The 142021-nt window shown below is 51.1% G+C and overlaps 2 protein-coding genes across 7 annotated transcripts in view; both read left to right on the forward strand.

The window, feature by feature from the left end:
• The window catches only part of LOC309630924 (olfactory receptor 226-like), a gene marked incomplete at its 5' end in the record, with an annotated part of 3960 nt that extends 2197 nt beyond the window's left edge, over nt 1-1763 (forward strand). Inside the window, 3 exon segments of the mRNA XM_082396769.1 lie at nt 1-885; nt 887-1223; nt 1227-1763. The exon segment at nt 1-885 is cut by the window's left edge and continues 47 nt beyond it. Of these exon segments, the coding sequence (XP_082252895.1) occupies nt 1-885; nt 887-1223; nt 1227-1457 (1453 nt within the window). The 3' untranslated portion in view covers nt 1458-1763.
• Nucleotides 1764-6333: 4570 nt separating this feature from the next.
• On the forward strand, nt 6334-63653 carry NDUFA10 (NADH:ubiquinone oxidoreductase subunit A10). Of its 6 annotated transcripts, none has more exons than XM_082395910.1 (11): nt 6334-6500; nt 10140-10308; nt 11051-11266; nt 12134-12220; nt 14140-14261; nt 16194-16273; nt 20423-20477; nt 22405-22490; nt 31387-31495; nt 31754-31835; nt 31964-32004. In XM_082395910.1, the coding sequence occupies exons 1-11, from the start codon at nt 6426-6428 to the stop codon at nt 31987-31989; spliced, it is 1107 nt and encodes a 368-aa protein (XP_082252036.1). In that variant the 5' UTR covers nt 6334-6425; the 3' UTR covers nt 31990-32004. The 6 variants fall into 6 exon arrangements, with proteins under 6 accessions (XP_082252036.1, XP_082252037.1, XP_082252040.1 ...); XM_082395911.1 differs by having other exon boundaries at nt 6335-6500; nt 31982-32004; XM_082395914.1 differs by having other exon boundaries at nt 6335-6500; nt 31754-31811; nt 31982-32004.
• The last annotated feature ends 78368 nt before the right edge of the window (nt 63654-142021 follow it).

A 142021-nucleotide genomic window follows, 5' to 3' on the forward strand; every position in this document is an offset into this window, starting at 1 on the left:
TCTGGACCTGGTCCCTCAGGGGGAAGTGTTTGGGGCGGGGCCAGGGTTGAGAGGTCCCTCACCACCAGCGGCCCCCGGCCCTGATCTCACAAGGTGGGGGCTTCCTCCCCGCGTGCTTCACCCCACTGCACCCCGCATCTCCAGCATCCTCCCCCCGAGCTCTGAAGTTCTCCACCGAGGGGCGCTCTTGCCACCGCCCACTTTGTCCACCCCCCAGGAGACGCCCCCCACTCTCGGAACATGGGGGAACCCCTGCCCAAGGTCTGCTTGTCCCTGCCCTCCACCCCAAGCTACTTATAGGAGGCTCTCCCCTCTCTCCCCGACCCAGGGCTGCCTGCCCTGTCCCCCTCCCGTTCCCTCCCGTCCTCACAAGGAGGCTGCTGAACCTGGACATGGAGGGACGTTTTCATACAGGAACACTCTTTGTGTCTATTCCCCGTTTGCTGCAAAGCCAGAGCGGGTGTTGGTGGGAGAAGGGGGTGCAGGCTGGTGCTGTCTCCACTTTGCTCACGTCCCCTATCGGGGGTGCCCTGAGCCTCAGTGCAAGGGACCCCCGATTTGGGGGAGAGCTACCCCTGCCACCTGCCCTCCGGCCCCGCATCCTCCCCTCCGGCTGCAACACCTGCTCTCCCTCCTCTTCCTGCTCACCTCCGTCTTCGTGCTGGTGGAGCACCTGGCCGTCATCCTCACCTTCTGGGGCAGCTCCTCCCTCCACAGGCCCATGTACTACTTTCTGGGCATCATGTCGTCCCTGGAGATCTGGTGCGTGTCTGACATCGTCCCTAAGACGCTGGATGGCTTCCTCACGCAGCGGGGACGCGTCTCCTTCATCGGCTGCATGACCCAGCTCTACTTCTTCAGCTTCCTGATGTGCACCGAGTGTGTGCCTGGCCTCCATGGCCTGCGACTGCTGCCAAGCCATCATGACCATGGGGCTGTGCGTCCAGCTGGTGGCCTTCTCCTTCGTGAGTGGCTTCACCATCTCCGTGATCAAGGTCTACTCTATCTCCAGCGCCACGTTCTGTGGCTCCAATGTCCTGAAGCACGTCTTCTGTGACATCTCCCCCATCCTCAAACTGGCCTGCATGGACTTCTCGACTGCCGAGCTGGTCGACTTCGTCCTGGCCTTCATCATCCTGGTGTTCTCGCTCGTGGCCACCATGCTTTCCTACGGACACATCCCCCTGGCCGCCCTGCGCATCCCCTCGGCCACGGGCCGTCGGTGAGCCTTCTCCACCTGCGCCTCCTACCTCACCGTGGTCACCATCTTCTACATGGCCTTGATCTTCATGTACGTCTGGCCCCAGGCCATTGATTCCCGGAGCTCCAACAATCTCATCTCTGCTGTTTACACTGTCCTCACCCCAATCATCAACCCCTTGATCTACTATCTGAGGAACAAAGAATTCAAGGATGCTCTGAAAAAGGCTCTGGACTTAGGTCAACTTTCACAGTAGCGCAATTAAATGTCCTACAATCTGACCTGTGGTGCCAATAAAAACAACCTCTTACAGGACACTTTACTTTCTTTAATAGTGACAATTTATGTAATTTAATTAATTAATTAATTTAGTTTTGGCTGTGCCACACAGCTTGCAGGATCTTAGTTCCCCCACCAGGAGTCGAACCCACGCCCTCAGCAGTGAAAGCGCAGACTCCTAACCACTGGCCCACCAGGGAATTCCCACTTTATGTTTTTTAAAGTAAATTTTTAAATGAAATTTAGCAAACCTACAGAACTGTGAATAAATAATAAGTCTTCATCTGGATTTGTTTTCACAAAAGAACCACACTTAATGTCACCAGCACCCAGATCAAGAGTCAGAAGCTACCCTCACGCCCCCGGCCCCAAGATTTCCACTATCCGGACTTCTAACACCAGATACTATTTTTGACGTTTTTGAGGGTTTTATGAATAAAACCATGAAGGATGATTTTACATTTGACCTCTTGCATTCATTATGATGCTTGAGTGAATCCTCAACGTTTCTGCATGTAGCAATAATACACGCATATAATGTGTAATACCCCACAGTACGAACACATCACAATACATTTATGCATTTTACTGTTGGGGATAGAATTACGGATACTGCCTATTGTGGGTAGTACTGCTATAAATAACTGGTTTGTGTCTTTTCGTGAATGTACATACAGTTTTGTGAGCTGTGTGCTAGGCCAGACCTACGTACATAAAGGCTATGCCTACAATTCCTGCAACAAAAGATTCATGTATGATCAGGCTTCATAGAAACAGCAAGACTGTTTTCCCAAGTGGGTGCATGAGAATTCCAGTAGCTCCATATCCTTACCAACACTTGGTATTCTAAGCATTCTCTATTTGCCATTCTTCTGGGGTTGCAGAAGAAGTTCTCACTGCAACCTTAACTCGCATTTCCAATGACCAAGGCTGCTGGGCACTTTTGTAAGTTTAGTGGTTTAATGTCCTTCTGGACGTGCCCTTTCTGAAGGGTCCTTGCAATCAAGTCTTTTGCCTATTTTTATATTGAGTCACTTTTTCTTTTTAACATGCAGGAGTTCTTACATATTGTGGGTCCATGCCCTCTGTTGGTTATATTTACTGCAAAAATGCCCTAGTGTCTGGGCTTGCCTTTCATTCTCTTAACGGTGTCTTTTGATGAAGAGAAGTTCTTTATTTTGATGTCCAATTTGTTCATTTTCCCCCTTTAGAGTTAGTTCTTTATGTTCCATTTGTTTGCTTATTCCAAGATCATGCAGATATTCTCCTGTTTAATTCCAGAAGCTTTATTGTTTTACCTTTCATGTTTAGACTCAGTCCATCTGAAACTGATTTTTATTTATGGTATGAGATATGGGTCAACATTAATTCTTTTCTATAGGGATATGAAATTGACAAGAACCCACTATTTATTGAAAAGACCATGCTTTCCCCTATGCAATGTCACCCTTTTCATAAACCAAATATCCATCTATCTATCTATCTATCTATCTACCTGTCTACCCTCATCTCTTTTTGGACTCCTCGTTCTGTCCCATTGGTCTGTCTATTCCTGCACTAATACCATGCTGTTGTAATTACTACAGCTTTTTCATATATCTTGATACCTGGTAGTAAATCCTCTGTCCTTGTTCTTTTTCTTCAAGATTGCCTTGGTTATTCTTAGTCCTTCCCAAATGGGGGTTGGGGGAGATACATTTTAGAATCAGCTTGTCAATTTCAACAAAAGAAAACTTGGGGGGCTTTTTATTGGGATTGTATTAAATCTATAGATCAATTTGGAGGTAACTGTCCTCTTTACAATTTTGAGACTTTTAATCCAAGAATAAGGCAAATCCTCTCTTCATTTACAAGTCCTTCAATTTCTCAATACACTTTTGTGGTTTTCAGTGTAGGGCTGTTTCACATGTTTCTGGGGATTTGAGTTTTTTGCGTTTTTTTTTAAAAAAATTCTAACACAAATGGCATTCTTTCTTTTAAATTTTTAAAGTTAAAATTCAAAATTTTTCTCTCTCTTTCCTTGTTGCTGATACATAGAACACAATTTTTTAAACTTTCTTCTTGAAACAATTACAGATTTACAGGAAGTTTCAAAGAAAGATGGAGGGAGGTTCTGTGCACCCTTCACCCTATCTTCCCCGATGACGCTGTCCTACATGATGGTAGCCTCCACATTGGGACACTGACTTTGATGCAATCCACGGAACTTAGATTCTACCAGTTATACATGCATTCACCTGTGAGCGTGCACCTGTGTGTGTGTGTGTGTGTGTGTGTGTGAGCGTGCATATGCAGATACGCTTGTAGCTCTATGCTATTTTGTCAGCTGTGTAGCTTCGTGGACCACCACCATCAAGATACGGAACGTTTCCATCACACACCCCCATTCCCTAGCCTCTGGTGACCACTAATCTGTTCTCTATCTCTATATAATTTTGTTATTTCAGGGATGTTATATAAGCAGAATTATACTGTATGTAATCTTCTGAGATGGACTTTCTTTACTCAACATAATTCTCTCCAGGGGTCCAGGCTGTTGCCTGTATCAACAGTCCATAGGTTTTTCTAGTCGAGCAGTGTTCCATGGTATGGATGTACCACACTTTGTTTAGCTGTTCACCTTTGAAGAACAGGTGGGTGGTTCCCAGTTTTTAGCTGCTAGGAATGAAGCTGCTACGAACATTCATTCGAGTTTCTCTGTGAACCTAAATTTTCATTTCTCTGGGGTTAATGTTTAAGACTATAATTGCTAGGTTGTATTACAGTTCATTTTTAGTTTTACAACTTTTCCAATTTGGAAACTGCCAAACTGCTCTTTAGCAGAGTGGCTGTACCTTTTTACATTCTTACTAGCAGTGTGTGAGTGAACTAGCTTCTCTTCATCTTCTCCACCATTTGGTGTTATCACTATTTTTTTAATTTGGCCTTTCTGATAAGTGTGAAGTGGTATCTCACTGTGGATTTAATTTACATTTTTCTAATGGCTGATGACGTTGAACATCTTTTCATGTGCTTATTGGCTATCTGTATAACCTCTTCAATGAAATGTCTGTTCATGCCTTTTGCCCACTTTTTAATTGGATTATGTGTTTCTTACTGTTCAGTTTTGAGATTAATGTGTTCTAGATGCGAGTGCCTGGTCACACCTGTGGTTTGCAGGTGTCCACCCCCACCCCCATCCCCAGAGTTGCCTTTTCATCCTCTAAGGGTTTCTCACAGAGCAAAACTTTTTAAAAATTTTGATGAGGTCCAATTTACCAACATGTCCTTTTTTGTATTATGCACTTGGTGTCAAGCCGAAGAATTCTTTCCCTAGTCCTAGGACAGTGATGTCCGATATTTAATTTAAGGTTATTTTGTTTCCTACGGGGATCACTCTCCCTTTTTCGTTAGGCCATTAGTAAAAGTTGTTAAGCACAGAACTTTGTCTTGGGAAGTGAGATGAAGAATGTGTGTTTGCTTGGGGTGAAGCAGGAAAGACAACCGGAGTGCTGGAGGGAAGATGCGAACGGGGTGGACAGTGGCGCAAGGCCAGATAATCCGACAGGGAGGTGTCCCCACCCTCACCCCCCCGGACTTCTCAGATGCGCTGGCAAGGACATGGAGCGTCTCAGACATATCGGAATGTGGAGCCAAGCCTTGGGTAATAAGCGGTGACTCCACCGGGCCGGATGACTTAGGGCTACCTGGTCACACCTGCTCATCCAGCTGTATTTGAGGTGCACCTGTGATGCGTTAGGAGCTTTGCTTGGGGCTGGGGCACAGTGGTGTAGGGTCTGGAGGTGGCCCACGCTCTCGGACAACGCAGGGTGTAGAACACTATTCTCTCAGTGTGGCTCATCTACATCAGAATTAGCTGGAAGCTTGTTAAACACATTTCAGGGCCCATCCCAGATCTTCTAAGTCAGACCCTCTGGCATTAGGGACTAGCAATCTGTATTCTGGACAAGCAGGGATTCTCTTATTAGAGAAACATCCACTGAAAGGACCTTCGTTTTTACAACTCCATGATCATTCTGAAAAGTTGAAAACCAAATGAAATTTAAACAAAAGAAAAGTTAGGGTGTTAAAAACAATAAGCCCGAGGAGGAGAGTGAAGATTATAAAACCTTTTCAAATGGCAGGCGTAGTAGGTGAGAAATCTCACATTAAAGTCACCTACTAACCTGAGAGGAACTGAGGCCCCAGGTCATTCGGTCGATCGCGGTTTTAACGGGGGAATGAGGACAGCTTTTGTTTGCACGTTACTCAAGGTGTCAACACCACCAGGCGCGCCAAGGGGTGTGAGACCTCTTAGACCTGGAGCCGTGAGCCAGGCGGGGAGATGGGCCCTGGGGAGGTGGAGGACGCGCGGATCTCAGCCAGGCCGGCCCTGCTGGACGAGCGCCGTGGGGCGGGAAGGTCAGTCTACGGTCCATCTTCAGAGCCTCTCGGACGCCCGCGCTCGTCCTGGGTCGCTCTCACACCGGCCCTCCTTTCACCCCCCGCCCCAGCCCCAGGCCGCCTTCCTAGCCTCGGGTGGTTTGTGCGCTATGGAGACACTTTCAAGGAAGTGGTTTTGAAGTCCGCACCTGCCGGTCTAGGGAGTTCGGGAGGGTGGCGAGCGTCCTGGACGCGAGATGTGCTGCAGCAGTAACTACGAGGTCTGGGGCGGCCTCGGCTCCCCGCACTGCGCGCCCTCAAAACCGGGCAGTGGGCAGGCCTCCCCCTGGAGCCCGGGCGGCGGGCGGGCACGACAAGGTCCAGAGGAGGCGGACGCCAAGGCAGACCCGAGGTAAATCAGCCCCGACTGCGCTCTGTGCGCCTGCGTCCGCCGCCCGGAAGTTCCCGACAGGCGCGGCGCGGGCATCCCGGCCGTGACGTCACTGTAGCGCGCCGGTCGCGGGAGGGGCCCCGTCGCGACTGCGTCCCCTCGGGTCCTTGAGCCGGTGCTGACCGCGGAGCCATGGCCTTGAGGCTGCTGAGACTGGTCCCCGTGTCCGCGACCTCTCGGGGCCTCGCGGCGGTCGTCCAGCGCGTGGTGAGGCGGCGGCGGGCGGGGGCCGCGGGTGGGACCTGGCTTGTCCTCCTGGCGTCGCCCCTTCCTCACCTCCCGGGGCCTCCCGGGGTCATTCTCGGGGGGACCCACTGTCCCCTGGAGTGTTTGGTCCTGAGTCGCGAGGGCAGGCCTCGGGAGGGCCGCCGCGAGCTTCTCCAGGCCGTTTTCTCTCAGCTCCGAGCAGACGTGGGGCCCGGAGGGGAATGGGCGGCCTGGCCGCCCTGCTTGGGGAGGCCAGGTTGCAGATATCATTACCCAGTGCGGTTGTGCGATAGACGAATGAGCTGGTGTGGGCGAGCCCCGAGAGCCTGGGGGCGCTCATTCATTCATTCATTCATGTGGCAGCGCTGTCAAGGGCCAGGTCAGGGGCGATGTGACGTTGAGCAGAAACGACAGAAGGCATTCAGGTTAGATCTGGAAGGATTAGGAGAACTTACTATGGTCGAGACAGTGGAATGACATTGTACGCGGAGCCAACAAGACAAGCAAATGAACTGTGGCTGGAAACCTTAGGAAGACTATTTTATGACAGTGACTGTATCATAACTCCTTTGGGTACTAGTGGCTGGAGCAGCGTTGGTGTCGAACTGTGAAGGGACTTGACCTCTGTGCTCAGGATTTTGATGAGCAAGGATTTTGAACAGAACAGTGCAATAGTCTTATTAAAAAGTCATATAAATGCTTTCAGGAGATAACTCGGGCTGCAAAATAGAAGAAAGAGAGAAAGAATGAAAGAGGGAAAGGTGACTGTCTTTATAACACCCAGCGTACTTCCCTGCATTAGTGAACGTGAGGGCCCCAGAGTAGAGGGGGCTGCCGGGCACACACTAGATGGACCCACCTGTAACTGTGTTCGCCTCTGGACGCTACTCCCTGCAGGGCATGTCGATGGGCTTCAGTAGGTCCAGAGAAAAATGAATAAGATGAAAAGGATATACAGCTTGTTACTTGGAATAATTGAAGGAATTGGAAATGTGTCGTGAAAGATCACTTATTCCCTGTGATTCCAGAGAGCAGAAAAATGGGACTGAGGGTGGGAAATAATAGAAAGACTATCATAACCATAAAAAAGCACTTTCCAAAGATTTGAAGTCAGGGAATAGTTGATTGCTTTATTCACATGTCACTGTGCCCCTGCTGTGTGCCACATCTGAGGTATATTCAAGTTGGGGATACAGATGGGAAACAGTTTGCACATGGCTCAGAGGTAGCCTGGAGGAGAGAGTGATTAATTTCTGGGGTGCAGGATACCCATATGATTAACACCCCGTCACTTATCTCATCTGCTACTCTTGCCCCATCCGGTCCACTTGGCACCAGCTACACTGGCCTTGCTCATCCTTGCAGTACTCTTGCCTCAGGGCGTTGGCACTTACTGTTCCCCCCGCCCGAGAGGGAGACGCTCTTCCAGGTGGCCACGTGGCCAGTTCCCTCACTGCCGTCCAGTCTTCGTTCAGTTGTCACTCTTTCTGCGAGGGTTCCGTGACCACCCGTTTTGACGTACATCCCATCCCGTAAACTGTCCTCCCCTTCACGGCACTTACTTAATATGCTGTGTAATTACTTGTTTTGTTATCCTATGGAATTTTTTTGGCTCACTGCTGTATCCCCATTGTGTAGAAAAAAGACTGCATAGTATGGGAATCTAATAAACAGTTGCTGAATGAATAAATGAATGCGTGAATGACACACAGTTGCTGCTGAGTAACTTAGGTATTCACAGTTGTTGGGATTTGAGAGTTTTGGAATATATAGAGAATATCCTGCCATTTACTATCCTCGTCTCCTGTCGATGGACCTTTGGGTGGTTCCAGTTGTTTGTTGTTGCAGGTGTTACTTCTATGAGCATTTTGATATGTATCATTCCTCCTGTTTGCTTCTCTTGGTTGCGGTGGTTTCTCAGATTCTCCTTGTTTCTGATGACCTTGGCAGTTTTGAGCAGTACTGGGTGGGTAGTTTGTCCCTCCGTGGGACTCGTCTGATATTTTCTCGTGACTTGCCTGGGGCTGTGTGTTCTTAGGAGGAAGAGCACAGAGGTAAAGTGCTGTTCTCATCACATGATATGAAAGGTACACTGTGAGCATGACTTACCACTGATGACCTTAATCACCTGGCTGAGGTAGCGGTAGTGTCTCTGCTGTGAAGTTACTCTTTCTTCCCCGTTTCCAGCGTGTCCTCTTTGGAGGGGGGTCACTGCGTGCACACAGGGAGTGGGGGATTATGCGCCCTTCCTGGAAGGCAGAGTAGCCACATAAATTGTTTGGAATTCTTCTTTATGGGAGGTTTGTCTCTTCTCCACATTTATTTATTTATACCAGTATGGACTTGTGTATATTTATTTTATATTTTGGGGTAAAATTCAGTAAGCTCTACTTTGTTACTCAGACTGTTCCAGCTGTGGCCATTGGGAGCTCTTTCAGGTGGCTCCTGTATCCCTGTAACCTGCCCCTCATGGTGTGTGTTGGAGCACTTCCTTACTACCTGGCCCGGCAAGATGGTAGTGATAGAATCAGCCGTTTCTCTGAGGAGCCCTTGTGCCTTTTACTGGAGAATGACATTAGAAACCAAGACCTAGGTACTCCATGTAATTGATCTTGGAGTGTTGTTGCTTCTAGGTCCTCTCAGCAGACAGAGCAAGGAAATGTACTGTACTAACCTGTGTGTATACCCATATCTGTAAGTATTTCTCTGTGTGACTCTGCATCTGCAGTCAACTAAACATGCGTTCATACTGACGTCTGTAGCTCTCATCCAGTACTGCATGGGTCATTCCAGCTCCTCCCCTGGCTGATCGGTGGGGTTTTTTTGTTTTGTTTTTCAGGGATAGGGGTTGTTTGAGTTTTAGTGTGGAGAGTAGATTGGTACACTGGAGACAGGAGATGGAGCAGGCATTTGCGTTGCAGACGAGAGATGTGAGGATGTCCGCAGAATCGGTGCACGGGGGGCGGGGGGGGGGCGGGGAGGGGCCGCTGGCCAGAGAGACTTAAGATTAAGATCAATAGGGTTTTGTGAGTGATTATGGAGTTGGAGGAAGGAGGAGGGTATCAAAGGTGACTCTTGTCTTTGTTCTGCTTGGTGGATGGTGGATGGGGAGCTTGTGAGGGGAGCAGATTGGGGTTTGGGGTGTGGATGCTGAATTTCAGTTTTAGGTCTGTTAGCTTTCAGGTACTTTCAGGACATCTAGGACATCAGGAGCTGTTTAAAGGCATGAGCTAACCCGTTCCCGAGCTCAGGACAGGAGCCTGCACTAGAGAAATGTTCTTTATCCCCTTCCGCCCTGTCTCCCCCTCCCCCTCCCCCCTGCCTTTCTGTCATCCATCCATCCATCCATCCATCCATCCACCCATCCATCCATCCAATTTTTACTGAACGTGGTAAGTGTGTCCTGTTCCAGGCCCTGAGGATTTAGCAGTGATCAAAACAGGCAATCCCCTGCCTTTGCGAACTTACGTTGGGGGTGGGGCCGAGAGGCAGTAATTCAACGAATAGGTTATACAGATGTCGATGTTGGCTGTTTTGTCACCAAGGGTCTTCTTGGCATTTATATTTACCTAATAGCTGCTGATGCCTGCGGTGACCAGAATGCTTACGTTGTGCTGTTGTATGATGTGTGTTTTTCAGGGAGGAATTCATACAAGTGTCCAGTGCAAGCTGCAGTACGGCCCGCTGGCATACCTGCTTGGTGAAAGAACGACCAAAAAGCTGACAGAAAAGAGCAAAGTGATAACTGTAGATGGCAACATATGTTCGGGGAAAGGCGAGCTTGCAAAAGAAATAGCAGAGAAGCTAGGTATGAACTTGTGTCCTGCAGAGTAACACGATTTTCTCAGATGTACAGTTACTTATCTGAGTTGGATTTTACTTTAATATTGAGTAGGTAGAATTGCGCCTAAGGTAGGTATTTTACACTTTTGAAATATTTACTGAAAAAGCTGTTGTTAGTCTTTCAGAGTTGGAAAATTTTAGAAGTCCGTGCTGGTTGTCAGTTTGAATTGGGACTTTATCTTGACCATGTAAGCAGAGCACTTTCCCAGGAGCAGTCTCATTTGAACTGTGTAACAGCCCGTGAAACAGAGCTGACATTCTGCTCTCACTTACGGACGGGCAACCTCAGTAAGAAGCTGGGTCACAGGCTGCTTAGCGTAGGGCCAGGCGTGCACCCCGTTTCCCGACTCTGGAGCCCGTGTCGTCCCGTGCCTTTCTCTGGTATTTGACAAGCCGAAGCCCAGTTGCGTGCAGCGGGCCCGCACGCTCGGGGGCAGCTCTGCTCAGCAGGAGTCCGCGCGACGCCACAGTGGGAAATGCTGCCTTGCAGCCCTGGGGCTTCATGCTGCCCTTACGCGCGTGCTTCAGGCTTGTCGTCGTCCGTGTCTCGTGTGCTCCCGTTCGCGCACCAGGAACACAGGTGTCAGGGCGACTTGCCCCAGGCCTTCGCTGACCGGCCTCAGCGATGGTGGCAGGTGCACCTCGGCCGCTCGCTGGTGGGACGCGCCGTGCTCATAGCACGTTTGTCCGGTTGTTCCTCTCCTCAGGCCGGAAGCACTTTCCCGAGGCGGGGATCCACTACGCAGCCAGCACCACCGGGGATGGGAAGCCCCTGGACAGACAGCTCAGCAGCAACTGCAGTTTGGAGAAGTTCTACGATGACCCGAAAAGTAACGACGGCAACAGCTACCGCCTGCAGTCCTGGTTGTACGCCAGTCGCCTCCTGCAGTACGCGGACGCCTTGGAGCACGTGCTGAGCACAGGTGCAGTATCTGCGGTCGGGTAGCTGTCGGGCATGTGCTGCACTTGAACCCTTTTCTGAAATGCAGTCGTTTTAGATTGCCGCTCATTAGAACTTTTTTTAAAGGGTATTTGATGAGGCAAGCTCTGGCTTTCCAATAAGATCATGGATGCTCTGAGATCCGTGGTGGTGGGCGTGGGGTGGACGCCCCGGGGTCTTACTGAGCAGCTGGGATGGGGGCAGGGTTGCAGTGGACATTGGCGGGGGGTGGATTGCGGGGCAGGACTTACGGTTCAAAAACGAAATCCCTTTCTCTAGTAGCCGGATGCTTTCGTCAGGGCTGAAAGAATGAAACAGAACATTGTATCGCCAAAACCAAAAAAGTATTGTAGTTTTGAAATGATTTCGCACTTAGAAGTGCGTGTATGTTCTTTTGAAAATATTTGGTTTGGAAATGGAATTGTAAATAATTTTTTCCCTTTCTAAAATGAGGGGGCTAGTTTTCATTGCTTTAATTACTATCTGAGTTTTGATTTTTTTTTTTTTTTAAAGTAGAGGGAAGGATTTTATTTATTTATTTATTTATTTATTTTGGGCTGTGTTGGGTCTTCGTTTCGTGTGAGGGCTTTCTCTAGTTGTGGCAAGTGGGGCCACTGTTCATCGCGGTGCGAGGGCCCCCCACTGTCGTGGCCTCTCTTGTTGCAGGGCACAGGCTCCAGACGTGCAGACTCAGTAGTTGTGGCCCATGGGCCTTGTTGCTCCGCGACATGTGGGATCTTCCCAGACCAGGGCTCGAACCCGTATCCCCTGCATTGGCAGGCAGACTCTCAACCACTGCGCCACCAGGGAAGCCCTGAGTTTTGAATTTTGTTTCCATGTTTTTAAACAGGGCAAGGTGTGGTGTTGGAACGCTCCATCTACAGTGACTTTGTCTTCTTGGAGGCGATGTACCGACAAGGCTTCATCCGGAAGCAGTGTGAGTCCGGCCGGCAGGCTGGCCTTCCCGGGCACGTGGGGTAACCTGGTAAAGGCCCTGCTAGACTCACCCTGCAGTTAGTATGCGTTTTGTGAACAAGTGTTAAATAGATGAGTAATGCCATTCCACAGGAAAAACCAGTTCCTTCCACCCTCTTTCCTTCCTAAATTCGTCTCTCCCTGTGAAAGCACAGTGGTGTCCAGGGTCCTGAACGCATAGCTTAAGCCGAGTCTCCACACAGCCTCCCAGGAAACTTCCCTGGCTCTCCAGCCACCTTGTGGCACAGCTACGTGGCTCTGTGACCTGTGGCTAGCTTCACGGAGCGGTCCTGTTCCCGTGCCTCCCTCACTCCTCTTTGCTGGCCCCTGTGACTGCAGCATTCTCGTCCTTCCCTTCTCTCCTGCACGTGCTGGTCTAGTGCTTTTAGGGACACTAGCACTGGGCTGGGGGATTGTTGAAAGTCTGGCAAGTGGCCAGTGACAAGGATAAAGGCTCCTGGCTAAAGTAGCCTGGCCACGAGGAGCGAGGGAGCCCGTCCGGTTGGGGCCGGGGTGTCTGGAGCTAGGCGTGTGCCGGACAGGGCTGTGGAAAGGCCGTGTGGTCGTTCAGCCTGTGGGCATGTTCACGGCGAGCTTGGTCGCCTGGATCCAGCAGGCGGCTAGATCTGGAGCGCAGAGTACGAGTGGTCAGTTCCTGAATGGGGAGACCGAAGCCAGCCAAGGCTGACCGGCGAGGGGGCCGCCCTTGGTCTGCGGGCCCACCCTGCTGTCTGCGCAGTCCTGGTGCCTGTGCGGAGAGCAGCTGGAGCCCGTGCTTCTGAGCCAGGCGCTGAGTCACGCAGACACTCGGACAGCCTCAGGGCCAGCCAGCCAGCCTTGCCGGGCTGCGCGCTGTGTGCCGGGCTCTGCCTTAGGTGAGAGGGATGTGAGGATCGGTGAGACCAGGCCCCCGCCATCCTGGGGGCAGGGGTGGGAAAGCAGCCTAGATGTGTGGTTGCAGCGAGCGCGCTTGCTGGCTGCGCCGCGTGGTCCCCGGGTGCGGAGGGAGCGTGTCGAGAGCGTCTGACCAGTCGGGAGACGGGGTGTCGGGGGCAGCGTCCCTGAGGAGTGAGCCCTGGCCGAGCCGTTGGTGGTGCCGCCACAGGAGCTCTGTGGGCAGCAGGGGCTGGCGCGGCCTGGAGGGGGCGGTGCTGGCAGAGGGGCAGGCCGGGCACCTTGGCCGGGACGCTTAGGTTTCTCCTGAAAGTACTGCGCAGCCCCTGAGGGGTTTTAGGTCCGGGAGGCATGTGGTTCGGTTTGAATTTGTTTATCTGAAGGGTGTGTTCAGGGAAGGCAAGTCAAGGAAAAGGAGACCCTTGGGAGGAAGTCGGGGTTGGAGGGAGCACCGCGGGAGGGAGGCCCGTGGTGGGCAGTGGAGCAGCCTGCTGGGCTGGGTGGACCTGGGCACGGGGCGTGCATTGACAAGCCGGCTGGTCAGCTCTGGGGGAGAGGAAGGGTGGACCCAACTGGGCCGATGGGGCCACCAGCGAGGAGGACCTGGAGGGGCAGCGGGCTGAGAAGAGGTAAAGGTGCACCTTCACATGTGGCCAGGCACACTTCAGATCTGGCCTTTAGAAAGCTCTTAGGCTGGGGCTTAAATCCCACTGTTGGTATAAGTTGCCTCATTTCTCTGGCCTGACTCTTTTGGTCTGTAGACATGAGAAGCACCGCCCTGCAGGGTGGCTGTGAGTGCTGCGGTCACCGTGTGCCAGCCTCACGCGTGTGCAGCCGGCGGTAACGGCCGTGACTGTTACGTGGTTCGCAGGTTGACACGTGGCTCTGAGAACCGCGTGTACCTTTGCCCTCTTATTTGAAGAGAAGTGTGCATCTGAGGGCTGTCCGTGGACCGTCGGCTGACAGATGGTGCCTCTCTCGTGCCAGGTGTGGACCACTACAACGAGGTGAAGAAGGTCACCATTTGCGAGTACCTGCCCCCTCACGTGGTCATCTACGTCGACGTGCCCGTTCCTGAGATCCAGAGCCGGATCCAGAAGAAGGGAAACGTAACTCAACCTTTAAGTCCGAGACCACTGTCTCTTTAGGTGTCCTCGTTACGTTTAAAATAGATCAGTGCTTCACACCGATACTTACAGTGGGGTGCTGTGAGTTCCTGATGGCCCCTACAGGGACGGGGGCACGCACATGGGTCCCCCCGGGAGAGCGGGCACTTGTGCGATGGACGACTGAAGGGAGGCCCTGGTCACTCACAGCTCTCCTCCAGTGCTCTCCGTCCCTGGTGCCATCCTGCCATTGTCCCCTGGCCCTGGGTCACCTGAACCACTCTGAGGATGGGTGCATCTCCTGACAGGACTTCCCTTTTTGTTTTCTAACGGGCTTTTCATGCCCTGTTGTTTCCTACAAGTTGAAAATAATTTCTAATACCCTTTCGGTTTACCACTCCCATATGTCGGGCCTGTCTTCCTCTTTTTCCTACTCAGTGACCCTAAAACGGTAGAGCGATGATCTCCACACACGTTCATTTACTCTTAGGGGCGTTGAGACAGTCAGGTGCCTCGAAACCCTGCGATTTGAAGTTGGCTCTGCAGGCGTGATGCAGGATGCAGGTTAACAAGGCCCGTCTTTGCCCTTTTGACTAGTTCTTATTTGGAAAGATCCCTCCTACTTAGAGTATTTTTTCCTGGGAGGAAATGCTCTTTTTGACATTGTGATGAAAAGGTAGGCTTGCCTGTATATCTGTCGTCCCAGGGCCCGTCCTCAGCGCTGGGAGTCCCGTGGGTGCTCCGTGAGTGCCTCTCTGATGGCAGGTCCTTGCCAGGGTGGCAGAGACGCTCCGGGCGTCTTCGCTGCAACTGAAAGAGGCTGTGGGTCACCCTCCTCGCTCATTTGGCAGTGAACACACGTGACACCCGTGTCTCCCTGTTGATTACCAGTCTGCACCTGTATAAGAGTTTACTCCTAAGTGTGATGTGTAATGTAGACTTTGGAGAATATTCCATCAAGCGGCGGAAGGAGGGAACTACAAGTCAAAAGTATTATCATTCAGTGGAATAATTTTGAACACTTTTGCTTATTAGAGTGACGTTTATTGAGAAATATGAAGATATATACTTAGAAATCTCTAGATAACTCTTTTGATATCTGGATAGCAATATTTTAGAAACCATCTTGAGGAACAACTTAGAGCTGTGAACATTTTTATTTTTCCAGTATTCGATGAATACTGTCACCAGCTAAAATTACCACTGTGTTTAAGTAAAGGAGACATTTTATCAAAGGAACATTATGTCATTAATAGATGTGTGTTCTTATATTCTAGTGGGGAGACTAATAGTAAACAAGGAAATAAATAAGAAGTACGGGAAATAAAGGCAAATGCCATGAAGAAAATCAAACAGGGTGACAGATAACTTAGCCTTTAGCATTGCTAAACTGTGAGATGTTTTCAGTATGGAAACTTGCCACTCATAATTGGAGTTTTACGTTTCTGGAATTGGCAAATGTCTTATGAAAGGGAAGTGGAGATGGAAAAAGCGGGAGAGGTGGGGGTGAGTGGTAGAAAAGCGGGGTGGGCAGAGAGTTGTCAACGGAGGCGGGTACTGTGGGTCGGTGGGGGGAGTGGGCCAGTCCCCTTGTGCGGTGTGTCATCTTGCGTCGCCCGCACTCGGGCACGGCCCAGACGGGAGGCGGGGGCCGTAACTGTAAAGGGGGTTCTTCCTGTTCCTGTTCTAAGTCCACCTCTTAGAGTCTGTGAAAGAAAGGTCATGCCGTACGTTCACCTGGGCAAGCTTCCGTGCTCTCTGCGGCGGAATGAGAACGGTTCTAACCAGTACCGAAGCCCCTCCCATCACCCCATGGTTCCTAGAGCGCCCAGCCTGACTCGTTCTAGGAAAGCTGTTCGTTGATTGTCTCACGTTTTCCACAAGCACGGGAAAAAGAAAAGTCCAAACGTATCGCACGTCTCTGCTTTTGTTTAGCCACATGAGATGAAGATCACCTCCGCCTACCTTCAGGACATCGAGAATGCCTATAAGAGGACCTTCCTTCCCGAGATGAGGTGAGCCCAGGGCACGGTGGATTGATTGATTGATTTAATTTAATTTAATTTAATTTAATTTTTTTAGATGTTTTTGATGTGGACCATTTTTAAAGTCTTTATTAAATTTGTTACAGTATTGCTTCTGTTTTATGTTTTGGTTTTTTGGCCTCGAGGCATGTGGGACCTTAGCTCCCTGACCAGGAGTCAAACCTGCACCCCCTCCATTGGTAGAGGAGATCTTAACCACTGGGCCGCCAGGGAAGTCGCAAGGATTTATCCGACAGAACTCCACACGTGCAGTTCCTTAGGCCCCACCAGCCCAGGGGCGCACTCTTGTTGCTTTCAGTGGATGTCGTCTGGGGAGTTTTAGTCTGACATTTATAAGCAACAATGACAGCAGATATTTCAGTTTGAGTTAGTAGGTTTGGGGTTGATTTGTGTTTTTTGATTTGCTTATTTTGCCAAGACATTTTTTTGTTGTGTTTTTAGAATATTTTGATGCTGGAAGTGAGCTGCAGCTGTATTCTGTGACAGGTTTTAGGGTTAGGGAACTCATGTATTCACTCTAGGTGGCAGCTGAACGGTCATGTTCATCACCTGGAAGGCTTGCCTGGAGGTGCTCAGTGAGTCCCCACAAAATTGGGGAAAGGTCAGCCGCGTCTGTACATACTTTTTTTTTTTAATTTTATTTATTTATTTATGGCTGTGTTGGGTCTTCGTTTCTGTGTGAGGGCTTTCTCTAGTTGCGGCAAGTGGGGGCCACTCTTCATCGCGGTGTGCGGGCCTCTCACTATCGCGGCCTCTCTTGTTGCGGAGCACAGGCTCCAGACACGCAGGCTCAGTAATTGTGGCTCACGGGCCTAGTTGCTCTGCGGCATGTGGAATCCTCCCAGACCAGGGCTCGAACGCGTGTCCCCTGCATTGGCAGGCAGACTCTCAACCACTGCGCCACCAGGGAAGCCCCTGTACATACTTTCGAACGATGTTCTTAAGTGGGGTCTGGGTTAAATGAAAACACCACCAGACCTTTTTCCCATTTGGTTTCTTCTCTCCCTCCTTCTTTCTTTATTGAAAGCACCGAGGGATTCGTGGTTTCATCCACTCTCTCTAGATGGTCATTCTGTGGTCCACGTGTGTGTCATGTGGAAGGGGTCATTTTCTACTGTCACTCAAGTCCAACTAAAATTAGGATGTTTGAATAATGCTGTTACTGAAGGTCTCTAGTAGTATTTTTCAGATTTTTAGAAAATGTAAGCCTCTTTTGATACCTTAAAATATTATGCTCTTGTTGTTTAAAATTTCAAAGTAACTATAAAATTGTGAATAAAAACAAAGTAACGTCTAGCGGTTTTGGAAGAAAAGTTTGATTTTAAATTGGAACGTAATTTTTTCAGCTGTGAGCGTTGAGGCTTATAGTATCTCTGCTTGCTTGTGATAAGCGTTTCTCTTATAGGCAGTGGAAACAACAGGGCGGACTGTAGGTCGTACTGCTCTATTTTCAAGGCCAGAAGTGCAGGAAAAAAGTCAGTTTTGTAAATCTTGTCAAGGGGAACATATAGAGCTATGAGAATAAACAGAGATAGTTGACCCTAGGATTTCAGTTGCAAAGATTCCTCTTGGAGATCTTCTGGCTACGAAACCACCACCGAGACAAGGCTGCTGGCAAGTTCTCACCCAGGACTTTGAGCTGCAACATCAGGAGAGTAAAGGCTACATTGAACTTGCAGACGGCTGGGATTTGTCTTGTGCCTGGCAGTTATTTTCCAGAACGTACCCTCAGGGCTTCCTGATCATGAAAGGCTTAGCAATGATTCTAAGTATCCATTGCTTCATTGGGCGCTGCGTCCTTGAGCTGCGTTGGGAGTCAGCTCGGAGTCAGCTCGTGGCGTCTCCAAGGTTCAGCGCTCCCGAGGGGCCGCTCTCCGTCGTGCTGGAGATCAGACAGCTTCCTCCTCAGCTGCTGAACCCAGCCCAGCACGTTGCCCTCTGGTGACTGCTGAATCCCAGCGTGGAGCGAACGGTTTTTCACACCCTCACCGATCAGGGCAGACGGTCAGACGTTCAGCTCTGTTTTCACATCCCTGCCTCGGTGGTCGGGTGCGGGCCTTGTGGGTCGCCGCGCGGTTTGGAAGCCGTGGCTCGCTGGTGATGGACTGGTATTTCCTAAGGGTGGGTTTTTACTGGCTCTCGGTCTCCGCTGGACGGTGGTGCCGCATGCTGGGTCACCCCGCCGGGGTCAGTCTGGGGAGCTTGGTGGTGTCACCGTAACAGCGCAGACGTTGTGCCTTCCAGCTGATTCCCGGGCTTGGAACGGCAGCTTTCTCGGCAGCGTCATTACCTGCACCTCATTCTGAGAAACCTCGCGGGTGGGGTGAGCTTCCTGCGTTGTGGTGTGCGGGGCCCTCATTGGGAGGCGCCCCTGAGGACGTGAGGTGCGCTGGTGGTTTACACTGGGGCCTTTGCGGCCTCTGCTGGTTCCTCGTGTCAGGGCCCCTCACCTAAGAAGCAGATCGCACTTTGGAGGGAGAGGCTTCTCGGGCGTCTTCGCAGGTTGGGCTGAGTCTGGATGTTTTTACGTGCCACGGGCTTAGTTAGGTCAGAGTCGCTCGGGAGCGTTAGGCCTACTGTGCGTTGTGAAACGGACCTCTGTTTCTGCCGTGTGGACTTCCCAGATTCCCAGGTTGGCTGCTTTCTCTCTTTGTCCCCAGCCTCAGCCACCTGAAAGGGGAAAGTGCAGCCAAGGGTCTGGCCCTGTGTGTGGAGCCGAACCTTGGGCCATGGAGTCAGGCCTCCACCCCGAGAGGCGGCGCTGCTGTCCTTCTGTGTCCGTCTCTCTCCTGGCAGACTCACCCCCAGTCGGGCCCCGCAGGCCCGAACGCTGGCTTCTACTTTGATAAGCAGTGAGCAAACCAGAGGAAATAAGGAAGAGGGGCTTTTTGTTGATGTTTGTTTGCTTCTCACGCGACACATGGAGCGCGGGACTGTGACTTCAGAACACGTGTATTTTGAGGTGATGCGTTTATGCACCTGGAAAGAGGAAGCTCCACGCTGTTCATGACGGCGTCACGGGCCGTCCTGTGCGCTGCCGCCCGACACTGCACAGGCGCCGGGCTGCCCGCCTGGAACCGCTTTGCAGGAAGGTTGGGTGGAACCCTGCTTCCAGTAGTTCGTATCGTAGAAGCTGGATGTGGGCACATGCACGGGTGGGGCGGGGCCGTGTGTTCTTGGAGCGTTGACCCTGGTGTGGATGCAGCTCCCGTCAGTAGGGGGCACTCTGGTGTAAAGACGCCTGAATGAGAAGATGCCCCCAGTTCACGGGAGCGGTGGTCCAGCCTCGCCTTTCTGCTGTACCCTCCTGGAAGCAGGCGCGGGGGGGGGTCGAACATTTCCGCAGAGACAGGCTCTCCAGCGGGCCTCTCCGAAGCGTCCCTCGGGTTGGTCTGGAGGCGGTGGCGGAGGCAGGGCCACACTGACTAGGAGGCGGGCTTCAGGCTTCGCCTGGTGGGCAGCCAGGTCTCCAGACAGCAGTAGATGTGGTGAGGACATGGGCAGAAGTGCAGGAAGCTCACGCCACTGTCCCCCTTTTTGGGACCCAGCGTGACTTTTCAGTGTCCAGACTAGGGACCTGGACGAAGGGAACCGCGTTGCTGCTGTCCTGTTGCGTAGTTTGGTTGAAACAGGTTACTTTGAGGGTTGCATTTGTCTCCGAAATTCCAGCAGCTCAAGTAACGTGTCCCTCCCGTCCCCCCTCTGGCTCCGCGACCCCCACCCCCCAAACACCACTTAGCTGCTCTCTGTGCGTCCGTCCCACTCAGGCCCGGGCTCCCCTGTACCTTCCTGTAGCAAGTGCTGCAGCTGGAGATGGTTTGTGCGGCAGCAGAGATGACTCGTGTCCCTGCCCCCTGTAGACGCTGGCCTCCCGCCCATGCAGTGGGGGGCGGTCCAGTCAGAGGGGGAGTCAGGAAACAGACCTGCAGCCGTCACCGTCCAGCCTCGAGCATGTCCCTGCTTCTGACTTTCCCTCCTTAGCTGGTCATGCCCTGTGAGCCAGTTCATAGAGTGTAGAGTGTTGATATTTAGAGTGGGAGCCTTGATGTCATGTATTCATTTGTACAGTAACGTCCACGCGGAAAATTTACATGAATGTCATCTTGTTTTCTCTTACAGTGAAAAATGCGAGGTTTTACAGTACAGTGCAAGGGAAGCTCAAGATGCAGAAAAGGTAAGAAAACAGCTGAAAAATTTATAATTATTCTTAAATTTAATTCATGTATAAGGTTTTTACAAATCAGGTAATGAGTTCAGCTCCTACTGGTCTTAGAGGAGTCTGTGTTTTATAATCTAAAAGAAGTACTGAGCCAACCCTTCACATTCCCCTGGTCATGAGATTTTGATTTTCTTTTAAATTATTCAGCTTCTAGAATCTTAAAATTATGGAATGGTGAAGGTACAAAGAACCTTAGGTTATCTGCACTAACATTTTTGTTAAACAGCTGGTAAAATTGAAAGTTGGATTAGTTAACAGGAAAGACTTATTAAGACTGTTGACCCTTGAACTACATGGGTTTGAACCGTGCGTGTCCGCTCATACATGGATTTTTTTCAGTAGTAAATCCTACAGCACTGCACGGTCTTCAATTTTCAGTAATAAGCACCCTGGTGCTACAGGGCACCGCGGATGTGCAGGGACCACTATCCATGCACGAGGAGGGCCGCCTGCAAGTTGCACTCGGGCTTTTGACCGCGTGGGGCATGTTGTTCAGCAGCCAGCTGTGTAAAGACGCCGGCTTTCCCCACACTCGTGGGTGCGTTTGTGAAAGTCAGGGCAGCCTCTGCGACTCTCAGGAGAACTTAGTGAGCGATAACCAAAAGTTCTGAGAAAGAATAACATTTTCCTGCCCAAGTATGAAAACATATTACAGAAGTATGTTAATTAAGGCACTGTGGTATTAATACAAGGATTAATGAATAGCTTAATGGAACAGAACAGCGTCCAGAAACAGGTGCACACGTGTGCTCATGTGCGTTTGTGACTTTAGCTTGGAAAAGTCAGTGCCTTAAAGGATGATAAAAAACAAAGTAGAGGAAAATAGATTATTTCTTAAACGGTATTGAGGCAAATGACCATCCGTTAGGTTAAAGAAGAAAGGCCCGTATTTTATGTTATGTATTAAGCATAAATTACTAAAAACACAAAACAAAAGGTGTAAAAAATCTAGAAGAAAATGCAGGTTTTATGACCTGGGGTTGGAGTGTAGGTGGTGACAGCAGACAGACAGCAGACAGAAAGCTTTGCAAAGCGGTCGGCTGCTTGAGTGACAGCACAGCCCTCAGCTGCCTCCTGGCTTTTGGGGAGAGAGGGGGAGAGAGGGGGAGGGGATAGGCCTCTCTGCTCCAGGACGGGAGACCCGCAGTCAAGTCCGGCTCTGGGCCCAGCCCTGGCAGTTCTTCTAGGCTTGGTTCTTTCTACTTGGACCAATTGAGTTGCATTTCATTTCCTTCCAGCCTTCTTTTTCTGCGATGTTGATTTTTGTTTGTCTTTAGGTAATTTTTATTCCTTTGACAGACTGTTTCCATGGCATGTGCCTGAGCAGAAGAGTAATACATTTTCTCTGAGACTGGGTTATTATTTGTGTTCATAACTGAATGTGTTCCAATTCTTGAAAGCTAAAGAGAGGTCCCCAAGTTTGGTGTGTTTTGGGGGAGAATGCATCTGGAAAGGCTACCCCGCTGGGAGGTCAGGCTGTACAGACCGCAGGCTTTGGGGCTGAGGAACTTGGATTATTGGAGCTCTCTAGGAAGTGCATTTATTGTCTTGTCCTGTTGTTGTTTTGAGTGGCTGAATCTTGCCTTCTGGAATAAAGTTACATGGGAGGAAATGGGGAGTCTGTGAGGAATGATGATTTTCCTCCCTCATCTTGATTCTTCTGCACCTGCTCCTTTTCTCCCAGCCTGCCAGGTGGTTTCCACAGCACCCTGGTGTCAGCTGGGCCAGGTGCCCACACTGGGCGTCGTCACTCGGCCCCCACTTCACAGAAGGCTGTCTGCCCAACTTCCTTTCTTTTTGACTTTCACGGTGCGATTCTCCCTGCCAGGTATTTGTGGTTTGTCATGCACTGAATGTTGTCTCATTAAATTCCTCTGTCCAGGTGATCGAGGATATTGAGTATCTGAAGTACGAGAAAGGCCCGTGGCTGGACCAGGACGACCGCACTTTCCACAGTCTGAGGATGCGGTGAGTCTGCCGGAGCTGGGGCGTTGCCAGGATGGGGTGGGGCTGGTTCCAGTGTGGCGCGTTGCCTGCTGTAGGAACTTACAGAATTTTGGAGTAACTGTGTTGCAGGTTGCCAGATACTGAGGCGTATTTCCTATTCCCTTCCAAACAGGCTCTGGCTTTCTCTGATCTGACAATGAATTGATTGATTGCCATTATTAATTCAACAAATATTTTGCTTGCACCCTGTGCCAGGCAGTGTTCCAGATTTAGGGAACATAGTGTCTAATAAAAGTCCTGCTGTCACTGAGTCAGTAGAGCCATATGGGTGCGAAAGGCCGGGGAGAAAGGTAACCCTGAGGAATGGGGCAGCGGGTGGCTGGGGTGAGTGACAGAGGGCGCTCTGGGGAAGGCTTGGAGGCCTCTCTTCTGAGGAGCCCCGAGTGTGCGAGGACTGGGCCCCGCAGTGTCTCGGGTGAGCGCGGGGCAGGGATGCCAGCGGGTGGAGAGGTCCTGAGACAGGAGCCGCTGTGGCTGGAGCCAGGGAGGCCGTGGTGAACGTGGAGGTGGGGGAGGCCGTGGTGAACGTGGAGGTGGGGGAGGCCGTGGTGAACGTGGAGGTGGGGGAGGCCACGGAGGGGAGGCCACGGCAGAAGGGGACATGCTGAGTGAGCTACTTTGTTCATGAGAGATGCAGTAACACGTGGGCAGTATTTTGCCCAGAAAGCCCATTAGACACTCGGTGCGCAGAACTTGTGCTGGGTGCTGGTCCCACAGCGCCCTCTGCTTTAGTACCTACTCGGGTCCCAGCCTCCCAGCAAGGAGGCAGGTGCTCACCGTGGTCACGCTGTCCCTGGTGCGTGGGGCTTGGTGCTCCAGCCCAGGGAGACGGCGGTGCAGGCTTGCTCTGCTCGCAGCACTGGGCAAGTTCTGTAGGCCTGCGAGCTGTGCTTCTGCAGAAGCGTTCCAGGCAGAGAAGTCAGCTCCGACCCAGGAAACGTCACTTTGCCGGGAGCATAGGTGACCGCCCCTGTGCTGGAGGGACCCGGGGAGCCGAGCCCCGTTGCGCCCCGGGGCGGGGCCGGGCGGAGGCTCGCGTCGGCCTGCGCTGCTGGCACCGGGCTCAGGCGGCGGCGGGGCTGGGTCAGTGTTGGGGAACAGACGTCGGTGTGACCCTCGCGTGGCCTTCTGCCTGGGTGACCGCTCTGCAGTCAGCCCAGCGGGTGAGCGCCGCGGAGCTGGTCCGCTGGCCTTCCGCGGCGCAGGGCACTTTGCTAGGTCAGCTTTTCTCTCAATAGCGAACGCACTTGTTTTTTTCCACTTGGACGCATCCTAATATGAGCATGTATGGAAAATGGACTGCCATTAGTTTTCCATATCCTGTGCTTGAAAGCGAATAATTTTTCCTTTTGAACCTATTGATTTAGTTGTTAAAACTAAGACTTAAAATTTTATTCATTTTTCACGGTTTTTGTTGTGTGTTTTAAGGTGGAAGAAATCGCATGTTTTGTACCAATGAGAGAGGTCCTGTGGCTGGGCTGGGGGTATGGATGCCGAGAGGACAGGAGAGGCCCCGGAGGAGGGCGTGGGCTGGTGCACTGGTGGCCGGGGACAGGGTGGGGCTTAGGGAGGTGGGTGTGAGCCACGCGCGCCTGGAGCTTCTCTTCAGCTGGCTTCTGTCTTCATGGTGAAGTGAGAGACGGGTCATCAGCCCAGAGCGGCCTTGAGGGCGGGAGGTGCCATGCTGCAGGTTTGAGGAGGGAGGAGAGGGTCCAGAACGCTGCCCAGGCCCGTGGGGAGCACTGGTCGGGGAAGGAGCTGTGGGCGGCGGCTGGGGACGGGGGGACATGGTCGTGGAGGTACAGTGGGGGTGAGGCAGAGCTCTGCGTGCGAACGAGGTCGGGGTTTGCCCAGTGGGTGTGAGCGAGGGCAGGAGAGCTGAGAGTGAGTGTGATGATGAAGAGTTTAACCTGGGGAGGAGCACTGAAAAGAGACTGGGGTCAAGAGGGCTGGAGGCCAGAGTCACAGCCACTCGTAGAAGAGAGTTAGGAAGCCGAAGTCCAGGGCGGAGCCAGATCACCTACGGTTCTGCCACCACAGGAGCCGGTGTCAGAGTTTAATGCAGGCTCTTCCAGCCTTTTGTAAAGTGTTGGTGTGTTCACATATTTCTAAATAAAAATTACCTTGCCTTGTGTCTTTGTATTGTAACTTCTAATATGAGCCTGTCCCTATCTTGTTAAACGTTTAAAACTCGATGTTTTAATGGCTGCTCATGCTGCATAAACCCATTGACTGATGCCAGTCAGGGGTTGGCAAACCGTGGTCTGTGGGCCCACCCAGGCCTCAACTGCTAAGAACTGTCCTTACCTTTTTAAGAGGCTGTAGGACAAAGTACATATATGAAGCTGTACGTAGCCCTCTCAGGCTGAAATATTTGCTATCTGGCCCTTTACAGAAAAAGTTGCTGACCTCTGAGATACAGGCATAAAATCCATTACCGTTTCTTTACTATCAGTCTTTTGGGTCATTTCCATTTCTTCATAGTCGTCATAACAGCAATGAGCATAGCGTCCTTACTTTTGTTCCATTTCAGGTTACTTTCTTAAGGTGTAAAAGTGGAATTACCGGGTCAGGTTATATGAACACATTTTGCTACTATTGGTATGTTGTGAAATTGTTCTCCAGAAGATGTGTACCAGCTTGCACACTTGAACTGGTCTTCTGAAAGCCCTTATTAAGACAGAATAGTTAAAACAAGAAGCAAACAAAAACTTGTGATTTTGATATCAAAGAAAAGCATTTGCTTTATTTTTGCATTTCATAAACACTGAACTTCAAACAGGTGTATTTTTATTGGCTATTTATTTGTCCTTTGTGAATTTTTTCTTCATGTTTATTGATCTTTTTAAAGCACCAGCTCTTTGTTTTATTGATTTTCTCTGTTGTTTTCTTACTTTCAGTTTCATTGACATCGACTCCAATTTTTATTGCTACTTTTTTTAACCTGTTTCCTTTAGGCTTCAATTGCTCTTCTTTCTAGTTTCCTAAGGTAGAAGCTTAGATGATTGATTTTGGAACTTTCTTCTTTTCTAATATATGCATTCGATGCTATAAATTTCCCTCTAGTTTAATTCCATAGTGGTCTTAGAACATACTTTGTATGATTTTCTGCTCTTTTACCTTTGTTAAGACGTTTCATATGGTCAGCAATGTTTTCTGTCTTGAATAGTGTTCTGGCTGAGCGTGAGAAGAGTGTGTACTCTGCTGTCGTCAAATGCGTGTTCTGCGAATGTCAGTGAGATCGCGCTGATTGGTGCTGACGTTCAGGTCATCCGTGTCCTTGCTGCTTTTCTGTTTGCTGGATCTGTCCGTTCCTGAAGGAGAGTGTTGAAATCTTTAACTACAGTGGCAGATTTGTCTGTTTCTCCTTTGAGTTTTACTCGTTTTTGCCTCGTTGTATTTTGGTGCTCTGTAAGTTGCATACGTGTTTAGGATTGTTAAGTCTTCTTGGACAGCTGATCTCTTTATCCTTACACAGTGCCCCTCTTTATTCCTGATCTTTTTCTTGTTCTGCAGTCTGCTTTGTCTGAAATTAATGTATCTGTTCCAGCTTTCACTTAGTCTAGGAATGGTGTATCTTTTTCCATCCCTTTACTTTTAGCCTGAGTCTTTGGATTGATTTCAGGTGGGTTTCTTATAGACGGCATATAGTTGGTCTTATTTTTTTAATCAACTCTGTCAGTCTCCATCTTTTAATTGGTATATTTGGATAGTTCACATTTAAAGTGGCTGTTGATATATTTGGATTAATTTTTACCATGTTTGTTATCATTTTCTATTTGTTGCATTTGTTCTTTGTTTTCTTCCCCTGCCCCTTTTTTCTACCTTTTCTGGTTTTAATTGGGCATTCTGTATGATTCCATTTTATCTTTTCTCTTAGCACATCTGTTGTACTCTGTAAAAATTTGTTACCGTTGTTGTAGTTTCCAGTTCACATCTGCCTGCTTTCAGGTGGCGATACCACTTCACGGCTGGGGCAGATTCTTCCCTCCATCCCTTATGGCGTTGCTGTCATTCATTCCACTCTCTGTGTGCTCTAATCACCCATATGTTGTTGTTACTGTTATTCCAGGACAAGCAATTGATTTTCATTTTTCTCAGCTTCCTTTGTTGTATGGACTAGAGAGATGGTTTCCAGGCTATTTCCTTGTTGGAGCTGAACCTGGAGTCCCTCTTTGTTTTTTAAAGCTTAGTGGTTGACTTTGTTTTTTGTCAGATACTTACATATGTATATGTGTTTGTAAATTTACCTAAATGGTATTATGTACTATTTCGTTCTGAACCTTGTTTAGAAAAAAAAATCTTTACAGGCAGACTTGAGAGATAACGCAGGTTGGTTCCAGACCACCACAGTAAAGCAAGTCTCACAGTAAAGCAAGTCACATGAACTTTTTGGTTTCCCAGCGCATATAAAAGTTATGTTTACAACAAACCGTAGTCTATTAGGTGTGCAGTAGCATTATGTCTAAAAAAATGTACATACCTTAATTAAAAAATACTTCATTGCTGGGCTTCCCTGGTGGCGCAGTGGTTGAGAGTCTGCCTGCCGGTGCAGGGGACACGGGTTCGAGCCCTGGTCTGGGAGGATCCCACATGCCGCGGAGCGGCTGGGCCCGTGAGCCACAATTGCTGAGCCTGCGCGTCTGGAGCCTGTGCTCTGCAGCGAGAGAGGCCGCGATAGTGAGAGGCCCGCGCAGCGCGATGAAGAGTGGCCCCCGCTTGCCGCAATTAGAGAGAGCCCTCGCACAGAAACGAAGACCCAGCACAGCCATAAATAAATAAATAAAATAAAATAAAATAAAAAATTAAAAAAAAAAAATCCAACACCCTTTAAAAAAATAGAACATCACTCGACCAATTTAAAAAAAAAAAAAATACTTCATTGCTAAAAAATGGTAACCACCATCTGACAACGCAGGGTTGCCACGTACCTCCAGCTTGTAAGAGACGCAGCGTCCGCACAGTGCGGTAGAGCAGAGCACGCGAGGTGCGGTCTGCCTGCACTGCTGCGCGCTCTTCTCCCTCTGCTGAGAGCCCGCGGTGTCAGCCCGATCACAGGCACACCGTCACGTCGACGCCGTGTCTGCGAAACGTTTCCTGAGTCCACAGCACTCCGCCTGGTGGGGGCTCCCGTCCTCTTGCAGGTGGGGGACCGGGCCTCCAAGAGCACTGCCCCGCGGAGGTCCTGGAGCCGTGGCGGGCCACGCAGCCCGCAGCTCGCCGCGCCCTCCTGCGGTCTCCGTTGTGCCCTCCCTCCCATCTCGGCCTCGGCTGGAGTCCGGGTGGGGTCGTTGCTTCCTCCCCTGGGGTCATCTGCTTGAACCCTCCTTTTCCCTACTGCCCCCTCACCTTCCCCTGGGTCCCGCCCTCAGGGTCGTGCTGGTCTCCGGTGACTCTTCTTCTTTGGGGTTTGATCTCCGCTCCTTGGTTAGTTATTTCTTCATCCCACCTGCCCCCTGTGCCTACGCCCGCCAGGTTAATTTTCATAAAATGTCACAGTGACCCTGTTCTTTCTTTACTCAGAATCCTTCAGTGGCATATCTTGGTTTAGGCATAAACCCAAGTTTCATTTCCTAGAAATAATTCAGAGTCCTAATCATCTGGTTCTCCCTCTTCCATCAGGATACAGACATCTCCTGAATCCGTTACCTCCCCCTCTGCCCGGTAATTACCCAAAGATCTGAGCATTCTCCTAAGCCTCGCTCTGTTCACCTTCTTTTCTACTTGAACCCTTCTCTTAACTTTTCCGGCTGTTGTTTTATGTGGATTTATATGTGATTCTTGTTAGTATTAGCTACTGCGGGGCAGAGTACGTGAAAAACATACAAAAAGGTGACTGTCCTGGCACCCTGACATCTTGCTGAGACTGGGCAATGTGGGATGACTTTTCCACTCCTTCCACGGGTAGTAAGTACAGTGTAATTTCTAAAGGTACTCTGGAATGTGTATTAGTTAGATGCTAGACCATGTCCAAAGTTCACGTCTTAAGATCATAATCTTATTAGTTATTCGGTTATGTTGATATCAGAGCGTGGAGAGGGAGCCTGTCATTCCCTCACAGTTTACAAATTACAGCATTCAATTGTTTTAATTATTTTTGAAATAAATGGTATTGTTCTTTCCTTCTCCCAGTTTTTTGCTCCTCTGCCTCCCAAGGATATTTCATGATGGTTTACAATGGTAATTGTGTTTATTTTCATTTAAGTACCATTTCTTAATTTGGGAGACTCAAGTGAAAATTATGACCATTTTCTAAGATAATTATGGTAAACATGCCATTTACCAGTTATTCTCATTTTGTCTAGAACCTGACCAAATTATTAGTTTAGGACATTTTTGTACCATCTCCGAACGTGTGTGGTGTATAATTATGTGCGTGTGAGTGCTTATTTCCCAACCTTGATGGCATTTTGTGTTCGTATCCTTAATCCATAACTGACCGGTGCCGCCCTGGTGGTTTCATCCTCGTGCTGGAGACTTGTTACCAGTCAGGCCTCCACTGTGCCCACCTTCCTCCCGCCCTCCAGAGCCTGGGCTCCCCTCTCGCCCTTGCTGCTTCATCACTGCAACTTGTGTTTCTAAGACTCCTGGAGGATGGCTTTCTAACAGGAAATTCCAGTGCTACAAAAACTGCAGGGTATGAGTTTGGTATCAGAAGTATAGGGTTTCAAGCAGAACTTTGCAATTCAGGAGAAACTAAAGAATATGCTTTGGACATGTTTTAGGAGAAAGTATAAGCATTCTGTTAATTGGGAAACAGTTCGAGTCATAAGTCATAGTTTACTATTTTTTTTTCTTTCTCTTCTTGGCCTCACCCTTTTGTTTTGGAATTATGTGGCAGAGCACCTCGTTTTGTGGACCACACTGTAGGGTGCTCTGTCTTCTTACGGGGGCTCTTTGGCCTGTGATGTGAAGAGCGTGTGCTCGGGTTTGGAATCTCCTTAATTAAACTAAGTGCTCTGTGAACAGAATGTTTCCTTTCACCGCTGCTTGCTCCTGAGTCATAAAAGGCTTCCTGTTGTCTTCGTTCTTCCCTTATCTTCAATCTGGAATGTGTCTGTAGTTTTTGGAGGCTGAGATTTGGGGTTTACTGGACACGGGACACACGGGCTCTTCTTGGTCATCGTTTAAGCTGGTAGTCAGAAAGTGAAGGAGCAGTTTATCCAAGCTTGAGTAAGCGGTAGAACAGTCACTGTAGATTATTTTTTTAATCTTCAAAAGCAGTTTGAAGACGTTTGTTCAAAGATACACCCATTTTGAAAGGGGCCGGGGTTGTATGTAAACTGTAATTCTGCCAAATTACGCATAGATGGCGCTGTTGCTGTGTATATTACACACAAGCCCCTGGGCCAGTCTGTGCTTTCCAGTTCCTCAGGGTGGTTTTAGGTTTTTCAAACCACAGAGAAAATCAAATCATACCCCACTTTGATATTTATTAACATTTAAAAATATAAACTTCATTTTTAGTTGAAATTGTTTGTGGTGAGATCACTTTAAAAATTATCCTTGCTGTAGTAAGTATAGAATAATTCTATTTGTGTTAAAAATAAATATGTACTTTACTTTATTGATACATGCTGATGAAAGGTATTCTATAACCTACTTACGGTTAAAACTGAGAAAAAATTCTCATGTTTGAGCGTGTACGTTATAGCCATATGCAGGATGTCGCAGCAGTGCTTGCTTGGAGCGATGTTTAGTTATTGGGTTACTAGTTGTCATACGAGTGACACAGACACAGCGTTTACGGTGGCCCTGGGATGTGCCTGTGCCTCCTGTTCAGTCACACCCACCCTGTCGCAGGTTCTCAGTGCTCTGGTCCTCTATGGGAGAGGGCCGAGCGTCCCGGGCTTGGGCTGGGGCCAGGCGGCTCTGACTGCGGCCGAGTCTGCCCAGGGTGCAGGGGCCAGGCCTGGGCGTGTCCTCACAACGCGGCTGAGAGCCAGATCCATTTAAAGAGCTTCCGTTTGGGCCATTACAGACAGAAACATATTCTGCCATTATAAGTCATTAATGGGAAAGGGGCCATTTAAAATAATCATTTTCTTTGTTTTGAGCCCTTAAGAAAGGAAACTTTATTTTAACATTTTTTCCTAAAAGCACTCAAAATGCTTTTTATCGTCAAGTGTAGTGGTTATATTCAGACTAAATTTAATTTAAAATAAGCAAGTTATAACAAAGTATAAATATTTTAGCATTCAAAATAAAATGGTGAAGCCAGGAGTGTGTCCTCTCCTGTGTGTTTCTCGGTGCCAAGAAAAGCAGGGAAGCAGACGTTTATAAGCAGGGGTGCAGCAGGCCGTCCTGCGGGGCCGTTCACCCCAGCCCCGCCGTCCGGTTCCACGGAGGCCTCATCAGCCTCCGCTCCTGGAATCGGCCCCCCAGGCGGCGTGGGCATCGCGCGGGGCGGCGAGTTGGGGGGGTGGAGATGCAGGAGAGTTGCTCGTCTCTCTTTCCCCCAAGAGTCATTAAATGTGCACATTTTTCATGAGAGCAGACCACGCGCGCGGCACTGTGACATGTGGTGTTTGTGTTTAGCTTTGTATTCCTGGTAGTCCTATGTTTAAAGCACACTGCGGCTCCTTTTTTATTTTTCAAAACTGTGTCCGTCCCCAAAGGGAGTCACCTGTGGCCATGAGACTCTTGAAAGACCCCATCTCCAGCTCTGGAAGTGGTTTCAGAAGAGCAGCTCCCACAGCCCAGATGGTCTTTGGGGGAAGGTTTGGCTTCTGAGATGACTGCTCGGGAATGCATGGATGAATTTTTTAATATGGACGTTTTAAAAAATCAGCCTGATAGCTTATTTTATTATATTCACTTTGATGTTTAGTGTGACTATATCTGCCTTATCTTCTAGGGTTCAGAACAAGTTGGAGGTGCTGAATTACACAACCATCCCTGTCTATCTCCCAGAGATCACCATCGGCGCTCACCAGAGTGACCGGGTCTTCCATGAGTTCACGGAGGTGAGGCCCTCGAGTGCCGGCTCTCAGACGACTGGCACAAAGTCACGTCTCTGAAGAATGCTTTCTGTTTGTGTGTTTTAGCGAGAGAGCTCCGTTTTCACTGCGGTAGTTCTCCTTTCCCCCTTCATCAGTGTATTGACGCAGGTCCTCGGAAGGCAGGGCCGCTCGCAGGGCGCTGCCCCTCTGGGCCGTGTGTGCCGCGGGCAGCCTTCCGGGTCAGTGTGTTGTCTTGACGTGGGAACCTTCTCTCTTCCTCAGCTTTCCTCTACGTCCTTTCATGTCAGATTTCACTTCTGGCGTCGCCTTCCCCTTCACGGTACATCCTCCATAAGGAGGGAAGGTGTGTGTTTCTGCAGAAGGTCCTCGGGTTGTCGGGAGCCCTCGGGAGGGCGAGGGGCAGGAGTGAGGCGGGAGCTGAGCGGGGCCGAGTGTTTGTTGGGCTTCTTTCTAGTTTCCGTAGCTTTTTAGTGAATTACCTGTTTGCAGCATGGTGAATGGTGAACTTAGAGAACATTGCAAGTTCTGCCTTGGAACCTGGCCGGTGAGTGAGCGCCTCCTCTGAGAATCGTGGCCTCAGTGGGGTCGTGAGAACGTGCCCCGTTTCCCCGTCAGTGGTGGTTGTGTTTGGTTATCGGCAAAGGCGTGAAATGATTGTACTTAGATCAGAACTTCAAGCTGAGCAGTCAGTACTTAGGTGAGTTGAAATCTTAGTTAGATATTTTTGCATGACTGTGATTCTCTGCTTTGATGCTTGCACATTGCTTGCAGCTGCGCTGATCGAATGTCCAGGGATACCCCGTTGCTCTCTTTCTTACCTGAGATACTTGGCATTTTCTTTTAAGTAAGTTCTTTTGGTGGCCTTGGAAGTGGTTTTATTAAATGTAGACATTTGGGGAAGTACATAAAACTGTGAAGGTATCGCTCGGAGGTACCTACAGTTAGTACTTTGGCGCGTTTCGTTCTTGCTGATGTTTGCGGGTGTGTGAGTGCGTGCGTGGTGTCTCTTTCTCTCTCTGAGCGGAGCTGGCAGGCCGGAGGCTGAGAGGGCTCCTCGCTGCCGCTGGTGCCGAGGCCGGGAGACCCGCCCCCGGTAACTGTCCCCACCTACACGTAGTGACCCACCGGGCCTTGACGAGGCTGTCTCACAGGCAGGCGGCTTTGTCCTGTCCTCAGGGCTACTGCCTTGTGCCGGCCTCCGTCGTCCTGCTTAAATGTGTCCTGCAGCTTCCTGTCTGGCCTCCTCCGCGTCGGGTCTCTCCCTCCAGCCCTCCTCTGCAACGCAGAAGCGCCTGAGCTGAAATGCCAAAGCGGCAGAGTCTGTCCCATGCCTGCAGCCCTTCCGTGACCTCTGATGAATCCGGCCCTGCAGGGTGGGTGCCCTGGCTCCTGCGGAGCCTCCTCCCTCATCTCAGCCCTGCGACGCCCCTCGTCTCACTGGTGGTGTCCCTTAGTCCTTATACGGGCCCTGGGGGCTCGGAGGTGGTACACAGAGAATTGGGAAACAGATAAATAAATTGCCCTTTTAACTTGTAAATTCCCCTGATTACACCAGAGTAGTGATTTACTGATAATGTGTCTTTAACGCCTCTGTCACGTTCTGTGATCTCACTTTTAAGCAAGGAAGCAACCGGCGGCGGGTTCGGAGATTGTGCACTCACCCACATGTGAGTGGGATTTAGGGACGTGGCTTTGTTTTGGTAGTTTTTCCTATGCTTGCTACTGTTTGTGTTGAGTGGTACTGGCTTTTCTCTTGTATTACTGATATAAAGTTTCCTTTTAAAATGAATTTATGTAATAAAAAAAGGCATTGCATTTTTTAATGTAAGCGGCAGTGCACTTGATATGCAGCTGTGACCTGATGGGCAAGGTGCCCTCGGATGACTTGAGTAGCCGCCTCTGCTCATTTCAGGTTCTTCAGGCGTCAGGTGCTTTCATCTTGTTCTTTCATGCGTTTACTCCGTTTGTTCATTAGTTCAGTTATTTATTCCACTAAATATGTATCGAGTGCGTACTAGGCGCCAGACCTGTCCTAGGCCCAGGGAACAAAGCAGCGCGTGACCCGGAGAAGAATCCCTGACCTCCCAGGCACTTACATCAGAGTGGGAGGAAACAGAAAATAAACAAAAGGTGAAGCAAAGAGTTCGTTAAGTGACGGTGGCAAGTGCTGTGGAGAAAATTAAATTCCCAGAAGAGGGCAGGGCCGAGCCGTTGTGAGCTGGGGGAGTTGGATTTAAAGTCTTGGTCGTGGTCCAAGAAGGCCTCACTGAGAAGCTGATGGCTGAGCAGAGGCTGCAGGGGGTGAGGGCAGTGGGTGGGGATGCTGGGGGAGGTGGCCACACGGGGAGGAGAACCGAGGCAGCGGCGAAGCTCAGCCGCTGGGACATCAAAGACGCAGGAAGGAGGCCACTGTGGCTGGAGCGTGGAGGCGGGGGGAGGGAGGGCGGGCAGGGACAAGCAGTAAGAGGTTGCGGAGGCCCCCCGGGCTGGTGTGAGGGCTCTGGCTTGTCCTCTGCAGGATACGGGGAAGAAGAAGGATTTGTGTGATGCACTTGGTAGTGGGAACGTTCTGGTTTCTGATTAAAGGATGGATTGAGTAGGGGCGCAGGCAGAAGCAGGGAGATTAGCTAGGAGGCTGGTAACGGCATACGGGCTGAGAGGTACGTCAGCTGGGACCAGGGTGGTCCTTGTAGGCGTTTTGGACGGTGGTCAGGTTGTGGATAGAACCGACAGAGGCTATTGAACTTTTGTATCGGGAAGTGAGAAAAGGAAGCTGATTTCTAGGTTTCTGGCCTCCGGAACTAGAACTCTGGAGTTGGAACTGGCAGACTTTGGGAAGGTGCAGAGGTACAGGTTTCCAGGAAAGATTGAGAATTTTTCATTGGCCATGGCAAGTTCGAGATGATCATTATTCCCCAGAGGAGGTGCTAGGTGGGTGGTCGCCCTCGTTTCATCGCGCTGTGTGCATGCTGTGCTTCTCACCGACGGAAGGTTTGCGATAAGTGTGCACAGTGGTTTTTTCAGACATAATGCTACTGCACACCTAACAGACTACAGTATAGCATAAACATAACTTTTATACGCGCTGGGAAGCCAGAAATTCACGTGACTTGCTTTATTGTGTTGTTTGGACCTGAACCTGCCTCCGAGGCCTGCCCGTAATGGGTTTGGGGTCTGGAAGTCGTCAGCGTGTGACTGTTGTGTGAAGTTGAGGTGGCTTTGCGGTGAGGAGAGAAGGGGAGCACGAGGTTCAGGGGGCGGGAGACGGAGGGGGCCAAAGTCACTGTCTTCAGGGAGCTCACGCTTCAGTGTGTTTATTACTTCGTCAGTTATCTTTACAAGTGGGGGACTGTTCATAGGAATTTCGTCTTTTCTGTTGATGTATGTCTCTTTATAAACAGCTTGTGTTTATCTCTATCTCTGTAAGCAAGGAAGATTGAGCCAAATGACCCCAGAGAAGTTGAATGGTACCCAGAACAGGCGGGACCCTCGTGGTAGCCAGGTAGGGGGGGCGTGCACTGCGGCTGAGCATGGGTGGGCGGATGAGGGGCTCCGGAGGTCCAGCAGGGCTCCTGGGGACGGAGTGGCCTGACGTGTCGTGGAGGAGACCCAGTTGCACTGACGTTGTCCCTCATGGAGTGGGTGAGGGCCCCAGGTGGCCCTGCTCACTGCTGGGAGGAGACACTTCTCAGAGCAAATAAATTCCAGCGAACCAACAGCCCAGGCCATCGTCACGACAATTACGGGAGACACTACAAGTTTCAAAAATTAAATCTGTATGGAAAATGGGCATTTGAAAGTCCCATATAAAAAGGAAAATGCATGCCAGCAAATAATGACAGTTTTGTTTCTTTCTAATCTTTATACCTGTTTTTCTTCCTTGCCTTAATTCACTGGGTGTGTCTCTAGTTCATGGTTGGATAGAAATTGTAACAGTGGTCGTCCTTCTCTTCTGTCTGATCTCGTGGAGAAAGTTTTCAGTAATTCACCAAATATTATGTTTGCCCTGGGTTAGGTGTAGATACTCTTTCTCAGATTAGGGAAGTTCCATTTTATTAGTAGTTTCCAAGGACCTTCTATCGAGTACGGGTGTTGCGTTTTATCACATTTGTCTGTCACGGGTGATTTTTCTCTTCTTTATGTTAATATGGTCATAAAAATTATAGTGATTGATTTTCTAATGTGAGGCCAACCTTGATTTCCTGGATCAGTCCCACTTGTGTGCTTTATCCTCTTCATGTGTAGCTGAACCTAATTCACATATTTAGTTTAGGACTTTTGTATTTATATTGGATGGTAATTTTTCTTTCTTGTAATATCCTTGTCAGATTTATTATCAGGATCATGCTGCTATCAAACACTAAGTTGAGGTGGGACCCTCACATTTTATCCTCTGGAAGCGTTTGCCTAAGATTGTTATTACTGCTTCTTTCAGTGTTTAGAAGGATTGACTGATGGAGCTATGTTGAAATATTTTAAATTATAAATTTGTTTAATAGATGCAGAATGTTCAATATTCTGTTACTTCTTAGGTTTTGAAAGTTGTGTTTGTTGAGGAAGTTGCCCTCATTTCTAATTTTCTAATTTCTTTCACTAAGTTGTTTAAAGTGTCCTTTTTTAATGTTTTTAATTAGATCACATCTGATGGTGACGGCTGTCCCCTTCTCCTACTCTTGAAAGAAGTTTGTCATTTAGGGAACTAGCTTCTTGCTTGGTATTGTTTGTTGTACATTCGAATTCACTGATTATTGCTCCTTATTTTTTCCTTTTCATTTGCTATTTTTCTGTCTTCTTAGTATGAGTGGGTGGATCATTGATTTTCAACCTGTCTTGCTTTTGAATATATGCGTGTAAAGCTGGTCACATTGCCCTCCAAATTTGTCTTAATTAACTTGATCTCATAATTCTTTCTTTTTTTTTTTAATTTTTCAAAAATTTTATTTATTTTTGGCCGCATTGGGTCTTCGTTGCTGCACACGGGCTTTCTCTAGTTCCGTCGAGCGGGGGCTACTCTTCGTTGCAGTGCGCGGGCTTCTGATGGCGGTGGCTTCTCTTGTTGCGGAGCATGGGCTCTAGGCGTGCGGGCTTCAGTAGTTGTGGCACGCGGGCTCAGTAGTTGTAGCTCGCAGGCCCTAGAGTGCAGGCTCAGTAGTTGTGGCGCACGGGCTTAGTTGCTCCACGGCATGTGGGATCTTCCCGGACCAGGGCTCGAGCCCGTGTCCCCTGCGTTGGCAGGCGGATTCTTAACCACTGCGCCACCAGGGAAGTCCTGATCTCATAATTCTTGATATTATGTTTTCATTATCTTTCAATTCAAAATATTTTCTATTTTAATCTGATTTCTTTTTTGACCAGTGTGCAAATTCAAATTATATTGGATCATTTAAAAGCAGTTGGAATCTTTCTAATTGTCTTTTTGTTACTGATTTCTTGCTTAATTTCACTCTAGTCAGAAACAGTCTTATGATTTCTGTTCTTGGAACGTGGCTGAGACTGACTTTTTGGCTGAGCATTGGTCATTTTGGTGATGTTTCACGGTCCTTGAGAAGAAGACCTACTCTGCCCCGTTGTGTGCAAGGTTCTTGTAGCGTCATTGAAAGGAAGTCTCTTGATCACATTCTTCAGATTGTCTCTATCCTCACTGATTTTTGTTTCCTTCTTCTGTCAGTTTGCTGTGAGAGGCGTCTGGAAATCTGTCACTCTGTGTGGGTTTCTGCCTCCTTTATTTCTGTCAAGTTCTGCTTTGTGTGTGTCTTGAGGTCGTATTATTAGACATGCACAAATTTAGACTTGCTCTACATTCCTAATAGAGTCACCCTTTTATATGTTATGAAATTTTCCCAGTTAACTTTAGTCATGGTTCTTACCTTAAAGGTTACTTTATTTGAAACTTATGTAGTGTCTACAACTTTCCTTTGGTTAGCATTTGCATGGTATTGCTTTTTCTGCATCTTTTAATTTCATTCTTTCTGTATCTTTGTATTTTCAGTGGACACCTTTTAACCTGAAAACAGTTATGTCTTTAATTTTTGTCCAGTCTAAATATTGGGAATATTTGTTCATTCACATTTAGTGTAATTACTGATACATTTGTGTTTAAATAGCTTATCTTACTACATGTTTTATATTTTTCTTACCTGTTCTTTGTATTTGTTGTCTTTTTTTTCTTGCCTTCTTTTGGATTAAGAGGCTTTTTTTTTTTTAACATTTTTATTCCATTTCCCCCTCTATTTGCTTACTAGTTATCATTCTTTTAATAGTTTTTAGTGGCTAACCTGGTAATTACAATATTCATCCTTGATTTATTAACTTCTGTTATAAGTTAGTAGCTCTCTAGTTCCAGAACACTGTAAGGACCTCATAACACTTCTAACTCCGTTTACCCAACTCTTGTGTTTTGTGTTGTTTTTGTCATATGTCGTAATTCTTCGTGTATTTTAAGCCCTCGGGACATTGTGGTTATTGTTTATGTGGTCAGTTCATGCAGATTGACCCATGGCTGCCCTGCTGCTGCTCTTACCTCCCTGGTCTCCATACCTTCACGTAGGATCATAGTTCTGCTGTCTGAGGAAGCTTTGCTGACAACAGATTCTCACCCTTATTGTTTAAAATGGTCTTTAATTTGTTCTAGTTTTTATTTTGGAATTTTTCAAACTTACAAAAATAGCAAGAATAGAAAAATAACTTCTGAACCTTTGTAAGTGGTCATCATTATACCCCATTATCTTCAAACATCTTAATGCACAGATTCTCAGAGTGTGGTCCCCATATCGGCATCACCTGGGCACTCATGAGGAATGCAAGTTCTCAGGCCCCAGCCGGGGCCTACTGGATGAGGTTCTCTGGGGATGGGGCCCAGGAATCTATTTTAAGGAGTCCTCCAGCCAAATCTGATATGCACTAAGGTTTGGGAACCACTGCTTTAATGTGTAATTCTTATAAACAAGGACATTCTCCTACATGACCACAATATATCTATCAAAATCAGGAAACTAACATTCATACATTGCTACCTCTAATCTACAGACCTTGTTCAAGGCTAATCACTTGTCCCAGTAATGTTCTTCAAAGCAAAAAGATCTAATCCAGGAAAATGTGTTGCATTTAATTATCTTGTCTCTTTAGAATCTTTGAATCTGATCAGTTCTTCAGGCTTTCCTTGATATTCAAGACCTTGACACTTCTGAAGATTACAGGATGGTTACTTTTTAATATCCTTCAATTTGGATTTGTTTGATGGTTTCCCATGATTAGATTTAGTTTTCATGTGTTTTTTGTAGGAAGGTCACAGAACTCATTACATCTTATCAGGTAGCACGTGATTCCTATTTGTCCCATCACTGTTTCTATTAACTTTGATCACTTGACTGAGATAGTGTCCTCGCTGTAAAGTTATTCTTTTACTCCTTGTAATTAGTAAGTGTTTTCAGGGGAAGTGCTTTGAAACTATGTAACTATCCATTTTCTCATCAAGCCTTGACCCAGTAGATAGCATCTGTTGATTTTCTTGGCTAAATTAATGATTATTGTAATTTTCCTAATTCTATCATTCCTTCTACATTATTAGTTCCTATTCTGCTATAAAGAAATGCTCTCTCTTCTCTGTTTATTCATTTATTTATTTATATCACTATGGACTCACAGATTTCTGTTTTATCCATATACATCTATATTCATTTCTGTCTCTCAGTATACTGACAGCTGTGAATTCACATCAGTACCTTCAATTCCAGAGTGACACAACAAGGCTCGTTCTCACGGTCCCCCAGCCCACGTCCTTCTCAGATAGTGAGAAGCCTGGCTTCCCTCAGGTCAGTGCATCTGCTTCCTGGATCAGTCCCCCCAGTGTATCACCAGGTTCCCACCACTGCTACCACTGCTCCCTTCCACAGTTTCCACTGGTGTTTCCCCAGCCTCTGCTGTGTCCTGCTGCCCACCCATGTAGGTGCAAACCTCTTTTGAAGATTGTTTTCCTACGTTTCCGGCAAGGTTTTGTTTTGTTTTGTTTTGTTTTTAGGTGGTGTTTCTGACTTGGTTTTGAGCATTTACACTGTCTTGGGGTGTGTGCGTCTGTACTTTTGTGTGTACTTTGCTTGTAGTTCAGAACATTCTTTGGCTGATATTCGTTGTCAGTTTTAGAAGAGTCTTGCTAGTACCTCTTCAGTATTGCTTGCACCCCGTTTTCTCTGCTCTCCTTGGGCTCCACTTGACCACATGTTGGACCTTTTCACCATGTTCTGTGTCCCTCCTTTCTGTATCTTTCATTCTGTTTTCTCTATGACCTTCAGCCCGGATATGTTCTTCACTCTGTCTTCTAAGTTACTACTCTTTTCAGCTCTTCCCAATCTGCTCCTAGACATGTATTTTCTATATTTGAAGTTTTAACTTTAATTGTAGTCCTTTTTGATTTTAGAATTTCCATTTTTTTTATAATTTTGAGTTGTCTGTTGAAATTATTTTGTTATCTAAATTCTTTGACATATTAATCACAAAGTTATCTGGTAACTGTAATATCTGGACCTCTGTTCCATCTGTTTAAACTGATTCTCCCTCTGTCCTTTCCGTTTGGGGACATTTAATCTTTTTTGGTATGCTGGTATTTTTTAAAATGCCAGTCATTATTTTGGAAGAACTGTAAAGATAGCGTGAGGCTGCTGTTGCTGTCCTTGCTGTCTTCTGGCAGCGTTTTAGTAGGGCCGACTCCCGAGTCTGTCAGGAGCCGAGCCAGGGGACACTGCGCTTAGGTATGTGAGGTCTGGTGTATTTCCTGTTTGCCTTTCCTGATGGAGCACTTTTACTAGAGTCCCTTCTCTTTGGTGGGTCCTGACTTGCAGTTTTGTCCCCACGGTCCCCTCCCTGCTGAGGGCGGGCTCAGCCCCTCAGGGTCCTGCCAGTGAGAGTGGGCGGGGCCCTGGGGGGAGGCAATCACCTTGCAGCCACCCTTTCTGCTTTCCTCTCCTGGGGCCTTGGGACCGCCCTGCCTTTGAAGTCTCGGCACAGATGTTTTTTCATATGTTGTCCGTTTTTCTTGGTGGCTTGGGAGGGGACTTGATCTGCACTAGTCCACCAGAAGCTGGACATATTAGTCATTTTACCCAGTGACACGGGGAGGCTATTTGGCAGTTTTTCATTGTTGTTAAGTTTTGTCTTATTTTTAATCTGTGAGCATTAAAGGGAATCTATTAATACTATATTGGACTTACAATTTTAATGTTTAGAAATGTTGAAATTTTTAATCAATATTTAAATGATTGGGGAAATCTAATTTTTAAAATGCATAAGTGTTTTTAAAAAATAACTTCATTTTTTAGAACGGTTTTAGAGTTACAGAAAAATGAAGGTACTGGAGAGTTCTCATATACCCCAGTTTCCCATATTAACATCTTATATTAGTGTGGTATATTTGTTACCAATACTGAACAATATTGATACATATTACTAACTAAAGTCCATACCTTATTCAGATTTCCATCGTTTTTCCCTAATGTCGTTTTTCTGTCCCAGGATCCCATGCAGAACAGCACGTGACTTTGAATTGTCACGTCTCCATCAGCCCCTCCTGGCTGTGACGACTTCTCAGACTTCCCTTGTTTTTAGTGATTCTGACAGTTTTGAGGAGTCCTGGTCAGGTGTTTTATAGAATGTCCATCAATTGGAGTTTGTCTGGTGTTTTTCTTACAATTAGCCTGGATGTGTGCGTTTTGGGGGAGAAAGACCACAGGGTTGAAGTACCATCAACGTGACGCATCACTGCTGGTGTTGACGTTGACACCTGGCTGAGGTGTGTCTGTCAGGTCTCTCCACTGTGTGTTTGCTCTTTCCCCCTTTCCAGAAGTCACCATGCCTGCCATAGCCTTTATATTTGTCTGTGGGGTAAAAATTATGTGACTATTTAGAGGAATGCTGTTTTTTGAAAGGAAATTTAGTTGCTTGATATTTTAAAAAATGATAAATTGAAATTAGAATGTAAATAATAGTGGCTATATTTCTTCATTCACAGAATTTCTCTTGAATGTTAAAGACATGAGCAACAGTTATTACCAAATTTCCCTCTAGAAGGTGTGTTGTGAGGGATAAAGACGAATGAATAAAGCCCTTCTGTGAGTGTCTTTTGCAGCTGTTTGTAGCTGGAAAGGTTTGTTACTCCTCAGAGAAGGTTCCCTGGCCAGGCTGCAGAGCGTATTTCTAGAAACACCCAGGCGAGCAGCCGGTGAGGCAGGGAGGCTGGTGTGTCTCTCAGACACCCAGATGCCGGTTGGTTCCCCGCAGGGAGGGAGCGAGCGGTTTGGGAACATCTTAAGGAATTGTTTCTTTTAGAGAAGGACTGGTTCAGTATCAGAGCGGAGGGTGTTTTGTGGCCATTTATTTCCTGGAATAAGGGGGCTTGACGGGGTGCGTTTTTCTGGCAGTGGTCTGTAGAAATCCGTTTCCCTGGTTCTTCATTTTCTAGGAAAAAAATTTTTAACGTTAAGTATGTTTTAGCCAAACTCCACTGACGACGTGAAAAGTTTATACAGTTGACCCTTGAACAACGTGGGGGCATATCACTTACAGGCGGGCCTCCGTATCCACGGTCTGTGGTTCCCCCGTGTCCGTAGATTCAGCCACCCAGGGCCCGGGTAGTACGGTAGTATTCACTATCGAAAAATATCCACAGAGAAGTGGACCCACAGAGTTCAACCCACGTTGTTCAGGGGTCAACTGTATCACCCTGATTAATATAATAAGGGTAATAAACTTAGTAGAAACACACTTCATGATTTCATAAGAAGCTTGAAGTGCACTTGCCCTGTGCTTATGGAGATGCTTGGGAAGCGTGAGGAAGGTGGTGTTCTCATAATACATCCATTGTATCGTATGCGTATTTTATAGTGGATATGGAACTTGTTGATACTTTGTGGCTGGAAATTATTGGCTAACACTTCTAATTCTTGGAAAAAGAAGTCATGCAATGACCTTTTGTGTTTTTTTTTTCTTTAAACACAGAAAAAGTAAACCAAAACTTATTCATATGCATATGGGGAATTACAAAATAAGTAGGTGGTAAATGGCTAAAATTAGACGCTTACGTGGTTAACTTCAGAAGGGAAAGGGAGGGGCAACAAGAAGCTTGCATCAGAAGAACAATTTTGTTTCTAGGGGAACAAACGGGAGGTAAGAAAATTTGTGATACTAATTGTTTATGCAGGTGCAAGTGGTATTTTCCATATGTTCATGGCCATAAACACCCCAGCAATAAGAATTTATGACAGTTTCTTCTTTTTTAAAAACAATTAATTAATTAATTAATTAATTAATTTATGGCTGTATTGGGTCTTTGTTGCTGCGCATGGGCTTTCTCTAGTTGTGGCGAGCAGGGGCTACTCTTTGTTGCGGCGCGTGGGCTTCTTGTTGTGGAGCACAGGCTCTAGGTGTGCGGGCTTCAGTAGTTGCAGCACTCGGGCTCTGTAGCTGTGGCTTGTGGACCCTAGAGCGCAGGCTCAGTAGTTGTAGCACACGGGCTTAGTTGCTCCGCGGCATGTGGGATCCTCCCGGACCAGGGATCGAACCTGTGTCCCCTGCATTGGCAGGTGGATTCTTAACCACTGCGCCACCAGGGAAGTCCCTTTATGACAGTTTCTTCCCCAGAAGTGTCTGCTTCCTTTTGTTTTTTTTAATGAAATATTATGGTCTCCTTTTCTCTTTCAGGAACTTTCTACTCTTTCTGTCTTTGGTGTTTTAGAGTTTAACCAAGATAGGTCTAGATTTAAATTTCTTTTTTGTTACGTGGGTACTTTCGGATTTGTTGGTAGGATCTTATTCCTTGCTTCTGTTTTCAGTTTCTTCTCTTGCTTTAAACGTCTTAAATGTAGTCACTATCTGCTGTGTGTGATCTCAGGGCTGGAGGCCTGTCTGACTCTGTCGTTTATTGTTTCCTCTGATTCTTACCCATGGTCGCTTATTTCCTTCTGCATTTTGGAGACTTTGGACACTGAGTTCATGCTTCGTGGGTATTTATCCCTGGGCCCCTCCTCAGTACAGGATGCCCAGGGACGTTTGATTTCAGGTGAACCCAGACTCTCTCGGTGTAAGCACGCCCCAAATACTTCGTTCGCGGGGCATCCTGTGTTGTTTCTGACAGCCTTGCTCCTGGAAGGACTGTTGCCGCCTCCAGGCCCTGAGATTCAGGAGGAGCCGGGATTTCAGCTTCCTTTGCTGCCTGTGGGATTCCAGGCCCCGGATGGTGAGGATTGGAACCCCACACTTGTGTGAGGACAGGCTGAGGGTGTGACTTCTTAAGACGCCCGCTGAGACCCCCTTGCCGTCAGGGCGCTTTCTTCCCTCCCGCCTTCCCCTGAGGGTGCGCCCTCGGAGCTGCGCCTACGTGCAGAGGGGCGTCACAGGTGTCCCCCTGCACGGGAGCCGCTTTGCCTTGCCTCCCAGCCGTTCTGCAGATGCCCCGGGGCGACGGAGGCTGCAGCTCTCCCTCTGGTTTCCAGCTCGCTCTTCATTTCAGCCCCTTGTGATTTCTCGCAGAGCTCATCAGTGCATTTAAAAGCATTTCTAGAGGTTTTATATCAAGAGGTGTTTCAGGGTATCGGGCTGTTGTTTTGCTGGAAATGGAAGGCGTCTGTTTCTCTATATGATCTGAAAGCTGATTTGGTGCTGGTTCTTCTCATGTCCCTTCCACAGAGGGTCCAAGTGGGGAGCCCTGTGTCTCCCTTTGCTCAGTATGTATTTGCTCAGTGAACCCCCGGGGTGGAGAAATCTTTCAGTCCCCAGCGTTGAAGGTGTAGGAGGGAAACGCAGAGGATAAAAGGCTTGTGCGGTGGTGGGAGGGTTCTGTCCGGGAGAGCTATTCGGGCGTCTGGAGAGCACTGAGTGGTACGAGCGATGGCGGCTCCCCCCGCGCACGTGCTGCTGAACCTGACGTTGCAGACACGCCCCAGCGGGGTCACCTCAGGCCGCGTTCTGCATCGAGTCGCTTGCCACTCAGCAAGTGCTTGCGTTCTGTTGCAGGCGCTGTCCTGAGCACTGGGGATATTGGGGAATAAGACAGAGCAGGGGGAGGAATGGACCAGCGATCACCAGATACATAGGGGGGCCTCGGAGCGCTGTGGGGCGGAAGTAAAGCCGTCTCGGGTGGGAGCTGTTTTGTAGAGAGAGGCCTTGGGTACCAGAAGGCGTGGGTGTCCCGGCTACACGTGCGGGGAGGGGGCGGGGTTGGGAGGTAGAGGCAGGCTTGGCACGTTCTAGGAAAAGAAGAGTGCACGTGGTGAAGTGGAGGGGCAGGCAGAGCGCAGGTGAGCTGAGAAGGTAGCAGGGCACGCGCAGCGAGGGCCCGTGGGCCGTGGTGTGAGGACTTTGGTTCAAGTCGCCGGGAAGCTGTGGCCCGTTGGCGTGCTCTGAGTGATAGAATCCGAAGCTCGTGTTAGGAGGATGGCGCCGCGTGCCGTGTTGGATGTTGACTGGGGCACAGGTGGAGGCGGGGAAGCAGAGCTTCAGGGTGTGGGTGAGAGACGACGGGGGCGTGGCTGTGACCAGGACAAGCTCACCTTCCTTCCCCGCAGCTGCTGTCTCCCGGGGCAACCTCGCCGTTCCCTGTGCAGCCAGATTTGTTCTTACTCCCTAGGTTTTCAAAACTAAACTATCGTTGAAGGATTCAAACGAAAGAGGGTCCACAGGGGAAGGGCTGTGACTGCGGGACAGGAGAGCGGGCACCTGAGGTCCCTGCGATGGACGTGGGTGTTGGTCTTACGACTTTCAGACTCACATGTATGGTCCTAGGAAGAGAGTGGGGAGCAGTGTAGACCACACCTGGGTGTGCTGTGAACTGGATGCTGGTGGCAGTGGGGGCGATATGGGGGCGCAGGGGATTCCTAAGAGGGGGAGTTGCTTGTGGCAACAGTGGCCTTTAGTTGCAGACCGTCAGGCACACTGGTTTATGGATATCTTTCCTTTAGAGGCTGGACAGACTCAGGGGCACCAGGGCCTGAGCTGGGAAGTGTCCAGGTCACAGGGTCCAGACAACTCATTTTGCTTCTTGGGCTTTTGTAATTTTTTCTTTTCCTTGCCCTTGTGTAGTTTTTAGGGCCACGCTGACATTTGGGCACGCGGTCTGCATCACTTATGCCCCGACAGGTGGCCCATATCCTGGGAAGGGGCCTGTTTTTCCGGAACTTCTTCATGGGGCCTCTCAGCTCTTGCAGCCCCGGAGTTGGGCGCCTGGTTTCTGGCTCTGCAGCGTGCGGCGTGATATGTTTCCGTGGTGGCCACACTTGTCACACCGCAGAGCCAGGAAGAGGCCCTGGGCGCTCCCCTGTCCTGTGTATTCATCCGGTGCCCATTGGTTGCACTCTCCGTGCCAGACGCTGCTCTAAGGACACAGAGCTCTGGAGAGTCACCGACCAGCGGGAGCGACAGACACGTGGACACAGGATGCGACGCGGTTCCCGCTGGGGGCCGACGGGGGAGAGGGCTTCACGGCGGTGGCCCGGGCGTTGGGATTACAGGACGAGGGATGAGCCGAGTCGCCGGGGGCCTGGGGGCCTGGGTCTCCTCCGAGAGGAGCAGCGTCGTGAAGGCTGAGGCCGCCGGGACGGGGCTGCCGCGGGCGGGGCGGCTGGTGTGGTGGCTCCGGGGCGCGTGTTCGTGAAGGGGAGGGGGAGCGCTGAGGACTGAGAACCGAGGCCGGTCCCGGGGGCTCCTGGCGCTCGGGGATCCAGACTCTCGCTGCAGGGACGGGGCTTTGGGGGGCCCCCTGGGGTGAGCTGCGGGCTTTGTTCGGAATCACTGGCCGCAAGCAGCCCTGTGGGGAGAACCTGAGAGGCGAGGCAAGGGGGTGAGGCTCGGGGACCAGCTCAGGGCGACGCTGGTAGGAGGCGCTGTGCGGGCGGAAGCAGGCTGGAGGGCGGGTCGGGAAGGCGTCTCCCCACTGTGCCCGTGTGGGCGGGCCCCGCGCTGCGCCCACAGGACGGCACAACGCTTCTCGTCGCCGCTTGTAGGCAAGGCCCCGCGGCTCCGGGAGGGCAGGTGAGGCCACGGCGTCTGTCCATGGCAGGCAGCCCTTCACGCCCAGCACCCGGGCGGGGTGCGGGGCCTCCCGTGCAGACGGGGCCGCGGCATAGCTCACGTGTCAGCGCTGCCCCTTCAGCTGTGTTGTGGCCCTGGGGCCTCCACTAGTGCGGAGCGACCTTTTCAGGAGAGAAAGGATCTCGGGTTTTCATAGGAACAGAAGGACTTTTAACGTCGGTTTGGTTTTGTTTGGTTGATCCGGTGCCTGGGCGTTTGGCTCAGTCCTGTGGCTGGACTGGCTGGGGTCCTGCTGGCCTTCAGCCTCCCATCTGGTCTCCAGGGACTGCCCAGGGACCTCAGAGGGGCCTGAGTACCCGGAGCCTGAGAAGCATCTGTCAACGCATTTTCCATTCACACAGCCCCTCCGATTTTGTATTTGGAAGTGACCCTATAGACAGATTCATATAAATACCGAATGTGTGCATGAGCGCCTGCTAATTTTTTTAAGTCATTTTTCAGGCACTGTGCCAGGTCACTTTTTATTACTGTGCAGCCCTCCCTCGGGGTAGACAAACTGTGACTCAGTCTCCACTTTACTGACTCCATCTCTTTCCAATTTAAGGAGGCCAGATGCTATTAAGATACTGTGTTCCTTCCATGAATCCGATCTTGTCCAAGACAGTTAGTTGCTAGGACAACAGGATCGTCGGTTTTCTCTCCTGCTATTTTTATTTACTATCTCAGGTTACTATTTTCATTTTCCGTATCAAGTTCTTCTTTACCATTTTTTAAAATAGAGATGTTTAATAACTTTAATATGTTAACACTGTATGTTTTTGCCTTTACGAAGTTCACCTTAATAAAGACAAACTTGCAATAAACAGAAAAGCCTTCGGATCAATGTATCTAAACCTGCCGAAGAAGAAAGGTACAGACTTGGTCGTTTCATGTTTCCTCTCGATGTTCAACCCTTAGTTAGAACTTAATTTGGTGTCTGTCTTTTATGTTAACATACAAATTCTCAGTTTAGAAGTCGTTTAACGTGAAAGTAGGTGCTAAATGTCTTCAGTCTGTCCTTCATTAGTTGTGGCTGGAAGAGGCATGCCCCCCTCTGCCCTCACTGCGTGCTCCGTGGAAAGCTCATGGTTGAAGTTCAGTGTTCGTCTCCATGTCCCATTATTTATATTTCTGCGTACAGAAAATAACGTATGTCCCTTGGAGAAGAAAGTTAGTATATAAAGGTAGACTTTTTACCAGGTGCACTGATTTGTGTGCAGTTGCAGGTTTTCACAGGGACCTGCTGGTGCGAAATGATAGGGTAGCGTTTCACACGCACCCTGACCCACCCAGGGGTGCCTGGACTTTGCATGTGTCCAGTCATTACTTTGGTTTTAGAATTTTTAGGACACATCCTGCTTTCAGGTATTTGAACGAGCGCTTGAGTTAGGAGCTTTTCTTTTCCACAGTTAATATGAGTTAAATGGGATTAAGACATTTAAAGTATATGATGTTATGACGCTTGTGGCGTGAAGATAGGACCTCAATGTGGATGTATTTGTAATAGGCTGTGGTGTTCGTGTGCTAAAAATAGGAGGCACTTATTTTTAAAATAAAAAGATTGTTTTTGAAAATGGACTTTGATAAAATAAGATTTTTTGGAAGTTGATTTCATTTTTTTATACTTGATTTATGTTTAATGGTAATGGAAAATTGGGGAAATTGTATATCAAAGAAGTGACTTTAATAAATAATTTCTCTGGTGCTCTTCTTTAAAATTAATGAGAAATTCTTAGCAGGGCTCATCAGCATTTGTATGTAATAATGAGTAACAGGGGTGGGAAATTGGAATCCCCAAGCCACCCCACAATTATTTAGTAGTTTTCAGCTCCTTGGTGCATCTAGAGAGAGCAGAGTCAATAGTACCTAATATTACCATTTATTGCTCCAGCAGAGTGAAGCAGATCCAGAAGAGGCAAGGCGTTATTCCATCCTTTTTAAAAAAATTCACCTTTTTACAGTAATACAACACAGGATTTGATGCTAGAATTACTACATATATTTAGTCCTCCAGGAAAACTCTTTCAACCAGGAAACCCCGAGCATCATTGACTGTCCCTGAGGTGATGCTAAGAAATGACAGTGCCCCCCGCTCCCCGGGTAGTTCTTTGAGGCACACGTAAAAGGGCAGGAAAAGCGGGGCAGCCGGCCTTCCCCGGGCAGGGTGGTTGTGGACTGGACCCTGACATGCGTCCTGCAGTCTCACAGCGGCGGAGCTCAGTGTGTACCGGCGGACAGGCGGGGAAAGCTCCGCACGGTGCAGGGACTTCACACATTAACAGCGCACAGAGACGTGCCATTTAACGCAGTGGATATCTGCAGGGGGTGGTGGGCAAGACGTTCCTGGATTCGAGGGTCAGAGCATCTGGGCTCAGGTGTCAGCCTGCCCCTTCTCGCCCGCTGACCTCGAGCGCATCACTTAACATCTTCTACCTCGGAGACAGTGCCTGCCTGCTGACCTCACGTGTCCGATCCCAAGGCGGTGCTGGGAATGGGACTGGTAGGCAGGCCGCCCTCTAGGATCCAGGTCCATCTTGATGGCGGCGGGCGTCACCAAGGTGGGTGCCCAGAGGATGGGACGGTGGACTCGGGAGTTCCCAGGAGTGGTGCTGGCTCCCTCAGCTTGAGCAGAGGTGTCGTGGAGGAGCGGGCCTCGTTTAGGGCAGACGTTCAGGAGGAAGAGGTAGGTGCTCAGGAGGGCACTCCAGGAAGGGCAGCCAGCTCGGGCAGCGAGTGCCGGGGGTAGCGGCTCAGCCGCACGTCCAGGGGGGTCGCTTGTGGGCCCGTGAGGACCCTCGATTTGTCTGATGGGGGCTGAGCAGGGTAGGTTTGGTCGGCTTTCTCCCGAATGGTGTTTCCAAGGGCGTCGAGTCATCAGACTCACTGAATGTTCTTTCCTACCGAATTGTGAGTTTTCATAAAGCGGCAGTCTTCTTACGGGACTTCTTTCCTGGGAGTGATTCTCTAACTGGTAGATAACTGCGTGGGGTAGCAGCTGGGGCTGGGAGAGTGAGACACTGTCTGGGCAGAAAGCGAAGTAGCGGCACAGAGGAGGTCATCCATCGAAGGGGGCGCGCCCGTGACCTGTGTGCTGTCCGCCGGGTCAGGGCGAGGCGCTCCAGCTGAGGGACCTGCTGCGCCTGGCTCGCTCACATTTCAGCCCTGCGGCAGCGTCTTACTCCCTCTGTCCCTGGCTTCTGTGGGTTAGTCGGTTGTTTTCCGTGGGTCCGTTTTATTCCCTCCGTCGACCTGTCAGCCGCACCTCTGTATCTCATCGTTAGTGACTGCTGTGAGGTGTGCAGTGCACACCTTTACCTTGTCTCCGTCCCCCAGAAAGCCAGCATCGGGCCACGCCGCACGTGCTGCGAGCCCCTCGCAGTGGGCTTCTCTCCCCCCTTCTGTCCTCTGTGCTGTTACGCTTGGCTGTTTCACTTCCACACACGTTAGGAACCTCAGGATATACTCTTACTACTTTGGCTTTAAACAGTTCATTAGAGCTTTTTCTTCAGTCTTTCCTCCTTCCTGCCCTTCCTCCTGCAGCTGTCGTTTCTGCTGTGCTCCGTTCCTTTGTGTAGGTCCAGGTTTCATCTGGCTGAGTAGCCCCCTTTAATAGCTGACGTCATAGTGCAGGCCTGCTAGTGATGACTTCTATTAGCTGTTGTTTAGAAATATATTTATTTCCATTTCACTTTGATAGATTTTTCATTCATCATAGAATTCTGGGTTGACAGTTGTTTTCTGCCAACACTGAAGATACTCCATACATTCCTGGCTTGCACAGTTTCTGATGAGAAATCTGAAGTTATTCTTATCTTTGGCCCTTATACCTAATAGAACTTTTTTCTCTGGCTGCTTTTAAGACTTTCCTTTACTCTCTTTATCACTGGTTTTCAGTAATTTAATTATTATGTGCTTCTGTGGTTTTCTCTCTGTTTGTCCTGCTTGGGGTTTATTGAGTTTCTTGGATGTGAGGGTTTCCAGTTTGCCTATCATTTGCAAAATGTTTGGTCGTTATTTCTTCAGATTGTTTTCCTCCCCCATCGAGGACTCTGAGGACACACATGCTGGATGACTTGATCCTGTCCCACAGGTCACTAAGAGTCTGTCCGTTTGTCTTTGGCCTTTTTCTCTCTGTGTTTTGTTTGGGATAGTTTCTGTTGCTCCGTCTTCAAGTTCACTGCTGTTTTCTTCTGCGGTTACATGTAATACGCTATTAATTCATTGTGTTAGTTTGGGTCCCCCGAGAAACAGAAGCCAAGATGGGGTTAAGCACTGCTGAGGTTTTGGAGGGAAGCCCCTGTGAAGGATGCAGGGACGAGACCCGAGGTGGAAGGGGTCTGGCCCTGTGACAGGGGAGGGCAGGGGAGGAGACTGGGGAGGAACAGTGCAGGAAGGGTCTGGCCAGGCCAACGGGGCGTCCTAGAGCCAAAGGCTCCTGCTGAAAGAGGCCCACGGCCCACGGATAGGCTGCCATGGAACCTCTGCTGCTCTTGGTCGTGGGCTGAGCCCCTTACGTGGGAAGCGTGGCCTCGGCGTGAACAGGGTAGTGGGCCCAGAGGGTCAGCACCTGGGCCCTCGGCCACTTGTGCCTCCTCGCAGCAGGACGTCTGAGCAGCACATTTGCATGGCTGCCACACCTACCCAGTGGAATTTTTATTTCGGGAATCCTGGGTTTTTTTAAACTCTAGAAGTTCTTTTTATATTTTCCAGTTCTTTCATTATTTTCCTTTTCCATTTAATTTCTTGATTACGTTGAATATTTTTATAGCTGTTTTAATGTCCTTGTTTCCTAATCCATCATCTTTGTCATTTCCTTAGTCTGCTTGTTTTTTTTCCCCCTGGTTACAAGTTACATTTTTCTCTTTCAGGTGTCTAGAAATTTTCCACTGGTTGCCATAAATCATGATTTTTTATGTTTATGAGCGCTAGGTTTTGTTTCATTCTTTTGAAGAGTGTTAGGATCCTTTCTGGCAGGCAGTTAAGATCCTTGCAAGTCAGTTTAAGCTTTGGGGGCTGGATGTTTAGCCGTTTTGGTGGGTCTAGAGCGGCCTGTCTTCTCGGGAAGGGTTAGCCCGGCCCCCGGTGTGTCCCGGGGGTCTCGGTGCCCGTGTGTGCAGTGAGCAGCCCCTCTGCTCTGGCTGACGCAGCCCCAGGGCAGCTCTTGGACTCCTCACCCGGAGACACCCCGGGACGTCCTGTGCCTGGGGTGCTCTCCACCCGCCTCGGGCGCCCCGCCCCACGCACCCTGCCCGCTGCTCAGCCAGAGACCGAACGCGCTGGACTGACCGGGCTCTTTTCTGCCCAGGTCCTTCCCCCTAGCACTCAGCCCATGTCTGCCCAGTGCCACCAGCACACTCAGTTTGTCCAGTTTCCAGAGGCGTGTGGCCAGGGGTTGAGTCCAGGCCCTATTACTCCCTCGTGGCGGGAAGCTGCAGACGTTACCTGGCATGGGTTGGCCTCTCACCTGGGCCGTCCCTAGTGGTGGAACCGGAGGCTGGCCGAGGCGCCGCTGGAGGCCAAGGTGACTGAAGTCGCGGGCGTCAGGGAGCAGCTTTCCACGCCCGGCGGCTCCAGCGGGACGGGTTCCACCCCATCCTGTCACCCTTGCTCCCCCTTCCTCCTGACCGTGTCCTCTTCCCCGCCGACCGGGTCGGTCAGGGAGGACTTCTCCATCCCTGCCACTCCTCCAGCACTTTCCACCTGCTACCATCCCACTTCCCAACTGGTTTATACATTCTGTGTAGTTTATAAGGTTAGAGAAGAAGGGACTTTTGTTCATGTCTCAAAGCAGCCAGGACACAGTGTATCAAATGTAGAAGGAATTCACAGTTTCCTCCAGGAGGATGAGTGCCTATATATTTCTCTTCTCAACTGGCTTTTATCCAAGCAGCTGGCAGTTTAAGCCTGTGCCGGCATCTCTGAGCTGCGTGTGACAGCAGTGGCTGGGAGGAGCGGCCTCTGTGAGCTCGGACCTCTTGAGCCACTTCACGGCACCCATGCCGTCCTGGCCTGTAGCGCGTAGAGCTGGGCGCCTTTTTCTAAAATCAGAACTCACCCAGGGTTTAAAATGTCCTCACAGTCAAACTCAGCAGCATCACTTTGTTTCAGCCGCACCACGCTGAGCTCAGACCTACCGTGCCTGCGGCTCCCCGGCCTGACCCAGGACAAAACTGACTGCGGGCCTGCGTCCAGGAGTCGCGCTCTTGTGCTGACGGTCGGACAAGGTGCCCGCGTCGGCTTCTGAGAGGTGCTTCCGCCAGGAGGTCCTGGGCCACTCCGTCCCCACAGGGCCACAGAGCGTGTTTTCTCAAGTGATGAATGTGGTGGATTGGGGTTGGGAGGTTTGAAGGTTGACTTAAAGGAGCAGATGCAGATATGAAGACATGGAAAGGAAGAAGCTTTTTTTTGCATTCTCATTGTGAAACATCCCAAATGGGAATCCTCCTGGGGTTCTCTGTTGGCTTAACTGCACTGAAAGGGAACCCTGAGGGTCTGGGGACCCTTGTCTGGGTATCAAAGGCCAGTTAGGTGCTGCCCCAAGAGGTCCAGAGAGCAGATTTTGTGATGCAGTTGATAGACGCTGGCTGCACTCAGCGGTTCCACATTCTGCAGGTTTTTATTCTCTGCTCTATGGTTTAAAATTTGGTTTGCAAAGAAGACAGCAGAGCCAAACTGTGGCCTCCCTGGCCCTTCCTCAGCAGGTGCTGGGGGCTGGCCCGGTGCCGGTTTGCTGGTGTCGGTGAAGCTTGAAAACCTTTCCGATGAAAAGAAATCACTTTCTGGTGTGATAAAAATTACGGAGTGATAAAAATTAAGATTGCTTTTTTCTTGCTACAGCAGTTGTGTATTCATAGCAGTTGGCTGGGAACGTCTTTGTGGACAGGGAGAGACCACACGGGGAGATGCACCCGCGGCTCCTGCTTTGTGGCTACTCTGCCCCTGTCCTGGTTCTCGTTCCCAGAGGGTGGCCGCTCTCCCACGGCCTCAGCGCGGCCTCTCTCTCGTTGTACAGACACTCCCAGTGTCTCCGTCATAAAACGCAGAACATGCTGCATGAGTTTTCTGTAGCAGCTGTAACGAACGGCCACAGGCTGAGCGGGTGAGAAGGTGCCCGTGTCATTTTCCAGTCTGGGGGTCAGAGCACAAACCCAGGCGTGGCGCTGTGCTCCCACTGGGGCTCTGGGGAGCCTCTGCTTCTTTCCTTTCCAGCTTCTGGAGGCCCCTCGTGCCTTGGCTCCCGTCCCCGGTCAGGCTGACCTCTGCTTCTGCCGCCGCATCTCCTGATCTGACACTCTCCCAGGACCCTCATGATGACCCTGGGCCCACCTGTCAGTCCAGGGCGGTCTCCCCGCCTCGAGGTCCCGGCTTAATCATGTCTGCACAGGCACAGGGTCTGGGGGTGAGGGCGTGGGAGTCTGTGGGGGGACTTTGCGATCTCAGTGCCCCCTGGACACAGAGGCTCTGCTCACACCCCGTCTCCGCACACAGCGCCCCCGCTCACAGGCTCCAGGGCGTCTCCTCTCCTCGGTTCTCCCCGGTGCCGTCCTCGCTGTGATGGCGGCCCCTCCCTCGAGCTGCTGGGCGGTGGCTCTGCACCCGGGTCTCCAGCACAGCCCTGCCTTCTCGGCCACCGGCCCAGTTCCCTGCTGCCCGCTGGTGGTCTCCCCGCAGCGGCCCACGCGCGGCTCCCACTCTGCTTCGGCGCCGACCTGGGTGCTCGCCTCCCGGGGGAGCCACCCGCCTCTGCCCTGCTCCTGCTCCGCTGTGTTACCAGGCTCTCCTGAGCCCTTAAGGCCCGTGGAGGTCACTGAGACCCTAGCGCAGGCCGGCACCTGCAGCTCTTCTGGCCCAGCGACCACCTTCTGCCGGAGAGCCTGTCGGAGGTGGAGAGCAGGGGTGCCGATCTCACTCCCGGGGTCCTCCTGCCACTCCTGTCTCCCGCTCCTGCGGTGGCCACGCCAGGCGTCCCCACCCTCCCCACCCCCGGACTCTGCTGCTCCGTGTGCGCTCCCCACCGGCTCCCCCTTGGCGGGCACCCTGGGCTGTCGTGCGCCACTGGCTCCCTTCCCAGTCTCCGCCCAAGAGGATGACTCCTGGGGGAGCCGGGTGTTTTCTTTTTTCCCCTGTTGTGTACCCAGGATGTTCCTGGCACCTGGACGAGACCTTGTGCCCAGAGGCTCCCAGGGCAGGAAGCTGCGGTCAGCCTGCACGTCTGTCCTCCCCACGTGCAGGTCCCCGCTTCTCTCAGCGCCCTGCAGCTGCGCACGCCCACTGCAGGCCTGTGCACCGGCCAGAGGGGACACAGGCTCAGCGCCGGGACGGGTAGTGTGGCCGCGGGGAGTGTCCAGGCGGGGCCGTGTCTGGCCTCGGGGGTGACCGTGACCCCCCTCCTTGCACTGCCGCCTCTGCCTCCGCCTCGGCGTGGCTGGTAATGAAGGCCCTCTGCCGACGAGAATCAAGGAAAGGCTGATGCCTTTTTTAAACTGCTTAGTACTTGTTCTTAAGGGCAAAGTGTGGAAGATTTTTGTGTGTAGTATGTAGTGTGTACGTATCTACGGTTGGACCACATTAACTGGAAAGTAGGAAAAAGAAAACTCCGTATTTTGTCCCCACTGTGTAACTGGATGAATCTCATCGTGCTTGCCTGTTCCCCGCCCGGCCTACGCAAGACTCCTCCTAGCCTGGCCTTCAGAGCCAGGCTTCCACGCTCCACGGTGGAGGCCGGCCCCGTGACGCTCCATCCCAGCCTGTGGACCCCTCGCCCTCGCCGCAGGCTCCCTTCCCCTGGGAGCCCTCCCGGCCGTGTGAGGGAGCCTCTGTGCCCCTCCAGGTCCACCCTGTGTCTGCCCTGCGCCCCTGGGGCCCCTGCCCCCGATTTGTGGTGGGGTCCATGGCAGGAGGTGCTGGCAGGAGACGGGCAGGTGGGGCAGAGAGAGGGGCTGAGACATCTCCCCTAGGTCAGTGCCACTTCTGCCCGCGGCTCCATGGCCACCCTCCCGACAGCAGCGTGGACACTTGGGTTGGCCACTGGCGTGTTTGTACCACCCCCAGCAGCATGGAAGCTCTCGAGGGCAGGGTCGTGTTGTGCTTCATTCCGCGGGACCCCTCACCCTTAGAGCGGGACCACGAGAAGCAGGCCCCGCCGGCGCGGGGAGGTGAGGGATGGAGTGGAGGAAGCCGTTAGGTGAGCTGGGGGGACGGACGTACGCTGTAAACTGCTGGTGACCACGGCTTTCCCTCCCGCAGCTGCCGGGCCGCAGGTACAGCCCTGGGTACAACAAGGACGTGGGGGACAAGTGGATCTGGCTGAAGTGACGGCCGCCTCCGTGGAAGCTGCCTCGCGAGGATGAAGCTGCACCCAGGCCGCCTGACCCCCCTGGACGCCACGTAGCTTAAAATCGGGGGTGGGAGCGAATGATCCTGAAGTTGCGCAGTGGAAGAGACGGCCCAGCAAACAGCAGTCTGCCCTGCAGTGTAGTTACGGGGGTGGAAGGAGGCACCCCCATTTAAGGGGGGGGCCCTCCAGCTTTATTCTGGGATAATGATCACTGGGGAGAAACAGTCTGCTGTGAAAGAGCAGGTATCACTTGGAGAATCTCATTTCATCACAGTCGTGCTCTGTGTCACGCAGGTTTTGTACATTGTGTGTTCAGACTTCAAGAAATAAAACCGTTTCTATGGCACTTCTCTCCATTATACATCTGCCCACACACACGCATACGTGTCACATACGTGTGTATGCACACACGCTTACCATTAGCCAACAGTTTGCTTTGATGTGGTTTGGTTTGATCAAGACATATATTAGGATTGAAGAGTTTTTCTGAAGCATTTCTTCTTTTTGTTTTAGAATGTAACACTACGTTAGAGAAAAAGGAAAAAAGCAAAGAGCAGATACCAAAAAGAGGAAGCAATTACCCTAGATTTATAGAGCAGAGTATTTGTTGTGAAAGAGATTTTGGAAGTCTCCTGTGATGACCATCATCAGCTGGTCTTGTGACCCCTTCCTCTGAGGGGAGATTCAAGCACAGAATGTCAGTGGGATAAAACACAAAAGCAAAACAATATACTCTCTTTATTACCTAAAAATCAAGTTGTCGATCAAAAACGAGTCACGTGAGAGAAAATCACACTTGTTTATTCACCTCAGTTGAAACTTAGGAAACAAAAGTAAGATTTCCTGAAGGCCAGTTGTTGAGGTGCGCGTTTTAGTTCCGGAGTTAAGCTGTAGGTTGTGAATCCTGTTAAATTGGGTTTTCTACTGTGGAACCCCACTGTGTTCAGCATGGTCACTCCGAGCCGCGCGTGTCCATTTAAATGTAAATGAATTAAAATTCACTTCCTCGGTTGCACTGGCCCCAGCGCAGGTGCTCGGAAGCCACGTGGCCCGTGGCTTCTGTCCTGGACGGCGCAGGCGAGACGGCGCCCTCACCGTGGAAGGTGCCCTCCGGTGTGGCTGTGTTAGAGCCCCCGCCGGCCCCCGCGCCATCCTTCCTTTCCCTCCCTCTTTCCCCTCGCCCGTCTCTCCCTCTCTCTCTCTTTGGATTTTAAGAACTGAACGTAAAGCTTCCCAGCAGTTTCCGAGTTGGAGTCCGGATTTAAGTGGGCGACATTTTGCATTTCACTAAAACACGAAGCGCTTTCACCGCTGACTGAAAGTGCGCCAGGCGTGGGGCCAGTCCTGCAGTCTCGCGGCCCGGGCGCCTCACAGGCCCTTAGAGAGGGCAGGACGGAAGAGGGGACCACGTTCAATTGTCTTGGCTGCTCTGGCGTCTTGGCTGTAACGGGCCAGCGCGTCCCTTCTCTCGCCGCCGCCCTGCGGCGTCCCTCCCGCCAGGGTCGGCGTGCGTGTGGCCAGAGGGCTTTGGTGGCAGACAGGCTTTGGGGGCAGCCTGCAGCCCCGACGGGGTGTGGCTTTGTGGTTGGTGGGGCTGAGAAGGCGAATGGTGTCACGTTCGGTGTTTCCTTTCCCGTGAGGTTGGGCAGAAGAGCAAGTGGACGGCGCCCAAGTCTCTGCACCCTGAAGCCCCGAGGGGCCCGGCCGATGCCGCATCTTCCCCCAGCGCTGCCGTGTCTTCGCCTCACGAGAATGCGCGCAGCCCTGAGAAAACCCAGGGTGGCGGTCAGACTGCGTTCTGAGTATTTCCTGCTCGAGGATCGGGAAGTAAACGTGTCGTCGGAACGACGCGGTTGTGTGTCTGGCAGGTGTGTGTTTCCAGGCGGGAGACTCTGTATCGAGGAAAAAATGCTCATTCTTTCCCTAAGGTACCTTTTTTGTTCTATCAGGTTTTGTAAGCAGAAGGGTGAGAACGTCGGCTGCCCAGAGGGAAACGACAGACGGTTCCTTCCGTCCGCCCCAGCCGGCGGGTCGCCCCGGCCTCACCGTCCCCCCGCTGGCCGCGGCCATTCAGCAGCCGGCCGCCGGGGCCCGCGGCCTCGTGCCGACAAGGCGTGTGGCCCGGCGAGGGCAGGTGACGAGGCTCCTGAGACGGCAGGTGTGCCGAGGACTCTCTCTGCTCACGTTGTTGTCACCTAACCTCGGGGGCGGGGTCTGTGCTACAACAGGAATGAAAGGCGCGCCTGCCTTGCCTGCCAAAACCCCTTTTGTTTGTCAAAAGCCTCCCCGCCCCACCGCCCCGCCAAAAAGCCCATCAGCCACCAACTTGGCTTGGGGCCTTTCTGTGTCCTGTTTCCTTACCAGTTACCCATTTCTGGCTTGGTCGTTCTTAGCGGTGTACGTGTCAAAACAAAGCAGCAAGCCTTCAGCTGCTTTTTTGTAAGAAAGCACGGTCCGTGCTCACACTGGGTGCAGATGATTGAGATTCGGGGATGGGCAGAGCTGGGGTGGAGGGAAAGCTGCAATTACTGTCACGTTGGGCTTTTGAAGAGAAGCCTGTGTGAGCAGCAGCCCCTGGCTGGGCAGGACTGGGTGAATGGAAGCGTGCCCCCGAGGGATTCGGGGCTTTCATCTGGCTGGAAATGAAAGCCGGGAACCTGAGGCTTCCTTCGGGAACATCGGGAAAACGCAAGGGCAGCGGCTCCGGTGCCACCCCGCTGCAGGGACCACCGGATACTTTTGTGAATTTTGCCGAGGAAAGTGTGCTTTGAAGTCCACATCCAGGACTTGAACCAGAGGTTTCCTCGGGGAGGTGCTGGGGGCTTGGCCAGGATGAACCTGGGGTGTTGGGACCCTCGGGGCTGCAGGAAGAGGTGACGCTTCCCACGCAGCGTGGTCACCGGGCTCGCAGTTTGGCTCAAGTTGCTGTTAGGATTCCCCCCGCAGGAAGCAGTGAAACGTGGTCAGACTTCATCTTCAAACACGTAAATAAATTCCACATCTATACTGTTGACTTATAGTCTTGAAATTCCTAACGAAAAATTGTAATAACAACAATGATGTGCGTTTCACAAGTGCTGCTTCCTAGCTGAGGTTCTGAAGCTCCATGCTTAGACCCAGCTGCTGCTTGTAATTTGGAAAGTACTCAGGTTGGTACCATGTAGTTTCATGGAATTAACTTTTTTTAATCACGAGGCTATGCTAGTGACTGTAATAAAATCCCAGCTTTTCATTTTTAAAAAGGCCTTTTCCTCGGCAAGGTTTGCGTGGTGGTGGGTTCTTTAATACGCGGGTGTGTGGAGCCTCCTGGGTCCCAGGCACCGTTTGCGGCCCTGGACGGAGGGCAGAGAAGAAACAGACACCAACCGCGGCTCCAGATGGGGGGTCCCTCGTGCGGAGAAGCGCCGGACGCCGTGAGGCTCGGTGACCGGTGGCGCGAGCGTGTCGGCCGAGGAGGTCCAGGCCGGCCCCCGGGGCACCCCAGCGCACACTCGGGAGCTGAGGACGGGGGACAGTGTGGCCTTGGGAGGTGGCTGGGCCGAGGTCCTGGGAGGATCTGGGCCGGGAAGACGGCCGGGGCTGTGACCCCCGGCAAGAGCTGCGTCCGGAGGTGGACGGAGAGCCTGGTGGGTGGGGACCAGGCGGGGACAGCTGGGAGCAGAGGCCAGGGTCCTGTTAAATCCCGAGTTTCCCCGCTGGGGACCCCTGAGTGCAGTCCCAGAAGGTGGAGACTCCGAAGCCCCAGGCTGTCAGACTTGCTGTCGGCGAGCCGGGCTCCCAAGATCAACTACGTGCCGAGGGAGCCGGGCTGGAGTGGAGAGGTACAGAAGCCTCGGCCGGCATGTGGCCAGCTGGACGCTGACAGCACACCTTCCTGAAGCAGGTGCGGGAGTCGTGAGAACGGGTTCCCTGTGAAATATGGGACAGTAGCCTTCAAATGTCTGCCTGTTCTAAGGACACGGCAGAGCGCGAGGGGCCCCCGGACACCAGGATGAAGAAGCGGGGTGTCATGGGTGCTACCCCTGACCCCGGTGAGGGCCATGGGCCCGCTTTGGGGTGTCTCTGGTTCCGTGCAGGCCCAAGCCCAGTGTCTGCAGCTTCGGATGGGCGTGGGAGAGGGGGTCTGGGCTTCTGATTCCTACACAAGTCAGATTCCCGAGTCAGCGTCTTCGAGGGCAGGGCAGGGCCTGGCCACCCTCCTGATCTCCAAGGGGAAGGCGCCTCGAGGGCTCCGCGGGCTTCAGCTGTCGGCGGGTTCCCGGGGTCTCACGGCCACGCCTGTGCTCTGACAAGGCTCTGGGTGGGTGGAGGGCTGGGGGTGGGTGCGCCAGAGACCCCGGCCTCGTTTTACTGTCGGCTCCTGGAGTCAGTAGCAGCCGGCAGACCATTTCCCTCCAAGCTCAGTGCGGCCCGCGGGCCTGGGGAGCAGGCTGGTGGGTGGGAGGCCGGGATGGGGCTCAGCCCCAGACCAGGGACACCATCGCGAGCGCTGCCAGGGGGCCTTGGAGCCACGCTCCCGGAGTTTGATCTTGTTTCCCAGGAAGACCCCAGCTTCTATTGAATTGCAAATCATTTTTTTGATCCAGGCTGCCACTTCCCGCGAAGAAAAACACTCCCAAACCTCCCAAACCAGCGTGGCGGGAGCCCCACCTCCCTGGCTTGTCTAGGCCAGGGCTGAATTAACACAGGAGAGAAAACCCATCCCCGTGGGCTCGCCGACAGCAAGTCTGACAGCCTGGGGCTTCGGAGTCTCCACCCTCTGGGACTGCACTCAGGGGTCCCCAGTGGGGGTCAGAGGCCCACCCCGCCACCCCGTGGGATGCTCTCCCGCTACGTCGAGTGATGGGAAAGGCCTCAGCGTCCATGGGTCCTTTCAGGTCTGGCCTGGGGCTCCTAGTAGGAGGACCGCAGTGCCAGGCAGGGGTTGTCCAGCCTGTATCAGCAGCCTGGGTCTGGATCTGTGCTCTGTGTCCTCGGGAGGACCAGCCTGGGTGGCCGCAGACCCTCAGGATGCCGGGGGAGGACCCGCAATGCGCAGGGACGCAGGAGCAGGGCACCTGGCGTCTGAGGTCCCCCGGCGGTGGTGGCCGGCTCGGGCTGACCTCAGCGCTTTGCCCCGAGCACTTGCGTGCTGAGGTCCGGCCCTGACGTGAGGAGGCGGGAGCTCCAGGCGCCCACGCTCACCTGCCCCCACTCGCTCACCCACCTTTATAAAGCTCCAGTGGGTGCCAGGCGCTCTGCAGCAGGGGTCAGCACTGAGGGAGGTGGGAAGGCCCCCTGGCCGCCTGCGGGGGATGAGGATGTGACAGGGCAGGGGGGGAAGGGGCCCGAGTGGAAGGTCGCACACAGAGCCCTGACAATCACTCTTGAGAGGCCGGAGCAGCGAGGGGTGGGGGGCCGTGTACAGATGGGCCAGGGTCCCGGAAGTGGGCCGAGGTGGGGAGGGCGGGCGAGCAGGGGAGCTCTGGAGCCAGTACCCAGGAGCGGGGAGCGGCCGGTCCTGCGTCTGGAAAGTCAGCGCGGCTGCAGGGGTGGGTGGTGAGGTCCCGAGGGGGCAGGAGCGCAAGAGGAGGGCGGGGTGGGAGCGGGGCGGCCGTGCAGGGGCGGCGGGCACCCGCGGTGTCTGAGGCCCGGCGCGGCACCCTGGTCGCACAGCCCGCCCGCCTCGGGCTTCGACAGCCGCGGGGCATCTGGGAAGCGCCTCGCTTTCTAAGGAGCCCGAGTCCCGCCTGGGAGGACATCGTCAGATGCGGAACCTGCCTGGGGGACGTCTCCCTTCTCGGTCTTGATATTACTTTTTGCTCTTTTGACCTGGATTGCGCTCCAGTCGTGGCCCTAAAGCACTAAGTTTTCCCTTCTCGGGGACGTTCCCAGCATCCCCAAGTCAGATATGCTCTTATGGGGCTAAGACTTGTCCCTGCTTGTGAACGTTCAAAAAAAAGGTCAAAGATAGCAGATGAGGCAGAGGCTCCTGCCCCCAGGCCCTGAACGAATAGAAAGGAAACAATTACGACAAATTAGAAAAAGAATCCCAGCAAAAAACAAGCAAGGCCGTAAACTTCAGACACAGGGCGCTGAGGAAAGAGGGGGGTGGTTCACAGCAGAGCCGAGGCGCAGACCAGTTGGCGCCCGGGCCCGCCGTCCTGCCTGGGAGCCACGCCGGCTGGTGACCGGGGGCTGGGGACCCTGGATCGTCTGTGCATACGGACCCTGGGAGGTTGTGGCATAGCAGAAATGGGGGAGGCTGTGGGCTGACCCTCCCTGGGGGAAGGGGAGGCTCCAGGCACACCGGCCGTGGGAGTGGCCTGGGACCTGGGACTGGACACGCCGCCCTCCCACTGTGAGTCCAGGACATTTCACGGGATTTCAGGAGGAAGCAAGGCTGGGCTTCTAACAACACCCCTCCCAGGTCGTGGAGACCTTCCTTCCGCCACCAGCCCCTCAAGCGTCCCAAGCCGTCCAGAACACAAACATCTGTGCCTCCGATGGGAAAACAAATCATTGCCAGGCTTGGAGGGACAAGGGTTAAAGATGCAGTGGGACACTTGGACACAGTCGCTCAGGCTTGATCAAGATGGAAAGGGGTGGGGTGACCAGGCTGTGTGCAGACAACCACAGGAAAATAAGTGACTCAGTGCACAGGACAGGGTCATAGCCTGCAAAGATGACTACACACCCAACTTAGGAAACACATAGCTAGGGAACAGAACGAAGCCTCCTTCCATGCTCTGGCTGAGAGAATAGTTAGATAAGAACACGGACTCATAAGATAAGCATCAAAAATATACAAAAGGCTAAGAAACGAAAATAAGGTTCCAGACCTCAGAAAACAACTTGAAAACCAAACAGTATCAATAAAGAACCCATAAATGAATTACAGAGAGCAAGGAGCAAAACAGACAAGGCTGAAATCAAGCGGTGGACGAAAAGCAGTGTTCTCGGAGTGTGGTCCCTGGACCAACGGTGCCAGCAACTCTGTTATAAATGCAGATTCTCAGGCAGACCATATTGACTCAGAAGCTCCAGGTGCAGGGGGGTCACCCAGCCTGGTTTAGATGACCCAGTAAATGAAGTAAGTTAAATAGGTTTTTATTAAGAACTGTGTAAACCTAATTCACATTAAGAGTAGACAAGACAATCCAACATGAGGACAATTGGTGCTCTTGAAGTGGAGCTTCCAGCAAAAGGAACTGAAAAGGTGTGCCTATGGGGAGTATGTGTGTGTGTATGTGTGGAGTGCACATATGTGTTATGTGTGTGTATGCCTGTGTACACATGTGTAGTGGGGTATATGTACACATATGGGGTGTACACATGTGGGTGTGTGTGCACACATGTGTACATGTGTGTGTACATGATGTGATCTTTCAAAATGCAAAACCAGTTTTCGTGGTTTTTTTTTTTTCATTTCAAGGGATTTTTAAAATCAAAGGTACAGACTGTTGTGGTGCAGAAATATTTCAAGTTTAGAAAATGCACTAGTTTTACTTCTATTATGTTAAACCTAACATTAAATGAAATTAAATATACTTTGAGGTAGCACCTATAGCAAGATTCCATTTTATAAAAGTGTAGCTATCCTTCTATTTGTACGCACTTGAAAGTATCACGTTCACTTATGTTAATGGTGGTCAAAGGAGGAGCTCACTGATGGGCGGGTATTGCTGGTCCTCGCCAGTGTCTGTTCTCTCCTCCCTCCAGGTGCCTGACAGCCAGGTGGCAGCGGATGACTCCTTCAGGTCTCTGGGCCGGGAGTAGAGGTGACACGACATCTCCAAAGCAGAGGAGACCCCCTGTGAGAACTGTGTGCTCCATACTCTCTTCCCTGGCCCTGGGGATGGGCGATGTTCTAGATCAGGGCTCAGCTAACTGTGGCCCGTGGGCCGACTCACCGTCTGTTTTTGTAAATAAAGCTTTATTGGAACACAGCTGCCTCTCATTCACTGGCTCTTCTGTCGGGCAGAGATGAATCTTTACAACACAAGAAAGGCCTGCTGACCTTGTTCTGGGTGGTAGAGCCTCCATCACGTGAAGCAGAACCCACTTCCAGCACGTCCAGGAGCCAGCCCTCTGCCGGGCGGGCCGCTCAGATCTGTTCTCAGGCTCCCAGCGGCTCTGTCTGCACGTTGCAATGCAGGCTGCTCCCCAGCCCCTGCCCACACCCCTCACACGTCGGGCTTGCCCCCCTCCCTGACTCTTTCTCCCTGAAGAGCCCGGTTTCGATGCACGATTTCCCATGGGCTCATCCGTTGGGGTCTTGCTTCGGCCCGAGCTCGGATTTCTCCCAAGTCGCCTGCTGCATTCTTGGCCCCTTTCTGGCTGGGAGAGCTGTCCCTTTCTTGCTGACATGGAGAAAATCCTTTTCTATTGTAGAAACTGTGCACATTACAAACATCTCCTACCATTTCTTGAGTGTTTCTGCACGGCTAGAATCCTTTATAATGAACTTGCATAATTTTTACCAAAAAAATGAGATTTTTCTTAAAAATACACACACAAAAGTGTGGCAAGAGCAGAAATGCTTTAAGCAACGGTGGAAACCTTGGGATAAGCGAACCCCGGGGAGCTGCGCTGAGCATGGCACCATCACTTCCTGGTCGCGTGAGCTTTGCTGGTGGGTATTCGTGCTCCTTTCCCTCCACAGAGCCCTGCTGCCTGCTCCCCCCGAAACCCACAGCTGTTTCAGCAGCCGTCCTGGGGGGTGGGCTGAATAAGTCACCTCCTTGGAAAGTTGCGGGGAGACGCCGGGGTGGGTATGGCCCACCCAGCTGAGACCCCGTGGAGCCTAAGACAGCTGCCTCTCTTCCCACTCAGCGCCCCCAGGGAGGATGGGTGCTGTCTGCCGGGACCCTAACTGGGTACAGGGCACCCAAATCCTCCCCGTCTGGGCACATGGCGTCACCTGTGTGATGTCCCTCCACCAAGCAATGTTTCTCCCAACTTTATGGTTGAACAGGAACCAGATGGTGGGCGAGAGACCCCACTGCCCTCGTTACTCCGTGTGTGTTTACTGGGAGCACTTGCCAGTCAACACTCCTGCATCCCTGCCCGCAGGCCCGGGGCAGCCCAGTCTCCCCCCAGCCACTCCGGTTTAGTGGTTCGACCTCGCAGGCCTGCCAAGCTGGAACCCGGCCTGGCCAACGCCCCCTTGTCCTCTCCTGGCAGCTCGTCCCTGCAGCTCGGCGGGACCCAACTCAGCACCTGCTCGGAGCGGAGGGCACGGGGAGGGGACACATCCTCCACACACAAACGCAGGGTCCCTTCCTGCATTATTTATACAGCCTCTGGCCAAATGGGGGGCAGTCGACCCGTTAGATGAGCCATGGGACATGCACGACCGCTTGTGACCCCATAAACTCTTTAGCGGTGACAGGCCAGCACTGGGTCTGATTTATCTGCCCTCACGGTTGACGGCTGAAGATCTTGGGCGGCCAGCCTGGCCGGTCGTGCTTGCAGCAGCTCCATCCCAACAACTCAAACAGGTACTGGGGATCTGGTGTGAAAACGAGGTGAAGTAGAGGCTGCTCTCCAGGGACTTAACCATGACCTAGTGGGTCCCACGGGGACAGCCTGCTGAATCAGGGAGCCATGAGCAGCTGCGAGGTGTGTCACAAACAGTTTGCTACAATGAAAGTCAGTGGCTGTAGAAAAAAATCAGACAATAACAAGCGTTGGCAAGGACGTGGAGAAGCTGGAGCCCTCGTGCACAGCTGCTGGGAGTGTAAACAGGCAGCTGTTTTGTAAACACAGAGTCACCCGTGACCTGGCGGTTCCACTCCTAGGTTTATACTCGAGAGAAATGAAAACACACGTCCACACAAACCCTTGTATAGGGATGTTCACAGCAGCTCTATTCACAATAGCCAAAACATGGAGACAAGCCTAATGTCCATCAGAACGTGGTCTATGCACACAATGGAATACTATTTGGCCATAAAAAGGAATGAAGCCCTGATAACATGCTACAATGTGGATGAACCTTGACACCATGATACTGAGTGGATAAAGCCACTCAGAAAATGATCATGTATTTCATGATTCCCTTTTTTGAAATGTTCAGGATTTCAAAGCCAGAGAAGCAGAAAGTAGATTACTGGTTGCCAGGGGTTGGGCGGATGGGGGTGAGGAATGATGGCCAGTGAGCCGGAGGGGTCCCTTGGGGTCGTGGGAATGTTCTAACGTTGGATTGCAGTGACTGTTGCACAACTCTGTCAATTGATGAAAAAGTGTTAAGTTGTGCACTTAAAATGGGTGAATTTTATGGTATGTAAGTTATGCCTCTGTAAAGTTGTTAAAAAACTCAGTGGCAAAAAAATAAAGTTAATGGGTTCGAGTTTGCATATTACTGACACTTTTGTAAATCTCAGCTGAGCGGAGATCGTCTCGAGGTAGACCCTGCTGGCTGAGCCTCCGTGTCCTTCCCGTGTCCACGCCTTCACCCTGGAGTTTGAGCCAGGAATGAGGCACGCGGTTCCCTCCACTCCTGATTCACCGAGAGGGGGCGCGTGACCCGGCTCTGGCCCATGAGGCAGGAGGGGAGGGCTGCTGAGGCTTCTAGAAAAGAGTTCATCACTTTTAAGAAAGAGGCACCAGACGAGATGCCCATCCCCTGCCCCTGGACTTCTCCACGTCTCCATGTCTTGTAGCCTTGAGGAAACCAGTAGGGACGTGGGAGATCCTGGGTTCTGGAGCTTTCCTGTTTAAGTCGGTGTGTGTAGGGGATTGTGCTTACTGTCAGCAAAATCGTCCTAACTGACTGTCTCTGTTCTTCCTTCCCCCCCTTCTTTCCCCCTCTCCATCACCCTCCCACATCCTCACAAGCGCTCTTGAACAGAAGAATAATGGCTGGATCCACAGTCAGCATTTTGATAACCACACAGCCCGCTGCCTGGTCAGCTCTGCTGGGCCCCGGGTGAGCAGGTATTGACAGCTTCCTTAATCACGGGCGGTTTCCAGGACGTTTCTGAAGGTGGCAGGGGTCTCCTCCGGGTCAGGACGTGCCTGCTGATGTCACCCCTGACTTTGTGGGAAGATGTTGAAGGCCTGTGAGCTCAGTGGTGGAGACAAAAGCGTTTGTCAGCAAGTATGCAACAAAGAGCTGAGCAGTTAACCTGCCCCGAACCAGCCCCTGGGGTCCTGTTGGCCAGCGGGACGGGGGGGTCTTGGGATAGAGCTGCGAGCAGTTCCTTTCTCTTATTCTGCTGCGAATCACAGATCTTGCTCAACTTTCAACGAGGTTATGTCCTGATAAGCCCATCCTACGTTGAAGATATCGTCAGTTGAAAATGCACTTAATACCCCTGACCTACTGACCATCCCAGCTTAGCCTCCTACCTTAAAGGTGCTCAGAACACCTACGTCAGCCTACAATCGGGCAAAACCATTGAACACCAAGCCTATTTCACAGTAAAGTGCTGACTGTCTCATGTGATTTACTGAACACCGTCCTGAGAGTGAAAAACAGAACAGCTGTCAGTGTATCGGTTGTTCACCTGGTGATCACGGGGCCGACAGGGAGATGCACTGCCCTGGCATCACGAGAGGAGATCGGACCACATACCACTGCCCAAAAGAAATGCAAAACCCCAAATTCAAAGTACGGTTTCTACTGAACCCGAATCACTTTCACACCATCGTAAAGTCAAAAACTCAGAAGTTGAACCATCCTAAGTTGGGGACCGCCTGTATCAATGTTCCTACCCAATGACACAGGGCAGTGTGCACATTAGGAAGGACTCTTCCCTTGGGTTACTTCCAGTCCTTTCACTAAATGTATTTGGGTGGCTTTGGTTCACTCTGATTCACGCCTGCGGCGCTGCTGGAAGGGCAGGCAGGCCCCCTGAGTGCGCACCCAGGGAGGCTTAGTGGGGAAGGAGTCTCCAGGGAAGGAGGCGTGTGACATCCACACGAGGATGCTCAGGCCCAGGGGTTCAGAGGTGGGAACCCCTGTGCCCACCCTCCCGGCCCCGGCAGGAGAGGAGTAGTGCCAAGGGGGACTCCCAGCCTTCTGGACTGTTAATTCACTTAAAAAATGAACATGAGACCATCTTAGTGTGATAGCCGCTTGTCCCAGGGAAGGTGTCCTCCCGATGCCTCTCTCTTGCCTGCGGTTTTGGGGAACGAATGTCCCTATTTTGCTGACGTTCGGGATGTTCCCCCGACATAGCATCCGCAGACCCGAGACATTTTCACGCAGGAGTTTGCAGGACCCCCCGCGCACCAGCGCTGTGAGGACCGGCGCGGGCCAGGGAGGGGCCCTTTGGCTGCACATCAGAGATGAAGGCTCAGCACCGAGGCGGCCGCCCCAGGCCCCACGGCCCCCCGAGGACCAGCCGCCCTGCCTGTGCTCCCCCAGGCCTGGCTGAGGCCTCTTTCCCCCTGACGACGTCTCCGCAGGGCCCTGGGCTCCCTCAGGAAACCATAAGAAGCGGGAATCCCGGGTAGACGTGGAAGAGCTTGGAGGCTCTCTGGCCAGTGTCAGAAGCGCCCAATCCAGATGGGGAAGACGGGGCCTGACTGGGGGGGGGGGAGCGTGGCTCCCAGATTTGCTGTCAGCCTCGAAGGAGTGAGGACGAGATGGACCCCCAGCTCTGCGGCCCCCCGTCCCCACCCCACCCCGGGCTCCTGGTCCTGCCCGGCTCCACCTCGGCAGGGGCCGTGGTGCTGCCTCCACCCGGACGGGCCCTTGTCGGAACCTCAGGTCACTCGGGGCCGCAGCCCTTTGTCCACAGGCTTGTCTGCCCCACCTCGGGAAGCTTCTAGAGTGGAGGGTGCTGACATTCATGGTGTGAGCCTGAAAAATGACTGTTGGATAAATGGATTACGCAATCTATGACATACTCTGACCAGAGAGTCTCACTTTTGGAAACACGTCCCCAAGAAAGACCTGCTTTACAAAAGGATTCACAGCTTCGTTGTCTAAAACAGCCAAATGCACAAAGAAACCCACCCACCTTCCTCTGACCAGCGCCCTGGAAACCGTGCCGATGGCAAAGCAAGAAATATCTCGCTTCCGTCAAAGTGGTGACTGCGTGGACATTCGCGGTTCTTGGAAAACAGTTTTTAAACTGTTAAAAGAAAAACAGAACGTGAAAGAACGCATATACACTTATTTCAACCACATAAAAATGTACAAAACTAGGGACTGGAAGCAAGCATATGAATCGAATCCTTGGCGTTTAATGGTAAAAGGGTACCTGAGGTTTTGTTTACTGTGCTTTCCAAATATAAAGATAGGTATTTAATAAAAATAAAACTTCCGAGCTGAGCACCACGCCTATGATTTGGCCGAAACCCTGTTCAGGAGCTGCCGGCCCCGACTGTCGCCGGGAGGCCCGGCCAGGGTGGCTGTGCTCCCCCAGGACGGAGGGCTTGAGATGCTGCGTGCAATCCTCGGGCCACCCTTCTCATTTTACTTACTTTACATTCAGTGAGTGAACACACGCTTACTGGGTGCCTGCTGTGTTCCAGACGCTGGTTTGGGCGCTTGGAGATCCGGGAGGGATTGGTCTGTGCCGAGACCCCGCCTGCTGGAAAATGGTTGTAGTGGGTGTGGGGTGGCCCCCAAAAGATGTGTCCACCTGGGGCTTGTGAGTGTGGCCTTATTTGGAAAAAGGGCCTTTGCAGATGCGATTATTTAAGGAGATTGACAAGAGCCTTCTGCATTTAGGGCGGGCCCTGAGTCCAAGGACTGGTGTCATGTAAGGGGATGGAGAGGGCACAGAGAGACAGGGAGAAGCCAAGTGATGGCGCAGCAGAGGTGGGCTGGTGCCAGGGTGGCAGAGCCCCCAGGGGCTGGGCGAGGAGCAGGACATTCCCCTCCGCAGCCTCGGGAGGGACCAGCCCTGCCAGCGCCGTGAACAGAACTCTGTCCTCCACGCTATGGCTTGAAGCCAGCCTGGTGCTTCATCGCCGCCGCCCCAGGACACTCAAACCGGAGACGAGCTGGATGGCCGGTGTGGCCGTGCCCGCGGGGCTGCAGGACAGAGCGGGGGCTGGGACATCTCCGGAGCAGAGACCCTGAGCCCTGAGAGGAGGACATTCCAGGTGAGCGGCAGGGGCGGAGGCCCTGGGGGTGGACACGCGTGTCGCGCTCCGGCTGTCACTGTCGGGGGACAAGGGGGGGCCATGGGGCAGCTGTGGGTGTCTCGGGCAGTGCGCCTGCTGGGACCCCTGCCCCACTCCTGCCCCGCCCACCCCCTGTCCCTCGGGACGGGCCGCGGACCTTGGCGGGTGTGGACTCTCGTGGGGACCCGCGGGTGTGTCTGCGTGTCTACACCGTGGATCAGCACAGAGGTCAGAGCAACACAGAAAGGAAGCCCAATACTTTGCTCATCTTTGGGGTCATTTTCTGGGAGCGGTATTCTAGAATAGTCTAGGAAAATCCTCGGAAACACCAAGGAGCACTTACAATCCACTGCAGGGTGGAGCAGACAGGACTGGAGCCAGCAGGGCCCCGTGGAGGCAAGAGGGGCCGCAGGGCCCACCCCGGAGGGGAGGGGAGGGGAGGGAGGAGGGGGCCAGATGCCGTCCACGCACTCAGGGCACGAGCCTGCGTCCAGGGGGAGGGCACGTGGTAACAGAGGGGCCAGAGCACACCTGTGCAGGGCGGGAGCCCGCAGCCCAGAGGGGATCCCGCGGCAGGCAGGCTGTCCCTCGCGGAGAGCGGGGTCCCGGGTCTCCCGGCCCCCAACTTGGGTGTGTGGGCACAGCGTGGTCTCAAGACCTCAGCGTGTGCACACCTGCTCAGAAGTTCTGTTCTTGGACGGCCTCCTGAAGGTCTCCAAGCCACATCTACTCCCAAATTCTGCGTCTTTGGACCCTCCGACTGCCCTGTTAGGCAGGACCACCTTATTGTAGATGAGAAAGGAGGGGTTCAGAGAGAGAGCCTTGGTCGAGGTCACGTGGCTGTGAAGTGCGGTCACACATCAACTCCTGGAGGGGAGGAGGGGGTGTGCCCAGCTGGGGTGTGGGGCACAGGGGTCACCAGGAACCCGGCCGCATGACCATCCCTTGGAGACGGCAGAGGGTGGCTTCCTCCAACGTGTGGGGAGGAGCCGAACCCCAGCAGCCAGCCCCTCTGAGTCCGGCCCGCGGACGGGAGCACAGGGCCCAGGCGGGTCTGGGAGGCGGCCCGAGCAGGACTCACCTCGGGCCCCAGCGCTGCGGTTTGGAGGCGATGCTCTAAACTCACTCCTCACTCAGCAAGGAGCCAGAATGGTCCGGCGCACAGCCGGGAAGCTGTGAAAATCTCGTAACAAGTGCTTTCTGGAGCACGGTATCAGGACCTATGAGTCAGCTATCTGGTACTTCCTCAAAGAGCGAAGGATGTATATTTAGCCAGCCATCGGGAACACGGAATTATTGTGTTTGAGGGAGTAGCGAATAGCCAGGTTCATGGAAGGGCTCCCACAAGTGGGCACTTATTTAAACCCGCTCGTGGCGACCCACCCGGACTGACAAATCCCTTTGAAAACGGAAGGCTTGATGGCCTGTCTTGGGCAGGTAATCTCTGTGTTCGCTGCAAACGTGGCGTCCTCCTCGTGGGCACTCAGCCGCCCCCGTGGGTGTATGCTCTCCCCCAACCCTGCTCTCAGAGGGGCTGTCCCGCGGCTGGTGGGTGGTGTGACACGCAGGGAACGCGTATTAAACCGGCGGTTATTAGGAAAAGCATGAGTTATCACCAGGCCCAGCTGGCAGAGTCCCGCGTGGCGGGAGCCCGTGAGATGAAGCGTGTCCTCAACCCCGGGACCCCAGGTGTGGTTCCCTGGTGCACACACCTGCCCCCCGCCTGCTGCCACTGCAGGAGGGCTCACGTCCCTGCCACGCACCCGCCTCCGTCCCACCTGTGCTGCAGCCACGCGTGGCTCAGGCAGCAGAGAGCGCGGGGGCGCCTCCAGCTGTGTCTGCCCACACTGGGACCCCTGGGCTCTGCGGAGACAATCACCCCCTGCGCCTAGATTGTAACCAGGCTGGACTTAACAGTCTCCGGGGGTCCTTTTGAGTTACTATGCTGCAGAGTTGCCCTAATGGGTGAGGCCCAGGAATAGAGGGGACAGAGGATCCCCCCGGTTTCCCGCTGCCGAGTCTGGTTGGGGGAATGCATCCTGCCGTTGGGCCCACTACTTCCCTGGCTCCTGTCCTTGTACACCTGTCACCTCCCTGTGTACAGGCACCCTGCAGGGGGGCTGCAGTTACAGGGCAGCTGTCCCCCCCTCAGCTGTGCCCCCTACCCCACTGCCCTCTCTCCTGTCTTTCTCCCGGCCAATCACCTTCTACCCCACGGGCTCTGTTTACCCTTTACTCCTGTTTCCTCTGGGGCAGGGGGTTTACACTGTTTTCTGCTGCGTCCCCACACCTGACTCTGAGCAGTAGCCCAGGTTCTACCTGTGGAATGAATCAACCGTGAGTTCCCAGAGAGACCCAACCAATAGAAGAGAGAATATGTTTTAAGCTTTAAGGATTGGCGGCTGGCAGGGCTGAAGTCCATGGAGCAGGCAGCAGTCTGGAAATTCGGGCGGGACTTGGTGCCGCAGCCTTGAGGCAGAATTCCCTGTTTCTCCAGGAAACCTCCGGGTTTTTCCTTAAAGCCTTCAACTGATTGGGCGAGGCCCACCTGCTTTGTTGAGGGTGACCATTACTCAAAGATGCTGATGGCTGGTGCTAACCAACCTGCCAGGTACCTTCACAGCAGCACGTGGATCAGTGTTTGAACCGTGGGGACAGCAGCCTGACGAGATGGCCCTGGAGCTGAGCGTCCCGGGGGTGAGGTACAAGCCCCGTGGCACCGGAGTTGGGCCTCACGGCCCGTCGTGAGTGGGAAGCAAGGAAACTTCCTGCAGGAGAGAGCAGGGCAGCCGAGGCTCCAGTGAGGAGCTGCCTCCTGCCTCCTGCCCCTCCCCACCCCAGACCCCTCCCCTGGCTGAGGGAGGAGGGAGCTGCGGACGAGACAGCGGGCAGGGATGGTGAGGGGCGCGCGAGGGGCAGGGGCGCTCAGGACTCCACTCCTCCAGCAGGGAGAAGCGGGCAGCGCCACGCGGAGACAGACGCGCGTCTCTGGGCGTTCTTCCCTCCAGCACCCGGGGGACACAAAGGACCAGTTCTCAGCCATGACAGATGGCCGGTGAGAGAGGATGGCGGCCCCAGCGAGGAACGGGGCAGGAGGGCGAGGGAATGGACAGCGCAGGCGGTCAGAGGACGTGTGGGCGCGTGTACACGCTGAGTCTGAGGGCCCCGGGCGCCCCGGGAGTGCGGAGGGGCTGGGGGTCTCCCCCGTGGGTGTGTCTGACCTTGCGAGGGCGGCTTCTGAGCCGGGGTGGGGGTGAGGATGGAATTTGGGGAGAACACCCATCTCTGTGTTGGGAACAGGGCCCAGGAGAGACTTGGAAGGCAGGCGGAGAAATGTCCCCGTGTCCAGGAGGCCTCCATGGAGGCGGCGACCTGGAGAGAGGTGGTCCTCTGCACCGTCCGTCCCTGGAGGGGCGGGGGCCAGTGGGCAGGGAGAAGACTGTGAGGGGACGGCGGCCGGGGTCCCTGTGGCCCTGCGGAGCAGCGAGGGAGCGGAGGGGCGAGAGTTGCCCCAAGGACAGCTGGGTAGTGGACGCTCCCGGGAGCCCCCAGCGGCTGGTTTTGAGGGACCACGGGAGGAGGTGGAGGCATGGGGCCCACGCGGAGGCCAGGAAGGCCGTGCACCCCTGTGTCTCATCGCCTCCCCCAAGCCCCGGCAGGAGGCGCTGGTTCTCCAAGACGGAAGTCATTGCCAATTAAACAATTTTGAGAGACAGGAAAATATTGTGTCATCATTTACTCTGTGCCCCTGAAAGAGCCGCCTGCACTCTCATCTTCCCCTTATGTGAGCACAGGAGTGATGCACGGACTGAACCCGTGTGGGACGAGCGAGTCAGCCTCCCCGGCCTCGCCTCCCTCTTCACGTCCCAGCCCCACTGTCCTGAGTCACCTCTTGGCTCAGACGTTGCAGCCTTTTCCCAGCCTCACCCGTGTCCCCAAGGCTCATGCCCCGGGCGCTGTCACCACCGCCGTCTGTCTACCTGCCACCCGCGGCCCAGAGATGCCAGACATCTGCTTCATCAGTCCGACACGACATTCTCTCCTCATCGACTCAGAGCAACGGGAGGACACTGGAGGGACTTCAACCGAGTGGCCACGCACTTTGATTTTTGTCTTCAAAGCTCAGCTGGGCGGCCGTAGAGAAAGACAGACACGAGCATGAACTCGGGAAGGCAGTGCGGCTCCTGACAGCCTTTGGCACTGTCCCCACTTCTTAAAATTTAATTTTCATTTTATATGGAAGTATAGTTGATTTACAATGTTGTGTTAGTTTCAGGGGTACAGCAGAGTGAATCAGTTATACATATACATGTATCCACTCTTTTTCAGATTCTTTCCCCATATAGGTTATTACGGAGTATTGGGTAGAGTTCCCTGTGCTCTACAGCAGGTCCTTATTAGTTATCTGTTTTATATATAGTAGTGTGTATATGTCAACCCCAGTCTCCCAATTCATCCCCCCTTGGTGCTGCCCCCACTTTTTGTTTCAGTTGTGCTAGAAGGTGTGAGGTGATATTTCACTGTGGTCGTAGTTTTCATTCCCTTAGTGACTAACAGCGTCAGATGTTCTTCGTGAGCTCATCGGTGTATCTTTTTGGTGAAATATCTGTTTGCATGTTTTGCACATTTTTAACTATTGAGATCTGAGGCTCCTTTATTTATCTCAGATCTGAGTCCGTTGTCAGACGGTCTACCAGACCGTAGTGTGTCTTTTCATTCTCTCAGGGGCTTCACAGAGCAAAGGTTTTTAATTTTCATGAGTCCCGGTTTTATCACGTTTTGTCTTTTATGGATTGTGGTTTTGTGTCAGGTCTAAGAATTCTTCACCTCGCCTAGATCCCTGAGACCTTCCTGTGTTGTTTTCCAAAAGTTTTATAGTTTTCCACGTTGCGTCTGTGACCACTTTTGAGTGAATTTTTGTACATGGCGGGAGACTCTGGTTATTTTTCATTTCTTCTGTCCATGGAGGTCCACTAGCTCAAGCACCAGGTGCTCTTAATGTCCCTTCTTCACAGAATTCCTTTATTTCTGCTTTATTCCTGCAAGATAGCTTCACTGGGCGTAGAATTTGCAACTGACAGTTCTTTTTTGGAAAACATGCCCATTCTTTCTGGCCTCCCTGCTTTCAGATGAGAAATCTGCTGTAAATTATATCCTTGTTTCCCTCTAGGTGATGTCGGACAAACTCATTCAGGAGCGATTGTTTATAATTGAGGGGAGATTAGGAGGGAAGGAAGAGAGGGGGAAGAGGAGGAGGGTGGACGTTAGGAAGGAGGGAAGTAAGAACTAAAATGTTGCTGCCACATCAGTAAGCAAAGGCTGTTGCGGCCATCAAGCCATCACATTACAGCCGCCCCGATGGTGAGCCCTGCGGGAACTCAGGATGGAGACGAACGGGCTGCCCATTGCCAAGTCCAACTACTCGTCAGCCGCCTCAGCCACCCCCGACGGTGCACCCTGAGGACACTCAGGATGAGAAGCACACGAGCCGCCATCCTGCCCCGAGGTCCAGCTGGCTTCAGGGACCCACCTGTAAGGGTGAGTGGGAGCCCCAACCCCTGGTGTCCATGGGCCCCATGGATGTCTGACCGTGTCTGCCTGGCCCTGAACTCCCAGCCGCAGGACCACAGCCTCGGCTCCTGCTGCTGGTCACCCGTCCCCGGGTGGAAATTCCATCCCTCAGACACTCAAAGTGAGCCTCTCTGCAGTGGATGCTGGTGGGTGTCAAAGGAGAAACAAACTGGGATTTAGGATCATGGGGGGCTATTACAGTACAGGGTGGGGATCGGGGGCCGCTGTCAGGGACAACAATGACCATGAGTCTGCTGGCATGTCTGAGTCAGGCACGGAGAGGTTTCCTTTCAGAGAGGCGGGTGCAAACAGGCCGGAAGAACGGGGACGTGAGACCACGGGAGGCATGACCCGACCCTCCATCCAGGGAGTTTCCCCCAGCTGCGTCCTGGGGGGCCTCAAGCAGGGGGCTGCGTGCAGGGTGGGGTGCCAAAGCTCAGGGGCCCAGCAAAAGGAGACAAGTTCAGCCAAAGCGTTTTGTTCCCGTTGGTCAGCTAAGCAGCCCGCCTGGCTGTCTCCCCTCCCCAGGCAGGAGTGGGAGACCGTGGGGTCTGGGGGCCACACTCCCGAGTGGGACCTGATCAGATGGCACTTCAGGGGTCTGTTATGCGGCTCCTGCAGCAGCGCCCACGGGCTGGGACCTGCGGGAGCTTACGTGGGGTCAGCCTATCATACTGATTTGCAAATAACAGTTATTGATTGATTGGCGAATAGCAGCGTGGCTGGTTCTCTGCTGCACTCTCCTGAGGACCGCCCCCCCACGCTGACCCGGAGCTGCTTGAGGGTTAAAAGTGATCTGCAGCCAGTCACCTCCGCTGACCCCAACTCCTTTTGGGGCCCAGAGCCTCCTGCTTCCATGGGGCTCACATTCTGTAGCTCGGGCCGCGGCTGAGCCCCAGTGGGGTTACAGGACTCCAGAGAGGTTAAAGAGACCCCGACTCCTTTCGGGAAATGGGGCTTCTATTTGGAGACTCCTGTTCTCGATGGATAGCCCGGAGGTGTCGGTCTGCAGAAGGCTTAACCTCCTCTCTCACTTTGCTGCCCCTTTCCGGGCCCCAGGCTGTCTGCAGGCTCAGCAGGTGGGGGCCTGAGCCATCTCCTGCCGCGTCCCACAGAGGCCACAGGCCTGTCCTCTGACGGGAGTGTCCTTCTGTGGGACACAGATGGCTTCGCCCAGCGTCTGGCAGGCAGCCGCTGTTCAATCACCTTCTACTCAGCTCGTTGGTGAAGGAGGGGTCCCCTCTGTGGGGTTATGCGGAGGCTGAGCCCGGGATGCTGGGCAGACAGACAGACAGCCGTCATCGGTCACGTACACTCACAGCCCAGGGAGGGGCCGCACAGCAGGCGGGTGGGGCTCCCTCCTTTCCAAAGGACGCGGTGACCTTGTTTACATCATTCTGGAGGCTGGCAGGGAACTGAAGACAGTACTCAGGGGTGAGCAGCCTCTGCTCCTGGTCCCTGAACGAGGAGGACTGTCTATCTGGGCCCTTGCTCGGCTCCGGCTGCTGTAACAAAATGTCATAGACTGAGAACAGGTGCCAGCAGGTCGGGTTCTGGTGGGAGCTCTCGTCCTGGCCTGCAGATGGCCGGCTGCCTTCTCGCTGTGTCCTCACGTGAGGTTCTGCTGTCTCTTCTCATAAGGGCACTAATCCCACCATGGGGCCCCACCCTCATGACCTTGTCCAGCCCTCATCACCTCCCAAAGGCCCCACCTCCTAATGCCTTCACATGGGGGTTAGGCCTTCAACATATGAATTGCGGGCGGGCACACAGTCAGTCTGCAGCACGCTGGAGCAGCGTGGGGGACAGAGCCTGAGCTCAGACCCCTGGAGGCCCTGCCAGGTTCACCACACAGTCAGGCACCTAATGTTGCACCTGAATGTTTTTCTGTAGTTTGTTGCACGTAATATTTTTATTTATTTTTTTATTGAAGTATAGTTCTATACAATTTATATAAGTTACAGGTGTACAATATAGTGATTCACAAGTTTTAAAGATTATACTCCATTTATAGTTATTATAAAATATTTGCTATATTCCCTGTATTGTACAATATATTCTTGTGGCTTATTTTATACTTAATAGTTCATACCTCTCCCTCCCCCATCTCCCCAGTGGTAACCACCAGTTTGTTCTTTATATCTGTGAATCTGCTTCTTTTTTGTTACATTCACTAGTTTGTTGTATTTTTTAGATTCCACATATAAGTGATGTCATACAATGTTTGTCTTTCTCTGCCTGACTTATTTCACTTAGCATAATGCCCTCCAAGTCCATCCATGTTGCTGCAAATGGCAAAATGTCATTCTTTCTCATGGCTGAATTGCACCTTAATTTTAAGCCTTAGCTCACAACCCTCCTGATGGGAGGGAAACCAGGTCTCCTTGGGAACCACAGCATGGTTGAGTCCCCGTCCACGGCCCCCCACCTACCTGAGTGCTCTCCCATGACATTCTCCTCCCAGATGGCATGAAAATCCGCAGAGTCTATCAAATAAACGTATCATGGGCTGAGTGAAGTTTGGAAGGAGACTGCAGGGTAAGAGAGGTCCTTTTGCGAACCAAGTAAAAATTGGGAATTATTCTTGTTTGTTTGTATGTCAGGTGTCTGTGTGTTTGTTTGTTTGTTTTGTTTTTTTTTGGCCGTGCCACATGTGGGATCTGAATTCCCTGACCAGGGATCGAAACCCCGCCCCCTGCATTGGAAGCACGGAGTCTTAACCACTGGACCACCAGGGAAGTCCCTGTCAGGTGTCTTTGAATATGACTCTCTCTTGAAATGGGACCTCACAGATCCACGGGTTGGTTGAGTTACACGAAGAACCTTCAAACCCCGACGTCCCCAGTACCCAGAGGGAATCACTGTGACCACGTGGTGAATTTTTGTTTGTAGAACCTTTAATAAGACTATATTCAATTAGGGCTACACTCATTACTTATTCACTCAACAGATATCATATGCCTATTACGTGTTAGGAACAGTGCTGGGTGCTGGAGGTTTAGTGGGAAAAAATCAAAACTAAAGATAGTCCTGCCCTTGAGGGGCTTCCCTTCTAGAAGGAGATGGAAGTGAGCTGGATGAATGATCGACAGGACCATGAAGGATGGCATGAGGGGGAGGGTGGGCTTTAAGCAGCTAAGGGGACAGCCCCGCTGCAAAGGTGACCAGATCTGCAGGAGAAAGTAGAGCTGGGAGGCCGGGGCCCGAGAGAGACCCCGTCTCTGGGGCAGTCACTTCCCTTTGCTGGCGGGGTCCTTGCCCTCGGCGAGGACAGTGACAGCACAAGTGTCAGAGGCCCCGTGAGACTTGGTTATCCTGCTAACCAATCTGCAAAGTTGCACTTGGTTCTGACCCTGAATTTGGGCCTCTGTTCATGAGGGCGTGACCCCCCACTCCACCCACTGCCCAAGGCTGGCCTGGGAGTCAGGGGGTGCGGGAGGGACTGGAAACGGTAAAGCGCAGTTCCTGGGACCGGGGGGGCTTCGTCCCGGGGGGCCTTCATCCCGGGGCTGCTGCTGCCCCAGGGGACGACGCAGTGGGAAGTGGGAGATGGCGTTTACTGGAGAGAACGGCTTCGAGGACTCGGCTTGCTTTGGCCTCTGGGCTGGGCGCCTGCCGTTGGGGCACTGACTGGCCCACCGCCCGGCGGTTAGGGATGGGGAGGGCGCCGGGGAGGCAGCGGTGTCTGGCCTGGTCTCAGCACGTGGCCCTGGGGACACTGCACAGGATGACCAGCCTCAGGGGCCCTGAAGTGAAGGCCCCCGCCTGCTCTGCCCTCTGCTGGCTCTGGCTGACTTTTGCCCTCAGCCCCTCCAAGGGCCAGGGCAGTGTCCGGACTGCATCCCTCACACCAGTCAGCATCTGGCACAGCCTTTTGGGGTCTTCGCTGGAGGTCCAGTGTCCTCCAGTGGTGAGCTCCGCGTCTGGACCAGTGCCGCCACCCAGTGGGTGCCGAATGCGTGTCAGGCGTCCAGTTCGAGGTTGACCTCTGCCTCCAGGCCCAGAGGAGAGACCTCGCTTTCCTTTCCTATTGAAGGACTGTAATAGGATCCCCTGGGGTTTATGAGCCCTCCTTGAGGTGAGGGTGGAAGCCCTGCGCAGCGGGAGGGGCCTGTGCTCGGTGGGGACGGTGGGGACAGAGCCTGTGCCCCCGTGGAGCGTGGCCGATGAGAGCAAGTGACAGCCAGCCTCCCCAGCCCTCCGCTTCTGGCCCTGAAATCATCTGAGGGTTTCTGATGAAAGTCTGGAATCCTCAGTGGAAGCTGAAGGCTGGGAGGTTGAAGATATCGGCTGTAGGAACGGGATGACATTTTCCAGAAACTGAAGGTATGAATTCGGAAACTTGGCGGGGCAGAGTGAAAACGGGAAGGCAGCAGAACGCGGGTGCTGGAGGGATTTAGCTCCATGTCGACGATCGGAGATTCCAGCCGTGTTTCCAGTTTGGGAAGGTGACGGCGAGGCTCCCAGGTCCTGGGCCTCTGCTCCTCTGTTGCCCTGGAGACCTGGATGGCGGCAGGCAGAACACGCGCTGGCCTGGCGGGAGGTGCTTCTAGAGAGAAGAGCTGCCGACCCCTAACACGGTCCCCCCGGGCTGTGATGGCAGCAGGTCAATTGCTTTCCTGACACTTGGGGCTCGCTCACCCTGCTCCAGGGAGGGACTGACCCTGGCTGGACGCACTGCCCCTCCCGGGGGACAGGCCTGCCTCAGAGGACCCGAGTCCTCCAGGCCTCCCCGTGACCCTCACAAGACAGGGGCCACTTAGGGTCTCAGGCCCCGTCCAGGCGATGGGGTCCATGCCCTGAACCCAACTTGCCACTCATCATCTGGAGAAGCATTTCTGGGAAGGAGAAGCATTTCTGGGAAGGACCAGCGATGCGGACACCCCCCTCCCAGTCCCCGGCCTGCCTCTGTCTGGACAGAATGGAGAGAAGCAGGCCCAGCAAGAAAAACTCTCTGCAGAGCAGAGGGGGGCCTGGTGCCGGGTCACCAAGTGGTGCTGAGGAGAGGGCAGCGGGCAGAAAGTGAGGGCGCCCGGGAAACAGGCCCTGCCCCCCTGTGGGCCCGTCTTCCTGTTTGCTGTGCTGTGGGCCGTCTGAGCGCCTGCGAGGCGGCTGGACGCCTGGTCCCTGCTGGATGCGTTTGGTCTCGTTCCTGGAGTGACCAGTGGAAGGCACAGCCTTGCTCTCCCGGGACAAGCAGACGCCCCGTCACGGGGGCACCCTGTGCTGCCCGCCGGTTGCCAGCTCTCTGCAGCCCAGTGACACAGGCCTCCCCTCTGAGGCCGGCAAGGCGACCCCGGTTTTCCCCGGGTGTCAAGGCCGAGAAGGCCTCCCAGTGCCCCCGACTCTAGAAGAGCTTTGGTCTCCCCACCTCCTCCTGCCTTGGTGATTCTGTTTCAGCGGGGCCTGTGTGGCCATCTGCGAGCAGGGCAGAGACAGGCTCTCAGAGCAGCTTGACAATAGGGACGGAAATTGCAGGAAATGGGAACAAATGGCAGATCCAGGACACGGCTTTCAAACTGCAAAGATTTTCTGACCATATATATAATAGGTATAATTTATATTCTTTTCCTATGAAGTGCTTGCAGATAAACTCTCTTCCTTTTGAGCAGGGCCGTGTCTGGCCCTGTTGGGCAGACATGCTGGTGTCTTATCTGTGCCTCATAGAAAAGCAGGCCTTTGACCGGGGGGGATCTCGATCCTGAGGGACCTAGAGCTGCCCCGTCCCACCACAGGGCGCGCTGGGCCGAGTGGCCACCGCCCTCCTGGTCACATCCAGACAGCGTTCATGAAGTGCCTCCCGGCTCTGTGTTCAATGAGGAATAAATGCACGGCGTCCCTAATTATGATGGCCGTGTTCCTGGAAAACTCGATTTAAGTTCAGAGCACGCTGGAGAAGTCTGGTTTTCTAGAGAATTTGTCGTAGCTTAAATGAGATCTGAGGGTGACCTGGGTCAAACCAGGAAACATCCTGGAATTCCCCTGCGGCCGCTCACTGCCCGCCTGAACTCCGGGCCTCGTTCCCTGTCTATGAAGCAGGCCCGTGGCCGGCCTGAAAGGCTGTGATTAGATTGAATGAAATGACTCAACACAACCCAAACATCCAATGGGCTCGAGCTGTCTCTTTGAGTTAAAATCAAGTCAGACCTGCATCGGGAACCCAGGAGCCCAACGTCTTCCCCAGGAATCCCACCCAGGGCCCTTCCAGGTCTGACTCCGGGGTGGGGACCAACTGCCACCTGCGACTGGTTCAGGGCCTCCTCCTACAGCCCACAAAGTGCCCACCGGACACCCCGGCGCAAGGGCACGCCCACTCAGAGTAAGGGCCGGGTTCTGCAGGCCTGACCCCTTCCGGATGCAGGGCTCTCTCCCCACTGCCCTGCCCAGTGACCCCTCCCCCAGAGGCGGGGGACGACGCCCCCCCAGGGAGATATGCCTGTCGGTGCCTGTGCCACAGCCCCGAACAGGCCTCTCCTCTGTGCCACGCCCAAGGGGTGTCCCCAGGGATGGGGCGGGACGGCGCCGTGCTGAAGCGTTTGGCCCCGAGGCCCAGCCTCTCTAGCTGGCAAGTGGGGAGACTCATTTTCCCCAGAATGGTTTGCCGACCACGCCCCATGGCCAGGTTCCTGTCTGATCCTGGTTCTTGCAAGGGGGGTCATGACACCCTGCCCCACTGGAGAGAAGGCAGACAAAATGCCCGCACACGCTGGGTGCAGAGTCAATGCCGCGCTCTCTCCTGACGACTTGCTCTCCAGGGACCCTGCCCTGATCCTGTATCCGGATTGGAGGAGGGGTGCACCTGGCGCCTCTCGCCTCACAAGCCAGACCAGGAGGCCTGGGCCCAGCTCCGGGGCCTTCCCACTGGCCACGGGCCCTGAGCCTTGTTAGAATGATAGGAACAGAATTAGGGCTTAAACAAGCATCTCTTGAGCCTAGACACGTGATCCCTTTTAGACTCTTCACAGGAGCTTCCAAAGCCAGAGCTGTGATTATTGAGCTCTACGTGGCTCCCCGCACGACACCCAAAGCTCCACCTCCACCTCCGGCCCACACCTGCCTCGGCCCTCCCGGCTCTGCCCGGGCCAGTTTGCCTTCTTTCCCGCGGGGCCCAGGGCTGTGCTGGTGAGAGACACCCAACGGAAAGACTCTGTGTCCAGGTCGGTCCCCCGCCTCTGCCCACTCCGGCCACCCGCCAAGGCCGCTTGCTGAGCTGACCCTCTGGGGTCAGCAGCTTCCTACTTGGTCCGTGTGCTGATCTGGGACGCTTGTTTCCACTAGGGCGTCGTCACTCCTCTCCGGGGCTTGGTTTCTCCACCTTCGAGCGAAGGCTTTCCATCAGCATCAGCGGCTTTCAGACTGAGCCAGGCAGCCCCGCAGGGCCAGTGGGTGTCGGGGGCAGAGGTGGGACAGGTGGGCAGGGCTGGTGGCCTGGAGCTGCTCTCCCCTGCCCACCCTGGAGGCGAGGCTGCCATCTGAAGAATGGCTGCCTGGAGACCCACAGTGAGCGCTGTTACACACGTCTGTCAGGTGCCCATCGGGAGCCAGGCCCCGGCTCGGGATGCCAAAGGATGGACGGGGACGCCCCAGCGGCCCGCTGCCTGCCTGCTCCTGGCACCATCCCAGGCCAGCCCACTTCAGGCGCTGTGGTCCCAGTTGGGAGTTCTTTGAAGACCGTTCTGTGATTCCAGGAAGGTTTGAGAAGTCTTCCTTGGAGGGTCCGTGCCCGCTCCCACTGTGTGCCCCACAGCCCGGTGTTTCTCCAGGGTGTGTCCCACCGGGGGGTGGAGCTGCCCCGCTGACAGCTCCCCCCTGAGCCTGGAAGCAGCCACACTGCTCTGGCAAAAGCACGTCGCCCTCCCGGCCCAGTGCCTGCCCCACCTTGAGAGCCGCAGAAGCACCGGGTGGGGGATCTAGGGCAGCACCGGCCCCTCCTTTGCCGTCACGAGGAGGGAAGGAAGGGGAGTCGTCTTCACAGACGAGCCCTCCGCCCATCATACACTTACTGACCTTTCACCACCAAGCAAAGCAGCACAAGACCCTCCCTCAGCGCTGCCCTGCTCCAGGGCCCGCCCAGCGGCCAGAGGAAGGACCCGGCTGGCTGGGCACCGGCCCGGGTGCCCTCGCAGAAGCAGCGGACCACGACCCACGTCACCCAAAGGCGCTCCTCACAGCAACACAGCCTCTGGTGGTCACGCTTCCTTTTGGGTTCTGCTGTCTTTTTTTTAAACGGCATGTCTAATAATTGAGAGCCAGATGTGGGCAGTTACCTCTTTTGAGGGAACTTCTGGCTGAGCTACTTCAAAATAAAATAAAAAGTGTTTCAGAGGTTATCAGGAAAAGCATGACAGTCTTGGCCTCACTGTTTGAGATTCTGTCTATTCTAAGGATTTGTTTTCCAACATCTGCATCACAAAGGGCTACTCTTCAAAATACAGCAGGCGCTTCACAACAACAGAAAAAAGCAGTCAACGGTACCCCTCTGGCTTTATTAATTTAAGGCCATATTTAGTCAAATCCAATCTACTTAGCTCTCTAACTCGCTCGTCTGTAACATATGCATATTCATTTTTCTCCACTGGGAGAAAAAATATGATATTAAAAATGTTGTTTTTCCTTTTCCTTGAAGAGTCATGGGAGGTGATTCATCACACATAATTTTAGTGATAGATTTTTCAATAAAATAGGATTTCTCTTGAATTTGTTATTAAATAGAAACGAAAAATTAGCCACTTAGATGTGTATATTTACATTTTCAAGAAAGAATGTTCAAGTGTGTCTAGGCACTGGGAAGAGTTCCATATTGCTCTAAGTAATGAAGAGGCAGCTACCAAGTTGAGACAAAGTGATTTTCATGCCCAAATCCTCACTGGCTGATCACAGAATTTATGTGCTTTCATTAACTGCTTACTAGTTTGTTGCAAAAAAGATAATTCAGTGTTGAAAATAGAATTCCTTATAAACTAAGAGAAGATGTTTGCTCTTTAAAAATACAAAATAAAAATGATACATGTTTTGTTTTCCTTCTCTCCATTACAGAAAATTTAAAACTACTTATGAAAGTAGAGAGAATAAAATGCTGTACCTATCACCCAGATGCAAACATTTTCAAAGTTTCCAATCTTGTTGTATCTATTCCCCATCCCCCCTTTTTTTCTTTTTATAAAATACATTAAATATCAAACATCCTGTCATCTTACCTGTGGAAACTTTCGCCCGCATCTTTAATTGATACAGGTTGTTTCCTCTGTAACCACACACATATTGTCACATTTGACTAAGTTTACAAGACTTCCTTTATACCATCTTATACCAAACACAAGTTCATATTCAAATGTCCCTAATCACCCAGGAATGTGCTTTCACCACTGATGTGAATCAGGCTGCACACCAGTACACCCTGCAGTAGGTTGTGAAGTCTCCTTCACTCCCTTTTCTCCCCTCCCTTTCATTCTCTGTGCCACTGGCTCCTTGGAGAAACCAGGTCCGGTCCACTTAGGACCGGAGCCTGAGTTATTTTCAAGTTCAATATTTCAGGGAAGAACGTCTCACAGGTGGCGACGTGGACTTCTTACCATATCACATCTTGACGCTTGTGGAAGCTGGTTGTCCCACTTTTAATGAGGCCAGTACTGACCAGTGGTTCAGGTGGTATTCAGTGGAAGCTAAATTTTTTTTTTTTCTGAATGTCTACGGGAGAGAATTATTCTTGGTTTTGCCATCAATCTTGATAAGGACGTATGTGAGGTTAGACAGCCTGGATGGGGGTGTCCACGGGCTGGAGGAGGTCACACTGCTCCCCTGGCATAGAAAATTCATCTCTGGATCCCAGCAGACCCAGGGCACAGATGGGTCAGCCCTGCTCAGTTCTCTGCTGGGTTCCCTGTGCTCAGCGCAGACTGTTCATGGAGAAGACCCCTAAGTGCCCGTCAATAACTCAACCAATGGAAGCAAGGGGCCTCACAGACATCCCGGAGAGGGAGGATGAAGATGGGAACCAGACTCATGATGCTGGGGATGAAGAAGAGGACGAAGTCAAGGTTCTTCTCTGCAAGGCACAGCCACTGGCCTCGGGGCTAGAATGGGTGCGGGGGGAGGGGAGTGAGGGGAACCGGGCCCCAGGTTTCTGGCCTGGGTGATGGGGTAGATGGAGTGTGTGGAGAAGGGGGTCAGGTTTGCTGGGCGGCGACTGCATGTCCATTTGGGGCCTGCTGACTTTGAGGTACTTCAGGAACATTCCTGTAGCCACATCCAACGTGGAAGAGGGCACCTCGTGGGGGGGTCGGTGGCCCCTAAGTTTCAGCCTATCCTATGAGAAAGATGTGACATTATCAACAGAGAGTCACGGGCAGAGAAGAGGCGAGGGTGTCAGAAGAGGGGGTCCATGGAGAGGTGAGAAGGGAGAGTCGCAGAGACCGGAGGAGAGCCGGGAGGGGGAGCACTGTCACAGGGGCGGGGGTCAAGATGCGGATCGGGGTGGTGCTGCGGACGGAGCCACGTGGGTAGAGAAGCGGAGGAAGCAGGCCCTGAAGGCGCCCGTTGGTAGCAAGAGGAGGACGCCAGCCAGAGCCATGATGGAGGCTGAAGAGACAGGCCTTGGTGATGCCATCGGCGCTGGAAGAGGCCGGAAGCAGACCCTCACCCCGTGCCGGGAGCTTACGGAGACAGACACTGGTCGTCACTAACTGGGAGGAGAGCCGGACCGCACTGGTGTGAGCCTGAACCGGGAGAGCTTTAGCAGAATTCCCAGAGCCTCACGCGTTCTCTCGCTGGTACCCTCCACCCACTTGACGGTCCACATGCATCCAGGGCCCCTGGCCCTGCTGACATCTGCCTTGGTCCACCTTGTTTGGAAGGCCGTGACCCTTAGTGCTGGAGCCCGTGGGAAATGCTGTGAGTACAGTGACCACTACTTCCGCAAGTCAGCTTGGATCTGAAACGTCCGTGTCATGACGCGTGACAGTCAACTTGTACAGCGAACAATGTGATACCAAATCGGATGCGTTTGGTTGTGTCCTGGCCAAGCTGTCTGTTTTTCAGATGCACAAAAGATGACTGGGGACGGGAACAATCACTGATGTTATGTTTCACGTGAAGACGGTGCTGAGAAATGTTCTCATCCTGTATTTTCAACACTGATATTTGTGATAATTCCAAGGGGGTTCCTGGAGCCTCCACGAAGAGCGCTGTTAGAGCGGTTTCTCCGTGTGAAGGCTGACCGGGGAGCATCTTTCTCCAGCCACGTGCTGTGTGGGATCAGGAATCTCCCTGAGATATTAGGCATACTTACTTCATGAGCAACCGTCAGACATATAGGCGCTACTGCTGCCTTCAGACGTTAAAGGGCAACTTAACAAGATCTCTCCACTCCGATGAGTTGTGGATCAGAAGTTCCGACCCAGGGACCCTGAGTCAGCAGAGACGGCGGTGTCGCCGTGTGTCCCCAAAGGAGGCCGGATGCTGTCACACACCTGCACAAGCTGTTGTGAGTGCTGCGGACAGGGTACCCGGGGTCTCCCCTAACCTTCTTTATTGAAATGCAAGGTGTGCACTGGTGCTAAACCCTGGGTAGTATTTGAAGTAAACATACATCCACCTGTTCCTCGGTGAAAGATGTGATCCTGTCTGCCCGCTGTCTTTTCTCTCTGTTGTTCAGGTGACATCTTACCTTCTTCTTCAGCCCTTCTGTAATTCTCAACTGATTCCAGCATCTCCTTTTAACGACAGGTTCACTGAAGTTACTTGTTCTCATCTTCAGTGTCAAATCTTGCATCTTCCGCGGCGCTGCCAGCTTGGTCCACCCTTCTCGTGCACGTGGAGCAGTGTCTTCGGTTGTAGCTTGTGTTTCTAACGGTAACAACAGGTGTTTCATTCATGAATCATTTCTTGGCACACTGGCTGTTGAGTGACCCCGACTGGAGGTTGCTTATTTTGCTTCGTGTCCTGAGATGGCTTCAGCCTTGATCGTCGGAGATAGCGACACCAGGCCTCCTCTGCCACCTACCTGCTGGCTGCCTCGGGGCTCCGTTCGGGGCTGGCGAGCGCATCCGAAAGCCCAGCCAGACCCAGAGCAGCTGTGATTCCAACCTTCTCGGCCTTGCCATCTGCCGCAGCAGAGCCCGCGTTGGCTGGGATATGGGAGTGGCCACCTCCCCCAGACCCCTTCCCTGACCTTGGGGGCGTCATCATCAAATTCCCCAAGGCGAGGACCCTAACTCCTGTTAGGACCCCACCCCGCTCATAGTTGAATGATTTTGACCCAGGGAAGGTGAGGACTTGTCCTCTTGTGTCCACCGTGGGGACTCCCATGGGAGGCCTGGCCTCAGCCCAAGCCTGTGTATCCCATGACTTGTTTGCAAAGCAGTATGATGATTTGAACTGAGATAAGCTCCAGCCAGGCCTCAACCCACAGGCATTGCTGCAGGATTCATATAAGCAGGTCCCTGAGGTGCTGATGCAGACCCCACTCAGAAGGGTGGGCACCCAAATACTGCCATCTCCCACTCCTGCTTGAGGAAGAGGAGACAGAGCCAGGGGCTTGTGGGGACAGAGCCAGGGGCTCTGACTGCCAGGCCTTCACTGGGGAGAGACACAGACTTTGAGTGTTTGAAGGATGGAATTTTGACTCTGTGTTCGGGGTTTTCTTACGAGAGGTTCTGGGCCAGGAAGGCAAGGCTGGTGTGAGGCTGGGCCAGACGTGAGTGGGGTCCCATGGACGGCAGTGGGATGGGGCTCCAGGCTCACCTTTACAAGGGGGGTCCCTCGAAGCCAGGACCAGCCAGACCTCGGGACAGGATGGGACCAGCGTGTGTTCCACTCTTTGCTCTGGATGACCCCCATCTCAGAGCCAAATTCCAGCTACCGCTTAGCACCTGAAGGGCTTTGTTGTTTGCTCCTGGGCTAATCTCATGTTTTCTACAGTTACTTTCCATTCTTCCCTGTTGCATTGTAAGTGTATTGATAAGCTTTTCTCATTTTTTCAGGTGTGAATTATTTTCCTATTTGTGTCTTACTGTGTTCATCCGACTGAGGTTTTTTGTGTTTTATTTGTTAAGTGTACAATTCAGTGATTTTTAGTATATTCACAGGTAAACACAACCAAACCACAGTAAACTTTAGAACATTTCATCACTCCCAAAAGAAATCCCAAACCCTTTAGCCATCATCTTCATTATCCTCCCATCCCCCGCACCAAGCAACCAATAATCTACTTTCTGTCTCTATACATTTGCTTATTCTGGACATTTCTTTTGGGAGTGGCTTCTTTCACTTAGCACAGTGTTGTAGAATGTATCAGAACTACTTTCCTTTTTGTGGCCAAATAATATTCCACTGTATGGATGGACCACATTTTGTTTATCCATCATCAGTTGATACAGTTTTGGGTTCTTTTCCACCCTCTAAATACTATGAATAATGCCAATATGAACGTTCATGTACAAGTTTTTGCGTGGATGTATGTTTTCATTTCCCTCGATTATTTGCCTAAGGGTGGAATTGCTGCATCATATGGTAATTCTATATTTAACTGTTTGTGGAAATGCCAGACGTTTTTCTAAAGTGGCTACACCATTTACATCTCCCCCCAGCACAAAGGCCAAAGGAAATTGTGCATAAAGACCACACTTTCTCCTCATCCTCACCAACACTGGCATTCCTTTATAATCCTTTTTTTTTTTTTGGCCGAACCACGCAGCATGTGTGATCTTAGTTCCCCAACCTGGGATGGAACACGTGCCCCCTGATTGGAAGCATGGAGTCCTAACCACTGGACCGCCAGGGAAGTCCCCCTTTATAATCCTTTTTATTTTTGTAAGATTGGTTGTAACGACCCCTCTTTTTCAGTTCTGATTCTAGTAGTTTGAGTCTCCTCTCTTTTTTTCTTGATCAGTCTGGCTAACGGCTTGTTATTTTTGTTAACCTTTTTAAGGAACCCAGTTTTGGTTGCGTTGATTTTTCTCTGTTGCTTTTCTAGTCTCTATTTCATTAATTTCCAGACTAATTAATATTGTTTCCTTCCCTCTGCTTCCTTTACATTTAATATGCTTTCTTTTTCCAGTGTCTTAATATGGAAGGTTAGAAAGATTGGGGATATTTCTTCTTTTTTGATATAATCACTTACAGCAGTGCATTTCCTTCTAAGCCCTGCTTCAGCTGCACCTGGTAAGTTTTGCTGTGTCGTGTCTTCATTATCATCTATCTCAAAACATTTTGAAATGTCCTTTTGATTTCTTCTTTGACCTATTTAATTCCCACATATTTGCAAGTTTCCCAATTTTCTTTCTGCTGTTGACTTCCATTCCGTCGTGGTCACAGAATATAGTATTATTTCTGTCCTGTTACATTCACTGAGGTTTATTTATGGCCGAGCATATGCTCTCTCTTGGAGAGTGTTCCATGTGCCTCCAAGAAGCAGGTATGTCTTGCAGCTATTGGCTGTGGTGTTCTACACAGGTCTGTTACCGTGTTATTTAAATCTTCTATTTCCTTCTTGGTTGTCTCCACTGTTGACAGTGGGGGGATCAAAATCTCCAGCTATTATTGTTGAAGTGCTTATTTCATTCTTCACTTCTGTCAGTTTTTGCTTCATGAATTGTAGTGGTCTGTTGTTAGGTGCATATATAATTGTTAGCTCTTCCTGATGGATTGACCCTTTTCTTGGTATAAAGTGTCACTGTTTATCCCTTGTCGTATTTGTTTCCAATTCTATTTTGTTTGTTAGCAAAGTGGCCACTCCAGCCTTCTTGTGACTGCTGTTTGCGTGCTGAATCCGTCCATCGTTTTGCTTTCATTCTGTGCGCATCTTTGATCTAAAGTGCGTCTCTTGAGGACAGTGCGCACCTCATACACTGAGGCAGGTGTATTATCGTCCCCATTCACAGGTGAGATCCCGGGGGCTTAGAGAGAGAGTCGCCTACCTTGAACCCCAGCCCTGCCACTTGGGCGGTCTTGCCCGGTGTGCCCAGTGCCCACAGTCTGAAAGCTTCTCTTTTCACGTGTGAGTCTTGCTAACCGTGTGGGGCAGTGTTTGAAACCCTGGGCTCCCTGGCAGACGTTTCTCATTTGGTTTTCACACTGCTCTGGGGACTAGGTGTTGCTGCCTCGCTTTGACAAGCACGAGCTGTAACTCCTGGCGAAGAGATGCTTTGCTTGAGGTTATGCAGCCAGTGGGAGGGAAGCGGACCCAGATCAGGGCCGGGCTCATCTGACCCCTGGGCCACCAGCTCATCGCCGACCCGGGTGCCGCCCGGCTGAGCCAGGCTCACGCCACTGCAACAAGTTGCGTTAGGATAGAGGTTCATTCACAGGCACACAGAGTCCATGGCTGGTGGAGTCGCCCCTCCCAGGCCCTGTCTCTGCACAGAGACTCAGCGTGGCCCCTCATCTTTGGCGTCTCCTCCCCTTCCTGGAAAGGGTGACCATCATGGCGGCAGGAGGTCACGAGAGTGGTGACTCGCCAGAGTCACAGGTGCCTCTTCTTGCCGTGGCCCAGCGGCCAGAGCTGTTGACACAGCAGTGCTGTCTGCAGGGCGCTGGGGCTTCAGTCTCGGACAGCTGTGGCCACTGCACCTGGGCTCTGGGCACCATCCCCCCAGCCACCTGAGTCCGGATGCAGCGACTTTGAATCAATTTTCTTCCCATTTGCTGGTGAAGCGAGGTTCCTTCCTCTCAATTACCTCTGCTCATGATGGGCCGCGCTCCTGGGCGCTGAGCTCAGTGGAGTGGAGGGTGCCGTCTGTTCTGTGGCTGGTAAATGCTTCTCTTTGCACGGTGGTGGGTTTTCACAGCCTGGCTGGGCAGCTGGTAGACAAGCATGTTAGAAATCTTCGTGGAAAAGCTTTATCAGGACAGCACACCCCCCTCGGTCCTGATGTCCTCCCCGAGGCCTCCAACCTGCAACATCCACTGAGGCTGACCTCCTGCGGAGCCTCTGCCTGGTCCCCAGCGTGGCCGATGCCCCCAGTAGGTGGGAGCGCCTGAGCTCTGGGGACAGAGCTGGGGCCATGTGCCCAGTGGGAGGAGGGGGGGGGCCCAAGCCCCCAGGCAGACGGACTGTCCAGGCGCCCTGAGTGGGGGACATGGCGGGCGGGGGATGCCCGTCTCACCTCGACACCCCAGTTGGTCCAGAGCTGCACCACCCAGCAGAAGCTGGAGGCCTGGGAACTGCGGGTCAGTTGTCTTCTGGTCAACGGAGACCTTAGAACCCACTTGATTAAGAAGGTGACCCGTTACATGGGCCGTGTGTGGATCCAAAGGCTTGTAGATTTCCTTTCTTTTCCAATTATGAAGATTTTCACACACAGACTCTTGTCTGTGTGCCCACCACCCAGATCAACCAGCCACTCTGTGATGGGTGACAGATGGACTGTCCCCTCCCAGCTGGATTTAGGGTCCTCCAGGGCAGGCTTTGGGTGGGACATCGGGCTGCCCCATCTCGGGTCGCAGGAACCCAGCCCTGTGTGCTTCCCGCCTCTTGGTCCGAGGCTTCAGTGAGAAATGCCCAGTGCCTGTGTCCCCCTTGTTTCTGCCCTTTGCTGCGGCAGCTGGACTCTTTAGGGAGCCGTGTTGGCCTATGATCCAGGAAATTCGCTCTGGGAGGGAAGCACTTATTCACACAGGGGGCTGGATTTAGGGAAATCAGATTCCGCTTGGTTATGATTAGCGGAGATAAACTGCCCAGGAGCAGCTAAGTTTCACAAGGATCTCAGCGCTCCGTTTCTGCTCTCCGCCCTCAGCCACAGGCAGACGGCGTGTGTTTCCACTGGCTGGGGCCCAGATAACATCAAGAGGTGGAAAACAACCCCCAGAAATCTGAAAAATGTTGAACAAGGAAAGAAAATGTTCAATCGACCAAAACAAACAGAGATACAATGTCACCCCTGTGGGGTTTTGCGCCGCTGGGTCTAGGGGGACAATCCAAGTGATTGCAGGAGGAAATGTGCGTTAAAAACCCACGCCTGTGAAGACAGAGGCCGAGTGCATCACCCACAGAATCCAGCCCCAAGGGACCCCAGACCCCCCAGGGCAGGCCCCCTGGTGGGAGTGGGCGGGGCTTTCTGGGGCTCCACTTGCCCAGACCAGGGAGCCCCCTCTGTTGTGGGTGCCAACACCAGGAGTTTCCTGGTGAAATGGAACACCTCTCCGCTTTTCCCCACGTACGTGCTTCTCTTTCATTGATATTTCAATAATTTTTGCATTTTGAAAATGCATTCATTCATTCTGTCATTTACTCCCCAAGGATGCTCTGTGCCAGGCAGGGGCCAGGACTCGGGGTCCCCTGGGATGAGGGCGACCCGGAAGAGGCAAGAGGGTGGGGGAGCCTGGCTGGGAGAGGGGTTGGCACTGCTCTCTGGGACCCTGGAGAGCAGGGCCTGTGACCCCAAGCTGTGTTAGGGGGCTCTGCTGGCACGCAGACCTATAAGGTGATATTTGTGGTGGGGTCAGCGTCTGGTTGGAAGCGGGGGGTCCCTGGGAAAGCACCAGACCCACCCTTTTGGCCCTTCTTGCTCTGATCTCCGGGTGCATGAAACCCTTTGAATGCCGCCAAGTGCTCTGCAAACAAGAGGCTCCGATTTTATGAAGCATTGCACCTGAATTAGCTGCCACCCAGAGTCCGTACTGAGGAGCTGGAGGGGCGTGGGCGCTCGCCCGGCCGTGGGCAGCAGGGAGGACAGTGTGGCCGTGACCAGTCACCTCCCTTCCCAAGCCACTCGTTGTGGGTCATGTGACCTGGGTCCCTCTCCCCAGGGGCCTTCAGGGCTCTGCTGGTGTGCATCCTAGGCGGGCTTGGGGGAGGACACTCTGAGGAAGTCCCCTTGCTGGTCGGGTGGGAACCGCCCTTCAGTGTGTGCCCAGCGGAGCTGTCACTCTCCTAACAAAAGGGGCCATGGTGAAGTTCTCCACCCCGCCAAGGCGCTGAAGGGGGCCAGCTTTGGTAGGATTGGGGTTTTGAGGGTCCAGGGCAAGGCCTGAAAACTCTACAGTTTCTCCAAGACCCTGTGGCTGTCCTGGGGGCTTGAGGCTAGACGGGAGTTGGTGTCTGACCAGGTGGATGGCCCAAGCCCCAGAGACCCCCAGGCAGGGGCAGGAACAGCAGAATTCGTGAACACTTAGCATGACAAAGAGGACTTTACAAATGCAATTCAGATCACCAATCAGTGGATTTTGGGTCAATCAAAGGGGAGATTATTGGGGTGGGCTGGCCTAGTCAGTGGAGTCTTTTAGTTCTGAATATAGAGGCCAGAGACACAGAAGATGCATGGAGAAAGTCTGTCATGCCTGCCTGAGGGTCCACAAGGCGGGAGCTGCAGGAGCCTCCAAAGGCCAAGAGCAGCCCCAGCTGAAGCTAAAGGACATGGGACATCAGTCACACAGAGGCAAGGGCACAGGTCCCCAGTCACACAGAGGCAAGGGCATGGGACATCAGTCACACAGAGGCAAGGGCACAGGTCCCCAGTCACACAGAGGCAAGGGCACGGTCCCCAGTCACACAGAGGCAAGGACATGGGGACCTCAGTCACACAGGTTCAACCAACGTCCCACAGGTGCTACGTGAGTGTCCTTTGGCAGAATCTCCAGAAGGGGACACTGCCCTGCCACATGTGGGTTGGTGTTTATGAGACCCCGAGCAGAGAACCCAGTCTCACCATGCTGAATTCTGCGCCATGGAACTGTGGGCTGGTAAAACGAGGGCTGACTAAGCTGCTCACTTGTGATCATTTGTTATGAGGCAGCAGATAACTATGACAAAAAGCAGTGCAAATCCCTGGTACTAAAATCAGCAAATCCAGATGCCAAAAGAAGAAAATGAAAACCACTGATAATGGATCCATCTAGACATGACTACAGTGAACATTCTGCTGAATGGCCTTCCAAATATTTTCTATTCTCTCTTTCTCTCTCTCTCTCAAACATATGTATATATAGACATACATATGTATATATATATACACATACATATGTATGTATATATACATATATATGTCTATATATATATATATGTATGTATATATGTATATATATACATGTCTATATATACATATATATGTGTATATATAGACATGTATATATGTATATATATGCATATATATACATGTGTATATATATATTCAACCACTTTATTGACCTATAATTGACCTACAATAAACTGTATTTTGTACTGCACAGTTTGATAAGTTTGACATGAATTTGCAACCATGAAACCTCCATCACAATCCGCATACTGAAATATCCATCACCCCCAAATTTTCCTCATGCTCCTTTGAGGTCCCTTCCTCCATCCCTGATGGTCCACACCACCCTCAGCTGTATGGTGACACCTGTCACTATCCACTCTCCAAGAATTTTGTATCAATGGATTCGTGCAGTACGTACTTCTTTCTTTGCTTGTTTTTTGGTCTTTTAAAATTTCTGTGTTTCATTTAGGATGGTTTCCATCACTGTCTTCAAATTCAGTCATCTTTTCATCTGCAATATCAAACCATCCATCAGTCCCTCCGACACTGCGGTTTTCATCTCTATGACTCAGGTTTGGGTACTTCTAACACCTTCACTGCTTTGTTTAACCAGTGTGTCTGCTTCTGGCTCCTTGAACACATGGGGTGAAGTTGTAACAACTTCCTCGATGTCCTGTCTACGAGTGCCGCCATCCAGTCACAGCACCCTCAGTTTCCCTTGACTTTACTTGTTATAATGGGTCACATTTCCCTCCTTCTTGGCAGGCTTGGTGATTTTCAGTTGGATCCAGACACTGTGGACTTAACTCGTTGGGTGCTAGGTGTTTTTGCATTCACATAAACATCGGTTTTCTCAGATGCGTGCCCTGGTCAGTACTCTACGGAACACTCCAGGGAGGATGCCCTCTGTAGAACCTGGTGCTTTAGCTCTGTGCTGCGCCCTCCTCTCCTGAACTCCAGCCCCTGAACATCCCCAGACTTCAAGCTGGGGAGTCCCATGGGCCCCACCTGTGTCCTCTCCACCATCCACACTCTCTCCGGGCGGTGAGCGGGGCAATGCTGGGGCTCAGCTGGTCTTTGTTTCCGTTGCTCAAGTATAATGTCATTTCCGCATGTCCAGAGTCTCAAAAAGAGTCCTTTCCTGTCCTGTGTCCAGTCTTTAGTTGGTTCAGACAGAAGGGTAACTCTAGTTCCTATTATTCCATCTCAGCCAGAAGCAGAAACACTGATTATATATTTTGAGAAAGGTAGAGTCATGCCAGATTTAGTGTTTTGAAACCTGATCACCATGCCTGGCAATTGAACTTTCAACCCTAAAAGGGTTGTAAGGTCAAGTCGACGATCCCGTGGTGCCCACAAAGCCCTGCACATCAGCAGGGGCCAGGAATGAGGCAGGAGTGGACCCACACTGCAGGGGAGACCCCAGGTGGTATACCAGATGGCTGAGTGAGTCTCTCAGGAGATGCTCAGAGGGGCTGATGTGAAGGGAACACGCCCTGAGTTCCGGTTGTTGTTACAGCAGAGGGACACCTGCTGGATTTTATTTCCAATACTGCCTTAGCTGTCCTCTCACAGTTATTCCTAGAGCTGAGCTGTAAAGTGTTTTCCAACTTCCAGAAAGAACCTCCTGTGGTTCCAACTGGAATTGTGTGTGACGGTGACATCCTCCCCTTCCTTTCTATCCGCACTGAGACCAAGATGCCCCTCCACCCTCTTCCTCGCATCCCCGGAGCTGCTCTTGCTGTCAGGCACCCTGCACCACTGCGGCCCTCCCAAACTGCACCCACCAGTGTTCACATCTGCCCCTTCAAGGGCGACCAGAGCCTTCAAACCTGCCCCGCCTACCCCCGCTGACACTGATCACTACACGCTGGGGACCCTGCTTCTGAGTGAGTGATACCATTGCCCTTCTGGGAAGGTCCTGTGCTCTGAACATTGTGAAGCAATCAGCACATCAAACTCTGGTGAGCCCAGATACCCTCCGTGGGTGCCAGATGCAGGACAGCTGGACGCCCATGACGGTCAAGCCCCACAGTGGCCTTCCCTGACCCGACGGCAGTGGTGAAGGGGGGCTGAGCGAGCAGGGTCCACGGTGCCCGAGGTCAAGCCATGCGGGGGGACCTCAGTGGGCCTGTGTCTCTGGGCCCTGCCCACAGCCATCACTCCAGCTGTCACGGGAGTGGCCAGGCAGAGGCTGAGGTCAAAGGTGGCCAGGGAGGGGGTGAGGGGCTTGACGTCTGAGGTCCTTTCCAAACCCAAGACCAGACTTGCGAGCTGGGGAGGGTAGTCGGGGGTCCTGGAAAATCTCTGTCACCTCTACCTTGCCTGGGGCAGGCCTGGCTGCAGAGTGGCTGGTCTGACCTGTGAACTCTGTTCGGGGCACCTGGGGCCTTTTCCCCATAAGGTTAGGGTTGTCTCCGGCCAGGTCCACACGAGCTCTGTTGACAAATCGCCATCCTAAGAGTTACAATCCTGTCCAGCCTCAGTGTGAGCAATTGTGTGATCACTTAGCTACAGCAGTGAAACCAAACGAGAGAAAATCCAAAATTGCTTTATGTGAGAGACCAAATATTGCAGTTACTGGATCAATAGGAGGCATTCTTTAAACCATATGACAAAAATATTCTACTTGCACTGTGTGGAAATCAAATGAGAAGTGACAGTTTCATAATGATTCACATGTATATAATATACATTTATAGAACATTGTCCCAAAAGCCATAATTCTAAGTCTCCATTTGAGATGTTGTGTGATAATTCACATAATAGCAACAGAACCAGAAGAGAAAAAAATTGTATTTATTTTAGAAGACAAGATCCTGGCTATGTTCCTAGGTTATTTTAATAAATTTATTAGCAATAACAAGGTACTATAATTACACTACTTGTAAATAGGATAAAATGTAAGCAACTAACATAAGAGTTGTTTAAACACTGCAGTTATAGAATATTATCTAGAATTTATAAAATAAGAGGATTCCATCTGAGCCACTGATTAATCATTTCACAGTAATGAAACTAAAGGAGAAAAATCAAAATTATTTTAATAGAGAGAAAAGCGTCTCCCTGTGGTTCTGGATCCTCGGAAGCAGGTGGGGACAACTCGGGGGAGACTCACTTCTGCTTCCAGGCTGTGTGGACAGGGCTGGGTGCAGACGCCCTCCTGGAGGATGTGCCTGGCAGGGGAGCCCTGGTGGGGACGATTCCCAGGCTTCTCTTCCTCCTGTTCTGGAATCTGGGGGGCGGGGCAGAGTCCTCTTCCCAGGAGCTGCCCCAGGGACCCCTGGAACCTCTGCTCCGGGACAAGGGGGCAAGGTGAGGATGGAGGCCAGGCCGGCGGCACGCTGTTCCGATGGGTGGGTGGATCCGAAGACCCTGGCCTCCCCCTTCTGACTGTGGTTTCCTGACTGTGGCGAAGCTTTCCCAGGGCAGAGATGGCAGGTGGCCTTTAAGGGCATCGATGGTTTCACCTGCTCCGGTTGCTGTCCTGCACACGTGGCGTCTTTTAAACAAGAGTTTAACTCAGCCTCATCCATCGGGGCCCTTGGACCCCCTGCTGCACCTCCCAAGTGGTCTGTTTCTGACGGATTGTTTCCGTCCAGTCCGAGTGCCCTTCGCATCAGGTCTCCTCACCTCTCCTTGTCTGGCATGTCCTCCTGGGCCTCCTGTGCACCTGCTGCAGGTTCCTAATGTTCTTTCTGCTGCAGAACAAGTTTACTCCCTGCTCCCCTGAAGTCTCCAGTGAAAGCTGTGAAAGCAGCTGCAGGCTTCCCTGAAGGTGCTGACTTTCTCCTGACCCGCTCGGAGTAGCCTGAAGCCGTCACCGTCTCCTGATGGAACGTCATGGATGCAGGTGGCAGCTACTTGATTTTGGGGGGGACTGTCTGATTGCCTCGTCAGACGCATCTTTCTGGGAATGTCCGCCATCGGTGTGAGTTGTTCCAAATGCTGAGATTTGTCTTCTTTTGTTCCTTTTCGGAAACTGTCTACTTTACACCCCAGGAAAGAGTTTCTCTTTCTTGCTCCTTGTTGGTTGGTTTTCCTCTTTCTGAAGCAGGACTCTCTGATCCGGCTTCCACAGAAGGTGACTCTTTCCTGTGGGTTTGTTGCCGACCAGGCTGAGCTTTTAAAAATGTGTCCTTTCCAACCCTCACAGGCAGGCTGCCACTCTGCGGCCAGTCTGTCTCTGCCTGAACCAAGTCAGATCCCAGTAGTGACTGAGCCAATAAGAACCTTCAGTACCACCATCTCCAGCACGATGCAATCCCACCTCCCATCCCCAAGGCACTGCCACCGCCTGGGACCCCGTCTCCAGGACCAGCGTGACACAGAACAGCAGGGACACTGCCAGTCCTCAGGCCACTGTGGAGGTCTCAGGTTTCTGGGACCTGCTGACCACAAAAGCCCAGACAGAACACTGAGAGCATTCTGCCTGGAACCAAACCAGTGCCCACCCTGCCCCCAGCTGGACTCCCGGGGAGGTGGGTGATGGTGAGTGGGGGGCAAATGCAGTAAACCCTGTGTAAGGCCCTAAAAATGTCTTTTTATCATAAAGTCCGCTCATGTGAGGTGAACACTTCCACGATCTTCAGCAGTGTGCTCGTGTGGGGCAGCTGTCATCATAAATGTGTTTGTGGTCAGAATTGTGAGTGAATTGACAGTTTCTTCTACGTCTTCCTTCTGACTCTGGGAGACCCGGTCCCCCTGCCCTTAGGGCCCCACGACCCTCTCGGGGGCTACAGGAGAGCTGGGAACCTGACGCGGGGTCAGGGAGGAAGCAGCCGGCAAACTAACTTAGCCAGAACCCCTCACTTGGAGAAACACTGATGAGCGGCTCAGGTCCGGTCTCTGCAGCCGGACACACGAGGCCCACATATCCCCCGCCCGCCTCTCTGCTTCCCCCCATGCCCGGGCGCACTCACCCTTCCAACCCCTCCGCTCACCCCGTCATCTCCGCTCACCCCATCGTGGACGCCGTCCAGACGGCAGGCGTGCGCCTGGAAGACCGACCCTGCCTCTGCTGGGGCAGGGACGGGGCCACCTACCCGTCCTGTCCCCAGTGCTGTGGGGCGCTGGGGGTGTCTGGGGTGGGGTGAACAATGTGCCAGACACTCAACATCAAAGGAATAACTGGAAATGACTTCCACTGACCCAGCCTCCCCCCGTCCCCCCATCCCAGGAGGAGAACACAGGACAGCAGCAGAGAAGAGGGGGGAGTGGAGAGGATGGAGCATGTCCCTGGGTTGTGGGGCATCACCTGGCAGCACCTTGAAGAGGAAGCAGGGGCTGACATTCCCAGAAGAGGAGGACGTGGAGCACGGCTGGCCAGAGTCTGGGAGGGGCCAGGGGCCCAGGGGCCGAGGTTAAGGGTCAACCTGCCCTTCTCACCTTCCAGCACAAACCTGGGCCGACCACAGGGGTGGAGAGATGGGGCAGAGCCAGGTCTGCGGCTCACATCCCTTCCCCACACCCCGCTTTGCACCAGCCTTCGGGAGCAAGAACACCTTCAGTCCTGCTGAGTCTCCTCTCCACTTGGCAGGAGGTCGTGTGCAATTCCCCTCAGGGACACCTCTGGGGCTGGGGTCACATTAACTCAGTGTGTGTGACAACAACACCCAGGCCAGGGACAGAGGCCACCAAGGGGTGGGGTCAGGCCTAGGAGCATTTCAAGCCCCTTTCCAAATTCGCTTTCATCTGCTGTTGAGTGAACATTTTTTTACTCTTACTTAAAAGCTGAAAGGCTATTTTTTCTCTCCTTTCTCATCTTTGATAATTTTTTTCCAAATGAGATCCATTACCCAAAATGCATTCCTTCTCCCTCTATTTTCCCCTCCTTCTCCTCTTATTTATTTCACATCAAGAAATTATTATTGAGCCTCTTCTCTCTGCCTGGTGTATAAAGATTATTAAGGTAACGTTTGTGAAGCACACATACTGTCAGGGGAGACAGGTTAAACCACTCTGAATTAAGGCCTGGTAAATCCCAATAGAATATTTCTCCCCGCAGCCCGCTGTCACCCCTGAGGTCCATGCAGCCCTTGGCTGTAGACACATTTGGTGAAGAAGTGAACTGGAGCTTGTTGAGGGCACACTGTGTGCCACGTGCCGTGCCCTGTGGTGTCTGTCCTTTATATTGTTAGGTTCTCACAACCATTCCAAGGCAGGTAACCCCAGGCTACAAGGTGCCATGGGAGCGTTGAAAGATGACTACATGGGCAGGTCAAGAAGAGCAGCAGAGAGAAGATATTTGACAAGAACTTGAAGAGTGTGTAACCAGGAGCAGGGAAGGGATGAGACACTCCAGAGTGCCCTGCAGGGTAAAATGCCCATTCAGTGATGGACGCATACACTGTTCTATCATTTCCTCTCCCTCCCCCGGAGGACTTTTGGGTCATTGATGGGCTGGACCACCAGAGAAAGGACCGGAACTCCTGAGAGTACAAGGGGAGGGCTGAGGCGTCTGGTTAATTACACCCACATGAAGAATGAAGACCTGGAGGCTTTTTTATACCATTTCAGAGGGGCCACCAGCATCAGCATTGAGAGCTGTGTGTTTCTAGAACCTGTGGGGCTTGTACAGACTTGATCTTTCAAACGTTCCTCTGTTTCCCTGAAGGTGTTAGGAGCACATTCTCAAAACCAGAAGGGCCCCCAATCTTGTTTCTTCAATAGCCGGGCAGGAGGAGGCTGGGGGTGAGAAATGGGGTAGGGGTGCTAAAGAGACTGAACCTTCTGGACAGTTGGCTAAGTAGAGGGGAGTGGCAGTGAGAAACAGGGCTGGCAGCTGCTCCAGAGAGGAGAGCATCGAAGGTGGCATCCCAGAGCAGGTGGGATTAAGACATGGAAGAAAGGAAGTTAGTTCTCCCCAAATTGAGATACAGGACCATCTGTGTTATACATTTTCTCTTGAGTAAGCTTTGGTAGTTTGTGTCTTTCAAGGAATTTCCCCATTTCCTCTAAGTTAACAAATGTATTGACATAAAGTTGTTCACAGTATTTAATCTTAATGTCTGTAAGATCTGTACTGTTGTCCCTCCATATATAAATTGACTTCTCTCTTTTTTTCAGATAATCTGGATAGATGTTTACCATGTTTATTCATATTTTCATAGAATCAGATTTTTGATTTATTTTCTCCATTTTTGTTATATTTTCATTGATTGCATTGACTTTGGATTTTATCTTTATTATTTCCTTCTTTATGCTTCCTTGATGACTAATTTTGCTCTTTTTGAAGATCTTTAGAATGGAAGTTTTGATTATTAATTGGGGACCTTTCTTCTTTACTTATATATACATTTAATACTATAAATTTACCTCTAAGTACGGGTTTCACTGTACTCCATAAATGTTGATATTTGTATATTTTTATTCAGTTCAAGTCATTTCTAACTTTTCTTGCAATTTTTTTCTTTGACCCAATGGTTATTTAAAAGTTTACATTTAATATCCAAGTATTTGGGGATTTTCTAGGTTTTTTAATTACAGATTTCTGGTATAATTCTGTTGTGATCAGAAATCATACTTGCAATGATTTGAATACTTTAAAATTTATTGAAATTTTTAATGGTCTATTTATGTAAACATCTCATATGCAATTAAAAACAATGTGTATTCTGCTTTCATTGGGTGGAGTGTTGTATAAATGTCAAATAGATAATATTCGTTTATATATTTATTCAGGTCTTTTTATCCTTACTAATTTTTGATGTGCTTGTTCTATTAATTATTGGGAGAGGAATGTTGCAATCTGATTAAAAAGGTGGATTTGTCTATTTTGCCTTTTAGTTTGAGCAGTTTTTGTTTTATGCATTTTGAAGCTCTGTTATTAGGCATATCCGTATTTAAGATTTCTCTCCTTTTGATGATTTAACTCTTATAAAATTAGGTTATGAAATATTTCTTTTGCTCTGAGACTTTGTGCTCTAAAAATCTTCTTTGTGTTATATTAATATAGTCAGTCTAATTTTCTTTGTAATATTACTTACTTGGTATCTTTTTCCTATCCTTTTTAAGGTGATCTGTTAGCAAACTTAATTCCATCTGCAAACAATTCATCTTTGCTGTGTACACTAGCACGTTGACAAGTTCTGAGGATTAGGATGTAGACATCTTTAGGGGGAATCATTATTCTGTGTATCACAGTCAGTCTTCCTAGAGACTTGCCATATTTTTTATATTTCAAAATAAAATTTTCTTTTATTTGTTTATTTTTCTCTCTTGTTTTTTGGTTTTCCATTTTATTGATTTCTGCTTTTCATTATTTTCTTCCATCCGCTTGCTTTGGGTTTATTTTGTTCTCAGTTTTTCTAGGTTTTGAGGCAGGGTGTTGGGTTATTTAGTTGAGACTTTTCCTCTTTTTTAACATGTGCATTTAGTACTATGAATTTCCCTCTCAGCATTGCTTTCTCTGTCCTACAAGTTTTGATCTGCTGTATTTTCATTTTCATTCAGTTCAATGTATTTTTTTCAAATTTTCCTTGAGATTCAGTTTTAGACCCATGAATTATTTTAGAGTGTGCTGTTTAGTTTCCAATTGTTTGGAGGATTTTCTGTTATCTTTCTATTTTTGATTGTTGGTTTGATTCCATTTTAGTCAGAGAACACACTTGTATGATCAATTCTTTTACATCTGTTGAGGTTTATTTATGGCACAGGACATGGTTTATTTTGCTATATCCTTGGGACTGAAAAGAATACATATTCTGCTGTGGTTGAGTGGAGTATTCTGTAAGTTGGCTGGTCGTGTTGTGAGTTTGTCCATATCCTTGCTGAGTTTTGTCTAGTTGGTCTATAAGTAGTTGAGAGAGGTGTTGAAGTCTCCAACTCTAATTGAGGGTTTGTTTACTTTTTTCATGTCTTTCAGTTATTGTTTCTTATATTTTATAGCTCTGTTTTTGGTGCATACACATTTAGTAAGGATTGCTATGTCTTCTTGATGAATTGACCTTTTATTACAAAATGATGTTCTGTCTGTCTCTGGTATTTTTCTTTGCTTTGAAGTCCACTTTACTATTTATGTGGCCACTCCCGCTTACCTTCAGTTAATTTTTGGATGATACATTCTTTTCATGATTTTAATCTCAGCCTTTCTATATCATTATATTGCAGTGAACTTCTTGTGGTGTGCTTATAGTTGAGTCATGGTTTTTATCCACTCTTCCAATCTCTTTTTTTTAATTGGAGTATTGAGACTATTTGCACTTAATGCAGTCATTGATATGTAAAGGCTATGGTTCCCGTTTTAATTTTTGTTTTCTGCTGGATCTGGTTTTTGTTTCTTTGTTTCTTTTTCCTGTATTTTTGTGGGTTACTTGACATTTTTTAGCATTCCATCTTGATTTATCTGTAGGGTTTAAGTGTATATCTTTGTGTAGCTTTTTTAGTGGTTGTTTTAAGTGTTATATTATACATACATAACTTATCACAGTCTACCAGTATCTTTAGTTTGCTAATTTGAGTCACTTCTCCTTACATGCTTTTATCCCCCCATTTATAGCATTGTTGTCTTAAATATTTCCTCTGTATACACTTAGAACCACATCAGACGGTTACAACGTTTGCTTGAATCACCAACCATACTTTAAAAAACTCATGAATGAAAGGAAAATCTGTTGTATTTACCCATTTTTTCCTTACCTGTTCTTTCTGCCTTCCAGATACCCCAAATTTCCTTCTTTTAACTTTTCTTTTTATTTAACCATTCTTTTATGGTAGATCTGCCGGTGATAAATTCTCTGAGTTTTTCTTCATTTCAGAATGCCTTGATTTCCGATATAGGACTCTGGGCTGACAGTTTTTTTCCTTCAGCATGGGAAAAATGTTTTGCCACATTTATTTTTGTCTGGCCTCCATGGTTTCTGTTGAGAAAGTCAGTGTAATTTAAATTGTTTCCCCCACCCCTACCCTCTCCCACCCTCACAGGTAATGCTTCATTTCTGCCTGGCAGCTTTCAAAATTTTTTCTTTGTCAAATTTGACTATGATGTTGTCTTTGGACTATTTGTGGTTTGTTCTGTTTGGGGTTTGTTCAGCCTCTTGAATCTATAGGGTTATGTCTTTTGCTAAATTTGGGAAGTGTTGCCATTGTTTCTTCAAGTACGTTTTTGGCCTCTCCCTCTTTCTCCTCTCTTTCTGAGGCTCCGATGGCACGAGTCCTAGGTCTTTTGTTAGAGTCCCACTGGTCCCTGAGGTTCTGTTATTTTAATTAAATTTTCTATTATTCAGATTGGGTAATCGCTGTACTCTATCTTCTAGTTCACTTATTTTTCCTCTGTCTCCTCCATTCTTCTGGCTGGGCCCATCCACTGATTTTTCCAAAAAAAATTTTTTTTTAATTTAGTTATTACATATATTTTAAGTTCTAAAATTCCTGTTTGGTTCTTCTACATATCTTCTATTTTATCGTTGGGACTTTCTATTTTGTTTTCTGAAACTTTCTAGTTTTTCATTTATTTCAAGCGTATTTTTAATTGCTTATTGAAGTATTTTCATAATGGCTGCTTTGAAATCTTTGTCAGATAATTCTGATATCTCTGTTATCCCATTGTTGGCATCTTTTGATTTTCTTGTTTTATTCAGTTTGAGATTTCCTGGCTCTTGGTATGACAAATGATTCTCAATTGATCTGGATACTTTGTGTATTATGTTTTGAAACTCTGGATCTTATTTAAATCATCTGTTTTAGCTGATTTCCTGTGACGCTGCTCTTGCAGGGGAAGTGGGAGCACTGCCCCATTACTCCCAGGTGGGAAGAAATCCAGGTTCCCTACTTGACCTCCATTGACCCCTGGGGGAAGGGATCCTGATTACTGCAGGGTGGGGATAGGAGTTCTCCAATCCCCAGTAGGTCTCCACTGATACCTCCCTGTATCAGCAATAGCACTTGATGTATAGAAATTTATCTTATAAATGACACATCAGTTAGGATATTTATAGCTGCAAGTAACAGAAAATCCAACAGCATGATTTGAACCATCAGGATATTTGTCATGATGTCAACAAGAATTCTAATAAGTAGTCTCAGGATTAGTCTGGAAGCTCAGTAATGCCATCAGGGATCCAGATTCTTTTTATCTTCCTGCTATGAAATCTTCTCAACCTTATGCCTATACCACATGGTTGCAAGGTGGCTGCCACTGGCCCAGGAATCATATCTACATCCCAAGGCAGAACAAAGGGAGAGGAGTAGCACCGGAGAACTCTCCTCTTGCATCTATAGTTCTTATGAGGAGGGAAAACCTTTCCCAGAAATAGCCCAGCAGTTTTCTGCTTACATCTTACTCAGCGTAGCTGTGTCATATGCCCATCCCTTGCTGCAAGGGAGGCTGGGAGAATGAACATCTGGAAAATAGGATCAGGGTTTTCAAAATCAGCTAAGAAGTAGGGGAAGAGTGTATGCCCCCTGAGAATATGAGATCTCCCCCTGCCTCCCAACCCAGTGGGGAATCTTTTAGTAGGGAGGAACATGTGGGGTTGGGGCACCTGCTAGGAGGCAGAAAGCCATCTGCATGAGGACCTCTCATTCATTCTCCTTTTGGAGTGATTTCTGTGTTGATGACCTCATCTCAAAAAGTCAAAACCTAGCTGCCTGCCCACGTAACCCTTTCCACACTGTGATGCTGGAACACACAATGTGTGCACAGGAGCGTACTTGCTCCAATCATGGAGGTGGGTTCCAGGGGAATGTGTGGATGTAGGTGCAGGGACTGGCACAGAAAATCCCCTCCTCCCACAGATGGTCCTGACTTTCCTTTCTTGGTCGGTCCGAGGTGCACGACCCCACACAGGTGCATGTGAGCCTAGGTTTGATGGTTGACCCCCATGCCCGTGGGAGCACCCATTTAATGGGTTCTCTGGGGGTGCAGCCAATCTCTGGGGCGCCGGGAACCACAGCTCTGATGCACTCCCCAGATCTCTTTGGTGAGAACTCCCTGGAGTTCTCTGTAAAATTCAGATTCCTGGGCCCCAGTCCAGACTAAGTCCACCCCTTCCTGGTTCTTGCTGTTTGCACAGCTGTTCAACAACCTCTGCCTTCCCCACTAAACCCTACCCAGTTCTGACTTCGCTCAGCCCTGCATCCCAATGCCTAGCATATCGTCGGTGCTCAAGAGGTGTTTGTTGAATGAATAAATGACCTGGCTGTGACTTTCAGCGGTTACTTCTGCATTCATTTTCTCAAGTTGCAATATGGAGAAATTTCTGCCTCCTTCGCGGGGTAAAGGTGAATCTGCTCGTGAAAGAGCGTCATGCCCAGAGTCCTTCAGGCTTCACGAAGGGCATCAGCGGTGCTGACGGGCAGCTCGTGACCCTGCACAGAGCAGCCTCGCCGCCATCACCGGGTGCCTGCAGAGCTGCGGCACCTCCCACCAGCCGGCGCTGCCATGTCAGCATCTGCATTGACGAGATTGCAGAGACCCCCGTGCTCGGCCCGCCAGCACGAGCACACGGGGCCCCAGGGCTGCTCCGGAGGGGCTGGTGGTGAGGGGTCAGGCCAGGAGACCAGGCCTGGATGGGGTGTGACCCTCCCCTCCGCCCTCCTAGCCCCAAGGGTCAGCGGCCGGTTTCCAGGGGCAGGAGAGGAATGTGTCGGGCGAGGACGTGCGGCAGGGAGGGGGTCCTTTATCAGCAGGAGCAGCGGATCTGAGGAGCTAATCGTCCGTTTCCTGTGGGCCATTGATCCTCTAACGGCGTCTCCAGCTTCAGGCCAGCTGTCTGCCGTTCCAGGCGTTCACGGCCTTCGGAAAAATTTTAAGTTTTCATGGTATCAGCAGGAAAATAGGAAATGGCTTGGAAAAGGGGGCTACGTAAAACAATGGTTTAAGGAGGCCCCGCTTTGGATAAACAGTCCTGGTTGCCCTTTGGAATCTATGGATTTAAACACACACTCAGGAATGTGTGTTCTGTGCTGGGAGATAAACAACCTAGAAACTAACCAGGCCAGCACTTCTGCTCTGGCAGAGCTGCTGGTAGACGCAGGAGGGGCCGGCAGGGGGCCCCCAGCCGCTCTCGACGCAGGGACTCAGCCTGGGGCCTCGGCAGCCCAGCCGGGCCAGGCCGGCCGCCTGACAGGTGCGGAGCTCACGGAGCTCAGCACGAGCTGGAGAGCTGGACGGTGCAGGGAGCTGGGCCCTGCGGGGGACTTGCTCTGCTGCCGGGAAGCGGTGTCTCGCTGCCAGAGGGAGTGTGCGGGGGGGCCCGCTTATTTCTCTGGCCCATCGGCAGGCAAGCAGCCTCCAGGGTTGGTTCGGGGGTCTTCGGAGGAGGCTTCTGTGTCTTTCTACAGAAGTAGGGGATTTTGGAGTTAGTATTAAAGACACACTTACTAAAAGAGGAAAATACCCTGGAATTGGCCTGTGGGCTCTTTTGTGGTGAAAATAAGGCGCGGCTGGCACAGCTGGGGCTGAAGGTGACCCTGAATTAGCAATATGCTTAATGCTCCTGATAATAACTGAGGCGCCTGAGCCCTCGTCCTGGGCCGGGGGCTGAGCTCTGCACGCACTGTTGTATCTGACCCTTAGGCCTGCGCACGGGGTGGGGAAGGCATTGCAGCCACTTGGTTTCTGAGATGAATATGGGGATCGGCCCAGGGAGGGGAGAGAGCTGCCAGGGAGCTCGGCCCCTGAGGGAATGGGGGGGGGGGTCTTGCCAACCCCAACCCCCCCGCAGCTCCTTTTGTCACCAGGCCACCTTTGCCACGTGGTGGGTCCCAGGCTGAGTTCAAGGGGCATCTTGTCCAGTCTGAAAGCTGTGATCTGAGCACCGCCCCCATTTAGAGCCAAATTGCAGTGCCTGGCAGGAGACGGGCTGACAGTTCCAGACTCCTTCTCTCTTGAGAGGATGATACAGCAAGACCTGCCCTCAGCCTGCCCTCCACCGAGCGTGCGCACCTGGTGGCATCAGGTCACCTGCCTTCCCACGTCACATCCGTGAACATCATGGGGAAATATTTGGCAACAATAACATCTGGGGCACTCTTGTTTTTAAGCTCACGGTGGCTTGCAGATAGAGCTTTGTAATATTTTCTTGTCTGTTCTAAAGGTAGGTAGGTGGCCTTCAATATCCTCCTTTTTCTCAAATAATTTTTTTTTTTTGTTCTGGTGAAGAAACGAGGTATCAAACAGAAACTGAGGGCTTGCCTGAGTAGAGACACAACTGGATAAACCCAGCTCTGCAGGCCAGGCCTCAACCTCTTGCTCAGAGATGAAGGAGCAACGGTTCACAGATCAGAGAAAAGGACAAAACAAGATGGATTAAGAAAAGAGAGAGGGATGTGCAGAAAAAGATTTTTAAAAAGCAGTAAGATGAAGAGAACTCTTGCTCTGCAGTTTTGGCCCCGGGCTCTCTGTGGCCCAGGGGTTCCATCCACACAGCCAGATCCCTGTTTCACGAAGCAGCTGTTCCACTCAGGGAGAGTTTTCCCTGAGACTCAAAATAGCTCTCTGTGCATTTTACCCTTTTCTCCACTTCCCTTTGGATTCTCAAGTACAGAGTCCAGCTGCTTCAGACTTTCAAATACTTGAAGACGCAAACGCACTTGAGTTTCCTTTTCCAGGATGAGTGTCTTCAGCTCTCTCGTCAGGTCCTCACACGGCAGAGCCTCTGGACCTCTTCCCCTGCCCCATCCCAGGTGCTCTGGAAGGCCATAATGGCAGCCCTGCAGCCCCAGCTCCCAGCTGGACTACACTGCCCAGCATCCCGTATTATTAGAGACTATACTTCCCAGTATCCAGTGTTGTTGGGGACTACAGTTCCCAGCATTCCACCCTGTTTGGGACTACACTTCCCAGCATCCTGTGCTTATAGAGGATGCTGTGTCTTGAGTTCTGGCCAATGGAATGCGGGGGAGCCATTTCAGTTTCCTCCAGGCCTGGTCCAGGAAGACCCCACCTGTGCTCCTCCTCCATGTCCTTCCTTCCTCCCCTTCTGGGATAGAGACACCAGGGTGCTCTTGGAAGCCTCGTGTTCCAGCTTGGCTGGATCCCTGAGTGACCACCTGGAGCAGAGCACCACCACCCTGCCCACACCTGGAGCCACCCCCGCCGTGACTTCCCTCCAGTAGGTTGGTTTGTCTGTTACTGCAGCCTCATCCCTACTAGCGAACAAGGTCCCATAGCCGGGGATGGCAGAAAGCCAGCTGTCACCCATTCACCAAGACCTCCATGTCGCTTCCAGATCTCCCCAAGGGATACACCCTAAGGTGCCATCAGCAGTGGTGTCCTCATGGCACTGCCAAATCTTGATGAATCAGCGCCCCCCCCCCACCCAGACACTCCCTCCAGGTTGGCCCGCGAACAGGACTGGCAGGGCTGGGAGATGGCCCTAAGACAGCCTCTTCCACACAGCACCGCAGCAATAGCCCGTGTCCCTAGATCGGAACCAGCTGCAGTTGTGCCAGTGGATAGATTACAATTATTTCTCAAAACCAGCTGAAGGCCGAGCAGCAAACCATGTAGGCTGTGACTCCGAGGAGGAGGTGGTGGGTTGACAGCACCTCAGGGCAGGTTTCAGGCTCCCGTAAAGCAGCCCCATGCTCTCGGATGTACAACTTTTCCCTAAAAGAGCACAGTTCTCATTACTGGGATTTCTCTGGCATGAAAAGGAAGAGTTTTAAAAGAAGGAGAAGGTGCCAGTCGTTCACCAGTCACAGAAAAGTAAGTAACGCAGCCCCCTTCCCTCCCCCTTCACCTCACACGACGTTAGTCCAACGTTAGGGCCGGTGACTTGGGGACACCTTTGATTTCCCATTAAGTGAAAATGAGAATTGTCTTGGGTGATGAATTATCTGGGCAATCCTGCCAGAAACGAAGTATGCTCAGGCTCAAAAAGAAAATAAAACACACATGGCATCCTTGAGTGCGGCCTGTTTGTGAGGGCTCGCTTTTCCTGCCTGGGCTGGCTTCCCCGGGTGGGCAGAGGATGAGGACAAAGGACCAGGCCTCCTGGAGAGTCCAGCCTGGAGATGGAGACTGGAGGGCCATTCGAGAGCCCCGGGGGTGTGCGCCTGGCTGGGATTGTGTATTTGCGAGGGGAAAGGAGTGCCCGGGACCCAGCTCAGCTTTCCCAGCCTGGCCCTGCCCTTGCCCAAACCTGTAGCCCAGCCGTCAGCGGCACCCTCACCCTCCTCTGCTCGCAGGAGCCAAGTCGGGGGGGGACAGTGGACCCAGAGCGGGGCAGTGCGATGGGAGGGGGACAAATTCTGGGGCAATGTGGAATGGTGATGTTAGGGGAACCACTGACAGAAACCGCCCGTCCTGGCCAGGCCTCATAGTAACCACTTGCATGAAACAGGAGGTCCTGGTAAGGAACTCGGAACTAACAAGCCACCACCAACCGGAAGAATTCGGGAAAAGTCAAAAGGAGAGAGGAGACGCCAGTTCATATGTCTTACCAACCTCCCAGAGTCCTTCTCGCTGGAATCCATCTCGGCTGAGTGATGTGTGCACCACCAGGAAGGACCCTGAGTCAGAACGATTGGCCAGAGACAATCTGGAAACTAACCCCATCACCATAAAACCCGAGACTGCAAGCCACGTAGCAGAGAAGTCCTCCTAGGTCCCCTCACCCTCCTGCTCTCCTCCCAGGCGCCCCGTCCCAATAGAGTCTCTTGCTTTGTCAGCACGTGTGTCTCCTCGGACATTTCGTTTCCGAGTGTTAGACAAGAGCCCACTCTCGGGCCCTGGAAGGAGTTTCCCTACCTGCAACAGTGACATTGGTGATCACCTTATAGAAAGGACCTCGGTGAGTCCCAGCTCTCTGTTTTACACACGAAGGGACCATTTCAGAGCCCTGAGGGGTTTGTCCAAAGCTGCAGAGCCTGTGGGAGATGGGGGTCAAAGCCCTGCTCTGGGCAGAGCTGCTCCAGGCGGGCAGGGGCCTGAGCCTGGGCTTCCCAGGCTATGGGGTGAAGGGACCACACGGGGAGGAACCAGGAGCTGGGTCTTTCCAGACCAAAGGGGGCGGGCAGAGGTTTGGGTCTACCCTATAAGTGAGGGTGTGCAAGGTGGGCATGGCCACATGGTTTTGAGGACTGTCTCAGGACGGGACAGCTTTAGCGGCCTCCGGTGGTGGCCCATGAGAGAGGGGCTGTGGCGAGTGGACACAGAGCTCACTCACCTGGTCCTGTCCAGCCAGGCCGGGGCTCCCCTATGCCCCCAACTTCTCTCCCCACCCCACCCCTGCTCCATTCCCTTGTCCCCTTCCCAGGGAAGGACTTAGTCTCCCCTTCCCAGATCGCTGCCCCCACCCCTATGGGCGGCCTCCACTCCTTTGCCATCTCTGCCTCTGGCCCCCTGGGAACCCAAATCGGGTGGGTGACAGGCTGGCCCAAGGGGCCCTTGCTCATCCACGCGTCTGTTGCTGACATGGGTGTGCTTCCCAGTTGGGGTTCATAGGATCCCCTCGCCCACGTCTATCTGGACATCACACTCCTTCTCACGGGCGGACTCCTTGGGGTGGGATTATTGGCTCCTAAGGGCGCTAGTTTCCCAGGGCAGCATAGCGGGAGCCGCCAGCTGGTGCCTTACACCACAGGGTGCGTTCCCGCACTGTCCGGAGACCGGAGGGGCCGTGGGGCTCTTTCCTTCCGAGGCTGCGGGGGATCATCTGTCTGTGGCATCCCTCCTGCTTCGGGGGTCTCTGCCCACATGCTTTGTGCTCCTTGGCTGGTGCCTCTACCTCCCTTCGCTCGGTGCTCCCGGGTGCCTGTCTGGGTTCGACCATCCTCCTTTTATGAGAACATCAGTCATGTCGCGTTAGAGGACACCCTGCTCCAGTCTGACCTCATCCTACCTGATAACATCGACAATGACCCTATTTCCAAATCAGGTCACCTTCTAAGGTACTGGGGATTAGGAGTTCAATATATGAATTCTGGCAGGGACGCAATTCAGCCCACAGTAACTGAGTCGGTGAATTGAGCTTTATAGAACTCTGACAATCAGCCCCATGAAGTGGCCTTCCTTGGCTTCGAGCCTCATAACATCTGAGGATGCCGCCCTTGACCCATCCTCGTTGTCACCTACAGACCTCCTGACCAGCCGCTCTCTTGTTCACCGGGGACTTTGGAGGCTGGCTCATCATCTCTCCACCAATACAGACAGCATTCTAGGCGATTTTGAGGCCCTAGTGGGTCACATATTCACCATCCTAGCCCCGATCCCTCAACTTTCTCAAGATTATTGACCCTCACCGTTATTCAAGCAGATGTGCTCGTGACCTTGAGCCGTATCTTGGCAACATGCTGAAACCTGAATCTGCAGCCACGTCTGTACTGCAACCTCCTGCCTTCTGGCTCCCTCATCCCCTCACTCTCTGACACCTGCTCTGTGACCTGATCCAGAGGTCAGCTCCTATACTGTTCAGGCTCTTTGGGTCACAGGTCACGGAAACCCAACTTAAATGGCTGGCTCACCTACCTGGCAAATCCAGGGCCTGATGGCTGCAGGCACGGCTGGAGCCCTGGGCTCAGGGGAGGCCGTCCGTTCTTTCCATGCCCCCCCTCTCCTGCTGCCTTCCCTTCTCTGTCTCAATTTGGACTGACTTTGTTCTTTAAGCAGGTGTCTCTACCTGGCTGCCAAGGAGGCCACCAGAGCCCAAGTCTGGATTCTTACAGCTTGTGATCTAGAAGAAAGAAAGAGACTTTTCTTCTGGCAGAGTCCAAGTATTAAATCTCATGGAAGGGCTCTGACAGACTGTGCTTGGCTCACATGTGGTCACTGGATTGGCCGCTGGCCCCAGGGGGCCGGTGTGGCATGACCAACCCCATCTGTGCCGAGGGAAAGGTTGGCCCATCACTGAAGGTCTCTCAAGTTAGGCTGTTTGGCTTCACCATTTTGACCAGAAGACATTTTCACCCTGAGAAAGTTTCTGACTCTGAGTTCATGCACCATCATTTAATCAGAATTATACCAGCAGCTGTTGAGGTCTGTCAAGGAAGCATTCTCTGAAGCTAATTCCATTAATCCAGTTTAGTTCTTGGATCACCTTCTACACAGTGCAGTTAACTAGATTGTTTCCATTTTTATTTTTCAGTGAAGATTTGATTCATCCATTTTTGTGTGTTTTTTTGTTTTTGTTTTTAAACGATGTCTCATTTCAGGAATTGTATCTTCTGCTAATGAGTATTCTTTTGTGGCTGTTACTTCTACAAAGCCAAATTTCTTGGGTAATTTGCACAGATCTAAATTTTGTTAAGGGGACTTCCCCGGGCGGCCCAGTGGTTGAGACTTTGCCTTCCACTGCAGAGGGTGCAGGTTCAATCCCTCATCAGGGAATTAAGATCCCACATGCCTCGGGGCCAAAAAACCAAAACGTAAAACAGAAGCAATATTGTAACAAATTCAACAAAGACTTTAAAAGTTGTCCACATTAAAAAAAATAAAAAAAAAAATAAATAAATTTTGTTAAGAATTCTTCTGTCAATCTAAATCTTAAAAAAATTTAACGTGTATTTTTACATACTGTCAGTTTCATTTTCCTTTGATTATTTCTACCAACGCTCATTTTTTTCTGGTTCAATTTCATAGCTTTCAATAATAGTAATGATTTTTTGTTCAATTTTTATCTATAATGACGTCTATTGTATGCAGCCTCAGTTTTTGTTGGCTTTATTTTGTGTTATTTCTACCAATAACCTTAAATTTGAATTGGAAAAAAGTCCAATACTTTGTATTTCTTAGCTAGTCCTGAAAAAAGTGGCATGTAATTACCCTTGAGTAATTGGTCTTGTCCATGACTGAATTTTATGGCTTATTCCGTTCTTCCATGAACTATGAATAACCATCTGTTATTTGACAGAACAAGGTGTTTGCCATGAGGTCAAAACGTCTCCAGATAGATGTGGCAAAATCAAGGGCAATCTCTTGGTCCTTCCAGAGCCAAGTAGGGCAGAGAGGGGAGAAGCCATTTCCTGAGGGAAGCTGTATGTTGCTCCTACAAGAAAGGTGATGGGAAAAATGCTTGGAAATAAAATGAAAAATTACACGGTCTTGTTCATCCATCTCTCGACATCTGTCCTCCCCTCAGGCCTTTGCTATTTTCATCCAGTGTAACCCACTGCACCCCTCTGTCCTCTAATGTCCCTCGGACTGCTTGTTCCCCAGAGTCATTATGAAGGGACTTATTAAAAATGGAGGACTGAACCAACACTCCCCTCTGTACTGTCAACTGAAAAAAAAAGTACAACCTTAAAGTTGAGAGTTATGTTTTATTCAGCGGACAAAACTGAGACCTTAAGCCCGGGACACAGCATCTCAGATAGCTCTGAGGGACTGCTCCAAAGAGACAAGGGTTGGGGGGAGGATATATAGGAGATTTTGCAACAAAAACCAGGTAGTTGGGCCATCAAAAGATTACTGTTAATTAAAGAAAACCAGGCATCTCAAGTTAAGGAATTTAGTGCTTTTCTATTATGGGAAGATGCAAGAGTCTGGGCTCACTGAAATCATCCCTTTAATCTGCACCTCAGCTATCTGGGGCCAGCATCCTGGGCTTTCTCATCCTGAGTCTCCTCAGGGTGCACCGTCGGGGGTGGCTGAGGCGGCTGACGAGTAGTTGGACTTGGCAATGGGCAGCCCGTTCGTCTCCATCCTGAGTTCCCTCAGGGCTCACCATCGGGGCGGCTGTAATGTGATGGCTTGATGGCCGCAACAGCCTTTGTTTCCTGATATGGCAGCAACATTTTTCATGCACAAAACCCACTCCCAATGCTGCCCTGTCCACTAGTGCCTGTATCCCATGCTTCCCTTTCCGACTCACCCCCTCAGGATGCTGACCACAGCTGGAGAAAATGCAAACGCCGCCACTTGGTGCCCAATGAGCAGAGGCTCCAATCCCAGCCGTGGCCCCAGGGCTGCACAGGATCCTCTGTCCCTGCCTCTCCTGTCCCTCTGCTCAGGCACCTCCTGCCCCCCTCCCCTCCCTCTCCTCAGAGGCCCTGAGTCCACACTCCTCAGAGCAGACAGCTGTCAGGTGGGGTCCCTGCCCCCCTTCCTGCAGCCGCACTTCATCTTCTTTTGGGTGAAGATCCACCCCCCCCCCACCCCGTCCTGGATCTCTCCCTCTGGCTCTTTAATGACCACCCCCAGTGATTATCACTTGTTTCTGTTGTGTTCTGTCCCTTGCAGGGGGCTGGCCCTCCCGAGGCTCCTCTGACCCTGTTGTCTCCAGGCTCCGCCTCCTGCCCCCACCCCCCAACTCTCAGTGCCTATCTGACCTCTGTCCTCTCCTCTCTCCTGGACCTGCCACTTTTAAGGATTCTCCTCCTCTTGCACCCTCCCATCTGGATGTGGACCTCCTGCCTCTTTGCTCTAAACCTCTCTACCCTCCCTCCAGCTCCACCCCTTCCCAACTTCAGCCTCGGATCCCAGATTTTCATCTCGGGTAGGACACTTGCTTGCCCAGGAGGGGAGCTCTGTTCCAGAATCTTCCGTTTGCCCTGCATTCCCAGGCCCTGCCCAGAAAGGTAGCCCAGCACGCGGGCACCCAGCGTCTTGCCTGCTCCTGCCTGTGGCTGCTTCCCACTCAGATGATGGGTGGGTCCCCAGGGCTCTCTGCGTCCACCTTCCCTCCCCACCCAGACTGGCCAAGTCCTGAAGCCAAGCACCACCACTTCCTGGCCCAGCAGTGCTCCTGGCTGGCCCGCCGTCCAGCTCAAAGGAGGAGGAGGGATGATGTGTACCAGCTCAGCTGGCCTTCCGTCCACCAGCCAGCCCCTCCTCCTGCTGCTGGGGCAGGTCTGAGGGCGAGCGGCCCTGGCCTCCACTCCCCTAGAGGTGGGTGCTGCCACATTAAGCCTCAGGTGAAGGGTGTGGGGTGGGATGGAGCAGGGCAAGTGTTTCTTGACCCTGAGCTTGGGGAGGGGAGGCAGAAAGAGGTTGGTCCATCTGTCCCAGCTGCTGAATGTTACCTGGTTTGTTCCAGGCCCTGACTGTCTGATGGCCCCCTGGAGCTCCAGGCCTGCCCGACACACTCTGGCGTGGGCCGGACGGCTGCACAGATCTGCTGCTGTCTCCTGGGGCCCTGAGGTCTCTCCTCTGGGTCGGGACTTGGGCTCCGGCGTCGAAGGCAAACACTCAGCCTTGCAATGAGCGTTGTGTTCTCCCCAGCCTTACACTGGGGGTAGTGACCGTCCTGGCCCTGATACCTGGTGGACTGAGTGAGCGAATGAAGTACTGAAATACTCCCCGCAGGGACTGGCACGTGTACAGTCCTTCCTGTTGCATTCTGCTGTAATTATTCATGTTTCATGGGCCCACTGTTAGATTCAGGCTTGTAAAGATATTGACAGGTGTGTTTTCTTCCTTCTGCACACAATACGCTCTTGTGCCTATTCTGTACCTTCATGGTCAAGGCTGAAATTAAAGAGGGTGGTGAAGCACAGTCACGCCCTGGTCAGCAGATGTCTCTCCTGTCCCTGACTCCCACCGTTCTTGACCACCGTGGTCCCTGTCCTTGGCTGGGACACCAGCCATTGTGGTGTCCTCCAAACAATGCCCATGGGAGCGTCTTGGTCCCTCTCTGAGGCGTCTCTAAGGTGACCTGGTCAGGCCCCTCCGCTCTCTTGGTCCTTTCCTTCCCTGTGGGGGTTTCCTGTCCCTGGAAGCCATCCCTTGCACTTTGGGATACTCGCTGCAGTGCCGTGACCTCACAGTGATGTGGCCTAATGTCCACGTTGTCACCATCTTTACCAGTCCCTCCTCCAATCATGGAATCACCCCCTTCTGGTTACCTGGGGGCATCTCAGAGCGTCCTCTCCTTGTAGTTCGATCATGGATCCAAGCCCACCGAGCTGGAGATGGAGCTAAAGCCCCAAGTTTCTACTTTCAGGGTGTAGATAATCTAGAAAACGAGGGAATGGTCACAAGGGACAGAGACTTGGCAAAGGTGTAATCAGACCACAGCCAGGACCCCAGCCTGCTGGGAACTGAGTCTTGGAGGAAGAGTAAATGTGGGCAAGGAAAGGACAGGGCGAAGGAGTGTCTTTCTGGTGGGGGGGGGGGAAGAGGAGCGTGGAGAGGGGAGGAAGGTCGTGGGGAAGGTCGCGGCACGGAGAGGGAGAGGGGCACCAGGAGACCCGGTCAGACCCGCTTTGGGTGGGGTTTCTCTTCCAGAAAGAAATCGGAATTCCAAAAGAAGGTGAGGGAGGGTTCAGGAGCTGCACTGGTCACCTCCCAGACTCACGATGACCATTTTGCGAGCTGCAAATGGGATCATGTCCCACCAGGGTCTCCTGGAGGGAACTCGGGAAGGTCCTTCTAATGTGTTTCTGAGGATGAGTCTAAAAGGACACCCTGACACCTGGCTGGTGTCGCTGGTCTAGGACTTGGTCCATAGCTAGGTCTCGTGGTCACTACTGACACCTTCTGTGTCACTTTGGTCAAGGAGGGTGGCCAGCTGCAGGACGCGCACCTGTGACCCTCGCACACCTGAGAAAGTTGCTGGTGAGGGAGGTGCTGGGCCACACACGCACATGCAGACACACAGCTGGGCGAGTGCACTGGGGGCTTTGCTTTTGCAAGTGGAGATTTGTGACAGATCTTGCTCTCATGCTGGATTTTAAATTAGATTTTTTTATTGTAACTGCAAGTGGAAAATAATACACCCCTGGAACGGTATTAGCTAAACCTTCCACAGTAATAAATCTGTGTGCTAATGGTTTGTTTCTGCGCTGTTTGGTTGTCATGGTGACAGGCTGCATTAACTAATAAGTTTGTTTTGAGAATTTTAACACCGGGTTGCCAAATGCTCTTTCTGCAGCAAGGGCTTAAGCTTTTACAGTTCTCTACGGGATTAACTTGGACTCAGTGTCCTTCGAGCTCTGAAAAACTGCCAGAGCCCCTTCCACAAACACGACTCGGAAAGTGTGAGATGCGCCTCTGTAAACATACATGAAATAACGGCACTCTGGGGACGCCACGGAAAGAGGAATAGCCAGCAGGACTCTGACCGTGGTCTTGGCTTTTTCTGGAGCACAGTTCAGTGCAGGGACGGCTTGGTGACAGACAGGGAGGCCAGGCGTCTTTCCTGGTTGTCTGACGAGAGTGTGAGCCTCTCACCAGGGGGACCGGTGCTTCCTGTACCCACCTCTCTCCCACCCACTGCCCGGAGAGGCCCCGAGGCAGAGGCAGCCGCTGAGATGGTGGGGCAGGGGCCACGGGGCACCCAGCCGGGGGCTGACCCTTGAGAGGGAGGTGACACGAGGGCCGGGTCTGCTGTATGAAGCTCCAAGGGGGGCACTGCTTACTCACAGGACGTGTGGGGCAGTGGGGGGACAGGCTAAACCGGGAGGCTTGCTGGTCCCTGCCTGCCTGATTAAGACCTGCTCTGGGCCCTTGGGGCTTCCCTGGTGGTCCAGTGGCTCAGAATTCTCCTTCCAAAGCAGGGAACGTGGGTTTCCTGGTCGGGGAACTAAGATCCCAAATGCCACAGAGCAACTAAGCCTGTGCGCCGCAACTAGAGAGAAGCCCTCTCGCCACAACAAAGAGCCTGCACACCGCAACGAAAGACCCCGTGTGCTGCAACTAAGAGCCGGCGCAGCCAGAATACATAAATAAATAAAGGGGAAAAAACCGCTCTGGGCCTGAGGATCCCTCTGTAAAGGAGGGACTTCTTCATCCCTGACTGGGTGCTTCGGGGCCTGAGGACACCGGACATGGGCTCTGCCCTCACGGTGCTGCCGCGTCCTCCACCGACTCGTCCGTTGTTTGTTCCTGTTAATCATCCTGCAGGGGCGACACCTGCCAAGTCCTGGCCGGGGAGGGGTGCCTGCAAACAGGTCCCCGCCACCCCCTCCCTGCTCTCCTCTCGGCCCTGCCGGACTCTCAACCCGGAGTCTGGTGACGCGGTCCAGGACCCGCCCCGCACGCAGTGGGAGGCAAGCGGACCTCACGTGTCTGGGCCCGTCCCCAGGCTCCTCCTTCCCAGTGGGAGTCCGGCAGGGGACAGCAGCCCTCTCACGTCAAGTCACCGTGCACCCCAGAGCCCTCTTGGCGCCCCGATGGGCCCTGATGCTGAGCTTCCACGGACCGGAGCGCCTGCTCTCCATGAGGGATCGTCCCAGAGGCCGAGGCCTCCATTCGCCGAGGGTGCTGTCTGTGGCTCTAAGAATGGGGAGTAATCAACTAATTTAAAGTATGTGCTCGGCACTGGTCTAGGAGCTGGTAAGGCTGCAGGACAGGGCAGGCCATGTCCTGCTCCAAGGGAGCCCGGATCCCAGTGGCTGTGTAACAAGCGAGCGAATGATCGATACAGAATCCCAGGTGACGGTGCCGGGAGGAGGCCAGTCAGGGTGGGGCCGGCGGGTGATGGGGAAGACCTGCTGAAGCGGGCAGACCCAGGGGCTCGGGCGAGGATGCATTTAGAGGGCTCCCTGGGTGCCGGGATGGAAGCACAGAGCAGGTGCTCAGAAAGCAGGGCTGTTGGCAGGTGGGGAGGTGTCTCTGCTGGTTGTGGAACCTGCCTCTCAGGAAAGGCAGGGGCTCCTCCAGCAGCTGGTGGAGACGGTCACCCTGCCTCCCTGTGAAGGACGGCCTTGGCCCTCAGCTAACAGGAGAGAAACGGACATTGCAGATCACCTGGATGACCCCGTGACATCAGGGTGGGGCAAGGCCCGTCGGTTTCAAGAGTCTGGAGCTCTTCAGATGCATTTGGAAAATCGTTTATTACACTTAATCTACCCTCAAAAACTGTAGAGCCTTGGCCAACTCACCGGAGGCCTCTGCACCTCAGTTCCCTCGACTGTAAAATGGGTTGGTAATAGCCCCTCCCACGTAGGAAGATGGTGGTTACTTAAAGAGTTACTTTGCACAGAGCACTGAGGGCACTGCCCTGCCCTGCCCTGGGCAGGGATCGCGATGTTAATGGTTGCGTCAGTTACCGCTCGCAGGGGAAAAAATCGCCCCAGAATGGAGTGGCTTAAAATAGCAATCGTTTTATTATCTCCCACCATTCACGTGGGTGAGGAATTTAGGCAAGACACAGCTGGGTGGCTTGTCTCCACTCCACTATATTTGGGGCCCCAGCCGAGAAGACTTGGAGGTCTTCAAGCTGAGCCGATAGCGGGTAGGACCGTCCTCTGCAGACTCTGCCCTTTGAGAGGGTGTGGGAGGGACACCGCAGCAGCAGCCCCTGGCCCATCACAGCTCTGAAATCCAGCCAGGCACTTGCCAGGTCCTTGGTTACACTCAGTCCTGCAGGAAGGAGGGCCAGCATCCCAGGCTGGGGACTTGGGAGGACATGGAAAGTCACGGCGTGGCGGAGGGAAAGGGTTGGCCACGGAGGGAGGCTGAGGCCTTCAGGGTTCTCTCCATTCATTCATCCACTCATTCATTCAACAAAACTGTGGAGATCCCGAGCGGTTGATGAATGGGTGAAAGTCAGGGCCATGAAGAACAAGGTGGTGGAAGGGGAAGCAAAGCCAGGGCACAGGAAGCTTGCATGTCAGGGGGGGCATTTGGGACCCTGAGGGCATGGGAGCCGCCCAGGGTTTGGGACCGTGGTCCAGCACTGATTCCTCTTTCAGAAAAGTCCCTCTGCAGCTGAAGGGAGGGAGACGGATGGGAAAGCAAGGAGCCCTGAAGACCTGGGCCTGGCATTTGCAAGAGCCCTGACTGGGGATGGGGAGGGACAGATACTAGGGATGGGAGGATGTGAGGCATTGGCATTTGATGGGATATGGGGAGGGGGAGGGTGGGGGAGGGAGAGGAGTCCTGGAGGCCCCACGGAACCTTGCACGGTGGGACCATTGGCCAAAAGAGGGTAGGAACGGGAGCGAGAAAGAAGTTGTTTGCAGGGAAAATGGTGATCTCAGGTTTGGACAAGCAAAGCGTGACATCAGAGGGAGAATAGAGGTGGGTGTGGATGTGTCCGTGAGATTGACTGAAAGAAGTAGGAACAGTGCTGAGATGTTGAGATTGTCTCAACCAGCAAAAGTTTCCATTATTGCCTACTCTCCTCTCTTCCAGGGTGTGCAAATGGTCATGTCATATGATGATGAGTTTAGAAGAAGCATTGTAACACGTTTTTGTATATAATTAATTTTGGAATTTTTACAGTGGGGTGTGTGCGTGTGTGGGTGTGCACACGTGTGTGCTTGCAATGGAATTTGTTCCTGCTTTCGGTGTCATTTCTAGAAGTGACTTATATGAATGTTTGTAATTATTCCAGACAAGGAAACTGATAACAGCACAGAAACACTTTATCACTAAAGAATATCTTTTTCTATGAGCACCACTGTTATGACTGAATGTTTGTGTCTCCCCCAAATGCATGTGTCAAGGTCCTAGCCCCCATAGTGGTGGTATTTGGGAGGTGATTGGGGTTAGATGAGATCATGAGGGCGGGGCCTCTGATGGGATTGGTGCCTTTATGAGAAGAGGACGAAAGATTTCTCCATCTCTCTTTTTTTCCCCTAAAACACCACAGAAAGGAGTAAGTCTTTTCAAGGCAATAACATTTGGAAATTGCTTCTGTGATTTAAAAAAAAAATGCATAGAGACTAAACATAGCAAATATGAGGACCCCGAGGTCCCTCTAACGTGGGCAGGTTTGGGGTTGCCGCAAACAACCCTGTAGAGCCGTGCATGTTACATCACACAGACTGTGTAGCATCAAAACTTACATTCAAGCCGAGGTACTCGGTACAAGGAAGGACAAAGGCGTCAGAACTGCTTCTGTCCACAAAGCGTAAAGTGTTAGCAGTAAATGGGCTCTGAAAGCATCTGGTCCGGCCCCTTCGTTTTATAGAAAGGCCGGGCTCAGTGAGGACCACCAACTCACCCACCAGTCAGCGGAGCCACGGCCAGCCCTGCCCAGCTCCGTCCCATCCACGGTGGGCAAAGGAGGCTTGGAGGCCTGGGTGACTCCCCAGGGGGTGCCCGTGACCCCACACGGCTGGGTGGTACAGGGAAGAAGCCAAGTCCAGACCGCTGATCATGGACCCTGGGCAGCAGGGGTGGGGGAGACATTCCACAATTGTGAAATGGAAACTCCTTTCTGTTTAGAGGAGAAAATCCATTTATAGCTCCTTTCTGACCAGATTGTAAAATCACTGCCAGCAGATCTGAGAAAAGCCTTTGCTTTTCCAAATTCGAAGGCACTTCATTTTTTCCTAACATCAAAAATTCCTTGATTCCACTTCAAAGCACCTGCAGGTGCCAATTCTACTTAGTGTTAAGCCTCTGACCAGATTTATTTGGCTGGCTTGCAGCCTCTGCGTCTCTTCCAAAGGGTTGAGTATCTCTGCTCGGAGGCCCCCAGAGAGTTCAAGGGGTCCCCCTACAGCCGGCAGGCCTTTCCACAGGCCTGGTTTCCCCAGGGGTGCGGGGAGGAGTCTGGAACCACTGTCCCGGACAGAAGGGAGAGCAGGGGAGGGCGGCCTGGCCCTGGGGCTCCAGCTGGGCTTTGTTCCCTCTGAGCCAGGCTCAGCTTCCAGGGGCTGGAGGCAGTGAGGAAAGCAAAGATCCCTTCTCCTCTGGGAAGGGCCTGTCTTGACCGACGCAGGGCAGGGCCGCCGTGGGACCGATGGGAATCCCTGTGCCGCACGGCATTAAGCTGAGGCCACGCGGGGCCTGCAATCACCTTTTAGCATCTGAAGGAGGCGAAGCCCACTGTTGCCGACTTCAAGACTATTTATAACCTCTTGCATTTTCATAAAGCTTTCTGGGGCTTTCTGTGCAGGAGGTTGGCTGCTTTGGGTGGTGACAAAGATTCTTGGCTCAACGAAACTTTGGTCAGGCTCCCGAACCTTCTCCTGGGCCCATCTGTGCACTTCCCTATAAACTCCAGTTTTAATAGGACCCTGCTTTGTCCATTGCACCAAACCCCCCTGCCCTCCATATCTGGTCACCCTCTATATGTGATCGGGGCCCTCGCACCCTACCCCCCACCCCGCCCCCCCGGGAATGTCTGACCTCCCTGGCCTGCAAGAATCCTGTTGGGTTGGTTTAGCCAGATCCCCCCTCACCCCTGATGTTGCCTTTTATAATTTTCCGTCCACTGACCCCCACCCCGCTTCTCAGCTATAAATCCTCATGTGCCCGCACCGTATTCCGAATTGGGCCCAGGTCTATGCCGAGGTCTCTTTTCCCCTATTGGGATAATTCCTGAGGAACATCTGCTCTTACAGCTTTAACGACTGTCCAGCTCTGGGTGTAAGAGTGCAAAGCTCGGGCCCAGCAACTGTCCGCGCTTATGTGGGGTCAGGCCTGGACCGCAGCCCGGTGTCCCCGACTCCCTGACCCAGGGGCTTCGAGTGTGGGCACCACCCTGGGGAGTGCTTGGGTGACGGGACATCTCAGCTGAGCCATGAGCTGGGGTGGCGCCTGGTAGAAGGGGAGAGAAGGGAAGAAGGAGCAGAGTCCAGAGCAGAGGGGCAGGTGGTGGGGAGAGGAGGAAGGGGCGGGTGGGACTCAGTCAGGACGGGGGTGGGCTGCTGACGCCCCCCAGGCCCTTTCCGGAGAAGAGGCCCCTGATCACAGCCCTGTTCTCCGTGTGGACGGACCCTTGCTCCCCCTGTGTGGTCCATGGATGAGCGGCCTCGCCTGGGAGCTTGTGAGAAACGCAGACACTCAGGCCCCACACCAACCTCCAGAATCAGGATGCCATTTTCACAAGGGCCCAGGCAGGCTGAGCACCCTGGCGTCTGCCGAGCTCCGCTCTAGATCCCGCGCAAGCGTGGGGGAGCCTTTGCGGCTCCCGTGGTTGAAGCCTTCCCCAGCAGTCCTGGCTGACACCTCATGAGCTAGAATCCCATTAAGGCCCTTAAGTTCACTTGGTCTCTATCTGTGTTTGAAGCATGTTTGCTCTATTCACCTGTTTTACATAATCACGGGAGACGCTGATGCAAAGCGACTTGATACTCAACCAGGGAAAAGCTTTCCCGAATGGAATTTGTTTTTGTCCGTTTCCCACAGGCAGCTGTCAGGGCACCAAGCCTCGCATTCCTGACTGTGTCCAAGTTAGATCACCTTACTTTCAAAGGCCAAGGCATCTGGACAAAGATCCAGCCTGCAGAACTAGCTGCAGGAAAAAAGGACTAAACTTGCATTTGACTCATCTCAAGATGCCTGGGTTTCAGGGGACTCACACTGTCCCATATACAGGCCTGCAGGTGAGGAAAGGAGACCGACTGTGCCCCGCAAAGCTGGCCTGCAGCACACAGGAATTTCCTGGGTTGATTTGAGAGCACATATTATGAAACAGGGAGACTGTTAATTCCACATGACAAAGAGAGTCACTGAAGTGCACAGGAAAGAAGTATTTGTTGAAACTATTTTCTTCCAAACATCATGACATCACATTTGACTTTGCCACAAGTAAGTGAACAGACCGCATTCAAATTTTTAAGATCAGAAAACTCATTCTCAGAAGTCATGCTCCTAAATGTCCATTTTTCCATCCATCCATCCATCCATCCATCCAACCTTCCATCCACCATCCATCCACCCATCCAACCACCCACCCATCCACCATCCATCCATCCATCCACCCACCCTTCCATCTATCCATCCATCCACCCATCCATCCACCATCCATCCTCCTATCCATCCACCCACCCATCTACCTAACCATCCATCTATCTATCCACACATCCATCCCTCCATCCACCCACCCATCCATCCCTCCATCCACCCTTCCAACCATCCATCCATCCATCCATCCTTCCATCCATCCATCCATCCATCCATCCATCCATCCATCCATCCATCTATCCACCCACTCTTCCATCTATCCATCCATCCACCCATCCATCTACCATCCATCCTCCTATCCATCCACCCACCCATCTACCTAACCATCCATCTATCCATCCACACATCCATCCCTCCATCCACCCACTCATCCATCCCTCCATCCACCCTTCCAACCATCCATCCATCCATCCATCCTTCCAACCATCCATCCATCCATCCACCCTCCATCCATCTATCCAGTATTTTTGACAATGTCTCTGTCGCTTATGGAAACAAAATGGCTACAGGTATTCATTGCTCCTGTCACTCAGGTACAAGAAACATATTTAATTTTTATTTCTAAGGGAAACAACATGTGTTTCAAGTGTCCGCATTCACTAAGTTTGGCGAGGAACCCAATACTGGGTAATTTTTTTCACAATGCCTTTCCCATTCCTCCCAAAGTTTTACCAGAACCCCAAGGCTACCGCTGCCAGTATTCTTTGTCCAGGTCTGCTTTTCTTTCAGAGGAAATCAAAGTTGCTCCTCTCGCTCAGTGACAAGCTTTAAATTGAGGCTTTGGTCGGGGCACCCATGGCCATGACACTTGGTTCCCGGGCATCACAGACACCTATAACCCCCATTTGAAGGCTGCTGCCCCCAGGTATGCTCCAGGTGCATGAGAGAGACCCCACCAGCCCCCGTTGTTCCTGTTCCAGACACCCCAGCTAAGGTTGATGGCCGTGTGATGAAGCGGCCTTCCGGATGGTTACACACCAATAGATAACTGGACCAAGCACCAGGCAGGGGACACTGACGGGCAGGTGCCCCCGCCCTGGAGTAGACCTTCCACAGCGAAGGTAGTTCAGGAAACGCCGGAGAGTAAAGAGAGGTGGCAGGTGTGATCACCTGTCACCGCTCGGTCCCTCCCCTCACTCCACTGGCTGAGTGAGGCCCGGACTCCAGGGAGGGGAGGAGGAGTGGGGCTGCCTTCGGAGACTCTGTACAGACCTGAGACCTGGACATATGGACCTAGGCCTGGGACACAAGGCCCCAGACTCAAGGACATCAGGTGGGTCTTAGGTGGGGAGGGATTAGATTAACCACAAGGGAGATGCCTTACAACAAAAAGACAAACAAAAAGTCACCAGATGAATGTTTGTTTCAAATGTTTCCATTTGTGGGTGCAGAACAAAAAGGGCCCTTAGAGACTGTCCGGTGTCCCCTGATTCCATGACTCCTGCAGGTTTTACGAAGATGCCTTAGGGCTGTTTGCAGGAAGTGGAGAAAGATTATAGGGGACACTGTGTCCTCATGGTTTATTCCTGTATTGACTTATTTCTTTTTCTATTCACCGAGTAAGATGATGCTCATTATAAAATTCAAAGATTCCTCGCCAAAAATGAAAAAAGAAGAAAAACCATAATCCTCAAAATCATAAGAAAAATTCTCAAGTAGAACCATGTCAGAGGAGCAAACCTGTCAGTTTCATTAAACTGTAATGAAAACTCTTGTCATTGAATCCAGGTGTGGCTGGGGCAGGGCTGGGTGCACAGAAAGACCTGCTCCACACGGAAAGGTGGATTTCAGACCAAGTGAGAGAGATTGTTTTTATTTTTCCATAAAGTCTTTTGGGGCAAATGGTTCAGCACATGGAGAAAGAAGACAGTCTGAGTCCTACGTATTTAAAAGTAAATACATCCAAATGCATAAAAGAATTAAATAGCAAAAACCAAAATCTGAATGTTCTGGAATCAGATGATGTTGAAAAGGTCTTTTTTGAATGTCCCCAACTCTAGAAATTATAATGGAAAATACTGATAAATGTGACCACAGGAAAATGTAAAACAGCTGGGCAAGAAACATTCCCACGAGGTCAACATTTTGGGACAATATTTTTCACACACCTACTGACGAAGCTTCATATGTAAGGGTTTTTATGAATAAATTAGGAATCAAGTCATCCCAATGACAGAAATGGCAGCACAGATACACACAAAATAGAAGAAAAAGTATGAGATGAAGGTAAATACAATAAGATTAAAGACAATTCCTGTTGGAATTCAGAAATTGGATTGGAAAATCTCCATGTTGGTGACAGCATTCTTGCACATTTAGTAGGAGTCTTAAATCAGAATGATCTAGAAGACAGTTTGGAAACAGGTATCATGATGTAAAATGTCTCCGCCTTTTGAGCCATTATTTGTTGTAAAGGAGATAACTACACAAGGTTAAAAGAAGAATGCACAAAGATGCCCTTACAATATTACTTATAAAACAAAAGTAAACAAGAAAAAACAAACCAGTAAAAGCTATCAATGGCTGTACACAGAGATTGGCTACGTCAGCTACGGTAAATACATTGGAATATCACACAGTAGTTAAAAACAATGACCTACATGGCTATTTGTTGATACTAAACTATTTCTATAACACATTGTTGATAGAAAAAAGCCAATTTCAGAACAACATGCTTGCTGTGATCTGGTTTGTGTACAACTGTAAACTTGCATTTGTATAAACAAGAATTAGCTTCCTCCCACCCTGAAGTGTTGTCTCCCTTGGGTGTGTTTGGAAAGAAGGGGGTCTCGTGTCTTTTCCCAGATTTTCCTCGTGCGTGTCCCCCTCCCTAACTGGCCATGGACTTGGCATTGGTGGGGCTTCATTTTCGTTCTAGTTTTATGGGAAGAAGGACGCCAGCCAAGGTCGGCCATGGATGTGTCCAGGTGGCTGGGCTTGGAGGGGACCTGCTTTCTCTATTTTCTGGACTGTCTGATTTTTTTTTACTTTGGGTACGTATCATTTCTACAGAAACAAAGAATACGTTTTCAAAGATAAGCGCAGAGTTGTGTGTGGAAGGCTGAGCATTCCTACCCTTGGCGGCGTTTCTGAAGAAGTCCAGAACATCCATCGAGCCCAGAGGATCTGAGGGCAGAGCCCGGACGCCCTGTAGCCGCCAGTGCCGGCATCATGGTGAGCCCTCCCATCTGCTTCCCAGGCTCTGGCTTTCAAAGCCTTGCATGGCCATTATCACCGTGGGATCTTCAGAGGCGCCTGGAGGGCAGCGATGAGACAGGCATTTCTCAGAGACCAGCAGTGTCTCCAGAAGGGGTGGACTCCGCCCGTGGCCTGGCGTAGGGGACCGGCATCTGGGACGGCCTGGCCTGGAGGTGGCCGGGGCCTGGTGCCTTTCTGATTCCCTCCCTGGCTGAGGCCTGGCCTCCTTTCATCCCCTCTGATGTGGAGGAATTTGCGTGGCTTCATCCCGTTTTTTTTCTCTGCTGATTACACAAGGATCGGGGAGGGGCTGACCGGGTGTGAGCACAGCTGGGCCGTCCCTGCCCCTGTGCAGAGGGGCGGGCCGCTCTTAGGCCAACACCCTCCATCCCACCTGCCTTCTGGGGCCCTGGCCTGGCGCATCCCCACGCCCACCCTGCCCCGCCGGCTCAGTCCTGGCCTGCAGGCTAGAGAGCGCTCCGCACGCCCCATGTTTCTGAGTCCGCTTTGACCCCCCGAATGTGCCCTTGCGGGGTCTACCGTCTCAGTCGTGGAACGCGGTCTCCGAGAAGGGACTTGGGTCTTCCTCCCCCATCCTGACGGCCTGTGACACCAGCCTTGTTCGTTTCAGCCTCCCTTTGAGGGACTGAGCTCTGAGTCTCCCTCGACCTCCCTGGAGTGTGGTGTGGAATCAACATCTCCCCAGAACTGAGAAGGAACCCAAGGTGGAGAACTGCCCTGGTGACTCCCCGACGTTACCCTGCGAGCCCCACGATTCTAGAGGACAGAGCTCAGCGCTGGCCGCCCGCTCTGCAGGCCGCAACCCAAGCCCCGCGAGGCCCTCCTCCTGGCCTGCAGGCGCTCTGGGCGGAACCAGCGGGGCTCAGAGACGCCGTTTCCCTGGGCAGGTGCTGGGAGGGAGGGGGCAGCAGGAGGGTCGGCTTCTAGTTAGCAAGGCTGCCGCCCCCTCGTGACGCGGAAAGCAGCGACTGATAACATAAAGGGCCGCCTGGAGCTCCGGGGTCCTGTGCTCCAGGGACGCTGGTGTAATGTGCAAACAGGCATCAAGAAGCACATCACAAAGTTAACTCAACGCTGCGGTAAGAGTCTAAGACCCCAGTAGCAGTGTGGCAGCCCCAGGACACACGCTCAGGCCCCGCCGGAACCTCAGTTGTGTTGCCGTGTATCTCGTCTTGTACAGCCTTTCTTTCTTTTCTTTTTTTAAATCAATAACACTTTTACTTTGCAAGGGCCCTTTTTTTTTTTTTTAAACTTTGGGTTTATTTATTTATTTATTTATTTATTTATTTATTTATTTATTTATTTATTTATTTATGGCTGTGTTGGGTCTTCGTTTCTGTGCGAGGGCTTTCTCTAGTTGCGGCAAGCGGGGGCCACTCTTCATCGCGGTGCGCGGGCCTCTCGCTATCGCGACCTCTCTTGTCGCGGAGCACAGGCTCCAGACGCGCAGGCTCAGCAGTTGTGGCTCACGGGCCCAGTTGCTCCGCGGCATGTGGGATCTTCCCAGACCAGGGCTCGAACCCGTGTCCCCTGCATTGGCAGGCGGATTCTCAACCACTGCACCACCAGGGAAGCCCAGCCTTTCTTTTTGTTGATTTTTATTTTATATTGAGTGTAGTTGATTTACAATGTTGTGTTAGCTTCAGGTGTGCAGCAAGGTGATTCAGTTATACATATACATATAACCACTCCTTTTCAGATTCTTTTGCCTTATAGGTCATTACAGAGTATTGAGCAGAGTTACCTGTGCTGTACAGTAGGTCCTTGTTGATTATCTATTTTATATATAGTAGTGTGTATATGTTAACCTTAACCTTCTAATTTATCCCTCCCTCTCACCTTTCCCCCCAGTAACCATAAATTTGTTTTCTATGTCTGTGAGTCTGTTTCTGTTTTGTAAATAAGTTCATTTGTATCATTTAAGATTCCACATATAAGTGATATCATATGATATTTGTCTTTCTCTGTCTGACTTACTTCACTTAGTGTGATCATCTCTAGGTCCATCCATGTTGCTGCAAATGGCATTATTTTGTTCTTTTTTTACAGCTGAGTAGTATTCCATTGTATATACGTACCACATCTTCTTTGTACAGCCTTTTCCTTTATGTCATGGTGGCCAACTATGACACGCTTGCTGTTGAAGTTATTCATTTGCTGTTAAAGGGGGTTCTTGCACTTGCGTGTGTGCAGAGCAGAGTGAGAGTGTTATCTAGGTGGGAGGCGTGTACTGTTCTCCCCGAGGGTCTGCGGCCTCCCCGTTCCTCCTCTCAGCCTCAAGCAAGTTCAGACCGGCGGTTTCTCCAGGCCTGCAGCCCCCAGGCCTCCTCATCCTCCCAGCCCCCCCTCAAAGCCTGGGTGCTTGGGGCAAAGAGCCAGGCGTCCCCGCTTCAGCCCAGTCCTGCCACTGCCTCCCAGCAAGACCCAGTGAAACAGGGGTTGCAGCTCCTTCATTTTAAAATCAAGACTGAGCAGAGATGAGCATCGTATCGTATCGTGGAGATTCTGGACGGCAGCCCTTGTGTTTCACAGGGAGTGAAACCTGGGCTCAGAGAGGGGAGGGGGGACGCCCAGCTTTGGAGAGCGGTTAGTAGTCGTACCCATTGTCACCGGTCGTCCTGGCCCCGTGTCCTCGAACAGTGGTTCCTCGGTTTCCCCTGTGATACAATCTCCCTGCTGTACCGAGCAGATGAAACGCTGGACACGAACGTGCCAGGGCAGATGGAGGTGGGCTCCACAAGCTCTGTGGGTCACGTAGAGCTGCAGGTTCCGGGTGTGTCATTGGGGCCGCTCCAGGGCTGGCTCTGGGGAGAGGCCGGCACACATGAGGGTGGCCAGGCTGTGGCTTGAGGTCTTCTGGCCTGCACAGGCCATGGTGTCAAGGCAGCGGCATATCCACTAGGACACACCTGTCACCTGCACAAGCCACCTTCACCTCCTGGCACTCAAGGTAGTTAATAAGCCCAGGGTCTCTTCCAAATGGACCAGAGCTGTCTGACTGCACCCTGACAGCCTCCAGACGGTGTCTCGCTTCCTGGGTGTACCTGTTCTCACTGGCGTTTACACCTGTCCCTCTCTGGTGACACGTGACCGCAGCTCAGTTCCATCCTCAGCTGTCTTTCACTTGTTCCCTTCCCTCTGGATGACAGGCCATCTGTCCCCTTTCCCTCGGCAACCCCAGTGTCAGCATTCCCTCTGTCACTTCAGAGATGCTGTTGGCCATTCCTGCACGGCAGTGGGCTTCGGGGGGGTCACGGCCGAGGTGTTCTTGGAGAGGACTGACTCCAAGGTGGAGACCCCAGAAACCAAGCAGTAGCCCGCCAGCTGGAGTCTGGGGTCGCCGTTCTTCCTGATCTTGTGAAGAACTGTGATGCTTAGAGGCTGTACTGCTCTTCCTGGGCCACGGCAGCAGTGAGTGAAGGTGGGTGTACAGATGCCCGGTGTGTGTGTGTGACTCAGTCCAAAGGAAAAATGCAGACCTGCAACTTTACACCCCGTGGAATTCAGTGACGACGTTGAGAAGCTGAGCAGGAATAGCCAGCGCCAGGTCCCGAGGGAGCGGGGAGAGCCCACCTCATGTTGACAACTCCCGGGCTCAGGCCCACCATGGGAGTGTGGCATGCGTGGGGGAGGCCCGGTGGACATCAGGAAGGGCTTCACGGAGGAGGTGTCCTTGGAGGGGGCTGTGGAGGATGAGAAGGAGTTCACCAGGAAGTGGGGACAAGGGTTGTCCTGGGGAAGGAATGAGAACTAGGAATTGCACAGCCAGCCGGCCTGCACTGGGATGGGGGTGACTCAGGGGGTGGGGTGCTGGACGTGGGGGTAATCCAAGGATCATGTGTTTGGTTTGCAGGAGCTGGAGCCCAACTGTAAAACTCTCTATTTCTAATGATAAGAGCAATTCACGTGGGTCACAGGGAAGGGCAGGGCTGGGGTGATAGGTAAAGGGTCAGTGTCTTCATGCCAACATGCCTCTAAGGCAAAGACTGGACGCTACTCTCACCAGGTCGGCTCACGGCCGAGTCGTTGAGACATGTCTGTCCCCTTTCTGTGCCCACTTCTATATTTTTAAACCCAAATGAGAGTATGGGATACACGGAGGCATTTGTATCCCTTCACGATCTGTCCTCAGACTCGGCGTGACCTTTATGGAAGGCCGGGCTCAGGCCACGCTCGGGTTCAGGGCGCTGTGCTGACCGTCCCGTGTGCCACTCTCCTTCCATTTTCTCGGGCAGTGACCATCCCCAGGGTGGATGTCCTATATCTTTCACGCCACCATCTTCTCCATCGTGGTGCCTCTTATCTCATCTTTGTCCTTTTGCTCTGCGTCCCGGCATGAGTTCCGTGGTTTGCCCCTTCCACCCCCTGGGTCCCCCTCCTCGTCTGCTGGTGCAGTTCTGCGTTCCTTCCTGTCTGCTTGGTGAGCCCTGCCTGCCTCTCAGCCAATTCCATTTTCATTTTAGTCTGTCACTTCACCATCTCCCTCCTCATCTCTTTCCATAGAGTTCCTTGAATTTAACTGAGAACACAGAGCAGATGCTTTCTAAAAATTGCCTTCATCCTGTTGTGACCAGTGACTCAATACTATATATATTCATACACACACACACGCACACACATCCATGTGTGTATATATACATGGCGGTTCTAAGCAAGCTCTTCCTCTGCATCTTGAGGTCATGTCCTCACTGTGGACGCTGTAGAACCCTTTGTTCATCCAGACGGGTCCTTGAAGGGAAACTGCTTTCCCAGGCGTGGCTAGTGGTTCCCCTGGCCCGCTCGCTGTGCCCCTGGCTGCCCTGAGAACTTCCCCTTGCGGCTCATCTGTGGAAGGTGTTTACCTGCCCCACTGGAAGACGGGGGTCTGGAGCAGATAAAAAGGCCATCCTGCCCCCAGGCAGCCCTGCACCCCTACCCCTCAGCCATCTCACAGGAAGAATGGAATTTACTCCCAGATAACTGGAAGGTTTATAATTACCTTTTGCCAGAAAGGCTGAATAAAGTCCTAGAAGCCCCAGACTGCTTCCAGGCTCTGGCCCTTCCTCTGGCCAGCTGCCCCCTCCCGGGCGGCATCTCCACCCACCCACGGTTCCCGTCCCTCCCAGCCCGGAGGTGAGACAGGGAACAGTCCCTGCGTGAGTGTAGACGCGAGATGGTTGGCACGGCCTGGAGAGCGGCTCTCACACCCCCCCGCAGACTGTGGCTCCACCTGGGGGTCTCACCCCATCGCCCCGCCCCAAAGGCTGCCTCTCTGAGGGAGGGAAGCACAGGTGGGGGAGGACATCTCCCCCCAGTTCCCGTCTCTCTGTGTGCTTTGCTATCTCATCTCTGTGGTCACAGCTGCGGATGATAGAAATCCCTCTGGTGGACCACTCACTGACCAACACTCCCGGTTCCCAGGACTTTTCTGTGAGTATTTCCCTGGGGAGATGGTGCCGGGCAAGGGGCAGTTACCTTACTCCAGGCTCTGCTCTTGTGGATCATTCTCACAAAGTGGGAGAGTGGGATGGAAGCTGTCGGGGCATTTTACTGCCCGAAGCGTGATCAGTGCCTCATTGGCTTTTAGGGTCAGTGGCAAAACCAATGGACCAACCAGGAGGAACCTCTTGCATTAGGGAGAAGCCGATGAGCCTGCCAGGGTGAGTTGAGGGGTGAGTTTGCACCCTGTCTCTTCTTAGCTGAGTCTGGCTAAGGTCGGGCTCATGGGGCAGACCACGCACGGGGATTGAGATGCCGTCACCAGACTAGAGAAAATGCAGGCAGGGGTCAGCCAGTGAGACCGTTTGTGGTGTTGCTGTTTCAGAAGGAGCAGAGGTGAGGTGGGGCACCCGAGACTGGCTTTCCTGCCTTGGATAGGGGGTATGCTCTTCCCAAGTGCCATCTTGTAAAGGCTCCGACACCAAAAACTTCTGTCTTCGGTTACAATTGACTTCTTTTACCTAAGCAACTAGAATCAAGCCCACGTTTCTCAGGCACAATTTGTACTGACCCAAGGCTTCTAGATTCTTGTAATGGTCCCTCCCCTTCCTCCAATGCTTTGCTCTAAAGTTTTCTAAATTCTTTCCTGGGATTTAATTCCTCTGACCTTAGTTCGCTTTAGGGAAGAAGGCCGGGGAAGAACGTTAGCTTCATTTTCCGAACGGGGAATCTGATGCTCAGGTGGGTTAAAGGCTTTCCCTGGGTCACGTGGCCGGTGAACATCCAAGGATGCTGGGGCTTGAACCCAGGACCCTCCCCGCTGAGCACCACCCTCCCCCCGCCACATACACGCTGTTCTGTCTCCAACAAGTGACGGGGTGGATTAGGTTTAGGGTTAGGGTCTTTCCAGATAGGACCGACTTCTCAGCGGGAATTCCAACCCCAGACATAGAGTTTATGTTTTGTCCCCATCTCCCCACAACAATGAGGTCTGCTCTGCCAGCTTCAGTGCTTGGCTTAGTAACCCTAGTGGTTGGGTGCTTAGTGATCATCTGGGAATCAAAGAAATCCTGCCTCGAATCGTAACCGTCTCTCCCTTGGCTCTGAGGTTATGGGGGAACCTATGGAGAAGGGAGACTCATTCTCTTAATGGGAAAAGAGATAAATGAAATGAGGACTTCGATTGCCTGAGACAATATTACCCAACTTATTGCTTGCCATGGGGAGTTAGTACAGAAGCTAATGGTTTACTCAGGAAATTTAAAGAAGGAAACAAGAAGAGATAAGGCAAAGCAGTAGTTGATCCAAAAAGACAGAAAAGTCATAGAAATACTTACTCTGGGTGTATTTTTAACCTTTTAGAGCATTCAAGTATCTACCCATGGGTAACCTTTTTCTCTTTTTTTAAATCTAAGCTCCCTCTTACTTCCCTCTTCCTCCATATTATTTAGAAGCAAATACAAGACATCATAAAATCTCTTCTGTAATCACCTCCACGTGTATTTCTAAGAGATAAGGACTCATATTTTGGGGGCATGATAATGGTATTGTGGTTATGTTAAAAAAAATTTCTTAGTATTATCAAATACCAAGTCAGTGTTCAAATTTTCAATTGCCTCATATATGTCAATTTAATCTTTTAATATTTTGTTTGAACCAGAATCCAAATAAGGTTAACACAGTGTGTTCACTGATGTTTTTTAAGTCTCTTTCAATCTTTAGATCTCCCATGCATATCTTTTTTCCTTGGCAATTTATCTGTAAAAAACATTTTTAAGGTATTTCATTTTGCATATTCATTGTTGTGTTTCAAGTGGAAGAGGAGAGCAAAGAAAAGTTCTGGGTCCAGTGTAACTCTCCTGGGTTTTTGATAAATGTGGTTTCTTCTAACTTTGCAAGGTGGGGAAGAGAAGAGAAAGTCAGGATGTGTACACTCTGCTTCTCCTTTGTTCTTGGTTGCAACTCATATTTCAACTCTAGGTTGTCTGAAGAAATGGTTGAGACACATGCAATTCTCAAATTTTTTTTTCTATTTTTTTTTACTAAAGTACAGTTGATTTAGAATGTTGTGTTAGTTTCTGATGTACAGCAAAGTGATTTAGCTATATCTATATCTACCTATCTATCTATATAAATATATATGTTCTTTTTCAGATTATTTTCCATTATAGATTATTACAAGATATTGAATATAGTTCCCTGTGCTATACAGTAGGTCCTTGTTGTTTATCTATCTTATATATAGTAGTGTGTATCTGTTAATCCCAAACTCCTAATTTATCCCAACTTTTTAGAAGAATTTTGAAGGTAGAAGACAGAAATGCAAAGCTCTAGGGAGGGCCAGGATGTCAGCAATAACCAGGAGCACTAATTGAGCACCAGGAGGGTGCTAGGAATTGGACTCAGCCCTTTAAATGGATTATCACTTAGATTTATTGTTTCCTTTTAAACAGAACAAAATGATGTAATCTAAAACTGTCTTTAAATTGTTACAAAGCATCTGCCCCTCTTCCTAATGCTCTGAAAGCTCCATGGGAAAAGGCCAGAAAGGAGTCATTTGCTTTACCTCTAGTACCTTGCAGATAGGCTCAACAAATATTTGCCATCGGTGGTCTAATAGTCCACTAGCTTGTGAAAAAAGGAAGAAGGGATGAAGTTCATTTTTATCACCCACCTGTGCATTAAAATCGGCATTAAAAGGTCAAAGGGAAAATGTCTGCTTCTTATAACAGTGAACCACATTCACCACTGCCACTGAGAACCATTTCAAAAAATCTAGATAAAATACACTTTAAAAATCAATTTAAAGGTACTGAAGAGCTGCCAAGATAAAGAGTAATTGAAGGGTCAAGATCCTGGAGGGAAGGAAAACCCACAGAAAGGAGTACAACATTTGGCTCTTCTTCCTCCCTTGAGTTATTCACCAGCATTGGTCCCAAAGACTGATAAACTGAGCAGAAGACACCAGCTGAGAGGTTCAAGCATCAGAAACCCATGGAGCTGATGACAACAAACAGAGAAAGTTGTCTCCCAAAGATGAAGGGCCTGGTAGGAATTCCAGCACCAGCCAGAGTCCACTAGGCCAATCAATCTTCCCAAAGATCCACTCAGCTCAACTCCGAGTGGTGGAGGCAAACTTCCCTCCCTGTTAACTAACCACCAGAAGCCGAAAAAGTCTCTTTGACGGAAGATAATCTAATCCAGAACCTCAAACTATGCCTGAAATATTTTATACTTACTATCAAACATTCAATCAAAAATTACCAGACATGCCAGAGACAATACTAAATGACCAAAATCCAGGCAAGAAAAACAAATAATGGAAACAGATTTAGAGAAGATACAGACACAGGAGTTATTACAGACTTTAACATCACTGATTAATGTATTTAAAAAATAGCTAATTACACAGAAAATTTCAGTGAAGAGCTAAAAATTATGAAAAAGAATAAAATGGAAGTATTAGGACTGGGAGATAAAATAGCAAAAGAAAGAAGGCATTAGATGGATTTAATAGCAAATCAGACACAGTGAAAAAGATTAGTGAACTGGAAGATGGGCCAGTAGAAAATACCCAGACAGACCCACTGAAAAGTAAAAAGATGACAAAAAAAAAAAAAAAAGTAAAAGGATGACAAATGCAGAAAAGAACATAAAAGATGCATGTGAGATGGTGAAAAAGTCTAATATACCTGCAATTAAAGTCCCAGAGGAAAGAGAGAATAGGACAGAACAACTTTGAAGATACACTGGCTGAGCAAGTCCCCAAACACTAAAAGCATCAAGCCATAGAACCAAGAAATGTTATAAACCCCAAGTACAATTAAAACAAAAAACAAAAAACAGCCACATCTAGGCATACATAGTGAAACTACTGAAAAACAGGGATGAAAAGAAAATATTAAAAGAAACTTAGGTCACTTCATACCCGTGAGGGTGGCTACTATTACGAAAAAAAAAAGAAAAAAGAAAAACATTCACACACACACACACAAAACCACACAAAACCAGAAAATAGCAAGTGTTGGCAAGGATGTGGAGAAGTCGGAACACTTGTGCACTGTTGGTGGGAAGGTAAAATGGTGCAGCTGCTGTGGAAAACAGAATGGCAGTTCCTCAAAAAATTGAAAATACATTTATCATATGATCCAGCAATCCCACTTCTGTGTATATACCCAAAATTATTAAAAGCAGAGTCTTGAAGAGATATTTGAACACCCATGTTCATAGCAGCATTATTCACAATAGCTAAAACGTGGAATGCAGGTGTCCATCAACAGTTGAATTGATAAACAAAATGTGGTCTATAAATACAATGCAGTATTGTTCAGCCTTAAAAAGGAAGGAAATTCTGACACTTGCTACAACATGGATGAACCTTGAGGACATTAAACTAAGTGAAATAAGCCAGTCACAGAAGGACAAATACTATGTGATTCCACTTATATGAGGAAGTAGAGTAGACAAAATCATAGAGATGGAAAGTAGAATGGTGGCTGGGGTGAGGGTTGGGGGACAGGGAGTTATTGTTTAATAAGTACAGAGTTTCAGTTTTGCAGGATGAAGAGAATTCTGGAGATGGATGGTGATGGTTGCAGAACAATATGAACATATTTAAAACCACTGCACAGTACACTTAAAAATGGTAAATTTTATATTATGTGTCTTTTACCATAATTTAAAAATATTTAAGGGGAAAAAAAACTGGGCTGGGTGGTGGGGAAGATGCATTATTTTCAAAGAAGTAAACCTGACAGCTGCCTTCTCCGCACAAAAACTGAAGTCAGAAGAAAATTGAATGACATCTTCCAAAAATAAGAGTAAATAATTGCCAACTTAGAATTCTATGCCCAGTGAAAATACCCTCTAAAAGTAAAAGTAACAGAGAGGCATTTTCAAATAAAGTCTGAGAAAACCTGCACTCAAAACACATGAACTAAAGGTAGTGTGAAAAGGAATTGTCCCAGTAGAAGGAAAACTATCCCAGTGGGAACATGGAAATGAACGAATGAATAACAGAAAAGGGTAAATGCAGGGGCAACCGGAGTGAGTACTGAGTGTTTAGAACAACAACGATGATCATGTCCTGCTAAAAGGGTTAAAATGGGTGTAGAGTTAAACACAGGGCAACAACAACGTGGAAGTTAACGGAGCCTAAGAATCTCAGTCTGTTGCATTGTGTTGAAAATACTAATTAATTTTAGATACATTTTTAAATCTCTAAGCCTTAGATAACCTCTAAAAGAAGAGTAGGAATTCCCTGGTGGCTCAGTGGTTAAGAATCCGTCTCCCTGGAGGGAAGACAGCAGAAGCAAGAAGAACTAAAATTCTCAGCCTGTAGAAGGAAAACCACATTCACAGAAAGATAGACAAAATGAAAAGGAAGAGGACTTTGTACCGGATGAAGGAACCAGATAAAACCCCAGAAAAACAACTAAATGAAGTGGAGATAGGCAACCTTCCAGAAAAAGAATTCAGAATAATGATAGTGAAGATGATCCAGGACCTCAGAAAAAGAATGGAGGCAAAGATTGAGAAGATGCAAGATATGTTTAACAAACACCTAGAAGAATTAAAGAACAAACAAACAGAGATGAACAATACAATAACTGAAATGAAAAATACACTAGAAGGAATCAATAGCAGAATAACTGAGGCAGAAGAATGGATAAGTGACCTGGAAGACAGAATGGTGGAATTCACTGCCGCAGAACAGAATAAAGAAAAAAGAATGAAAAGAAATGAAGACAGCCTAAGAGACTTTTGGGACAACATTAAATGCAACAACATTCACATTATAGGGGTCCCAGAAGGAGAAGAGAGAGAGAAAGGACCCAAGAAAATATTTGAAGAGATTATAGTTGAAAAGTTCCCTAACATGGGAAAGGAAATAGCCACCCAAGTCCAGGAAGCACAGAGAGTCCCAGGAAGGATAAACCCAAGGAAAAACATGCCAAGACACATAGTCATGAAACTGACAAAAATTAAAGACAAAGAAAAATTATTGAAAGCAACAAGGGAAAAACGACAAATAACATACAAGGGAACTCCCATAAGGTTAACAGCTGATTTCTCAGCAGAAACTCTAAAAGCCAGAAGGGAGTGGCTCAATATATTTAAAGTGATGAAAGGGAAGAACCTACAACCAAGATTACTCTACCCTGCAAGGATCTCATTTAGATTCAAAGGAGAAATCAAAAGCTTTACAGACAAGCAAAAGCTAAGAGAACTCAGCACCACCAAACCAGCTCTACAAAAAATGTTAAAGGAACTTCTCTAAGTGGGAAACACAAGAAAAGGACCTACAAAAACAAACACATAACAATTAAGAAAATGGTAATAGGAACATACATATCGATAATAATCTTAAACGTGAATGGATTAAATGCTCCAACCAAAAGATACAAGCTCGCTGAATGGATACAAAAACAAGACCCATATATATGCTGTCTACAAGAGACCCACTTCAGACTTAGGGACACATACAGACTGAAAGTGAGGGCTGGAAAAAGATATTCCATGCAAAGGGAAATCAAAAGAAAGCTGGAGGAGCAATACTCATATCAGATAAAATAGACTTTAAAATAAAGAATGTTACAAGAGACAAGGAAGGACACTACATAATGATCAAGGGATCAATCCAAGAAGAAGATATGACAACTATAAATATATATGTACCCAACATAGGAGCACCTCAATACATAAGGCAACTGTTAACAGCTATAAAAGAGGAAATCGACAGTAACACAATAATAGTGGGGGACTTTAACACCTCACTTACACCAATGGACAGATCATCCAGACAGAAAATTAATAAGGAAACACAAGATTTAAGTGACACAATAGACCAGACAGATTTAATTGATATTTATAGGACATTCAACCCAAAAAAGCAGATTAATTATTTATTATTATTAATTACTTTCTTCTCAAGTGCACACGGAACATTCTCCAGGATAGATCACATCTTGGGTCACAAATCAAGCCTTGGTAAATTTAAGAAAACTGAAGTCATATCAAGCATCTTTTCTGACCACAACACTATGAGATTAGAAATCAATTACAGGGGAAAAAAACGTAAAAAACACAAACACATGATGGCTAAACAATACATTACTAAATAACCAAGAGATCACTGAAGAAATCAAAGAGGAAATCAAAAAATACCTAGAGACAAATGACAACGAAAACATGACAATCCAAAACCTATGGGATGCAGCAAACGCAGTTCTAAGAGGGAAGTGTATAGTAATACAAGCCTACCTCAAGAAACAAGAAAAATCTCAAATAAACAATCTAACCTTACACCTAAAGGAACTAGAGAAAGAAGAACAAACAAAACCCAAAGTTAGTAGAAGGAAAGAAATCATAAAGATCAGAGCAGAAATAAGTGAAATAGAAACAAGGAAAACAATAACAAAGATCAATAAAACTAAAAGCTGGTTCTTTGAGAAGATAAACAAAATTGATAAACTTTAGCCAGACTCATCAAGAAAAGGAGGGAGAGGACTCAAATCAAGAAAATTGGAAATGAAAAAGGAGACGTTACAATGGACTCTGCAGAAATACAAAGCATCCTAAGAGACTACTACAAGCAACTCTATGCCAATAAAATGGACAACCTGGAAGAAATGGACAAATTCTTAGAAAGGTATAACCTTCCAAGACTGAACCAGGAAGAAATAGAAAATATGAACAGACCACTCACAAGTAATGAAATTGAAACTGATTAAAAATCTTCCAACAAACAAAAGTCCAGGACCAGATGGCTTCACAGGTGAATTCTATCAAACATTTAGAGAAGAGCTAACACCCATCCTTCTCAAACTCTTCCAAAAAATTACAGAGGAAGGAACACTCCCAAACTCATTCTATGAGGCCACCATCACCCTGATACCAAAACCAGACAAAGATACTACAAATAAAGGAAATTACAAACCAATATCACTGATGAATACAGATGCAAAAATCCTCAACAAAATACTAGCAAACAGAATCCAACAACACATTCAAAAGATCATATACCATGATCAAGTGGGATTTATCTCAGGGATGCAAGGATTCTTCAATATATGCAAATCAATCAATGTGATACACCATATTAACAAACTGAAGAAGAAAAACCATACGATCATCTCAATAGATGCAGAAAAATCTTTTGACAAAATTCAACACCCATTTATGATAAAAACTCTCCAGAAAGTGGGCATAGAGGGAAACTACCTCCACATAATAAAGGCCATATATGACAAACCCACAGCAAACATCATTCTCAATGGTGAAAAACTGAAAGCATTTCCTCTAAGATCAGAATAAGACAAGGATGTCCACTCTCGCCACTATTATTCAACATAGTTTTGGAAGTCTTAGCCACGGCACTCAGAGAAGAAAAAGAAATAAAAATAATCCAAACTGGAAAAGAAGAAGTAAAAGTGTCACTGTTT

The sequence above is a fragment of the Balaenoptera borealis genome (assembly GCF_965194805.1).
Source record: "Balaenoptera borealis genome assembly, chromosome: 6".
Lineage (NCBI taxonomy): Eukaryota > Metazoa > Chordata > Mammalia > Artiodactyla > Balaenopteridae > Balaenoptera > Balaenoptera borealis.

Coding starts and splice junctions, on each gene's coding strand:
- NDUFA10 (XM_082395910.1), top strand. CDS start 6,426: ATGGCCTTGAGGCTGCTGAGACTGGTCCCCGTGTCCGCGACCTCTCGG. Junction 6,501..10,139: donor CGGCGGTCGTCCAGCGCGTG/GTGAGGCGGCGG, acceptor TGTGTTTTTCAG/GGAGGAATTCATACAAGTGT. Junction 16,274..20,422: donor ACCTTCCTTCCCGAGATGAG/GTGAGCCCAGGG, acceptor TTTCTCTTACAG/TGAAAAATGCGAGGTTTTAC.